Source organism: Vicugna pacos, chromosome 4 (assembly GCF_048564905.1).
Source record: "Vicugna pacos chromosome 4, VicPac4, whole genome shotgun sequence".
Classification (NCBI taxonomy): Eukaryota; Metazoa; Chordata; class Mammalia; order Artiodactyla; family Camelidae; genus Vicugna; species Vicugna pacos.
Window position 1 is genome coordinate 6,239,267 of NC_132990.1, and position 111,284 is coordinate 6,350,550.

At 40.0% G+C, this 111,284-nt stretch overlaps 3 protein-coding genes, 1 long non-coding RNA gene and 1 pseudogene across 14 annotated transcripts; 3 read left to right on the plus strand and 2 right to left on the minus strand.

The window, feature by feature from the left end:
* The first annotated feature begins 7,299 nt into the window (after positions 1–7,299).
* Positions 7,300–65,452, plus strand: TUT7 (terminal uridylyl transferase 7). Of its 7 annotated transcripts, none has more exons than XM_072959183.1 (29): positions 7,300–7,432; positions 8,580–9,130; positions 13,889–14,070; positions 14,432–14,548; positions 15,049–15,226; positions 16,975–17,063; positions 19,032–19,083; positions 20,047–20,116; positions 20,915–21,041; positions 22,210–22,329; positions 28,507–28,659; positions 31,522–31,702; positions 33,126–34,201; positions 34,616–34,766; positions 35,823–35,909; positions 36,636–36,736; positions 38,351–38,408; positions 42,668–42,771; positions 43,505–43,594; positions 44,319–44,432; positions 44,607–44,684; positions 45,306–45,483; positions 48,189–48,236; positions 48,320–48,411; positions 50,006–50,121; positions 51,310–51,635; positions 53,773–53,840; positions 54,221–54,284; positions 64,442–65,452. In XM_072959183.1, exons 2-29 carry the CDS (start codon positions 8,611–8,613, stop codon positions 64,507–64,509), a joined length of 4,608 nt encoding a protein of 1,535 aa, XP_072815284.1. In that variant the 5' UTR covers positions 7,300–7,432; positions 8,580–8,610; the 3' UTR covers positions 64,510–65,452. The 7 variants fall into 7 exon arrangements, with proteins under 7 accessions (XP_072815284.1, XP_072815287.1, XP_072815288.1 ...); XM_072959182.1 differs by having other exon boundaries at positions 7,336–7,753; XM_072959185.1 differs by having other exon boundaries at positions 7,336–7,446.
* On the minus strand, positions 22,692–41,431 carry LOC140695969 (uncharacterized). Of its 3 annotated transcripts, none has more exons than XR_012071840.1 (3): positions 41,366–41,431; positions 34,186–34,375; positions 22,692–22,766 (listed from the first exon to the last, which is right to left on the minus strand). It is a non-coding gene; the product is annotated as an uncharacterized lncRNA (long non-coding RNA). The 3 variants fall into 3 exon arrangements; XR_012071838.1 differs by lacking the exon at positions 22,692–22,766 and adding an exon at positions 23,498–23,830; XR_012071839.1 differs by lacking the exon at positions 22,692–22,766 and adding an exon at positions 25,648–25,763.
* Positions 65,453–69,534: 4,082 nt separating the features above from the next.
* Positions 69,535–80,783, plus strand: ISCA1 (iron-sulfur cluster assembly 1). The gene is made up of 4 exons (XM_015243528.3): positions 69,535–69,726; positions 76,316–76,369; positions 78,946–79,051; positions 80,488–80,783. Exons 1-4 carry the CDS (start codon positions 69,646–69,648, stop codon positions 80,634–80,636), a joined length of 390 nt encoding a protein of 129 aa, XP_015099014.1. The 5' UTR covers positions 69,535–69,645; the 3' UTR covers positions 80,637–80,783.
* Positions 80,784–82,867: 2,084 nt separating this feature from the next.
* C4H9orf153 (chromosome 4 C9orf153 homolog) lies at positions 82,868–104,049 on the plus strand. 3 transcript variants are annotated; one of them, XM_072959194.1, is made up of 6 exons: positions 82,868–83,013; positions 86,439–86,575; positions 92,225–92,335; positions 99,053–99,144; positions 100,178–100,674; positions 103,787–104,049. In XM_072959194.1, exons 1-6 carry the CDS (start codon positions 82,976–82,978, stop codon positions 103,881–103,883), a joined length of 972 nt encoding a protein of 323 aa, XP_072815295.1. In that variant the 5' UTR covers positions 82,868–82,975; the 3' UTR covers positions 103,884–104,049. The 3 variants fall into 3 exon arrangements, with proteins under 3 accessions (XP_072815295.1, XP_072815293.1, XP_072815294.1); XM_072959192.1 differs by having other exon boundaries at positions 100,178–100,661; XM_072959193.1 differs by lacking the exon at positions 92,225–92,335 and having other exon boundaries at positions 100,178–100,661.
* On the minus strand, positions 88,807–90,293 carry LOC102535852 (ADP/ATP translocase 3-like; annotated as a pseudogene).
* Positions 104,050–111,284: the final 7,235 nt, after the last annotated feature.

The window sequence follows — 111,284 nt, forward strand, 5'->3', positions numbered from 1 at the left end:
TGCAAATTTTCTGCAGGTCTGATATTTTTCAAAACACAACATGGTGCAGGGAGAAAGGAAGCTCTTTATACGGTCACTGCAAGAAGAAAACATAGTTAGACAATCTGAGAACCAGTAAATATTCTTCAGTTGGGTGAATACTTGCCAAGAGTGCAAGCTTTAACCAAAAGCCTCTGGAAGATACTGGAGACAGCCAAGTTAGCAACAACAAAATTAGTTAATTAACACAGACCCACCCAGGTAAATTTGTGTTTCAGATGAACAACAAGCAATTTTTTAGTATAAATATGTCCCAAATATTTTATCTGGCAGCCCCACCCTGAGAGGCACTTTGGTTTGTTTCCTGCCCAGGGGATAAAGTACATCAGTTCAAGAACACTAGGACAGTTCAAGATTAGGACCATTAATATATTTTACTTATTATTTTCATTTAATCAAACTGTACCCCATTTTCTGTAATGAAGACTACACTTCAAGCTATATTTTCTCCTTATGTATTGTTAGTATAGCCCTAATTTAGGCTTAATTTTCTCTCACCAAATTGCAAAGCTGCCCCACTTCCACCACCTTGATGTCTAAATACTTCTTCACATTTCCCATCCCCTTCACTGCCTTTCTCTCTTTCCAGCTTCCACCTCTTTGGCCCAGGAGAGAATAGTTTCAAAGCAATAGATGGTACTTAGCAGGGATTGCTTCTGGAAATTTGAGGCACTATGTTAACCACACCCAATGTCAATAGTTAAATGCCTTGACCTAGGCTGGTTGCGGATCCTCCCCACTCAAGGGAACCCCTGAACATCTTGACATAGCATTTTTGGTACATTTGACATCCATCCGGCCAAAATAGGTGAGAGAGAAGATTTACATATCACAATCTCTTATTTTTCTTTTTTTTTTAATTTTTTAAAGAAAAATTTTAAATTTATTTATTTTTTAGGGGGGAGGTAATTAGGTTTACTTATTCATTTTTAGAGGAGGTACTGGGGATTGAACCCAGGACCCTGTATATGCTAAGCATGTGTTCTACCACTTGAGCTGTTCCCCATTCCCTCTCATTTCTCTTAATGTCTAGATGTTTGACAGACTCAAATGTTTAATTCTGGGCATGTTCTCTTCTCTCCCTTGGGTCCAGTGTTTCCCAAAGTTCAATCATGTATGTCACCTTCATGATTTTTGACATCTCTTGATAATTATTACTAGTTTTCTTTAAATAATCTTTTAAATGTACATATTTTAGAAGTTTTTTTTTGTTTTAATTATTCTTTTAATAATTTACATAAGCTGTATCTTAAAAGGCCCAAAACATAGATACAGAGAACAAGCTCATATTCAGATTACTGCTCAGTCATTCACATGCAACTTTTACTGCATATAATGTTATTTCAGAAAGACATGGCTTGGTTTATCTAGTTAAATATAAGTAATCCATAATAATATTGTTCTACAGAATATTCATTTTTAAATTACTAATGAAGTTAAATCTCTATGGATTTAAAAATAAGATTTATTTTATATCACAACCATAGAGAGAAATTTAATATCATAGAAGATAAATCTAAAAACCCCAAAATATACATAATTTAATTTTTTACTTAGATTTAATCGGTAAAAATAAATGATCATAAATATATAAACTCATTAAAATACACACCCCAGAATAAGTTACTCATGAGAACTGAACTGCTTGTGACCAGTCAAGAAGAGTGACCAGATGTTTGGCATCATATTCCTTGTCTCTTGCTTACAGTTAGGGAAACTGAAGACCAGGGAAGGTAACTTGCCCAAGATCAAAGCAAAATAGAGGCAGAGCTGGATTTACAGCTGAGACCACTGAATCAGAGAGCAGCCTCAGAAAAGGAGAATTCAGAAAGGAACAGTGGCTCTTTGGGATGTGAGGGCTCAGGCAGGGGATAAGAGCTTGGTGCATGGTGGAGTAAAAAGAACATAACCTTTGAAGTCTGAAAGACTGTGGTCAAGTTGTGAATAAGCCAGTAGAGTCATGCTACCATGCACCTATGATTTTACTCTCTGAACCTCTGCTTTCTAACATAACTCACAAATTGTAGACCTGCAAGAGGACAATCAGACACACGTACGGAGTGCTCAGCCCCATGGTCATACAATTGATAGAAGTTTCCTTCCTTCCTCTCCCATCTTTGTATCACCAACACTGCCACAGGCCTACCCACCACCAGCTACACCCCTTTTTGAAAAGGTACAGATTTTTTCTTCTGAATAATCCAGCCCTGATTTCTCTCCATCATGGCCCTGTGACCAGTGCTGGGAGAAAGAACTCCATCTGTGCTGGGCTAATTGGCAAGGAGAAAGGCAGCAGCTTCCTGGTGTCTTCTAGCAGTTGGGTCTGTAAAGACAAAGATGTCCTAGACATGAGTTCTGAAAGCCCCAGCTTTGACTAGCAATGGGAGGGCTGCAGGCTCTAAAGGGTAACATATGCACCCAGGAATATTCTCAGATTCTTGATCCAGTGAATGTAAATTGGTGCAGCCATTATGGAGAACAGTATGGAGGCTCCTTAAAGAACTAAAAATAAAGTTAGCATATGATCCAGCAATCCCACTCCTGGACATATATCCAGAGAAAACTCTAATTCAAAAAGGTATCTGCACCCCAGTGTTCACAGCAGCACTGTTTACAATAGCCAAGACATAGAAGCAACCTACCTGTCCACCTATAGATGAATGGATAAAGAAGACGTGGTATATATACAATGGAATATTACTCAGCCATAAAAAGAATGAAATATGTAAATCAACTATAATTCAATTTTTTAAAAAGAATGAAATAATGACATTTGCAGCAACATGGATGAACCTAGAGATTATCAAATTAAGTGAAGTCAGATGGAGAAAGACAAATATCATATGATGTCACTTATACATGGAATCTTAAAAAAAAATGATATAAGTGAACTTATTTAGAAACCAGAAGTAGATTCACAGACATAGAAAACAAACTTATGGTTACCAAAGGAGGAAGACAGGGAGGGATAAAGTAGTAGTTTGGAATTAACATATACACATTACTATATATAAAATAAACAACAAGGACCTACTGTATAGCACAGGGAACTATATTCAATATCTTGTAATAACCTATAAATAATGGAAAAGAATCTGAAAAGAATAAATATATATGTGTATAACTGAACCACTTTGTTGTACACCTGAAACTAACACATTGTAAATCAACTATACTTCAATTAAAAAAAAAAAAAGTACAGTCTAAGCCCGACTCGGAGGAAGGTCTTCGAAAGACTGCGCTATGCCATCCTCCCTCATGCAACCAAGTGCCCCAAAGCAAGCTGACCTTAAGCCCTAGCTCCAAGCATGAGCCCGATGGGCTAAGGCATGGTTCTCAGCTGGCATAATGTTGCCCTCCAGGGACATTTGACAATGCCTGGGGATGTTTTTGACTGTCACAACTATGGGGAGGGCATCCTCAGGCAGAGGTCAGGGACACTGCTAGACATTCTGCCAAGCCCAGGACAACCCCCACAGCAAAGAATTATCCAACTCAAAATGCCAATAGGCCTGAGGTAGAGAAACCCTGGTCTAACTTTAATGGTATCCCCCTCACTAGGGACTGATGTAAGAAGAACTCTGAACGAGCAAAAGATAGTAAGATGTAAAATGAAATTTGTAAGAGTCTTTGGAAGTTTGTCCTGGCTTCTGGAATCTGCCTTTTCTCCTGCTGTGAAGTCTGGAACTGCCACTGCCACTATGCCACTCTTGGTCAGCGGCTCAAAGGTAAGGTCCATACACATAGAAGGGTCGAAGATAAGGTCCACATGCATAGGACAGCATAACTACTGGACAAAGTTAGCCCTGAAGCCTACACTACCCCTCTGACCTCTCAGTTTTGTGAGCCAATAATTATCTTCTGGTGTAAGACACTTTAGTTTTTATATCATACTCAATACGCATCCTAACTGACTCAAGAAGTGTTCCAACTCAATTATCTGAGAAATTTGAAATAAAAAAAGAAAAGAAAGCCATCATGAGAATGTTGAAAACCCTAGACAGAGTAAGGAAGGAGGAAGGAGTACATTATTTTGAAGCTTCTGAGCTCATTTTCAATCCTGTTTTAATAGCAGAACTTTGTAACAGTACAGATACACCTGACAAGAGAGGGGAATCAAACGCTCCCCAAGAACCATTGCTGTAGAGCCTGACTTGTCCTGTATCTTTCATTCAATCCACAAATATTTCTAGAGAGTCTGCTATGAGCCAGGTAATGGTCTACATACTAGCGTACATACTGGTAAACAAAACAGGCAAGCCTCTGCCCTTGTTGAACTTATATTCCAGAGAAGGGAGATGGACAAGAAACAAATAACCATAATAAACAGTTAAATTTCATGGCAGGTGACAAAGTGCACACAGTACTACAAGGGTAAAAAATAAGACCAGGTGAGGGGGTTTGAGAAAGCAGAAGAGAGCGTGGTGGGTAACAATTTAAACGCATGGTCAGATTGGCCTCTTGGAGAATTTGATACGGAGGGAGAATGTGATCCTCTTTAACCAAAGATATGAAAGAGATTAGGATATGACCAAAGGGAAGGAAAGCTTTCTAGACAGAGGGAACAGCCAGTGTGAAGCCCTGAAGAGCTTTCCTGGTGTGATGAAGGAACTGCAAGAAGGCAGGGTAGTGGTGGGGAGTGAGATCAGAAGTAAAGGGAGGGGCCTTGTAGGAATTGTAAGAACTTCAGTTTTACTCCCAGAGAAATGGGGAGACACTGAGGGGTTTTGAGGGGGAAATCAGAATCTAGCTCAGATTTTAACCTGAGTTTTCTGGCAACAGTGTTGAGAATAGATAAAGAAGGATAAAACTGAAAGCTGATTGTAGCAATGTAGGGAAGCAATGGTGGTGACTGACGTCAGGCTGGAAGCTGTGGAGGTGGTGAGAAGACACTAGACTACATATTTCAAGGAGGAATCAACGTAATTCACTAATGTTGAATAATAATCAGTATCAAGGCTGCAAAGAACAAAAAGCTTTATTTGGGGTCTTAGGAACTACAATTCAGGAGACAGATTCAGGTAAAACAAAGACTTCTGGAGAAGAGAGTTAGGGGCTTATAAAAGCAAACGCCACAAGGCTGTTAAAGTCCTTGCAAGGGTGTAAAAATTCTTGCAAGAATTATGATTGGCTTTGATGCAAAAAGGGAAATATTTGTCCTTAAGGGATAGGCTGTCACAAATTATTTAGGGTAAGGATCCAAAACTATCTTATGTTTCTGAAACATCGTACTGATGTTCTGGATGCCTATGTTAAGATAATAAGTGGTCAAAAGTTCGGATTCCATCCAAGTTGAGACATGCTTAAGTCTCACTTTCTCAACAGCTTCCCAGCTCCATTTTAGAGAATTCTCTTAGCAATACTGACTACTCCATTCTAATTTTCCTTTCACACTAATAAAGTGGATAAAAAGCACTACAAAAAAAAATTGGCTGACAGAACTCTGAATACAACTCTTCACACTCCTGACTCCATGGCCCTACAGGATAAAAGAGCACTGGGTTTGTTACAGGTTGACTTGTCAAGATGTAATACAATGTTAAGCTTCTGGTTCAAGATAAAAGACACATTGTAACACCGGGAGCAGCCATAAAGTCCTCTAAACCAGACAGCCTGGACACTTCTGCTCCAAGTTGTTGGAAATAAGTCTTCATCCTTGAGCCATCAGCACAAAGTTCCTGCAAAACTCAGTATCCCCTCCAGTGACATCCAAAGAAAAATCAAACCAAACTTTCCAACTGGATTTTATGGATTCCCATGGCCAATTTAAATTCCCGTTACAGTACAACATGGACAGAAAGAGGTACCTTAATCTGTCAATATCTTTTGATTAGGATTGCATCTCGTTTTAGAGAGCCTATTTATCTTCAAGATGACTCTTAAAAGCACATTTAGAAGTTAGGCTTTGGGTAACACACTGAAGAAAATGCAAGTAAGAAATATTTTAAGCCCTTAAAAAGATGTACCCTCTCCTGCTCCTCCAGAATTCTACACAGTTTAGGCTGACTTTTCCTAAACCAGTCCTTCCATCCAGAATTACGCGACTGCGCTGCTGTTGCATATGATAAACGTTAATTGTGTATCATCACGTTCTTTTTGGACTCAATATAAGGCCACTGTCTGCATGTCGAACAGATTGGCTTGATTGTCATGTATTTCCATAACCAGAGCATCTAGATAAGACATTATACAAGAGTTGCACCTACCTGTTTTAAATCACCTTTAGTATAGACAGTGGTCAACAACAGACTCTGCCTCATCAGGGTTTGGATTCCAGCGGTGCCATTTACTTCACAGTAAATGTTCCTTCTCCATCTTTAAAAACGGGGATAATGGTATTTTCCTAGTGGAGTTGTCGTATGGATTAAGTGAGTAACCATTTGTAAAGCCCTCAGAACAGTGCCTGGCAACAGCCAGTACTAACGTGTTCATTTTAAGACCATTATCCCCACAGAATCTCATGGATTTAAATGTAAATTTTCTTAAGAAGCAGAGAAGTCAGAATTGTCACATGTTCTCAACGCTCCCTAATTATATTAGTTGCTCGAGGCTTTCAAAGCATTTGGAACACTGCAGACAGCAGGGAACGTCAGTCAAAAGAAAACATGGGGGAGTGTGAGGGAAAGAGCCCAAGTTGTTTGCTAATTCCAGGTATGGATTCGCCGTTCAAAGACTCAAGTTATGACCCTTCTTGGTCATCCTTTGCGATTATACATTTTCTTCAAAACACAGTTCTGTTCTTAAGAGACACTAGTCCGTACACAATCCAAGAAAAAAAAGCACAGCATTTCCCTTGACTACACTGAGATCTGGGTGAACAGCGGAAGCTTAAACGCTGGCGTTTTTAGAGAGTCGGTAATTAAGACCTCACTGAGACGTTCAATCACCCAAATTATCAGAAAAACAGCAAAAGCGCCACGAGGCCTCAGACCCAGGCTGAACTTGCTCTGGAACCGACCAGAAGCATCCAGGGGCAAAGCCGAGCCTCCGAGCCGACCCGGGCGTGCGGCTGCGCCCCCACCGCGGGCTCTGGGTCTCTCTCGGAGAACGAGAGGCTTCCCCGCACGCTTCCCGGTGCTTTCGAGGCCTACGAGAGAGAGGAGCCTAGGCGAGGACCGCCCCGAGAGAAAAGTTGAGGAGAGTGAGCGATGCGAACCAGACCAGACGCCTGACGCCCGGAAGACGCGCGCGCCGGGCTGCGGCGGCGGCGGAAGTGGGAGGGGCGGGGCGGCGGGCGTTTCCGGCGTGCGCGGCGGAGCTCTCGGGCGGGGGCCCCGCCGGCTCCCAATCGCGCACAATGAGACAGCGCTGAGCGCCGGAAGTGGGGCTGAAGGAAAACACGGAGAGGGAGCCCTGCCGGGACAGGAAGAGGCGGGGGACCGCGGCGGAGGTGGTGAGTCCTCTCAGGTGCCTTTTCCCCCGCGTTCCTCTCAGGCTCTTGTCTGGCGTGGGTCTCCGGTGGGTTCTCCGGTCTCTAGAGTGGAGGGCGGGCCCGGCCTGGGAGATACGTTGTCTCCATCCCCCGCCGGCCTCCTTGCCCCAGTTGCGAGGACCTGGGAGCCCCCAGGCCGGCGGGTACTGAGCTCTCGGGCTCGAGTCCGCATCTTCACTTTGTGTCAGACCCTGCGGGAGCAGGAGGAGAAGGGATCTGGGTGGAGGCACTCGGCCCTGGCCCCCTGTCCTGCCAGTGGGACCTCGGAACCCCATTGAGGAGGTAGGTCACTTCCTGCTTCCTGGTCCCCGCGATGGCTTCGTGGCTAGGAGTGCGGAGACGCCTCCTGTTTTTCCGCCTCGGGTTCGAAGGGTGGAAACTGAGGCAGATCCGGGGCGGGGCGGTCACAAGGGGATCGAAGACGGAGAATTGCTGTTCCTGACAAAACCAAACTTGTTTGGGGTGAAAGGATGAGGACAGAGAGGTTAGCTGGAGTTGTCCCTTAGTCGGAAAGCTAGTCTCTCTGACTGGAGCGGAGCCTTGGTCGGGAGCCCAGCCCCTCTGTAACCGAGCTGATCGAAGCCTGTCGTTCTGAATAGTGGTGAGCGCAGCCGAGGCCCCGGGGTAGGGAGAGGGGACGGGAAAGTGGAGTTCAGAGATGTACTACACCCGCAGAAAGTTTCGGTTACTTTGTTTAACATTTAAAAGTAATTGCCATCTTGTCTTCAAAAGACTATTTTGGGAGTTCTCTAAAGTACAGGCTTGGGGTGAGGTATTTAGGTTTTGGGGGGTTGGGGGGCGTTGAAAAGAAAAGCTTTTGTTGTATAGGTAAAAGCCAACCAGCTTGGTATGAGTGACATTTTTTATACTATAGTTTCTAAGGCAAATTTAATCTTGATGTTAAATAGTGAATACTAAACTAATTTTCATGAATTATTATAGGACTAAGCCTCCTAACTTCTAGCATAATGCACTGACTATTGGGATGTGATGGAAAAGAAGAGTTTCTTACACGCTTTTGAGTATTTGCAGTAAATGTGTCGTATTTTGTGTACTTGGTATGGTATCTTGTTGCAGTTTGATGTTTCTCCAAAATGCCTTCTTTCAGGTGCAGAGTAAGAAAATTGAAGTCAAAGACCATGGGAGATGCCGCCAAACCTTATTTTGTGAAGCGTACTAAAGAGCGAGGGGCTACAGATGATGAGGATTTCAGAAGGGGTCACTCGCAACAAGATTATTTAATAATGGATGATTATGCTAAAGGCCATAGCAGTAAAATGGAAAAAGGCCTTCCAAAAAAAAAAGTAATACCAGGGAACTATGGGAATACCCCCAGAAAAGGACCTTATGCTGTTTCCAGCAATCCATATGCATTTAAGAACCCAATTTACAGTCAGCCTGCTTGGATAAATGACAACCACAAAGATCAGAGTAAGAGAAGGCTATCTGATGAACTTGCTGGGAATTCAGACAGTTGGAGAGAATTCAAACCTGGACCTAGAATTCCTGTTATAAACCGACCAAGAAAGGACTCTTTTCAAGAAAGTGAAGATGGATATAGGTGGCAAGACGGAAGAGGCTACAGAACTGTAAGACGACTGTTTCATAAAGACCTGACAAGCCTGGAAACCATGTCAGAAATGGAAGCAGGAAGTCCTGGTAATGTTTCCAGCTTGTCAAGTTACAACCCTGAAGTCAGCAATGTCTTTTCTCTTTCATTCAAGTGAATTTTATTATTTTCAGCAATATAGTTCTAGTTTTTCATAGTTTCTGCTAATTTAATGTGATTATTTTCAGGATTGTAATCATGTTATTTGGGCAGCTTCAACAGCCCGAAGTGCATGTATTGGTCCCTTTAAAAGTTTACTTTGCCACAAGGCTCATTTTACTTTAGTAAAAACAAATTTCCTATTGGTGCATTTTACAGAAGATGGTGATCAATATTCCCCTGGGGATATATCATAATTTCTGAGTGTTGTGTGTGTATTTTCTAAATTATGTAATATAGTTTTATACTTGGATAATTAAGGTGCCCATGATACAAATGACAGAATATAAAGTTTAAAAAAAGCTTATTCACTGTAAAAATACAATCTAGACTGTATATATATCCTGCTACAGAGGGAATGTGTCTTTTGAGTGGAACATCAGTCTCCAGAGAAGATTTGCAAGATTTTTTTTTTCTCAAAAGTGCAACATGGCAAACAGGTTGAAAAGCACAAAGTTTAGAAAGTCAGAAATTCAGATAAAAGTTTTGCCTTTTAGTTTCAGTAAAACCAAGACCCATTTCTGAGTGCCCTATTTGCTCAATAATAATTGCCTCAGAGTTATTATTTATACCTTTTTCTAAAAGGTGAATAGATTTTGTCCATGTACCAATAACTTCCATAAATGGGAAGATTATTTTTACCTGATGGGCTATATGTGCTGAAATGAAATACAGTCATAAATTTGAAGGAAAAGATAAGGTAATATTTAGTCTGAAAATACAAATGATGCTTGGAAAATTATTCTTGGAAAAAATGGGCTTTTAAGTTTATTGGCTGTAAGCCTTTTTTTTAAAGTGGCCAGCACTTTTAATGGGTTGCAAAGTGGCCAGCACTTTAAACATTTTTTTAATTTCAATGCTTTCAGGTAACATTGGCACTTTCTAGGCCTCCAGAAACCCTCTCCCTTCTTCTTATCTCACAGTGACCAGTTCATATACATATATATATATATATATATATATATATATATATATATTACCTATAAGGCATTTGCATTTTTGATCTGGATGTTTAGAATACTTAACAGGGAAAAAGACATTTTTTTATCTTCAGTGGGTCTTAGGATAGTTTTAAATGAGAGAAAAGGTGCTGTTTTGTATTTTTTAAGATAGGAAATGCAAGAGAAAATGCCATGTATCATAAAACAGCAACAGACCTCAGTTATAAAGGAATCAAACAGAAGGGAAGGGCAAAAGCTCAGCCTGGTAAATCTTTAAGCCAGAGAGAACTTGAAGGAATTGTCTGACACAGTGCTCCGTCATGACACATCAAAGGTAGAGTCACGATTTCACAAAGCAGGCAGCTGTGGCTCCGGAGAGGTTAAATTTATCCAGCCTTGTTTACAAAGAATGGTAGATGAGGAAGTGGAACTGAAATCGTGTACTGTGCTCCTCTGGCCATGAACTCAGCCTTACTGAACCTGGAATCTGACAGAAGCTGAACACGTATTCATAATTTCTGGGCTTTCAATTTTAAAAGTTTGCATATCTTTAAACGTTTCCATATTACTGTGTCCAGGCAGGGCATGGGCATTTTAATTTAGTTACCAATTGTGGGTCTTTCAGAAAAGAAAAAGTTGGTCTTGAGCAGCATTGTAAAAAGAAAGATTTACAGGTCAAAAGTTTGCAACCAGATACTAAAAGAGGCTGTTTACAGATCAAAAACCTCTTATTCTGTATTCCTATTTAGCCTTAAAAGCAACTTACTTTAGTTTTTTTGAGTGGTTTTGAGTAGGAACTACAGTTTTTTTCCTGTATTTTTGTTGAAGATAATCAAAAACTCCCGGGTTTTCTCCATATGAAATTACAGGTGTGTACTTTCCCAGTCTCCAAATGAAGGACTATTCAGTTTCTAAACCTTGAAAATCTTCATGAAGGAAATACTAAGCTTTGGCATAAGGCATAACATTGCTTACTGTAGAGAGAGATTTAGTTTAGCATATAAACCTTGCAGTGTACCTAGAGGATCCTAAAAAGGATCTCATTAAAGGGACTGAAAATAAAGTTCTTACTAAATGATGTAAGAGGATGTAATGAAAATTCTCTTAGAGTTGCTTTGTACTTTCTGTTTTTCAGTTCTACATTACTGCTCCTACTTCATCCCTCAAATACCCTAGGTTGCCAATTTAATATATTTGGGACAATGCCATTAATGATCTTAGGTAGAAAACACCCACTCAAATACACATGTCCTTTTATGAATAGAATAATGGCCCATATGCAAATAAAATATGAGAAACTTAGAATACTGTATATCGAGAATTCATGTTACTACAAAAACCTGGGATGAGCCAAGAGTCTTCCTCTAAGTAATTATGGGAATTCTTTAACAACATCCACCTTTGCCTTCCTAAATTTCCTCCAGTGAGATTTTATTTGACTGTTTTTATTTGACTGTTTCACATGCAGGCCTGTGAAACTCAGTTCAGAAGGTTATATGGCCTTGTTAATCCTAATCTATTTCAGATGTGAACAGGTACGCTACAGGAAGGAATTTTAGTAAGTTCCTTTCAGTCCTTATATTGTCAGACAGAAAGCTGAATTTGAAAATTCCATCCGTGCTTTAATCTGTTTCAGATCCTTTATTTGACTTAGTCATGTGTCCCTGGACAAGTTACCTATTTTCTTGGACCAGCATTTTCCCCTTCTGTATAGTAGGGGTAATATTAGCGTTCGTGACCAGATCACCATAGGGGTTAAACTGAGGCAGTGTACATAGAGTACCTGAATTGCATCTGTCACATGATAAAATACTCAGCATTGGTAACCGCAGTTACTATCATCAGACAAAACTTCTGCAGCCATCCACTTCTCTGTATAAAAACTATCAAGTGTTAACTGCTCTTTGGAGGGAAATTAAAGTCACTCTTTCTAGAAGATGATAGCAAATATAATTATATTGAGAAGCCTTTGTGATCAAGAGAGAAGGGGTTAAAAAGATTTGGTTTCGTATCAGTTTCTGTTTTGTGAACTAATAATGGACATTTCTAACAGGTATTGCACATGTTAGTGTAAATCTTTAATGAGTGTTTGCCTAAGAAACTTCTACCCTGAATCCTGAAGTCAGATGCAATTATTTAGTTAGTAATGATAAGCAAATTAAATGAGAATAGACATACCTCTAAGTTAAAAGAAGTGCTTATCTCAAAAGTTCATGCAGACCAAGAGTACTGTCCTTAAGAGATTGTGATAATTTAATGAAAAAAGCAATAGACTGATTTTCTCTTCGAATGACTACTTATTTTTTAGTATTTTATTTGTCTGGTCCAGTTTGATTGCTTTTTTAAAGTAAGTGTATTTGTCTTAATACTTCTTTAATTTTTTTAAATTGCTGCTTTATTGTAGTATAGAAGCTGTTTGCAGAATTTCATTGTATTCATCTTAAGATAGTTTGAGCACAATGCTTGCTGTTTTTCCTTTAGAGCTGTTGGTGATAGCTTTTCTCAATATTAGAGGTCCAGTTAACCCTCCTTTCCTAACAATTTTTTTTCAATCAATTGGTTCATTATACCTGCTATACAAGTAATGAGTTCCACTGAAAAGCCGATCTAGCAATTGCCTCATGCAGAGCATTTCAATAGGTTTATATTTTTAGAGAATAATTTTTGGTAAGCCACTTAAAAACTACTCAGTCCTCTTAGCACAATTTTAATTGACAAATTGAATTTCATTGTACTCTTATGTGTTACTAGTAGCTTCACTTCAGAACTTGATAGAAGTTACCAAAGCTATTTTAAACAATTTTTTGTAGATCAATCCCTCAAGCATCTTGTTTCACTGAAGTTAAGTTACAAGTTTCAAAAAAGGAATAGATTCTTTATTAGTTATAAGGATTATAGAACTAACCCCAGAGTTTATAAGCAAATGAAATTAGTCTGTTTGGAAAAAAACTTTTATTTAAACTACTAATTGTCTTTTTTTCTTTGAAATGTGCTCATTGTGCAGACATTCAAAGAAGCTAAAGTGAAAGTAAAGATAAAATGGTTTTTTGTTTTTTGTTGTTGGGTTTTTTTTTTTTTTTTGGAGGGGAGGTAATTAGATTTATTTATTTATTTGTTGGAGGTACTGCGGATTGAACCCAGGACCCATGCATGCTAAGCATGTGCTCTACCACTTGAGCTATGCCCTCCTAGGATAAAATGGATAATAGTTGTCCTCAATAAATAAAGTTTTGGCATGGACTTCTTGATATCAATGTGGGAAGAGGGCCCAATGCTAACTTTGCAATTAAATAGTGGTTTTTAATTCTAGTTAAAAATGTAGTTGATTTCTGAGTTCTCTGAAGATACATTGTCCATCTTTGCTCTGTTGAGATTGTTCAGGTATACTTGCCTTCAAAAGATAATTTTTACTACTGCTTGAGTATGTTCAACAGTATATCAGAAAGATGATAAAATCAGTGTCTGATTGAAGTAGTATTCTTCTAAGGTTTCCAAAAATACAGTTTCTCTGAATAGATGTATCCAGATGTGAGGTGCTTAATAAATATTCAATCAATTTATCCGTAGGAGAGCTATATCTTTCCTTTTGCTCTGTGTTCAGATGTCATTCAGATATTGCAGGATTTCATTAATAAACCTGTAAGTTCTGCTTTTTACTCAGAGTGGTATTATTCAATATTGCCAGTAATATTTTTCTCCTAACTTAAGAAAACAAGAAACAGAGGTCCAGACCTAGGAAGCCACGGAGGACTAGAAATGAAGACAATGAACAGGATGGAGATTTGGAAGGCCCTGTGATCGACGAGTCTGTGCTTTCAATGAAGGAGCTGCTGGGCTTACAGCAGGCTGAGGAGCGACTGAAAAGAGACTGCATCGACAGGCTGAAAAGGGTAACACCCTTTATTTGTTAGTTAAGATCCTTGTTTTGGTTTAAAATGTGTTGGTAATTAGGAATATGTGCTTTGATGAATTATGTATCCTACTTTGATATTTAAGCACTACAAAAGTGATACTCAGTTTGACTTAATAGAACTACTTTAATAAATTACTATTAGCATAGTGATAAAGTGACAGTGATATATGAACAATTTTAAAATAAATGGGAAATCATCTTCTGGTGAATTTTTGTTTACCTGTATTTTGTCTCTTTCTCTCTATATATATCTCTATAAATATGTTTGTGTATATGTGTGTGTGTATATATATATATATATATATATATATGTCTCTATAAATCTCTTCGAATTATAGCGACCGAGAAACTACCCTACAGCAAAGTACACCTGCAGACTTTGTGATGTTTTAATTGAATCCATTGCATTTGCTCATAAGCATATCAAAGAGAAGAGGCACAAGAAAAACATGAAGGTAAGTTTAATGGAAACCAAACAAATATGTGTACTTGTCAGTTATTACTTGATATCTTTATGACTTTCTTTTCCTTCAGATTATGATACTAATAATCTTAACTATTTATATCACTGAACTTATTTTAGCCAAAATACTTTATACTGGTCAGATATGTTTTACTGGGCAGTCTTGTGAATTTCCTGAAGGACGGTGTCAGGATGAATGACGCCATTGGTAGGACTAGGTATATGTCCTTATGCCAGTAATAATAAAGCAAATAATTTGCCATTGCTGTTTTTAATGTTCCTTCTTTACACTTTTTCCTTATTCTGGCCTTCCCTCTGTTATCACTTTATGTGCGTAAAGAAGTGTGTGTGTTTGATAAGATGAAGACTAACACAGCAAAAGTGAGGAGGGCTAAGAAAAATATTCCAGAATATTCTGCAGGGTGTTGTCTCAGTGAATGGTAGAAGGTAAAAACTCTGAGTCGTTTTTAATCTCAACATTGATCTTAAAAGGAGAAGCAGGAGGAAGAGTTGCTCACCACGTTGCCCCCACCTACACCCTCCCAGATAAATGCAATTGGTATTGCCATTGACAAAGTGGTACAGGAGTTTGGCTTACACAGTGAGAACTTGGAACAGAGACTAGAAATTAAACGTATCATGGAAAATGCGTTCCAATACAAGTTACCAGGTATTTTCTAGATTTGTTTTTCTTTTTAGCTACCTAAAAGTACCCTGTTCATTTTTCCTACCAGTAGAAATTTGTGCTTAATAGAAATTGATTTGCCATGTCCTGAAGCTCGTAATATTTCGTGTGTTTTTGTTTTTCCTGGCTTTCCTGGCTTACGTGCATTGTCATTATTCCTGTCTTCATCATGAATTTCATTGTGTCCACTTACTTTAAGTTAAATGCCCCATATTACTGGAGCACTGTGGGACTCTTGTGTATGTATTTGTTTACCTATTTATTTATTTATTTTATGTCTCTAAGTTTAGTTTTATTTTTTTATTTATTAAAGGATAATTGACATACGCTATATTAGTTTCAGGTGTACGACATGGTGATTCAATATTTTTGTACATTACAAAATGATCACCACACCTTTCTACCTATTTAAATTGACACAATATTTTGAGTTAAAATTAAGAGAAGTATTCTGGAGTCATTTTTAGGTTATCTGTGTCCAAAAAAGTTTCTGTTTAACTACCCTCAAAAGAATTGCACCATCTAAAATGGGTTTTGAATTTTAGAAAATTTGTGATAGATTTTGTATACTGCTGAATTGATTTTTCAAGTTATATCTGTGAAGATATAAAAAACTATTTTTTAGAAAACTCCACATTGATTCTGATCCATAGCTAGGGTTGAAATTACTTTTTAAATTTAACACCATACCAACCATAGGACTGTTTGTTCTACTGAAAGATTGTTCATATAGTATATCATTCATGTTCATATATATATATATATATATATATATGTACATATATATACATGTGTGTGTGTTCATAAAAGTAAAGGGTAAAAGCTTGCTCATTTACTTATATAGATATCTCATCCTTTATGTTGTAGATAGGTTCCTGAAAAGTCATTTGTAATTTTGATTTTTGTCATAGATTTCCATTGTAAAATTGAATGTGCTTTGTCATGGAAAACTATAAAACCCAAAGAAAACACTTGACTTAAACCTGAAAAAACACTGCAAAGTCCCCTGACGAGAAGGGATAATTTTTTGGCACAACGGTAGTAAAAAACATTGGGGGGGAAATGTCATAAAATAAATACAGGAGGTGCATGTATATTACACGTCTTCCTCTGAAGAGTGAGTCATTTGCTATCTAGCATTTTAAGTTATATCAGTAATATTATAAGTATTTTTCAAAAATTGTCATAAAGGGATTATATTATGTTAAATTAAGCTTTTTGTTCATAGTGTAATGAGTATTCATGTTGAAAAGTAACTTTATGCTGATTTTTTATGATTATTGTTTTACTGAAACATGATCTTTATAGTAAATTACACCTACATGTGCCTTGAAAAAGGTGAAATGTTTGCATTAACCCATTAGTATACTGTCAGGTTTGTAATTGCAAAACAAAGTTAGGCATCTGTTTTAATTTCACATTTTAAAAATCAGTGAAGTATTTATTTTCTGCACAAAATGTGAAATAATAATGTAGTAATTTTTTTAACATGCTTTACAACTGACATGAAGAGAGTGGCTATTAAACTAAACAGCCTTTCCTTTTACATAAAATAAAATGAAGGCAAGAGCAAAGAGTTACCCATTCCTGTCCCTGTTTATGCCAGATTTGCATACTATTTTGCTTTTTGTGTATGATTTTAATTGATCATTCTATTTCTGAAATAGCAGTGTCGTGTTTGAGAAAGTTTACTTTATTTATGACATTTATTTTCATCTTACTTATGTTTTCAGATTGTTCTCTGAGATTATATGGGTCATCCTATAGCAGATTGGGCTTCAAAACTTCAGATGTAAACATTGACATTCAGTTTCCAGCCATTGTAAGTACAAAATGAAATGTTAAGAGTTTTCATGCAATCATGTGGAATTGCTTTTATTTCAAATGTGAGCTATCTATGAATATATTTTAGCTACTTGAAGACAATTTAAGTGTGATTTTTTCCATAAAACTACTAAAAACTACTAAAAAAATTTTAAAGCATTTTTTCCCTCAGATTGCTACTTTTTCTGACTGCCTTCAATTTCAGAGCATTTCTTTTAATATTATACAGATTTTCATACTTACTTTACTCTATAGATCTTTCATACTTCCTTCAAATCCTGGTTTTGTAACCATGTGAATCTGATATGACTATTTAGGTTCTGTTAGCTTGAAAAGATTAAATTATATTGGTTAATCAACTTTCCAATGGCAGGAAAGGATTTCAGAATTCAGTGTTAGATATGTAAACATTTATGAACTGAAAGCTTAATTTACTCCTGAGTTCCCTCTTATATACACCAACTTTGTGAAAATAAGTATGTTTTTGAAGAACCACACCTAGCTTAGATTTCTGGTTTAAACATGATTCAAAAAGATGTTGAGGGGGAGGGTATAGCTCAAGTGGTAGAGTGCATGCTTAGCATGCAGAAGGCCCTGGGTTCAATCCCCGGTACCTCCTCTAAAAATACATAAACCTAATTACCTCCCCCAACCCCCAAAATAAAATAATTAAATAATACAATAATAAATAAATAAAATATACTTATTAAAAAGAAAGAAGGTAGAAAAAGATGTTGAATCAGAATTTTGAAACTGGAAGGCACTTTAATAGATTATCCATTTACCTGCTGGTGGCTCCCACAGACCAGTTTGCAGATAGTTTTTGCACATTTACTTGGGTTGCTACTTTAAAATACAGATTCCTAGGCTCTACCCCCAGATGTTCTACTTCACAACCTCTCATTCCTTGCCATCCCTGACTACTATAGCTATCTGGTCAGCTGACCATGGATTTTGCTATTCTTTTAACCTTAAATTTTGATTAGTAATTTACCAGCGTAGCAGTTATTTTGATTTCATGTCATTCATTCATCTGGAAAATATTCACTGAGTTCATGTTATATGCCAAGCACTGTGTGAGATTCTAGAGGACAAAACAGATAGGATTCTTCCCTCATGGAACTCATCCCTAGTGAAAGAGATAAGTAATTATGTGTATATAATTAATTATAATGAGAGCTATGCAGGGAGACAAGGCTCTGTGACAGAAAACAAAGAGAGTGCAGATGTAGCAGTCCCAAAACCCCTTTGAAGAGATAACATTTAAGCCAAACTCTAAAAAAATGAACAAGGGTCGAGGAATGAAAGGGATAAAAGTGTGTTTCAGCCTGAGGGCACATCATTTGCAGACAATGAGCTTGGCCTGTTCAAGGAGGGAAAAAGAAAATTGTAATATGAAGAGACCATGTCGAGGAAGAGCATCAGATTAGGACATAGAGGTAGGCTGGGGCCCAACAGACAGAATCTGTAGGCTGTGTCAAATAGTTTCATTTTGACCTAAGGGCATTAAGAAGCCATTGAGAATTTTAAGGAGGGGTATAACTACATCTTACTTATGATTTTAAGTGGTTTTGGTTCCTATGTGGAGCAAGCATTGGAGAAAGGCAAAACTAACATGGTGAATAGTAAGCAATCGGTTGAAGTAATTGTAGAGAATGAGATGTAATATTGTTAACAGTTTGACAAGTTCTAGTCACAACTTTGAGATTTGCTGAAAGGCTAATTACCTCAGGAATTGGTGAATCAAGAGTTAACTGTTACAAGTCTCTTTATCTACACTCATCCTCTGGTGCTCACCTCTCTGACTGACAAGTGCACACAGCATAAAGGTTAGTTTCTTTACTGTGATAGCAGTGTGCTTTCTAATTTGGAAAGGAATTGGAGTAACTTCAGATGACTGTGTATTATCTTAGTGAAGCGGAAATGCTTATGGATCATTTGATGTGTTCATTGTTTTATTTCCTAGATGTCTCAGCCAGATGTTCTCTTGCTTGTTCAAGAATGTTTAAAGAACAGTGGTAAGGTCAAATTCTTTCCACATTTTGCTCTTAAATTTTTCTTTTGTCTATAATTTGAATATTATCTTATTGCTCAGACTTGAAACATAGGAAGTCATGTTCTTTAATTTATTTATATGGGTGATATCCAAACAAAAAAACCAAAGCAGATCCCCCTGAGTTCTTAGCTAGCTGATTAGAGTCCTGTTGGTTGTTCTACTATGCAGAATAACAATTTGTAAGTAAAGCTTTTACCTTGGTGATCATGTCACAATTTATAAAGATTAAATGAGTCCTAGACTGAGAATACAAAGAGGCAAAATATGTAAAATATACTCTTGAGGGTAAGACTAAATGATAATCTTCTTTCTTCCATGATTTAAATTAATACTTTACAAATGATAAATAGTTGGGACCCAGCCCAGATTAATGAATCGACAAATAGTCGTTCCCACTTAGGTTTATCAGTTGTCCAAAGTTACATCCCACTGGAACTTGATTGTTCGTATGCTTTCTGTAAGCCTCATTAAACGGGCTCATCCTTTAAATGAGTCTTTCCCATCCTTTTTTCGTTTTTGTTTTTTTCTTCTTGTTTTGATTGAATGAAGCATTTAAACGTTTTTTCTTACTTCAGTCAATATGTATTTCGACCCCAAATATTTTAGTAGCTTTTGCAGCAGTTTTGTTTTTGACAATGTCCTATCCATATTTCTAATTATGTTGTCCACATAGTATTTAAACGCTCTGATTCAGTAATGTAGTTATTTCTAATCAGACACTAGTTTGGCAAAATAAGGGTTGAATATAATACTTCTTTCCTTTGTCAGTCATTTTTATTTCATAATCATCTTACAAGAGCTTTATTTCGTAATGGCCTTTCAAAAGGCCAAACAGACGTTAGAAGCAGTACTTGTGCTTTATCAAAGTTGTGCTTTTAAACAAAGCCTTAATTAACCTCTTCAATATTCTTTTCTTTTTCCTCAGACTCTTTTACTGATGTTGATGCAGATTTCCACGCTAGGGTGCCAGTGGTGGTGTGCAGAGAAAAGCAAAGGTCTCCGTTTCTTTAAGCTGTTTATCAGTCATAAAGTATCAGCTTGCCAAAAGCACTCTGTACTTTTACTACATCTTAATGTCTAATTTCTAGAATGATAAACTTCTGTGTGATTAATTTCCCAGGCTCACTGCTAGCATTCTGTGTATACTTTTGGCATTTGATGCAATAAGAAAAAATGTTTTACTTTAAAAAGAATAAAATTACTCAAAAGGAAAAAACACAGGAAGGAAGCATTTTGACCCATTTCAACTCGGTAAAAAACAACCCTATCAAATCAGACTTGTTCTAATCACCTTTATTTGCCATCCTTTTAGCAGCGTTTTTAATAGTGCTGAACATGAGTGTGACTTCACCTGGCCATCTCGCCCTTCACCTAGAAGCACTACCACTGTAAATGGGGGGTTTGTAAGCTGTAATGATTCATCATGAGGCAGCGGCCTCCAACTGGAGGAAGCAGTCTTTAGCTCTTACAAAGATGAATTCATGCCCTCATTTCAAACATTTTACAGTATTTCCTTATTTGTATCCCCCCCTCCAAAATAGTTTTAATATATGAAAACACAGAATGTTAGTTCTGAAAAATAAATTTTACTCAGGAAATACCTGCCCTATCTTTTTTTTACTGCAGTGACTTAAATGACCCATAAAGATTTATTGAGTTTTTTATTTTCATTTCTAAGGTATTTATCATCAGTGTAAATAAATTAGTTGTTGGTGCTGCAAGAGATACCTGATGCCTTTATAAACTTGATCTTTCTCTTTTTCCTTCCCATCCTCACCCTGTAATCCCACCAGTGGTCTTCTTTGCAAAGTGAGTGCAGGAAATGAAAATGCTTGTCTGACAACAAATCATTTAACTGCCCTTGGAAAACTAGAATCAAAGCTCGTTCCCTTGGTGATTGCGTTTAGATACTGGGCAAAGGTAGGTTTGAATTCTTTAAATGAATGAACACATTCTATGTATGCATAAACAGTATGCTTTGATTTTCACATGGTTCATCTAATCTTAAATGTTTGGATGCATAGTTATAGACATCAGGAGAGTTGGTATCTGAATATTGGAACAGAAATTTTAATGTGTACAGAAAGGAAAATACAATATTTTTATTTCACTGTAACAGTATTTCTCAAAAGATCAAAATGATTTACGGTACTTATTAAAATCAACTCCCAGAGTTATGTCCCAAAAGTTTACATTTTAACTAGTTTCCTGAGGTGATTTTTAGGCCCAGGAAATTTCAAGATAAAGCTCCTCATACTCTTTCCAGTAATACACCCAGAAACTCCCCTCAAAATGAAACCCACTGTCTGATACATTTCTACAGTATTTTAAATGTGGTATCCCAATTGAAATGCTCAAATAAACACGAGAGCATTTAACATTTCCCCAAAATGTAACGTCCCATCATGATTATAAAGTTGAGATTCTGTGCTTCATAGAGAAAAGCCAAAGCTTTACTGATTAAGACATGGCAGTAACATTAGGTAGCTCCTGTTGCTTGGGTCCAGGATGAACAGAGGATGCCCTACTCCTAGCTGGGTGAGTTGATAATTACAATATGCTGTCCTTTGAAAGCAGCCTCCTGCTTCATCACTAAGTAGGCCACGCTTTTTCTGTTGTTATTTCTGCTAGCGCTAATGAGTTTGCCTACATTCTCTCCCTAATCACCTTTCTGACTAAAACAAGCACTTTCAAGGTAATTGCTAAAGATGAGGGGACCATAAACCTAGGCAAAGCCTGCTGGCTTACAAGTAGAACTGAACCATTATTTTTACTTCATAAACAAGTGTTTGAACCAAGTGAATGGAATTTACCTTGAATGTCCAAAAAATGAAATATTATTTGAGGGCCCTTCACAAGTTGATTTAGTTAAAAAAAAAAGAAAAATTTGAAGTTGAAGCTGCCACTCAAAACCACAACATATCTTTACTGCAAAAGTATAAGGAAGTTTTATATTTGTCACTGTGGAGTTTCCTTCTGAGGAGGAAATCATGTGATACACAGAAATGAAGAAAGAGGTTTTAGACCAAATTACGTAAATGACAAATTGCTACAGAAGAATGCTTATCCTCTTTTCTCTCATTTGTAGCTTTGCAGTATAGACCGCCCTGAAGAAGGAGGTTTGCCACCTTATGTGTTTGCCCTGATGGCCATTTTCTTTCTGCAACAGAGAAAAGAACCCCTTCTACCTGTTTATCTAGGATCATGGGTATAAGACTTTTTTTGCTTATATATCTGATAGTGATTTCATTTCAGGGCCACAATCCCTTATGCATAATTTCAGGGTCCAGAAACCTAACCAGAACTGACATGAATTTATTAATCCTACTATTGTGAATATTCCTGTGTTTCACTGCTGAAATATTAACGGATTTGATTATGAGGTGCAGCCATGTGCTCTGCTAGCAACAGTGTTACTTTTCTAAATTGAAAAAAACTCTTAATTTGTACAACAGGTGATCTGAGGTTTTCAAACAAGAGAATGTGTAACTATATTAATTTATCACTTGGTATACATCTTCTTTGGGTACAGTTTTATAATTTGATACTTGAATTTATATATCACCTCCAGACAGACAGTAGGAAGCATTCGGTTCACTACAACTTTCTATTTCGAGTTTTTTTGTTCTCTTTATTCCCCGTTCCCTGTGAAACAAAAGAAGGTATAATTGTTGAGATTGCTACCCAATACCACAAGATGCAGAACCTTTGAGTAATCACCTCTTAAGTAATGTTTTGCTATAATCTTTAAAATGAATTAGGCCAGTAATGGGACCACTCTTTCTTTCTGGATAAGTTAAAGCTGAGCTGATTTATTCGAATGGTAAGATTTAAGAAGAAGCCATCTCAAAGTCAAAATGAGGTTATTCTCATCCTCTTGGAAAACCTCGCTTTTAATCTCTAGGTGTTTATCCTGATAAAATTTTATATGTACACTTGCTTTATAAAACGACTCACTTGGTGAAAGCTTACTTTAGCACAAATTTTCTTCCAATATGCAGGATTCACATCATTTAAGGAGGAAATGTTCTAAAGAAATAGTTCTTTATTATGGGTATATATCCAAAAAATAAGATTTTAAGAATTTTTTTTATACTTAATAGGTTGAGAATTAAACAGGGATCTGTATTTGCCAGGATCTGAGAGTAAGACTAAAGCAGAGTAAGTCCTGTATGAACTCTGTCCTGGCATTAGAGATTTCAGTCAGCTGTGTGTCCCAGTTGCCTAAAGGGAGCTGTCTTTGTTGTGCTTATGGTACTGAAATAAAATAATTCAGGTATCTTTGCTAGACTGCTCTCCTGGTCAAAAAAACGGGTGAGAGAACAAGGTCAACCCTTAGTTGATAAATAAGCCTTTTCATCAGACCCAAGTAGGGATCTATAAAAGTCTTTGATGTTTTATTTTCACTTTGATCCAAGGAGTCAGTAGTTTAGGATGGAACCAAACCATTTGCATTTCTGTATCAAAAAAAAAAAGCCTTGGAAGAGGTTGGATGTGTCGCCATGCACACTTCTGTCTTCATGAAATCTGCCTTTTCTTGTGTTCTCATCATCTCTAAAGTAGGCATCTGTCTCTGATGTGAGAATGCAGGGGTAAAGGTGCTTCTGTTTTGGTGACAAGATTCTCCTCATGATTTGCTTGAGAGTAGTATGAATACCCTTTTCTGTGGCAGTGTATATTATTTCCTTGGCAGTAATACTGGAAATTCTCTAAAGTAACACAAAATTTGGTTTTGATTATACCACTTGTTTAAGATTTAATGACAAAAATAAGTATGTGATTCTGGATTGAATTCTGTGGATCTCATAAGACAAACTCTACTGCCTGAACCAAAGTGATCTGCAGTTTTCAGCATTTTAAACTAGTCAAGCATCAATATGCTGGCTTCTGCTAGAGTCTTAGTCAAAAATATAAATCAAGTGAGGGAAAAGAAGTTAAATTTAGTACCTTATTCATGCCAGATATTTTATATCACTATTTTTGCAGAAAATCTGTTGAGATCTTCAAAATTATGTGCTTGAAAGTATCTTAACTATTAATGCCTTCAAAAACTTTAAAGCACTCTGTGTATTAGTCATTGGACTAGGCCCTGAAGGGATTACACAGACGAATAAGACTAAATTCTCTGTCAAGAGGTTTGGAGTATCATACATCTGTGCTCTGATCTGTCTGTTCAAAAATCTTTTAGCCATTCTCTTCCAACCTACTGAGATCTCTTCCATGTTGGAGATTATCCTCTCTGGCTTTTTACTCCCAATTAAAATTCCCATTTTATCATCATTAGAGTTGTGAGTGATGAATAGGTTTAGTCCTATCTTTGTATCTTTTATCCCCTACAACAATATTTTACTAGTCTCCTGGTAGATATCATTTGGGAACTTTCTTATTTTAGATTATAGAAACTTAACCTTTAACAAACAGTTATCTATGCTTTAAGGATGCCAGATAATATAGTAGAAGAGTAGTGTTAAAGTTTGGCAGCCCTGAGATTCATCCAGGATTTGCCACTTAAATCCTTATGACCTTGAGCAAATTATGTAATCTCTGGGCCTTAGTGAAAGGCCCATCTGAAAAATTCTCAAATGAGATCATGAATGTAGACCTCCTGGAACAAAGTAGGAGAACAAATGTCGTCAGTAGAAATTCAGGTTCCACTTGCATGGAGGCATGAACACCTAAACAAATTCTCAACAAAATTCAAAGTGCAACAACGTGAAGGCTCTGGAGACCAAACAGATGCAAACAGACTTTGGAGAGAAGCCAGAAGTTGGAGCAAGTGACCACAGAGTGCATTTCTATTTTTTGGTGGCTTTATTCCTAAAGGCAACTCTGGTAGAAAAACTTTCTGGCCAGAGGAATTAGGGCCACCAGGTAATAAGGGGGGAAAACCCTGGACAGGAAAGATACAGAGAAGTGGAGCCCAGAACACCTCTGACTGACTCCTGAATCAGTCCAGTGCATCATATAAGGGGCTTGGAAGCAGTCACTCCATCCTTACAGAAAGAAAAGAGCTGAACACACCGAAAATCAATGACTCTTCTTAGATCCATCACAGAATTGAGGTCATGGGGAAGACCACTGCCCTTAAAATTGGAGAGAGAGAGGCAAATACAGCGAATTATAACTTGTCAGAGCAGAAGCCCAGGAACAGAATCCTGCCACTGCAGCCACTACCAGGGTAGGGAAACTTAGACTGTGGTTCTGGAGGCTCAGTTTGGACAAGTTTGAAGGTGGAAAACAACAGAGGGACCCAGTCTCAGGGGGCTGGTTTCGTGAGTTTTATCTCCAGGAATGCCTACCAGGTTCTCTGAGTGAAAACACAAAAACAGTCCCCTCATGCATTTTGAAATTGTCCAGAGCATTCTGTTGACCTAAACAAAAGCCTGCCCTCAAGGGAAACTGTTTTACTGGAGCCTAACCACCTTGGGTTTTATCAGGACCTAACCAACCTGGGGAAAGGAAAAATATCCAGCTCCAACCCTCTGTAGTTTACGATCTTACCTCAGACGGGCAAGAGTGAGAAGCTCTTTGTGAAGGTCCCAGCCCAGGACCATAGGCTCACTAGAAGACTTTGAGACCTGATCACAGGGCTGTAGAATGCTTCGCCCCAACACACACAGGACTACAGCATCATTAGGCCACCTGTGTAATAATGAGATAATGGGACAGAAAGACTTCATTTAAAAAGAAATCTCTTGGGAAACCCCAAAACAATAGAGGAGGCAAAAACAAGGATACCAGAGGAAGCTACAGCCATTGGCATCTACAGCTACAGCAAACAGAACAGAGCCTAACTCCTAGCCAGATGAAAGCAAACCTCACACCAAAGACCTGTCTACCTCAGTTTCTTTTACCCAGCTTTCAACAACAACAACAAAACTATAAGGCATACTAAAAGGCAAAAAGCATAGTTTGAAGAAACAGAGCAAACATTGGAATTATCAGACCAGGAATTTACAAAACAAGGCTTAATATGCTAAGGGCTCCAAAGGAAAGAAATTGGCAACTTGCAAGAACACATAGGTAATATAAGCTGAGAGACAGAAACTAAGGAAGTAATCAAAAGGAGATACTAAAAATCAAAACTAACAAAAATGAAGAATGCCTTTGATGAATTCATCACGCAGCTGGACACAGCTGGGGAAAAAATCAGTGAGCTTTATTCAGTAGAAACTTCTCAGACTTAAAGGCAAAGAGGAAAGAAAGAATGAGAAAGAAATGGAACAGAATCTGTAAGAACTGCAGGACAATTACTAAGGGTTGTAATATACGTATACTGGGAATATCAAGAGAAGAAAGAGGAAGAAACGGAAGGAATAGTTGAAGCAATAATGACAGAGGATTTTCCAAAATGACACACTTATGAACCACACATGTGAAGCAGACTAAAAACAGTTAAGAGCCAAGGCTTAGAAAACTGAACTGAGATCAGAGCTGCAGTCCACCAGAGATACAACAGTCTACAATTTGTCCAACCAAGTGAATTACCTGTAAAACAAAAGTCACAACATGTTTTGGGATAACATAAAGAATCCAGAATTTTCACAGTACATTATTATATCACAATGTCCAGAATACAATACAAAGTTACTCACAACGCAGAGTCAAGAAAATGGGACACACTGTCAAAGGAAAAGAAATCAGCAGATGCCAAACCCAAGATAAGCCAGATGCGGGAACTATCAGAGACTTTAAAAGCCCTTCTTACAACTGTGCTCCACGAGACATGGGAGATACACTTGCATAAGCGAGGTGATAGAGGATATCAGCCAGACAATGAGGAAATGTAAAGAGAACCAAGTGGAATCTCTAGAAGTGAAAAATATATTATTTTAAATTAAAAAATCTGCATGGGCCTCATATCAGAATGGAGATGGGAAAGAGTAAATATGGAAATAGATAAACAAGCTAATCTGAAGAAGAGAAAGAAAAAAGTTTAAAATTAAAAAAAAACCGGGGGGGAAGGTAGAGCTCAGGGTGGAGCGCATGCTTAGCATGCATGAGGTCCTGGGTTCAATCCCCAGTACCTCTGCTAAAAAATAAATAAATGTAAACCTAATTACACCCCCCCCCCAAAAAAACCAACACTGAGCCTTGGGGACTTGTAGAATAATTTCAGAAAAATCTAACCTGTGGGTAGTTTGAGCCCCAGAAGGAGAGGAACAAGAGAATGGGGTAGGAAAAAAATATATAAAATTTCATAACTTTGATAAAAGGACATAAATTTACAGTCTCAATAAGCTAAACAAACCTCAAATAAAATAAATTCAAAGAGAAGCATGCCTAGCTCATCACAAACTGCTGAAAACCAAAAATAAAGAGCAAAACTCAGAAGCAGCCAGAGAAGCACCTTCTATAAGGTGAGGAAGATAAGTAAGTGCATGTCAAGTGGCACTAATTCTCTGAGGAGAAATAAACCGGGGTAAGAAGAACTGAGAGTGAAAGAGGAGGAGCTGTTTAGAGTGCAGAGCCTTAATGTACTCCTTACTGCATGGGTTACCTTGTTGAGAAGGGGAAGAGGCGTCCAAGCAGAGAGGGACCAGCAGGGGTCACCCCAAGCCACAGAGAAGTAGCGCAGAGCCAGATAACCGAGGCCCTGAAACAGACTGAAATTCACCCTGAGGAAGAAGGAAGCTGTTACGAGCAGGGGAGCCCCGTGATGTCTTATGTTTTAGGGTTACTCTGTCTGCCACACCAAAGAAGCAGTCTGTCTATTTGATATGAAATTCAGGACCCAGGATGCCACATCCCACCCCACCCCACAAGTCATTATGTACATTAACCTTTTTATAAGGGTGTGATAGACCCTAGTGTACCTGTCACAATGAAATCTGCTCACATCTGTTCTACATTTCTTAGACCTTTTGAGCCCAGACCATATTTTTAGCAATTTTCATCTTGACAGTATCAAAAGAAACACTTTCTTACTTTTATTGAGCACCTAATACGTGCCATGCCCTGTATCTGAATGCTTTATATCCATCTTTTCATGTCATAACTATCCCATGAAGGAGAGTAGTGTTATGCCTTTTTATAGGAAACTGAGGCCTAAACAAAATGAGGCCCTTACTGAACGTCTCATTTAGTACATGAGGGAGTTGAGATTTGGGCCCAGTCAGTTTTACTTCAGAACCGTGACCTTAGGCCTAAGCCATAGTTCCTTCTCCTAGACTATTTATTAAGGAACTGTTTCCAGAAATCACCATTTCTTTTGCAAATCAAAACCTTGTTTTTTACTTTAAATTTACAGATGTCTCAAAGATACTCCTTTTATAAAAGATACACAGTGAACTATAAGTATGTTCTCTTTTCATTTCTTCCAGGATTAATATGCCCTGATATGAAGTCGTTTCTGCCTTCTAATAACGTATCTCATTTTTCCTAGATTGAAGGATTCTCATTAAACAAACTAGGGAACTTCAACCTTAAAGAAATTCAGAAAGACTCTGTGGTCTGGGAATACACTGATGATGCCACAGGGGACACAGACACAGCAAAAGAAGAGGCACCCAAAGAAATGCCCGTTAAAAGGGGACAGGTCTGTTCTCTCCCATTTCTAGTTTTACCATCTATTTTTAATTCAGTCGTTAATTATGGAGTTTATGAGTTACTCGGTCTTCTTTTCTTCTTTCCTCAACTGTTTTAACTGTTTCATGGTGTTTTCATGTTCTAGACTGTTCAGTCCTTTGAATAGACGAGTAATAAGAAAAGGTCAAATTCAAATCACTGAATCCAGTTACTTACATGGTGTCTTCTGTGTGCAAGGTGCTGTGAAAAATGAGATTTCAAAGATAAACCCCTGTCTATCCTGAAAGAACTTGAGTCTAAAATGGTATTATGAGGCTTAAATACTTGAAAAGTTAACTAACCTCAAATTACTAAAATAACTATGAATAAGTCTTTGGTCTAGTGTACTTGTCCTCATTCCTGCTATTAGGGGTGGGCAGGAGAATTTATGCGCAAGGAGAGAATTGCCATTAGGATTACAAGCAAAAATCTGAGCAATATAATTATGCTAGTAATAAGAATAGGATTCTGCCCTAGATGGGTAAACGGTGCTTGGCTCCATGACCTTCCCCTTTGGGGTGAAATAACAGTCATATCCACAAAGTGGCTCTGAGACCGGGATTCTAGTCCCAGCTTTTCACAGACAAGTCCGTCACTCCTCTAGTCCAGTGGTTATTCATGCCTAAAATGAGGAGATAGTGGTGAATCACATGTTCTCCAGTTGTGTTTTCTAGAATCCTTGAGAGTTGAGGGGGAAAGGGTGGCAGTGGTGCCCTACCCCGGCTGCCACCAGAACACACCGCTTTTATCCGTTTTCTGGTTGGGGATCCAGTCGTGGCTAAGAGCACAGGCCGTGGAGCTGGAACATTGAGATATGTATCCCAGCTCTTCCACTTCCTAGCTGTGTGTCTTTGGGCAAGTAACTTAATCTTTCTGTGCCCCAGTTTCCTCACCTACAAATGGGGGTGATAATGGTACCCTCTCATAGGATCATTGGTTTATAGAATGCTTAACTCAGTGCCGAGCATGTGATAAGCACTCAGTAAATGCTAGCTGCTGTTCTTATTTTATTTGAAAAAGAAAGTGTTCTCTACATTAAAAAAAATAAAAACAGTAACAAAAAAAGCAGTTTAAGTATCACTAGTCTAGATATTTCAAAGGTCTCTTAAGTTCCATGTTATGATATTATGAAGTCATTTCAGTGAGATGCTTAAAATCCTTAGTAATGCTGAATAAGGATTATGGATAATGAGGTAAAGTTTAATGGAGCTTTCCATTTCTGAGGTTTTCTTTGTGTCCTCAACTGTAGTGTTTGGGACCTAGACAACTTCCATTTTTAATCAGTTTTGCTATGTAAACCAACCTGATGACTTTATCTTATTTTACAGAACCTTAAGAAAATCTCTTATTTTACAGAGGTTTAGTGAATAAATCTATGGTATTAATAAAATACCATACCACTTGTTTTGCAGCTTGATATAGTAAAGTGTAATTGAAAACAAATTGTATATATTAGAAGGAAAAACTATTCCTGAAAGTCCAATTAAATTCTTTCTATTTACACTTTAATGCTAACTGGAGAGATTAATCATACTGCCCCTTCTGAAACTGAGGTCTCGACAGTGTCAAAATGCATGTTGTGGTGAAAGAGCACTGCACTGGCATCAGGAGACATTGTTCTCTTCCGCCACTAACAAGCAGTGGGACCTTTGCCAAGTCGCAGACTCTTTGGGCTTCAGTTCCTTCTCTTGTAGCACATGGGAGTTGAGCTAGATTACGTCTTATGAGCATCTTACAGTTGTGACATTGTTTCGATGATATATGGATTTCTTGTATTTAAAAAAACTATATACCTAAATGAAAAAATGCAGAGAGCAACCGAGTCTGCCAGATGCTTTCCCTTGTTTCTGATTTAATCCTCATAACTATCCTGTGTTATAGGTGGTATCATCCCTACTCTGCAGATAATGGTAGCGACCATTTTTTGAACATGTGTGCCAGGCACTGTGCTAAGCTCTTTACAGACACTATCTCACTCAGTCCTCCCAACAACCCTATGAGGTGGGTACTGTGATCCCCGTTGTTCAGATGAGGAAACAGAGGCTCAGACAGGATCAGAAACAGCTAGTACATGGCAGAGGTGGATTTCAGAGCTAAGCATGTCCCACTCCAGAGTCGGTTCTCTTAGCCACTGTGCTGTACTGCCAATCTGAGAATGAAGAAGCTAAGTCACAGAGCAGTTAAGATCTGCAAAGTGGCAGAATCAATATTTGGACCGATTTTTTTCCTTTTCTAAGTTCTGTGTACTTTCCACCGTGTTATGTCACAGTATGTCCCAACTTGTCAGGAGTCTGTGAATGTAAAACTTGTATTGATTTCTGATATTTATTGATTTGATTTTAAAGTCGGTTGCCACTGGCAGACTCAATGAGCTTCTGTAGCTTCTCAGAGCAAATAAGAGGAGTGGTGTTCCTTTGGCTGTACACCTCTAGCTGCCACCCTCTTCTGTGTGCCTGACTGTGTAAAGTCCTCCAGCTGCTCCTGCAGGAGAGAGCTCAGTGCTGAGAGTAGCAGCAATCAGGGCGTGGTTCCCTCCACCTGCCATTAAGACTTCACGATTAGCGGTGCTGCCTGGTTTCATAAAACTGCCTGTCTCTTCCTCTGATAATGAGTAGATTTTAACTTACTCTAACCCATCAAATTCAGTGAAAGAATTCTATTTTCCCACAAGCAAAACAGAACCTAGAATGTGATTTATCTAGATGGATTGTCAAATTCGCATCTTTGCTAAAGTTTTTCAGATTTTTTTAATTTGATGCTTGAATAATCTCTGATTTTTCAGACTGTGCTGACATCTGAAATAACCTGTATGTTTTTTCTTTGCTTTTCATAGGTATCTCTAATATTTGATTTCAAAAACCAGCCTTCAGTACCCGTTGGGCAGCTCTGGGTGGAACTGCTTCGATTCTACGCTTTAGAGTTCAATTTGGCTGATTTAGTGATAAGTATCCGTGTCAAAGAAGCAGTGTCTCGTGAATCAAAGGATTGGCCCAAAAAGCGCATTGCCATTGAAGGTATCTCAGAATGTTTAATTCCTTTTTTTTGTTTTGTTTTGTTTTTTTTTAAGGTATCAGTCTAACAGCATGCTTTATATTTCGATCTTTTTTCAGCTCCTACATGTAAGGTAGGCCGGACCTTAAAAGTGAAATAAATAGCTAGAATCTTGCATGTGTTAACAGTGGGTCATTCCAGGGGATCAAAATGATCATCCTGGGTTTTTTAAGTGCTGCAGTAAGACATCTTAATTACTCAAGCAACTAAAATAGTGACTGGCTTGAGTCCTTATTTTCTTTGTAAATTGCTTTACAACTTGAATGCTTGAAAAGTTTTTTCCAAGTGATGTGTAAATATGCCTTTCCTCTTTACTGTTCTCATATCTGGATTTTTGATTCAGTCCTTTCATGGATTGGTGTTGATGTTTAGTTTTACAAAGGTTGAGGAAAATACTTTTTCTCATGAAAAATAGCATTCTTCGTTGGATTCTTCTCCATAGAGCAGAAGGATAGTTATTTTTGGGATATCTGTAGTAACCTTTAGAACTTGTTCACAAAAACACCTTTTCTTTAAAAAAAAAAAACACTTAGTGTTCAATGAGTTAAGTCTCATTTAACTGAAACCATTGTATAAAAGACATACTGATGTGCCCTGTAGACGTCATTAAATGGACTAGTTCTTCTCAGCTTTACAAAATCAGGAGGTGGAAACCCCTCTAGAAATCTTAATTCTCCTCCTTCAAATAATTTAAAGAACCTCCTAAATGGAATTCTCTTATATTTGCTTGATTTTTTTTTCAAGCTTTATATTGCATAAGAGAGATTTTTGCATTTTGCATAAATTCTGTGTGCAGTCATGGGGATCTCACATTTTTAAACCCTCCCCTGCAGTTTCTCTGGCTCAGCTCTTCTGGCCAATTGCCTAACCTGCTGGAGTTCTAGGGGAGGAGAAAAGATTGAGAGAAGTGGTGTCTCCTCCTGGTGCCTCCCTCTCGCCCCTGAATTCAGTCCAGCCAGTTCAGTGATGGGGCTTCCCAGGGCAGAAGAGTGGAGGTAAGCTCTACAAACCACAGGGCCTGGCTGAGTGGGGAGGCCGAGCACTCAGCAGAGCCTGGCGGGAAGATCTCACTTCCCGAGGGCATGACAGCCACACTGATGACATCTTTTTTTTACCTCCACAGTCACAGAACAGAATAGGGAAGGGGTACTGGTTCTGAACAGAATGGGTTCTTTCTGTAGAGCAGATGGTTAAGAAAACATTTCTTTTTGTTTTTAAACTATCTTCTTACTCCCCATCCCCAGTTTTTAAAAAAGCATATAAGATACATGGTAAATTAAGTTTTACTGTTGCTTATTTGTTGTCTGTGTCTGTAGCAGGCTGATTTTTAAACCATGAAATAGAAGTGTATGAAATGGTGGATCTTTTTTTTTTTTTTAATTACAGATCCCTACTCTGTTAAGAGGAATGTGGCAAGAACCCTAAATAATCAACCTGTATTTGAATATATACTTCATTGTTTAAGGACAACGTATAAATATTTTGCTCTTCCACACAAAGTTACAAAGTCTAGCCTTCCAAAGCCTCTGAGTGCTGTTACCTGTACTTCCGAGCATTCTAAACAAGTAGCAAAACGTGATCCAGGTGTACAAGTGAAAGGTGATAAACTCAAAAACTCAGTTTTGGCTCAAGGTCTTGGTGCTGCCAGTTCAACTGCAAACACCTGCAAGGCACGGCCACTTACTCTCAAAGAGACAGCTGAATGCTTTGAAAGCCCATCAAGAGAGGAAATGGGAAACACACGCATCTGTGTCCACCTGGAAAACTCAGACGGTATGAAGGCCGAGGTCAGTTGTGATGACTCTGAGGATGTTAAAGTGCAACATCAAGAAACAGGAAGTAAAAATGAGGACAAAAAAAGTGGGAGGGAGGGCATGCATCCTTTGACAGCTGATGATCAAGCTGTAAGTAGTAGCAAATGTGGGGAGCTTGCCACCTGTGGCAGCACACGAACTAATGAGACAGGCAGCACTTTGGGTTTGGAAGACTTCAGAAATCCTACAGCCAAAGAGTGCAATGACAAGGCTGGTGCCGAAGCAAGCATGGAAGCTACTGATGAACTCGGAGACACTCTAAGCCACTTTACCCCTTCGAGACAGGGCCGGATGTCAGGAATCATTCACTCTGATGAAGAAGAGGAAGAAGAAGAGGAGGAGGATGAGGAACCCGGGCTCTGCATTTCCCGAAGGGAAGAAGAGGATGGCATTGCTAATGAAGATGAATTGGACAACACCTACCCCGGATCAGGGGATGAGGATGCCCTGTCAGGAGAGGATGAGGAATTAGGTGGGTCTGCTAAGTCTGAAGACTTGAAAGAATGTGGAAAACATGCGGATGAAGCTCTACTCACGGAACTTAATAAAGTCAGTCTTAAAGAAGGAAATGTATGTGAGGAAAATTCAGCTGTGGATCTGCCTGATTTCTTCTATGAATTTAGTAAACTCACCTTCACCAAAGGCAAGGTAATCACGCTGCTCCTAGACGTGGTGCTAGGAGACTTGAAGCGGTTTTAATGCATGTCATTTTGATTTTGGCGTACTGAAGCGGGGCTCTCCTGGTTTGGTAGTGGTGAACAAGTTGGTCATTCGCTCCAGTTCAGCTGCTAGGTCCGCTTCCCTTCTTAGCCTCTTAGGAATCTGCATAGGAGAAAAGGAATGCTGTTGGTAGTAATAATAACAGCCTTTTCTCTGAAGTAGACCAAAAGGGTCAAAAGGGTATCCTTATCTGAGAGAGTTTGGAGTAGCCACACATTATATTTTCATTCCTTGGGAATGTGATGAGTAGAATGTGTACTTTTGAAAAAAGATTCAAGACCCCTTCATTTGGCGAATAAAGTTTTACCTTAAGTCTTGTTCTGCTTTGCCGCCTTTCTGCAGTCTCCTACAGTAGTATGCAGTTTATGCAAACGAGAGGGTCATCTAAAGAAGGACTGTCCCGAAGACTTCAAAAGAATCCAGCTGGAACCTCTGCCACCGTTAACACCCAAATTTTCAAATATCTTAGATCAAGTTTGCATTCAGTGTTATAGTAAGTTATTAACATTTCTTTTGATTTGTCAAAATATAACATTGACATTTTCTTAAGAGTCATCTGAATGACTAACCAGTTAGCTTCGTTGTCGGGGCTAAGTCTGTTCCATTCTCCGTTGTATCCACAGTGCCCAGTGTTTCCTGTTCTATTTGGGATGTGCAATAAATAATTGTTAAAGACAGGGAGAGGGAGAATCCTTTAAGTCTGAAGACTGGAGTACTATCACTTCCCAACTGGTTTTCCTTGAAATGTATTTTTAGATTCCATTAATAGTATTTCTCAACAAGAAGTATTCCACAGGTCAAGTGGGGAATAGCTCTACTTCCTGCCCCCTCCCTTAGAGATTCACAGGGGCCATTAGCATAATAAAGGCTCTGAGAAATGTTACAGTAAAGAGCTTATTTACTCTTTAACTTTTTCAAAGTTTGAGCATAGAATACTCTTTAATTAATGCTAGTCAATAACCTTCAGAACAGCCCTGTAAGGAACACCAGTCTTGGGAAGTGTTGATGCACAGAGGTTTAAAGTTCTGCAAGGAACAGCATTTGATGGGGAGGCATGCAGGACGTGCTGCATCACATTGCTTCATCTTGGCATGTCTGCCTGTGCCAGAGGACACTCGTCCTTAGTCAGGGACTTCTTTTTTAAACCTCTGAAGATTATGAGCTATGAAAGGAAACTATTGGTCCACCCTAGAAAGAAAACATATATGCACATGCTTATTAACCATTGTGTCCATCCTCTGGGGCAGTCCACTGAAGGCTGCCTTCATAGGGCCCTGGGTCTGAAACCCAGGAGCGGAGCCCTTTCTCAGACTAGTTTCCACCTCAGGAGCAGTTCTTGCTGATAAACTCTTTCAAAAAGGCATCTTTATTTTACATCGCTTAATGCCATCTACTGAGAAGACACACAAAATTTAGGGTTTTCTTTGGGGGTTTTTTTGTTGTTTTTTTTTTTTTTTTACTGTGTTAGGTTTTATTTTATTAAAAAATTTACTTTTTCAGAGAACGTGAACAATCTTTGTTTCTGAATGTTTCTGTTTATTTTAAACAGAGGATTTTTCTCCAACCATTTTAGAAGATCAGGCTCGTGAACATATTCGGCAAAACCTAGAAAGTTTCATAAGGCAAGAGTTTCCAGGTAAATAATTTTTTAAATCTTAAAAAAAAAAGAAAAGGTAGTGTGACTTTCCTTCAGAATGAGTACATGTGTTACGGGCATATTGATTTTAAGGCTAAGCAAGCAGCCTGGCAGTGATGGTGGGGACAGGGCTTCAGTTATTTTGTAATAGTCCTAGGGTGGTCTTTTGTCAGCCCAGTCCTAGTTTGCCAACAAAGATGGTGTTGCGTTGTAGTATTTCTCTTAGCAGATGCCACACATGAACTTCATATAGTGTAATGTTTCGAGTCAAAGTTCACGCCTCTAAAAAGTGAATTTATTTAGAAAGTAGCAAGCTCACATGATTAAATTTGGTGAGGCGATCCACGTTTTCCTTAAAACGTCCTTGCATTTTAGAATAAAGTGGCACTTAATAATTCTTCATGTCTCCTGCAGCTTGTACTTATTTAAAGTAAATTTTGGAAGGAAATAATTTATAATAAATGGTTAATAAGAGAACATAATCATAATGAGATTATTATAGGACAGTTAACAACTGAGTTGTTTTGGTTTTTTTTTTTCCCCCTCTCAACGGAGGCACTGGGGATTGAACCCAGGACCTCGTGCACGCCAAGCGCATGCTCTGTCACTGAGCTATACCCCCAGCCCCCAATAACTGGGTAGTTTTGATTCATGAGAGGGTCATTTTGATCAGAAAATGAAATATACTCAGGTAATTAGTTATTACTTTTCATATATCCCTAACAGGAACTAAATTGAGCTTGTTTGGCTCCTCCAAAAATGGATTTGGGTTCAAACAGAGTGACCTTGACGTCTGTATGACAATTAATGGACTTGAAACTGCTGAGGTACAGTGACCACGTGAAACTTACATTTGCTGTGGCAGTGTGATTTGGCAATCTTGACTGACAGTACAGCGTGGTATATTCCAAATTTATCAGGGCATAGCATGTGAGCGTGCCATTTGGCACAGTCTGTCTGGCCAGATACATCAGAAGTCTAGAGCGGAGTGTGAGGAGTAGAAAGGCTTGTGCTTACAACATGAGTGCGCGGTGGATCTGAAGGCGACATCCAGGAGTGCAGGAGGTCAAAGCAGCCTCTCCAGTATCCCACTGACATGACCACCAGGCTGACTCGGGTGCACGAACACACCCACGTAAGGTTTTCTAAAAAGCGTTTTTAACAGGCAGGCAATGTGGTTCAGTGATAAGGGTGCTAAACCTAAGAGTCCAGAGACCTGGGTTCAAGACAGACTTTGGGTTTCATCAGTCCCTAAACGTGTGGTCTTTGGTTGATAATCTCTAATATGGAGATGAGATCCTCTTGCCTCAGGAGATTGCTGTGCACCTCAGCCTGGATCACGTATGTCAGGGTTCATGAAACTGGGGCCCACTGCCTGTCTTGTGCATATCAGTCTTACTGGCACATAGCCATACCCCTTCACTTCTGTATTGTCTGCATCTGCTTTCACTCTGTGACTTCAGGGTCGAGTCCTTGCAACAGGCCATGTGGCCCGCAAAGCAGAAAAGGTTTGCTGGCCCTGATGGATATGAAGGCATTTATTAAATATAAAATACTGTGAAAAGGTATAAAGTCTGAGAAGTACTGAGTCCGTCCCCCCTTTTTTTTATTTATAGTAACAATGGAAATGGTATATATCCAAATGAGCGATGCTGCTGCTGCTCAGGATCTTTTTATGCCTTTTCTGAGTTAAGTCTTTGTCCCTTGAGGATGTATCTGATTTGGGAAAACAGCCAGAAGTTATCTAGCATGACTTTGGTGAATAAGGTGGATAAGCAAGATTGGGTCCAACAAGTGGAATGACCTGATTGTGTATCAGCTAGGTTGAATTTTTACGTGAGTAATAAACTAGTTTTGAAAGCATTTCTAAAATAAAATTCTAAATATATTCTGGGATGTGTGTAACCGTCCAAAGGGCTTAATGTTGAAGAAGATCAGCAGAAATGTTTTTAAATATTTGAAATATTATTCTTATTTGTTATATGACTTTCTTTTGGGAAATTGTATTTTTGACTAGTCCTATGGAGAAATAATCTGAGCTTAATCACTCTCCACAGCAGTTCATCAGCTTTTAATTAAACTATAACGAAGGCCTACCCAGAATGAATCAGACAGGCCACAAAAGCTCCCTCTTACTGATTCTGTCTGTCACATAGAGTACTTCTGAGTGACATAGTTACATAGAGGGAACAAATGGAGGTCCTCATTGGTTCAAAGATTTTTCTGGGGACCCTGATTTCAGCCTTTCTTGTGCCTCCAGGAGCAATTAGTAAGTAGGGTGTATGGGGTTTCCATATTCTTAGGATATTATTCTTAGGAAAAAATGAATACAGAACAAATTCAAGTTAATTTCATTATTTCTGGAGGAAATGGAAACTATAACCATTTTAGGAACCTGTCTTCCGTTTTTGATTCAGTAGTTTGTATCATTTTTGTTGCAGGGGTTGGACTGCGTAAGAACTATTGAAGAATTGGCAAGAGTCCTCAAAAAACATTCAGGTACCTCTATAAACTTTTTCTGAAAAATATTTTTGTCTTTTTTGTTAGTGTTTTGCATGCTTAGAATTTACTGATGCCAGTGAAACCGTGTAGTGGCTCATACAGCATATTTATGGTATTGGTAGCTTCAAAAGATCTTGTGTGATTATGTATGAAAAACTGAAGAATTGCTTATAATTTGTGTGCATGCTGTTGCCTCAGGCAATTTTATTTCAAGACAAAGCATATACCATACTCGCAAAAAATTTTGGGAATCATTTTGACTTATCAACATTGTATAAATCAGAGTGTAGGGGTTTGTTAGCAGTGATGTGAAATACAGTGAAAGTGTAGTGATAGGTTGTGCTTGCAGCTGTTCAACAAGCTGTATGTGACCTGAACAAGTACTTACAGCTGTAAAATGTGTAGATTCTATAAATCGTGCACAGAGCTGAAGTGCCATTAACATATCCTTCTGCCTCTCTCTGTCATAGGCAGCTATGGATGCTATAAACAAGTGAGAATCTTCTTTTAAAATGTGGTTCAACAAACTTCTGTGCTAAGAGTTGAGAATCAAAGTGAACATGATATGGTCCTTGCCTTTATGGAACTTAAAATCCATGGACCATCCATGAAAAGCTTTCTTATATCTCAGTAGAGAGTAGACTTAAATTCACAGCATGGGCATGCACACATATACCACATAAGTATACACCTTGAGTGCCCCTTTTCTTTGAACTTTTTATTTCTAGGAGTTTAAAAAGGATACCATGTTTTTTAAACATTGGGGGATAAAAGTCTTAAGTTTGGTTTATTCCCACTGAAAATCAACCCAGTTCATCAGTATTTTTTTTTTAATGTGCATCAATATAATTTTTTGGTCATTGAAATAAACGTTTTAGGAATTTCACCTCTAAAGATTGTTTGCTTTTTTTTGTTTTTGAAGATTAGGCAAAGAAACTAAATTGGCTAAATTTTTGTGACCTATTATTTAGTACTGAGCTAGATTTTGACTTTTGTTTTGTTTTAGTTTTGTTCTTTTAATGGAGGTACTGGAGATTGAAACCAGGACCTCGTGCATGCTAAGCATGCGCTCTACCACTGAGCTACTCCCACCCTCCTGATATTAACTTTTGATTTTGAAATCATTTCAGACTTAAAGGAAAGCAGCAAAATTGTATAAAGAACTCTGCTATCCCTCATTCAGATCCATCAATTGTTAACATTTTTACTACTACATTTGATTTATCATTCTATTTCTTGCTTACTCACAATTTTTTCTGTACCATTGAGATTAAGTTGCAAACATCACATCCCTTTCCCTAAATACCTCAGTGGGTATTTCCTAAGAATGAACCATACTAAAAACAGATCATTTTTGGACTAGAAATGACTTACACATACAGATTATAACGTATAAGTGATGCAGTGTGCATGGAACAAAAATTTAATAATAGCTAGAGGGCTGTGATTAAGAAAGCACCTTCCCATGTATTTTATTGGGTGTCTGCTATGTGCTCGGCATTGGTCTTGGGCACTTAGAGATGGTAGAAAAAGAAGTCTAGACAGGTCCTTCCTTTGACAGCTTTCAGATCTTAAAAAAAAGTAAAGTAACCTCACAGGCTATGTAACAATGTATCGTAGTATTTATTAAAGTGAATCATAGACACTACAGTAAGTATTAAATAACTTCTGAGGAGGGAGAGATTCTGTGAATGCGTAGGGGAGGTTCACTGAAGAGCTGGGCTTGTTCTGATCTCAGGTGATGATGAACATGATTTGAAAGGGATCAGAAGAGAAGTCATTCCTGAGATGGAGGGATGTGCGTGTGAGAATCACTGTAATATATTTTGGAGGACGATGAGAAGATTGGTACATTAAGAGAGGAGTTTCAAGTGGGAACTATTAGGAGATAAGGCAAAGTCTGTTGATATTTGGAAGCCACCAAACATTCTTCAGGAGGAGAGAAACCCAATAAAAGCAAAACTTAAGCTTTGTAAGCAGCTGGTACAGTCTCTTAGGGAAGGCATAATCTAAGTGACAGGGCAGAAAGACCTTTACCAGGTGCCAGTAGTCCTAAAAGGAAAAGGATAGGAGAGATTCCAAAGAGAAATTCCCTAGATACCTGCAAGTAAGAAATAAGGGTTCAGGCTGCTGTCTGGGTTCATGAGAAAGGGAAATGTTCGCAGAGAGCACCAACTGGAGGTGATAGTTTGCCAAGAAGGTATAACTCCCAAGAGTTAACAGTCTAGGAGGCAGAAACACAGAGTTGTCAGGATTGAAGAACAAAATAAAACAGTTTTTTATTGAAAGAAAGAAAGAGAGACAGAGACCAAGAATTCCAGGGGATCATTTGAGAGAGGTTGAAAGCCAAACTTCAATTTCTGAGAGTAGACATTAAGGAAGGATACTTAAAAAGGAACTGTTGGAGTGGTAAATTAGGAAGCAGGATGATATGCTGTGATGAAGTCCTAGAGGACAGGCATACAAGTGTCATAATGGTTAGCAGTGTCAGATTCTAGAATGGGATGGAGATGGAAAGAAAGGATATGTTTTAGGGACAGTAAAGCAAAATAATTGGTGAGGCTTCTAGAATCAGACTCTGGTTCTAGATCTTTGATCTCCATTTGCTGGCTGTGTGATTCCCAAAAAGTCACTCAACCTTATTATAAGCACTCAGTTTCTCATCTGTAAAGTGGAGCAACAATAGTAGCATTTAAGATTAAGAAAGGTAGTACATTAAACTATGCGGCCTGACATAATGCTGGGTATTATTCAGTAAATATGGGCTTCCTTGCTCCTCCTCCCCATCAGTATAAGTTACACTTTCTCCATCTCCCACGCAGAACTTTTGCTGAAATTTCTTTCATTGATGTACTTTTCCCCTAAATTCCAGATCACTAGGTACCTACCTTCCAGATATTACCACTTAACTCTCTCAGAAGAACTCAAACCCTAGCATCGCAAAATGAACTCACCTTTCTCTTTACCACCTTGCTTCTGCTGCAGCCACCCCTACCTGCTCTTCCTCCTGAATCCTCATTCTTGGTTGTTGACATAAGCATCCGTAGAATCACCAGAATGAATGAGGTGATAATTAATCAGTCCTGGAGTAGGTTCAGTAGAAGGTTAGAGTCAGCCTTACCTAGACTTGAATACCAGCTCCACAATTCATCACCTGTGTATTCCTGAGCAAGTTCATTTCGCAAGGTCTCTGTTTCCTCATCTGTTGGGTGAGGGTGAATGTCTTAGGAGGTGATGTTTGTAAAGGAATCTAGGTACTCAGGAAATGGTCTTGCCGTTACAGCCCTCCTTCTGCCTTATCACCCCCACTTCTGCTTCCCCAACCCACCAGTTACAGATGCCCTCAGACATCTGCTTCTTGCTGCCTCTCTGCATTCCCATGCCACCATGGTAGCCCAGCTCAGGTCGGTTTTACAGTGGTCGCCCTGTCTCTCTTCCGGGTGCCTCCAGTCTGTCCGTTGCCAGGGGCATTGTCTAAATAGATGTGACCAGTGATTCCCCCCAACTTGGATCAGTTCATTGGCATTTCTTTGCCTCTAAGGATATATGTGTTCTCTCTTTGGGCTCTTCCCAGTTTTTACCACATCTCCTATTACTCGGTATTTCCTTCCTTCGAGTCCACTCTGTATGTAGCCTGCACAATTCCATGGGCGCTACCTGAACCTGCCGCTCTATTTGAGGCATCTACTCTTTCCACGTGCAGCTTTCCTTGCCTGGTAAATCCCCTCAACCTTCCCTTTTTCTGCCTGTTCTTTTTCAAAGCTTAGGTCAGGAAGGAGGAGGAGAGACTTTCCTTCTCTCCTATTACTGTCATAGCTTCTAGGTCCATGAGGAGTAGCTTCTGTTTTGAGGATTCAGGTGACTACCCCTGTAGGCTTTCCTCCAGGTTAGGTATGTAGCCGTATGGAGAGAATAGGTAGGGCCCATGTAATCTAGACTCTGGTAGTTTCCTCTGTTTCGGTGGTTGGTAGACTGACAGCCGTACCCACATGCACATGACCTGGTGAGTTCCCGAAGGGCAGCGGCTGCCTTATTGATTCCTGTATTCAGATATTGATGTGTTCAACAGATGCAAACTTTGCCAGAAGAGTCTTCCCAGGTGTTTGTTAGTAACAGAGAATTCTTTGACTAGTCTTAGCGATTCAGTGAAACAAGCCAAAGCCAGCTTTACATCATTTTATGTTGTAATGTTACATAAGAGCACCTTATACCCGCTGCTGCTGTATTTAACGATACTGTCCTATTTTCCAACCTAGGGCTGAGAAACATCTTGCCTATTACAACAGCAAAGGTGCCAATTGTAAAGTTCTTCCATTTGAGAAGCGGTCTGGAAGTGGACATCAGTTTGTATAACACATTGGTAAGATTTTCTCTAGACTTTTTCTTTGGGGAGACTGAAAGGAACAAGTATGTCTTATACAATCTTTAAGTAAAATTAAGCCATTCATTTCATCCTATTCATTCTTTCAGTAGTTATTTATGAGTGCGTGCTTAGTGCCTGGCAGTGTTCTGAGGCTGGGGTTATAACAGAATTGAGTTAATATTAGTATTCACTTAAAAATATATGTATTAGTATTCATTTAGAATGAGGTCCGAGTGGCAGGTGCTTTTTGTTTGGCTTGAACTTTGCCTTAATTTTGGAGTGTGTGTATGTGTGCGTCTTTGGTCTCATGCCTGGTTTGCTTGAGGGCTTTATGGGACCTCTCTGGCCCCTGAGGACATTTAATTTGAATAGTGGTGGGGTTAGGATTACATCAACTTAAAGGAAACTGATTGTTTTAATAGCACTTATTCTCTGGGAATGTTTAGAATAAAGAGTCCTTAGGTCAGATATCACTTATCAATCCATTTTTTTTAACCTTTTACTTTTTACTTTTTTTTAAATTGAAGTATAGTTCAGTTACAAGGTGTCAGTTATCACTTACAATTCTTAATTATTAACTAATAAGCTAATGAAGCTTACCTTTAGGGGAAAAATATTAATTTCAGCCTAAATGTCTTCATCCTAAAATGAATTACAGTGTAAACCTTTTCAGACTATTCCAGCTTAAAACTTTTCCTTCTAATTGGTAGTGTAATTTTCCTTTTAACAGGCCCTTCATAACACAAGGCTCTTATCTGCCTATTCAGCCATTGATCCCAGAGTGAAATATTTGTGCTATACCATGAAAGTATTTACAAAGGTGAGTATGCTTCCTGTTGTGATTTATCAGGAAATGTCATTACATCTTCAAACCTAGCTGAAAACATAAGTCTGTAAAAGAAGCAGACTCACCAATACAGAGAATAAACCATGATGGTTACCGGTGGGAAGAGGGAAGGATGGAGGGGCGGGACAGGGATATGGGATTAAGAGACACAAACTACTGTGTATAAAGTAAATAAGCAACAAGGATGTATTGTACAGCACATGAAAATGTAGCCATTATTTTGTAATAACATTAGATGGAGTATAATCTTTAAAAATACTGAATCACTATGTCATACACCGGAAATGAATATAATATTCTAAATCAACTACACTTCAGTTTAAAACAAGAAAACATAAGTCTGTATTTTTAAAGATCCGTAGCCATGTCAAACACTTCTTTTAACTATTTGAAAAGCCCTACTCAACAAGCTAAAATTTTGTTGTCTTAAATTTTTACATTGTAACCTAATATTACTTGTAGCTAACAACTCCTTAGCTTTGTCGAGGTTTGTTTGGTTTGGTTTGGTTTTGATGGGGTTTTGTTTTTGGTTTGGTTTGGGTTTTTCTTGGTTTTGTTGGCATATTTTAGCATTTCAAAATGTCCGTTGTGTGTTAGTGCCCTATATAGCACCTTACTTCTAGTGATAATAGAACAGTGCGAAGGTAGCAGAACACATTGGTCATCTTTCCTTTGCTCCTGTTTTCCTTCCCTCCAGATGTGCGACATTGGTGATGCATCTAGAGGCAGCTTATCATCATACGCATACACGCTTATGGTGCTATATTTTCTCCAGCAGAGGAATCCGCCAGTCATCCCTGTCCTTCAAGAGGTATCAGTAAAAGAAGTCGTATTTTTTACATGTAGAGCTGGGCGATCTTTGTGCCCTCTTCCTTCTCTAAAATTCTGTGGTTCTGTAGTTAAATTTTTAACTATTTTCCTACAAGTTTTTGTGTCAATGCATTAAGTTTGTAATCCATACTAATAGTTTAAAAATTAATTTCAGATATACAAAGGTGAAAAGAAACCTGAAATATTTGTTGATGGCTGGAATATTTATTTTTTTGATCAAATAGATGAACTGGTACGTATTTTAATAGTAAAGATTTTTTACATCCTTGACTGAGAGTTAGCTATACCATGCTGTAGTGTAGATGGGCAAGAACTGTATTATCACTTGTTATATTTATTTATATTATGATAGTTAAAAAACTAGTATATACAGATGATTCCTTTGAAGTTGAAAACATTTTTTTTTAAGCCAGGTGAGTTTTTAGGGACTATATCCAGGAATTCTTAAATGCCTAATAATTCCAAATGGTTAGGTAACTTTATTCCAAATGAACAAATATTTGCTCTATGGTTTCCTACAGAAAGTTTGGAAAGACTTTGAATTACAGAGACCTAATAACCAGATGTCACCAACACTCTTAAAATTTAATTCCCAATTCTTTCACAAACATGCATTTTGAGGTTTGACATTTAAAACCCTGAGCTCTTTCCAACTCTAAGTCATAGGGTAGAGATTAATAAACTCATGTAAATGATATTTTAAAATATATAGGAAAGTTATATAGTTGTAATCTTATGTATTTAAACTCTAGTTAATTTAAATAAATCCAAACTTACTCCCTAAGATACAAATGAATATTGATATTAACATTTTATTATAGAGCATGATATCTCTTGTTCCTTCTGTTTCTAGCCCACCTATTGGCCAGAATATGGAAAAAATACAGAATCTGTTGGGCAGCTCTGGTTGGGACTTCTTCGTTTCTACACAGAGGAATTTGATTTTAAAGAACATGTCATTAGTATCAGGAGAAAAAGTCTGCTTACAACTTTTAAGAAACAGTGGACCTCAAAATACATTGTTATTGAAGGTACAAATAAAATCAAACTTAAAATTGAATAGAATATAGAGGTTGAACTATGAGGGTGGTGCTCTTTGTCCTTGCAGAGATCTTCCGGAGCAGCCGCGGGCCACTGATCAGATGTGCCTCACAGCTGGCCTGTTAGCTGTCCACATCAGGCAGACTTGTCTGTGTCCAGCCTAAAGATTTATTTTTAAATGACTCCTGTGGGGCCTCTCACAAATCCCAGAGCCTTTGTTCACCATGATAAATCCTTTACCTTTGTTTAACACATACTGGAGAATAAGGTTGCAGTTGAGATAAGTCAGCCTCAAAATAGTGGGACTTTTAAAACCTTCCTAAGTGAGGGTTTGAAGAGTGCCTCTAAGAGTCAGTGTTCAAGATCCTTATTTGCTATCTACTGATGGAGGAGTTTACCTATAAGTGGTTATATATAAAATTTGACATTTATTTTGCCCATGTTTAAGCTGCTGCTTTCCTTGAACGCCAGAATCCATGGATTTATATGTGCACTTAAATATTTACATACACATACACTTTTTTTTTTTAAGATAATTGAGCTCATTATTTGGAAACTTGCTTTTTACCCTGAATGGTTTTACTTTGATATACCCTTTTGTGTCTTTTTATATTCACCAAATTATTTTCAATGATTGCTCAGTATTGATTTTTTTTTAATTGAGGTATGGTTGATTTACGGTATTCTATTAATTTTCCATGTACAACATAGTGATTCAAAATCTGTATAGGTTATACTCCATTTAAAGTTATTATAAAATATTGGCTATATTCCCTGTGCTGCACAAATATATCCTTGTTGCTTATTTATTTTATGTATAATAGTTTGTGTCTCTTAACCCCATACCCCTGTCTTGCCCCTCTCCCCACTGGTAACCACTAGTTTGTTCTCTCTATCTCTGAGTCTGTTCCTGTTTTGTTATAGTCATTCATTTGTTTTATTTTTTAGATTCCACATATAAGTGATCAGTTTGTGGGATTTTAATTTTAAAGACAAAATGGAGTTTAAGTGCTTAAAAATGAACTGACAAATGGCTTAAAATGTATTTTGTTGATTTTAATCTTTTTCAAAAATTTTGATATACTCGTATCACCTAAATAATGTGTTACTGTAGGTTGTGCTTTTATCTTACTCCTGCCTATTGGCAGTGTTGAAATACTGTGAGCATTTGTAAAATTAAATGTAGATAACAGTGAGTTATAGATATGGTTTTAACTTTTTAGGATCACATATGTCAAAAACATAGAACTTATACTTTTCCATTATCACAATGAGTTCTTAATGGTCTGCCGTTTATTAATATTGTTTTTAATTTTTGAAGCCTCATCTTTTGCTTTTAATTTTTACATTATTTGTAGATGAGCTGTTAGTAACAGGCTAAATTAGAAGGGTGACTTTTGACTAGTTACTCTAGAACTGAGGAATTCCAATGGTGGTAGTGGTAGCGTGTGTAACTGTACTATAGCTCATATTGTAGTATCTCTGCTACACCAAGCAACCAACCAAAACCACTTCCACGTGCACACATAAAAATCACCAGAAGAAAGCATGGCCCAACCTGCTGGAATGGCGACTTTCTCATAGCAGTTGTTAGCATAGAGTTAAACTGAGTGAAGCGACCTATACTCCAGTAAATTGTTCGTGGGTCTAAATCTCAAATCATATACACCACAGTTACTGTACATTAGAAGCAGAACAGACAACTGGAAGGAGGCCTCTTCTTGCTGCTTTACTCCTTTTATATACTGTATACTGTATACATCCTCCATTTTCTTAATGAGATGATCCCCCCAAAAAAGGTTTTAAGGGTTTTTTCCTTTGCTTTCTTGAATATATTTTTAGACATTTATTGGAAATAATTGAATATCTACACATAAGGTTTAAATTGTGAATTTTTATGTATATATTTTAAATCAAATATAAATATTTTGATTTGGAAATAGTGCTTTACCTTCATTTATTTCATGAACCAGTTTATTCAGATCTCACATACTTCTTTGACATCAGCATTTTTTTCATTATTCCTACCACTTTCTGGGTCATCTAACAAATAATGTTCTAGACGCATCATATATCAACCTGTCTAAGACATTTGAGATGCAAACATATAAGATCATACGGGAGTCCTTATATGAAGCTCTCACTGGAAATTGAGATCCAGGGGACCATTGGTATGTCGTTGGGACTGTTGTGTGTTTTCTGTGTATGCTTTCATTTACCTTATAAGTGTGTTTTATGATCTTCGTGATAAATTATTTTCTAAAATGATTTTTTAAAGGCTGTTAATTAGCAGGAAAATTCAGTGCTAAAATTTTTTAAGTATATTTGTGACCTCTGTATGCCTCTAAAACTAGCATGATTAGGTAATATCAGATTCATATGTCTTCTCCAGACAGTATTTTATTCAGAATAAAACACCTCATATTATGAAGGACTCTGTTAAGGACTCAAATATAAAGCTATACTCTCTTTTCTGATGAACATTTCTGGGAAAAAACTTACCTTATAATTAGGAATGTATATTCCTTATCTGTATTACAGATTTAAAACTCATTAAAAAGGCAGTCATTTAATACTTTTATTAGTGGTAAAATGTGTAACACTTTCTTGTTATATAGACCTCACGTAATTTCTGAGTAGTGGCATTTCCTATTTGATTATCTTTTTTTTGTTTTCATTAATTTTCTTTACTTAGATCCATTTGATTTGAATCATAATCTTGGAGCTGGATTATCAAGGAAAAGTAAGTTTCCTTGTTTATAAATATTAATGCCAACTCTTTTCCTTTTAATCCATCTAATTGAGCATTTACTCTTTTCTTCTTAGTGACAAATTTTATAATGAAGGCATTTATTAATGGTAGAAGAGTATTTGGTATTCCTGTCAAAGGATTTCCGAAGGACTACCCCTCAAAAATGGTAAGTGTCTGTTGGAAATACCAAAAAAATCAATTCTAAAACCCTTTTAAGCACCTAATTTGTACATATCACTTCAGTAATAACCTAAATACTCTGAAAGTTTGGTGAGTCTAGCCAAGATGAATGATTGCAATACAAAGTAATTCCTAAAAAACTTTTTAAACATCCCTATTTTGAAACCACATATGAGAACAGGGAGAGACAGCCAAAAGAGTTTGCGTGGGAAAATTTATCATTTTGTTGCTGCTTCTTTTCCTCACACATAGGTGGCACTGCTGTTCCACCAAGCATTTAATTCCATGCCAGACTCTGCAGACCTAGTTTGCACATATCTAAGAACACTGTCCACCCGCCTCATACAGCATCTAGATTTTCCAGTCTGCTTGCAGAATAATAAATCCCTCAATAGGACCAGGAGAGAGAAGGTGCTGCCTATGCTAAATCTGTCTTTTTTCAGATAACCTGATACTCAGCTTTTTATGAAACTGTACACATAAAAGAGCAAAACAAAATGGCATTATAAAAATTCATTTCCGTGAAAGAAAAGGGGAAGGAGTAAAGGACTAGAGGGTTTTATGTTAAGAATAAAGTGGGGTTTTCCTACGTTAATTTTCTTAGTAAAGACTTCTGAAGTGAACCTTAAGCGACTGGGTGTATGAGCTTGTTCAGCATTTGATCACATCTCTGCATCTAGTTTTCACTAGCTACTGCTGTGGCCGTCTCCTACACCATGCTTATGAACCTTGTTCACGGAAGTCACCTGAGGATTTTGTTAAAATGCGGATTCTGATTCAGGAGGTCTGGAGTAGGGCCAAGACTGCGTGTCCTGCAGGCTCCCGGCTGATGCCAGTTCTGCTGGTGCCCACCTTGATTTCAGTGGCAAAGGGGCTCGAGTCCAGACTGTTGTCTTTCCTGTCCTCTGCTATTGTCCTTCAGAAGCCACAACAGAGCAACAGCACAGAGCTGCTTTTTCTCTATAAAATCTGTGTAATGCAGATCATGTTTCTCAATTCATTAGGCTTTAGCCTTTTCATCTTATGAGAAAATGAAGCCTTTGTACCTGGGCTCAGCTTCCCCTAAGTCCTAGGAAGCTGACTCACAGGAGGAATGTGTAATGCTCTTGTTTGGAAGTGTGCTGGGGTGGGGGAGGGTATAGCTCAAAGTGGTAGAGCGCATGCTTAGTGTGCGTGAGGTCCTGGGTTCAATCCCCAGTACCTCCTTTAAAAAAAAAGTAAATAAATGAGTAAACTTAATTAGCTACCTTCCCATCTCAAAAAAAACTGAAGAAAAAGAAAAAAAAAAAGAAGTGTGCCAGGGGAAGAGCTACCTTTATGGTTAAACATCGTTTTGCGTGACAAAAAGGAATAACCAAAATGAATTTAGGTAAACCTATTCTGAATTAGACCCACTCGCTGGCTTTAGATTTTTGGAATTAAACAGTTTAATAAAAGTTATTTGAGATAATCCTATGTCGATTATTTTAAATAATTATTGAGCAACATAAGATATAAGATCCCTGATTGATATTGGTTAGTTTTGGGTGTTTGGATCTCACATTAATAGTTCAGATTTCTATATATTTATGTTCTGCTAGGAGTACTTTTTTGATCCAGATGTGCTGACTGAAGGAGAGCTGGCCCCAAATGATAGATGTTGCCGAATTTGTGGGAAAATTGGACACTTCATGAAGGATTGTCCTTTGAGGAGAAAGTAAGTGAATGTTCAAAAGGGGTGGTTTTGTTTTTATTTTCTTACTGTATCAGTTTTTACATGAGGTGCTGTTGTAACAGAAAATAAACTTGTATTAAATCCAGCAGTTCTGAGATAAATTTGAGATATTTTACAATGAAAGTGAAGTGATTTTTAAAGCATGGCTTTAAGTGCAGGTGACTAGGGTTAACTAGAGTGTACAGAAGACAGTCTTCTGGGTGTGGTCCCCCTTCCTAATATTGGTCACGAGCCTAATCATCACTCCATAATTTGGTTATCACACTCTCCAACAGGGATGGAAGAAGAAAAGAGGAAACCAAAATTTCTTCCTTTTATAGCAGTGAGAAGTTTAGAATCATTTCAGTCAATGAAAAGTAAAATGGATTTTTTTAGGATCTCAGTACGTTTCTAATGTACAGTAACTGGGGTGTACCGTGTTGGGATTCAGACTCACTGATGGCTCACTGGACTGTAGGACCCTTCACTTGTATGCATTTTAACTCTTAATAATTGCTATGGTGACCTACTCAATTTGGTTGCCATGCTTTCTTCTGATAATGTTTGCAGAAGGGCAGATGGGGATGTGGTTTTGGTTGCTTGCTTGGGACATATTCATGTTTTTGGGTGGTAGTAGTATTTTTAACTGGACGATAATATTCTTATTTAAAAACATGCTACCTAAAATAACTCACCATCTGGAATTTGAGGCTCTTATTTAGTACTTTATTTTTTATTCAGATAATAGTCACTGATCATGCAGGGCAAGGAAGAAGTAACTGACATTTTAAGAACATAAATCTCTATAACCGTTGTTTGTGAAATTAAAGTTTCATGTCACAAGTTTCCAGTGCTAGTAAAGAATGCTGCTGGGCCAGAAAGTTTTAAGAAATCACTCCAAGGATGATATGAGTTTCATTACATCATTATCAAAGTAGGTATTGAATTAAGAAGTTCCACTAATTGCAAAAACTGATTTTATAGCACTAGAAAAACTATGAAAATGAAAAAGAAAAGCTACATTCTTAAGCCCTGAGGTTACTTCTTAATATGGACTTAAATTTGTTTAAAAAAAAATTGTTTTCCCTATGATGCCTTCCATGTCTGGTTATCTCCTAAACCTGGAGGGGTCTTAGTATTTTGTTTAGGTTTCTGTTTAGATTTTTCTTACTAGTGTTATATCTTCTGCAGAGTGAGGCGACGGCGAGATCAGGACGATACCCTGAACCAAAGATACCCTGAGAACAAAGAGAAAAGAAGCAAAGAAGACAAAGAAATTCAAAACAAGTACACAGAGAGGGAGGTGTCAGCAAAAGAAGATAAGCCCATGCAGTGCACAGCCCAGAAAGCCAAGCCAGTGAGGGCAGCTGTTGACCCGGGGAGAGAGAAAGTTCTCAGGCCACCTGTGGAAAAATGGAAAAGACAGGATGACAAAGACTTAAGAGAAAAACGCTGTTTTATTTGTGGAAGAGAAGGACACATTAAAAAGGAATGCCCGCAGTTTAAAGGTTCTTCAGGTATGGACACCAATCACACCTTGATGTTTGCCCTCACATCTCAAAGGAGATCTCTTTTTTAGAGTTCTCAACTATCTTAGTTATATTCATTTTTTAACAGATCTCTTTCCTGGAAAAGATTTTGTTTTTAAGAAGGTGAACCCACCTCCCCTGGCCTTTAATTCTGAGCCTTTAAATGTCTTAAACACTTATTCCTGGTTTTATTAAGAGGCTTATCAAAGTCATTTGGTTGACTTTTCTAATATGATTATCAATAAATTGGAGCCCTGGTCATCCCCGGTACCTAAAAAACAAAGCCTAAGCAGCCAGAAAACAAGCTACCGCTTGAGCACTGCCACTCAGTGTGTGCACTTTTGAAATGGAAACCCTGAACGACCATGGGGGCGGCACAGCTGAAGTGATCTCAGGACAGCATACCGTGTGTGCCGCGAACCACTTGTATTGTGTAAATACACGTAGAAAGAGATGGGTTACACGGTTACCAGTGGCTCTATCCACAGAGGAGAGTTACAGGGGGTTATCTTTGCATTTCATCATTTTAATACTTTTCTGCAGTGAACATGATTATTCTTACGGTGAGGAGAAATATATTACCAGTCCATAGTTGAGAACCATCCATAAATCTTGTCCCTCTGAGTTGTCAGATCTCGATCCACCTTTTCTGTTAAATGGGTGAAGCATCCGTTGTGGGCACCCTTTTAACAGACTGTATCAAGAGTAAGGGTACCTCGTGTGTAGGGGGTAAGTCAGGTTTTACAAAGCAGTCTGTACACTCTCGCTTTGTTTTCTCAGAACAGACCTGTGAAACTGGGTGAAATTTGATTAGCATAGAAATGGAACCCTAAGAAATGTTTTTGATTAAACTAGTAACCCTGTTCCCATCCTCAGATGTAAATATTTATGGATAACATAAAAAAGCCAGCACTGCTGGCAATTTCCTTAAAAAGCTATGTTGTTCCTAGAACAGTAATATCTCTCTTCCATTTTATATCATATCAGGAATATAGTATTTCTTTTTTTTGAGACAGAAAACTTTTAGATCAGCTCTTTTTATTTTTTTATAATAAGCTTTATATGAAAAGAATTATATTTTTTAATTGTTTTATTATTGGTTTAAAATAGGACTTAAATGTTTATGGAAGATACAGGGCCAGCTTGCCTGACTTCTGAGAAACTCAGACAGATTCAAATTCAAACTTTTTTGCTCTCACAGGAGACATAAACCAGAATAAAATGATTTTTCTTTCTAAGAGGTAGCATATGTAAAAGAAGTTAAAATAATAGCAATAGCTAACACTCACTGAGCACTTACTGTGGGTCAGGCACTATTTTAAGTACTTCACATGGGTAATCTCATCAAATTTTCACCACAGCCCCATAAATGTGGTATTATTGATATCCCCAGTTTACAGATGAGGAAACTGTAAACAGTGTAGAGAAGATGTAATAGTCTTACCAAAATTACATTTGTAGGCTGCCCTTCAGAAGAACTCAAGGTGTGTGTGTGCACAGAGCAGGAAGCACATTCGTGTTGCGTTCTTCTTTGGTCCAACCAAGTGGTGGAAGAATGGCCCTGCGTTCCCCCTGCTTGGATGGATTTCTTCTTCCTAGCTAGTAGCAAGTTTTAAGATGTCTACCAGTGAAGTCCTCAGAATAGTTAGAGCAATGATCTGGCCGGCTAGAGGATGGCAGCAAATCAAAGAGAGAGGGGATATCCTGGGGCGGGGATGGGGGATTACCAAACCTACCGAAAGCACTAGAATCTTGGTTTCTTCAGAATTCAGTGTTTACACATTCAAGTCGTGATGTGACCTGAATGTGTAAACATTGCTTTATACTATGATGACTTGATTACAAATCAAGTAGTCATCATAATATAAAAGCAAAATAGCGAAGGGAGGAGTGGGGCTAGAGTATGGTGAATTTCCTCCAGTAGCAGTTGAAAGTAGTCAGCTGCTTCACGTCTGAAAATTATGTTACTCCCTCTTATTTCTTCAAATACGTTATAATTTTGTCCACATGATACACTGAATGGAGCTTCTGTCGTGGAAACAGGAAGCCTAGCCATGAAAGTTTGAGAACAGGGCTGCTATTTTCAATCTCAAGTAGGAACACAAAGTGCTGATTTCTTTCTCAGGTCTGTCTAAATCAGATTGTGTATTTGGATCCCCTTCTTCTTTGAGACCAGCTGGCACATTTGTTCAGGTAAACCTAGCTCAGACCTGAGCAGGCAGCCCTCCCATCATCTGTCTCTCCCGCAAATACTCACTGAGTGCTAGCTGCTCTGTGCCAGGTGCTCAGGAGGTGCTGGGCGGCCCCAGGCCCTGCCCTCCGTCCTTCTGGCTGACCCCCCGGCTCCTCTGCTCTGCCCTCGGCGTGGGCGGTGTGCGGTGAGGCTTGCTGTGCACCGGCTGGCCGGGCGTGCTTTAAGGAGTCCCGCATATGTGTCTCGCTTCTCGATTAACTTGCAAAGTTCTGCCACCTTCATGCCTAATTTCAGCTCTCCTTGGATATGGTTACAGTTGTCAGGCTGTTTCGGATGTTGTTCCTTTCGACTTTGTAAACCAGTCTATTTCATTTTTTAGGCAGTGCATTTACATGAAGACCAAAAGAAACAAAAAACATCTATATTTTTGAGTCCCCAGTCAGGTATGTGGGTTTAAAAAACAAAATGTGTGTTATTTTATTTACTGCATAGTTTACCACATGCCTTTTGAGGTGCTTCCTTTGAATAAGTGGTTTTAACAGGGGTTGGACATCAGAATCACTTGGGGGAAATTTTAAAAATACAGCTGCCCTGCCCCCACCCTCATTTCCTAAATCAGATTTTTCAGGGGTTCAGCTTGGGCCTGTGTATTTTTTAAGTGTCCTAGGTGACTCTTATACCATCCTTGAGTAGGAACCATAGTCTTCAGTTATTTGTTTTTCTTCTACACTTTTTGTTTCTGCTTTGAAATTGCCACTGTCTTGTTAGCAGTATATTCTCCTCATGAAGGTTATTTGCCATGCGCCAGAGTAAAGAAAGAAAAGAATCATTGGACTGAACTCTCTCTCTCAGCTACATCATTTATTCATTCCTTCAGCAGATAGTTATTAAGCCACACGTCCTCCACTCCCCACTCCCAGCCTCCTCCAAGTGCAGAGTGTGGACCTAAACACTGAAGATACAGCATACAGCAGTGAACCAGCAAAGCCCCTTCTCTCTTTTACTCTACATTCTTGTCAGAAGAGAGACAGAAATATTTCATGAGGCGACAGGTGCTAAGAAATAAGAAATGTACAGCAGGAAAAGGGAAAGAGAATGGGTAGGGAGGTGGCCTGTCTGATAAAGTAACGTTTAAAAAGTAAAGAATCAAATGAGAGGAAGGGGCAAGTAAAGAAGAAATTGGAGTTAGACTGTTACAGCAGAGCTGAAAATAGTTTTGTCCTAAGTGGGTGACATTAAGTGGGACGGGGGTGGAGAGGGTGGTCAGAGGTAAGGTCAGTGTACACCTAGCTGGGTCACGTGGCTCCTTCAGCAGCGGTCGGGATGGGTTTTTCCTCTCCATGAGATGGACAGCTGTTGGAGGGTTTTGAGCAAAGCAGTGGTATTGTCTGAATTGTTTAAAAGGTTCACTACAGCTGCTGTGAGGAGGCAAGGGTGAAAATTCAAACCAATGAGGAGGCTCCTGCTGCTGTTCAGGGGAGAGGTGAGGACAGCTTAGACTTGGGTGGGAGCAGTGGAGGAAGTGAGGACTGGTCATGTTCTGGAGACTTTGAAGATAGCACCAACATGATCTGTTGATGGGTTGGACAATAAAGCATGACAGAAAATCATAAGATTTTGAAAATCAGAGCTGACACTGCAATTTTTGATCTGAGCAACAAGAAGAATGGAGTTTGAATTTCTTGTGCTGGGAAACGGTCAGGAAGTACAGATTATGGGGAGAAATCGAGTTCAGTTTTAGAAAAGAAAGTTTTAACAGACCTGCTAGATAATGGGGTAGAGATGTTGAGTAGCCAAGTGGATCTAGGAGCCTGGCGTTTAGAGCAGAAGTCCAGGCTGCAGATACAAATTTGCTTGTGATCAGCGTGAGGTAGGTGGTAGTGAAGCCCCGACTCTGAGTGGGGTCGCCTAGGAAGTACATGCAGACAGAAAAGAGGAATGCATGTGAAGACTCAGGCAAAATAAAAGAGACAGAGGAGAAATGGTTTCTGGGGGAGAAGAAGCAGTGAGTTGGGTCCTGGAGTCCAAGTGGAGAAAGTGCCCCAGAGAAGGGGAGTTCACTTTGACTGTGCGAATTGCTGCTCATAGGTCTGTGCAGGGTGGACTGAGAATTCAGCATTTTATTTGGCAACACAGAAGTCACTCACTGTGACTTTAAAAGAGCCGTTTCTTTGGAGTAGAGGGCAGAAAAAACCCGACTGTAGGGAGTTGTGCTGAGAAGTGCTGAAAGGATTGCAGGCTACCTCATCTCAGTTGTGGGTGCGCAGTGCCAGGACCCCCATCCCCACCCAGTCCCCAGGCCCAAGGAAGGGTGCTGCTGAAAGGGAGGGGGAGATGGGAGGCTGTGAAGCCTTTCTTAGGTGTTTTGAGAGTGTTTTGAGTCCTGAAAGAGAAGGCAGAACTTTGAAGGGGAATAGAGAAATCAAAGTAACTAACCTATACTGAATCACTTTTTCAGCTTTTTTCTTTTAGTAAGGGATGAAACTATAAAACATGATGCAAACATCTGAGTTCTGGCCTGTAGACACCTTTAGTAACCTTGTTTAGTATGTCTCTCTCTGTCTGTCTGTCTCATATCTTGTCCTATCTTGTTCAGTAAAGTAGGGTTAAAGGAGGGAAATTATATAATCAAATAGAGCAAGTGTACTCTTTAATTTGATCGTATAGTCGATGAGGAAAGTTTTTGACATTTTAAAACTTCATTGATATAACCTGACATTTTTTGTATATAATGTAAAACAAGCCACATATTTTATGCTCAGCCTTTTCACATTGTGTCTTACTGCTAATGTGCAATCAGTATTTGCTTTTAGATTGAGAGGTACCTGTGTTAGCTGCAGAGTGTGAAGAGGCTAAGCTGTCTCTACCATCAGTTTTCGGTTACTGAGAGAGCGCTCCCAGGGCCCCACAGTAGGGGGAGCTCTTCCCTGCTTTCTGCAGCCCAGGCTGCAGGAAGCCAGGGCGCAGTGATCTCACCCTGGAAAAGCTAAGAAAGTGCCAGGCAAAGAGTGTTTGGTTGTCTCTACTTTAAATGTTGTTAACAAGGGGGAAAAATGAAATTATTAAATTGTTTAAATACTTCCGATTCTGTCAGTACCAAAATGAATTAACTCCAGTATAAAAAGTGATCTACATAGAAATAGGCATTTTTATGGTAAGTGAATTTTACAGTTGGGTTTTTCTAAATGGTTGGGGGAAGCATCTGAAGTGGCATCAGATCTCTTTACAATCAAAATTTTAAAAGCGTGAATGTTGAGATTGGTATGATAGCGAGGCAGAATGACCCAGAGAGCAGAAATCTTCAGAGAATTGCTACCCTTAACCAAAAGGGGAATATGGTGTCCATGAAAGGTAAAGATGCAGGAGACTCTGTAAGAACACGCGAGAGCATCTCTTTCCTGGGAAGGTTTTGTAGTTCTCAGTGGAATGTATGGACTTAAAAAACAGGAAAAGTTCCACAAGGAAAACCATCAAAATGAAATAGAGTGAAATGAGGACAGGGCCTATTGTGAGAGAATTTGATTGACAGCAGGAGCAGCCATGAAAGATGGATGAGGAGACTGACAAGCCACCTCTGGAAGTGACTTCAGCAGATGAAAGTGTATGGGAAACAGAGTCCACCACAGTTTGTAGGATTGTTTCCCATAGATCCTCTGAGAGCTTGAGGGTCACTTAGCTACCAGATGTAAGCAAGCCAAAAGCTTGTTTTTACAAGCTTCATCCTTGAACAGGTATTTCCAGAACATTTTACATAAGAAAATACTGATCTTTGCTTAGTTGAGATGTTTGTTTTGCCAAGGATAAGGTATTTATGAATATTGGTTTTGCCGTCAAGATTGCATGGTGTGATTTCTAACTTTGTGATCTTATCCTCTACTTGCTTCAGTTTCCTCATCTGTTACAAGGGGATAATCTGTTACAAGGGCTGTTGAGAAATCCATGTAAAAGCACTTGGAACAGTACCTGCACGTAGCCAGAGCAGAAGTTGGTGGGGGTGGTGATGGCGATGGTATTCCTGCAGGGCATCCATCAGCATTGCCTCTGCTAAAGGTTTTACACGTCTTAAAAGTAACATTTTATTATGATTTTGTAATTTTTTTAAGTAGGGGAGAAATACAGATGTTAGACATATGCCTAGAAATGGCATTACCAATTGACAATAAGTTAGCATTTCAATAAATCATCTTCTGAGCAAAAGGCTTACATATTTATAAATCTTTTGAGGAACTGTAAAAACTTGAAACTTAAATTTACTACAGAAAAAATGTTATTACAATTTATTACATATTTATATGTTTACTTTATACCAGGAAAAAACCATTTATAGGTGGTTAAAATTTATCCTTTCCAATAAATTAAACTCTCCAAGTAAATATATGACAACTGTTAATATTGTCAAAATCTATCCATGGTAAATTTATACAAATTATCTGTGTTGTTATAAATGTGAAATATGTCTCAACTGTATGTAGAATTAAGTTTCCGCAAAGCTCTTCCTTTCCACAGTACCAACGTGTCTATGGCACACGAGTGGTGCCCTAACCAGAGCCTGCTGGTATGGACAGCCCCTGCTCTCACTCATTAGCTACACTGACCTTAAAAGAGATTAGCTCCTCTGAGCTCCAGGTGTCTTATCCATAAAACTGGCAATAACCCCATCTATCTCATCGGGTGCTGAGATGAAAGCACCCGGTCGGTAGTATGCAGTCAACCAAGTTCTCGTTCCTCTCCTGATACCTACCTCCATTCCTACCCACGAGGCTATAGTTAAGGACTACTATAATTCTTAACTCTCAGCTGAGACAGTGGCAGATAGAGAATCTCATGAATTTCCTTGGTCTTCGTTGTTACCTCCCTCCCCTGCACACACACAGCTACAGCAGTGCCTTAGGTGTGCAGTAAGTTTTATTGATTAGGGATACCCATGTGGAAGGAATAAAGAAGCCTAAGAGGGAGAATGGTAAGAATATGCTTTAAAGTAGGACTCGCTGGAGTTTGAAATCCAGCCCAGTCACTTACTAGCTGTATTAACTCTGTCAAGTAATCGAACCTCTCAGTGCCTCAGTTTCCTCATCGATAAATTGGGGCTAATATCTCACAGGCCAATTAAGGATTAATTTCATATATGTAAAGCCCTTAACACGGCATCTGGCACATATGTCGCTCAATAAATTATTACTGCCCTTAATACTGCAGTTAACAGAAAGTCTCCAACCTTGCTGTAATTGTCTCTTCTAACTTCTAGGACAAATATGTAAGGGAAATTTTTAACAAAACAAGAGTATGTGGAGATTGGCAAACCATAGTCACAAACCATTCAGTATGAGAAATGTCCAACTAACAGTTTCTATCTCTTAATCTTCCCCTGTTTTTTCAAAGAAAATCACTTTTCCAAAGAAACTACCTCTATTTCTTCATCTATTCCATTTTAATCCCATGGTTTGAAATCTTAAAAACTGGAGATGCTGTAAGAGATTGGTAGATATCTTTTCTCCGTCATGATGATGAATACTTACACAACTTTTTTCCTTGACCAAAATGTTCAAGCCTACTTACAAAAGCAAAACCACAATGGTCTTTATTACGGTAAATTAAAAATAATAGAAGTGCTTTTTAAAAATCATATGAGGAGATCTTATTCTCTATCTTATTATCTGTTATCAGTCCATAGAGATCATTCATTTTCATACCCTTCTTGATATTCCAGTACACGAATATACACTATTTATTTAGCCATTCCTTGTTAATAGACTAGCTCTTTTCAAATACTTGTTGTATCAATGTCTTCAAAACTTTTTTGCTTTCACACTCTCCACCAAGATGTTGAACCGCCCATATATCTTCTCATGTATTTCTAGGTAGATATCTCACTTTTTCATCATAGTTGCAAAGCATGTAATTTTTGGAGGTTTTTTGTAAATATTGGCATTTTGAAAAACAAAGATTTTAAATCAGCCTTAAATGTATCAAGTGAAATATATCATTGCAGAAATTTTATATCATGTTTTCTGTCCTTGAATTCCTTTGTTTCACTTCTGTGGACTTTTATCTCAAGATGATATATTTTTATCATATGTATTTCAAGCATTTTATCGATCAGCCTATCCTACGTATCTGCAACAAAAGTATTTATATAAATTGGATTTTTAAGCTTTTATTAAACCTTAAAGTGTAAACATTTCTTCTAAATTGTTTTTATAGTTATCAGAATAATATAATTGACCAAAACAAATGTTACAAATTTTGATTAAAAATTACTTTTTATGTTTACTTACTGAAAATGACTGTCATTTACTTAGATGGGATTTTTTTTTCCCCATGCATTCATGTATCTTTGGATCATTACTACTTATTGCAGGAATGAAACAATGAATTATTTCTGTTCCTAATCTTTCTGTTTTTATAGCTGGTAAACATTGAGAAACCTCAGTAGTCTTTATGGTTAGCAAATTAAAAATCATAGAAATACCTTTAAGAGTCTGGGAATGGAAGATGTCTTACTACAATGCCACTCAGTTATTTTCTTTCCTTTTAAATTAAGTGTCCAAAAATCACATAGTAATTATTGCATCATCAGAAATTATTTGTGATGGTCATCAACTATCAGTGTAATTTTATGAAAGCTAAAATTGTGAGGTTTTATTAGAGGCATTCACGTTTCCCATAGATTCCAGCATTTTGTTTGCCTCCCTACTCCCAAGTCTTTTTTACCCCAGAGTAACGTACCACATTAACATGTGGGTGGTTAGGAGCTATGCGTCTCTTTAGTGAAAGGGGAGAGGAAAACTGGTATGGTTCCTGAGAACTAGCCCAAAGCCTGGACCACAAAGGCAATCTCAGAAAGAATTCAGATAGAAATTGAGGCGCTGTGGCTGGGTCTCTTAAAACTCCTAACCCATTTGTTCTGTTAAGTCAGTGCAGGAGTGCATGTACCCAAGTTGGAAGACTACTGTTTATATAAAACACTATAATGTATATTTGCGTATTTGTCTAGTTATTTCCTCAGGATAAATTCCCACTTAGGAGAAAAGTAAGTTTAAAAGTATACACATTATGACAGTGCTACCAGTAATGCCAAATTGTGATTGTTGACAGCCTCACAGAGTCATTCACAACCTTTCCCATACTCTCACTTTGTTGGGATAGTCTTTTTTGCCAGTCTGCTTGAGTTTCTATTATTACCATTGAACTTTTAACATTTTCCACATGTTTTTATGTGTATTTCTTCATGTTGTGTCTCTATATTTTATTATTCATTTTTGTCTTTAGTTCTGCTTAGAAATTCATTCATACTTTGACAAATATGTGACAGTATCCTTCACCACCATGACCAGTTCATTATTCTTTCAGCCTCATTTGTGATTTGTTTTGCCAGACATACATTTGTTTGTTTTAGTAGCTTATCTAGACAACTTTAGGGTAGTTTCAAGTCATACTTACACAGTTTTATGAATTTCGTGCTCTTCCACCAGATTACATACAAGTTCATTCATATTTTATTCCTAGTAGTTTTATTTTTTCAGATGTGCATTTTTTTATATGAAGTTTCTTTGGGTATGAGGAGATTTATCTTTATATATAGATTACATGTTTAAGTAATATAGTAAGAAGACAAAGTCTTAGAAAAATTTCTTAACATTTTGGGAAAAATATAAAAAGTTACAAATAACATAACAGCTATCCATCTAGTAGATAATTGACTTTATTTTTTTTTTGTATTTTTTCAATCTTTTTTTTAAAAGATGGTGGAAGTCCTCTTTGACTACCATCCCCAGGCCCATTCTGTCCATCATGTCCCCTTCCATCCTAGAGGATCCATTATTATGAGTTCAGGTTCCTTTCCTATTCTTTTGTGAGCCCTTACATATGCATCCTTTAACATATGTTCTTAGTGAATTTTTAAATTTAAATGACATATAACACTGTATAATAAGAATATTCTACAACCTGCTTTTTCATATCTATTTAATGAAATGATTTTGAAATTTATATATGTTGTGTATTGATGTAGTCTTTTTTTTAACAGTATTCCATCATGAGTACAGAATATTTTATATAGCCATTACCTACTACATGAGCATTTAGATTGCATCTGATTTTTTTATTGTTATAGACAGTGTTATAGTGAATATTCTTGTGTGAGTCTCACTGAGCATTTATGAGAGATTCTGTAGGGTTTGAAGTCAAATTGTTTTAGGTCATGGCACATTTTCTTATGTGTATAGGTGCATTTTCAATTTAGTTAGATACTGTCAAATTACCCTCTTATTGGTTGAAACAGTTGCCACTCCCATCAGCAGTGAATCTGATGAGTGAAAAATCTGATGAGTGAACAATACTTTGGTGTTGTTCTAATGGATTTTTTTGACTCTGGTGATGCTAAGCACCTTTTTGTATGTTTACTGGGCAGTTGGAGTTCCTCTTATATGAATTGTCTGTTCAAATCATTTGCCCATTTTCCTATTGCATTCTCATTTCCTTGTTAATTATAAAGGTTCTTCATTAATTCTGAATACTGCTCCATTACTTTTATGTACATTCCAAATGTCTTCCTCCAGTATATCTTGTCTTTCACCTTATACTTAATTCCACTTCAGTTTTTAATTTTGAGGTAATCAAATGATTGGCTTTCTATGGTTGTTTTTCACTGTCATGTGGTTCATGATTTTAAGGTTATCTTTAAGAAATTCTTCCCTAACCTGAGGTTAGAAGGATACCCATTGTATTTTCTTCTAATAGCTTTAAAACTATATGTTCCTATTTAGATCTTTAATCTACCTGGATTGTGTGTAAAGTATAAGGCACTTTGTCCCTCGAGTGAAAAGCCTGTCCTCAATACTTTGTACAGTCAGAATATCAGAGCTGTGTATTTTTGACTAGTAGACACTGTATGGTATATATAGGGTTTGTATACTATAGTCGAGTGCTTTGAGCCTTCCTGACTGGTACCCCTCATTTTCCTCTGTGCATTGACTGTCTAGATGCCCTACTCTGAAAAGTTTGCTTTTGGGGGGCATCAGTTTATATGTGTGTAATCAACATGTTTATGCTTTAGAAAGCATAATTAAGCAAAATGAAAATAAAAGCCATTTATACTTGTTTCATTCTAGAGCATTAGCTACTGTTTAGGTTTTAGAGGTAAAGTCTTCCCACCTTGTTACATCAGTATAATGATAATAGCATTTGTTGAGCACCTTCTATGTGCCAGGTACTGTTCAGCTGCTTTACATGTATTAATTCGTTTAATCTTCACAGTAGCTCCAAGGGGATAGGTATTATTGCCTTCATTTTACAGATAAGGGAAGTGAGGCACCAAATATCTGATTGGTGGACTTTTTCAAGAGTGTTTCTTTTTAATTTCTAGTTCTTATGAAAATACTATTCATGTGGTTGTATAACCTGCTTTTTTCATATCACTAATTATCCTTCTCTGCATGCTATTAGTATCCTATTGTATTCATAATATACTTAGTCATATCACAAATTCTAGACATTTGAATTGTTTGCATACTTAAATCATTATAAGATTTCTATGAATACTCCTCTAGCAAAATTTCTGCCCACCTCCCTGTCCTTCTGATCTTCTTTCAGATAATTTAGTGATCAGAAATTAGTATTTTACTTCACTTTCCATTTCTCTGATTACCCATTAATATTGAATATTTTTATATAATCATGTGCTGTTTTCTTCTGTTCTCATATATTGCTTTTTCTTTCCCCAGCTATCTATTGATGTTCATCTTTTCTCTGTTGATTTGTAACTTCAGTACTAAGCATAGCAAGCCCTTTTCATAAATAAAGCATAATATGGTATACTTCGGAAACTCCCACCCCAAGATTATATAAATATTCACTACTTCTTATACTTTGACTCTCTTATATTTAATTCTGTAATTCATTTGGAATTAGGTGGGGACGAAGGGTACGATATAAGGAAGGAAACCTACCTGACACTTCCCTTTCCAAAATTACTTATTTGACATGGTATCAGTTAATGAACAATCCATACTTCCCCCCACTGGTTTGACATGTATATAATCAGTGTGTGTAACCTTTGTTATATAACTACTTTCTTATACATAATCACATAGGAATTTCTCAATTTTCTTGTTTTATTGATCTATTTGTTTAGATTCCGGAACAAAATTTATTAAATCTTCTGTCATGTGGCTTTAATTAGCAATTTTCATTTCTGTCCTTCACCTGTCATTCTAACAAATTTCCTTTTTTTTTTTTAAGTCAGTAAGTTGTGGCTACGATGTCCACATTCGCAGCTTCAGTGTATTCGATTTGGTTGCAAATGCAAAGCAGAGCCTTTAAAAATTCATCTGGCCTTCTGTACCAGTAAATAGTGAGCATGCAAATGTATCAAAATGATGTCACTGTAGCAACTTGTCTGCATTTAGAAAGACTGTGACAAGGCTTGTGTTTAATAGATAATGTTTTATATATACTTTTTAATATTTAGCCAAATTACTTGATTCAAAACAAGTGACCCCAGTATGAAAAGTTACTGTGAATGAATAATTAACAGTAAGAAGTAATTTTATGGCTTTTATGGTTTCATTTATGTTGGGTTTTGTTTTTTCCCCTCCTCTAGGTAGCCTTTCCAGTAAATATATGACTCAGGGAAAAGCCTCAGCGAAGAGGACCCAGCAGGAATCATGAGGGAAGGAAAATGCCGCACTCTAAATGGCCACTCAGGCGTTCCTACTCACTTTGAAAATTAGGTTCATTTCACAGGACACAGCAGCATAGATCAGGCTTCAACTTAACATTTAAGGGAAATGTCAGATTTTTTTTAACTTAATGAAATTGTTAATGAGGAAAAAAAATTTTAATATAGTCCTACCTACTACAAATCCCTATAGATTTAAGGATTTTAATAGAAAGCCATGATGTATGTATTTAAGAAGACAGGTTAAAAAAAAATGTAACTATGGGCCAGTATTCAGTGAATACAATTTCATGGTTTTTAATAATCTCAAAGCACACTAAAAATGGTGTGCTGATAAACTCCAAGTAAATTAATCCTTTTTTCCTTTATAAATTTTTTCTTTGAAGAGGGGAAATTATATTTATTGTTGTTGACTGAATCCTTGTGTGAAAGCGTGTCAAATATGTGTGAACTGCTACTACTGTATTTACGATTTACAACCTTATTTTATTGATATTTGTAGAAGTGGTAACGTGAACGTGAGTACCTATTTATGTGAGCCTTCCGTGGATGAGCAGTGCCACTGGGGGGCTTTTTTTCCCCCCGTCTCTAATCTTAAATAAGTTAACATATAACTACTATGCTCATCAAAATGAAGTAAGGAAAACAAGAGTCCTGTTTGCTGCTAAAAACATTTTCAGACAAAAAAATGACAAAAGTACTTTTTACTTTTTATGATATTCAGAAATTAGGGTGGAGAACTTTTAAAAATCCCTGAAGATTAAAGAGGCAATCTCTGCCAATCATGAGTTTGATTGGTGTCATTTTGGTCCGACTGGAGCCCTCATGGAAATGTTCCTCTAACTTCACAAGCCCTTCAGAAGTAGTACATGGTCAGAACTATGCCTCGGTTTATTTATCATACTGAAATAAAATCAAAATTTCGACCTTTAATTTTATCCACATTACTTTCCAGTGAGGGTCCTAAGTTTCATGAGGAAAGGAGGGCAAGGATGAAGGGCAGTACAGATCTGCTCCTCTTTATCCCGTGCTCCCTTGACTTGTGCTGAAGAGACCTGGTGTTCATTGACACCCGATGTGTGCTGAGCACTGGGAATGTGCAGATAAGAGGCACAGGGGTGAACAGATAGAGGGCTGCAGGGGGTGCTTGCTGGGCACGCGTTCCCGGATACGAGGGAGCTCAGACACTAACACACCTTGTGTGCCCTTCTTTTAAACAAATTACTTGAAGACATTTGCCAGCTAAAGAATCGTATCAAAATTAACTTTAGAATCAAGAAGTTATAGTAAAAGAATGAGCGATCATTCCTTACTCAGTTCTGAATGAACACAAACTCGTGAACAAACAAGTGAATTAGGCACCTGGTGCTGAAACTACGTGACTTTCCTCAGCTGCACCTCTTCTGATTTCCTCTCTTGCCCTCATGCATGGAAGTCACCTTGATGAGACATACAAATTCTTGTCACACTTTCTTAAAAAAACCTGTTGATGCCATTCTGTTGACTTCTGGCATAGCAGAAGACTGAGGCCAGCCTGACTTTTTGTTCCCTTCTAGGTTTTATTTTTCTGCTTGGATGCTTCTGTATGTATTTTTCCCTATAACTTTTATACCAGTGACTTTCATCTGAAACAAAAGTGAATCTCTCACCACCCAATTTTTTTTTAATTTGCGAAAATATAGTCATAATTCTGTTTCTCAAAAATACTTTTGTCTTTTCTCAAATTCCTCTATCATTTCTTTCCTTCCTGTTAGGAAAACTTGTCAAGTGTAGTCTTCCCGTGACTGGTTGGACTTTTTAGTGTCATTCTGCTGTTTTGCTGTTTCTAACATGAATCTTGTCATTGCACTTCTAATTTTCTTGAACTTAACCTCACCCACCACCTTCCTTTTCCTCTCATTCTTTTAGTTTGCTCTTATTTTCTTCCTTTTCATAGAAACTGTGTTTTCTTATGTCCTTTTAAGGATGTCGAAGGTCTCCTACATTTTATTCTGATTCCTATAGTAGATTCTGCCCAATGTATTTGATAGCTTTTTGTTTGATTTTCACTTCCTCACACTGGATCAGTGGGACAGTGACCCGTGTTTGCCAGCAGACCTGAAACATGGACTGTCCTTGGTTCCTCGATCCCTTTACTTGGGTGCTGGTCACCGCCCCTTCTCAGCATCCCAGATAGGGGACAGGTACATCTGCTCCCTGCTGAGCCCAGTTCCCAGGGCGTGGCTATCTTTCACATGCAGCTGGCCTGTTTTAACAAGCTCCAGAAATGCCCCACTACCAGAGTTCTCCCTTCCTCTTTCTCTCAGGAAGAAACAGAAACATGAAATCCATTTTTTATACTCCCAATCTACACTTTTTAATCTCCTGCTCAGTGTGTACAGTAGCAGGAATGTGCACACTTAGAGATGTTACTTAAATGTTGAGATAACTTCAGTTTATTTTTCATTTTGAAATGTGTTTCATCATTTGTTTTGTTAAAAAAAAAAACAACTCTCCCTAATGGGAAAAAGCACTGGGTAGATAGGTCACTAGGGTTCACAGTGTTACAAAAAATTATTGAAAAGCAATTTAACAAACCTCCATAAAGCTGCAAAGATGTGCTCAGTACATTTTTCTTTGAAAGCAAGCTTGTTTGGACAGTAGTAGTAAAGAATTTTGCACACTTTTCACTGAGTAGAATTCTAGACTTAATTAATTCTAGGTCTGGCACTGACTGCTGTTCTTCAGCTGAGAGGGTAGCAAATCCCTCTAACCTCTTGGCAGTTCATTTTCCTTGCCCGTAAGGTGGAAATCATACCTGCCCTTCCACTGTAAGGATCAAGCACGGCCTTACTAGGAAAACCCTCTTTTTAAATGTCTAGAACCCTGAAACGCTGAAGTGCAATGGTGAAGGTTTCCCAGTTGTAGTCTTTTAACCTATCTGGAAATCTAGAAGTGATTACAACTTGCAGACTCCTTCAACAGTGCTCACGCCCGCCTCATTTTGACACCACGGGACAGCTGCTGCTCTGAGATAAAGGAGCATACGTATTTTTACATTGTCATCAAGACTCTTCTAACATGCCAATTTACTTCAGGGATCTGCATCAGTTAACAAATAATATTAGGTATGCCTGATCCACTGACAAGTAGATTATGTGATTTTGCGCTTTCATGCAAAACAGCTAACAAGTGAAAGACTGAATTGCATGTATAAAATAGAGAAGAGAAAGCTGTTAAACATACACAAGATCCTGAATCAGAAAATTTAGGACTAGATTTTTTAAATAGTGTCACGTGCTCTCTACCAAAGAGCTTGAGTTTAAGCATCATTAATAAAACAGCCATGCCAACTCTCCCGCCCTACTAGGCTCAAGGTTGTAAGGCTCCAATGAGGTCCTGTGTTCATGGGTTCTTCTGAAACCTGTAAAGTGCTACACAACTGTATAAGGTCATTTCAGTAATTGATAAAAATGATACATGGCATTTTGTTTACATTTTTATTAATAAACTTTACTTTTCAGAGTAATTTTAGGTTCACAGCAAAACTGTCCAGAAAGTAGAGCTCCCATATGTCCGCTGTGGTGCACCAACCTCCACCGCTATCCACATCCCGCACTGGAGTGGGACGTGTTACAGATGACCGTATACAAGCACATCATTATCACCCAGGGTCCATTGCTTAGGGTTCCTTCTTGGTGTGACACATTCTATAGGTTTGGACAAATGTATACAGAGTATTTTCACAGTTAACGGCATCTTGAAATATCCACTAACAATTAGCACTGTTTATGAAGTGCTGCCATGTGTCATGCACTCTTCCAAGTACTTTTCATTTAATATTTCGTATCTGTAGGAGGGCGGGCATGAGAAGGAAAATGCCCTGTCCCAGATCACCCAGCTACTCAAAGATGAAGCCAGGTGACAGTACCTCACTACCAGTGCCTAATCCCAGTTTCTTCTGTGCACAGCGGCCTTGAGGGAAAATATAACCATCCTCTTACTGCCAATTGCGATTGCATTTCAATAGCAGAAAGACAATTACTTAACGAATTTTGAACTATCCAATCCTATAGGCTCTAGGAGATGAAGGATAAAATGGGCTCCCATAAAAGCTTCACACCGCGCATGGCCTTGCCCAACCCGGCCTCGCCCCACCCGGCCCCGCCCAGCGTCTAAAACTAAATTAAAAATTTAAAAACTTAACTGATTAGTTCTTTCCACATCGAAACACTGAGCAAGAATCCACCTCTCCAGCACCACTCCACAGAATCCCTCCTTTTTTCCCGTTACCTCTAGCACGTCTACGAGAAAAGCCGCCTATCCTGATGTTTTCCTCGCATCTGCTACCCTGTTGCACTTCTGTCCCACCAGCATCTTACTCTTCCCCGGACCTTCCGTTTACCTGGCTTCGGCCTATGCCCGGGTAAAGAGCGCCACACAGTTCCTGGGGCTCAGGAATATTTGCGGAATTAAAAGGCGGAAGTCCCTGAGCTGCCCAGTCATGTCTTACAGTAAAGTTGGGTTCCAAATTCAGCACCTAAAGCGAACATTGCGTTAGTACCATTCTTCAACATCCCAAGCAGCTTGGCGAAAGAGAGAAGAGAGAAGGAGGAGGTTGTTTATCGAGAATCTGCGATAATTCTACACCCTTAAGAACTGTCTAGCTAAACCAAAAAAAGAAAGACGGAAATACATGTAGCTGTCCGGGCCTGAAAAATATTCTGCCCTTGAGAGCGCCTACTCCCGTGCCGGTGGATTCCTCTGCGTTCTTAAGCTGCAGCGCCGCACCTTGCCGAGGGAGCAGGTCACGGAACGACGCAGCTCCAGCGTCCATAAGTCGGAGCTCACTCCGCGTGCCCCAGCTTGGCTCGCGACCACGCGCAGAGACCTTTAGCAGGCTGACGACCGTTCCCGCGACCCCTGCGCCCCGCGTCACGTGACCACGCCCGAGGTGCCACGCCCCGCCCTCCACCCGTCACTCACGCTGCCCGCCCAATAGCGGCGGCGGGGGCGGGCCCGCGCAGGGCGGAGCCTGGGGCTCCGTGCGCCGGAGCTTGTGGCGTCAATGCGCCCGCCGTGTCCATGGAGAGAGGTTGAGGTGGCCGAGCTCTGGCCCGAGGCACCAGGACACCGGGACGGCGAGGATGTCGGCTTCGTTAGTCCGGGCCACTGTCCGAGCTGTGAGCAAGAGGAAGCTACAGCCTACCCGGGCCGCTCTCACCCTGGTGAGTGGCTGGGGCGCGCGGCCAGGCTCTTGACATTGGTTCACCTCCGCCCCCGTGACGGGGGTGCACAGTGGCGAGGCGCGGCAGGGCCAGGCGGTGAGGCCCGAGACCGGCTCCACAGCCGCCACATCGTTCCCCCCGCCCCATCCCCAACTCGCCCCTGTTGAGGAGATAAACAAGCGCGGGCGGGGCTGCTCCGCAGGACCCGGGCGCCCGGGAACTACGTTTCCCGGCAGGCCGCGCGCCCCGCGTGCGGGGGAAGGGGACGGGTGCGTGCGGGCCCCCGGCGTCCGCGGCGGCGTCCCCGGAGCCTGGGACCGCGGAGGGTCTTGTCGCGGCATCAGTGCTTGGGGTCGCGTGTTGTTTAGAGGTCGGTGTTCCTGTTACCGGCGGTAGCTGCCCTGAGGCGCTCGGGGAGAGCGAGCCTCGCGGAAGGGCCACAGTGTGAGTGCGGGAGCCGCGGCAGAGACAACAAAGCCCTCCCCCTTGCTGAGATCAAGGCTGCAGTGCACAAAGGGTGGCTTCCTGGTGTCTGGGGTGGTAGAGGCTTTTTGAAACCCACTCTGTGCCTCCAGCAGTCCTAGGCCGTGGTCGGCTCTTACAAAGGACAAAGAAGGATAAATTTCCACCCTGAGTGAGTTTACAGTTTTCTGGGTGAAAGGTCAAACACACTCAAAGGGCACCAGAGTACATGCTGCAGTTACTTTCAGAATTTACTGCGCAAGCTGGATCCCCAGCGTATTGTGCAGGTTTTTAAGCTGAGAGGAAATTCTCACAAAATTAACCTTTTTGAAGCATTCGATTCAGTACCATTCAGTACGTTCACAGTATGTGCAACTATCACTTCTGTCTAGTTCCAAAACATTTCGCTCCCCCCCCAAAAAAAAACAACCCTCGTCTCCATTAAGCAGTCCCTATTTACAGTTTTGAAAGATTAACTTAATAGGAAAGCTGATGATCAGTTCAATGTTCTTCTCACACACACCCCCACTCTTGGTTAAGGAAGAGCTTTTGTGCGAGCACGCAGTTCCTAGAGATTGGTGAAATACGCGAAATTGAATCATGGATTCCATTCAATCTAATGCCATAGCCAGAAAATTAAATGTGGCAAATGAGAAGGTTGAGATTAGGCGGGAGGGTTTGTTTTTTATAATGGGTCACTGTTTTAGGTCCATAGGGAGGTTAACCTGTTTATATATGATACTGTATTCTCTATTTTCTATACCATCAACCCTGTTTTCATGCCTGAAAGATAAACCATCAAATCTTAGAATTCTCCAAGGCCTTGAAATCATAAGAACTACAGAGCACTACTCATACTTTGTGTCTCCTTTCAATCGCAGTAAAAATTACTCAGAAATCAAAAGAATTCTACCCCTGGTAATTGTAGAGCCAGGAAGAGTCAGAGTATGGAGACACTTTTTTCCCTTCTCTTTAGCCCCCATTTGGCATATTTCCTGTTTCTTAAACATTTCTGAGTCATACCTTTTTCTCTCCATTCCTGCTCAAATCAGCAGACATTTAAGGCTTACTATGTTTCAGAACAAGAAGTAAATGCGTTTATTTCCCAATTTCTGGGAACACAGTCATGGGCCAGGCTTTTGCCACCTCAAAAAATTACTATGAATAATAACCCAGCCCACATTCCCAGACTTGGGCTCTCAATCCACACTTGCTCCTTTATGCTTCGTTACATGTTATACAGCTCACTAGGCTGGTTCTGCTGCCAGCTCTGCTTCATCATATCGGTTCTCAGTTCACAGGGGCTCTGTGAACATCTGTTCTGATTAACATGCAGGAGTCCGTTATCCTACCTAATTGTCTAGCTGACTTGAGGAGTCCCTTCCCCTGTGAGCTTAGAAGCTGATGCCAAAGAAAAAGCACATCCGTGTTGCTTTCCACTAACGGTCTGTGGTAGCAGGCTTGCGGTCAGTTTAATCCTGGCATGTGTTCCTTAGTTTTAACACACTAGAATGTGTATATTGCTGTTCGTGCTTAGTTTTCAAGTGTTTCTGCAAATATTTAACCCCACCATGTTCATTTAAGTGCAAAAGCAATGAAGTCATCAAGGGGCTAATGAGTGAAGACAGATGCAAGCAAATGAGACTAGAGATATTTCAATAAAACAGGTAAGAAGAGATAAATATTACCTAGATATATAAATTTTGATACCAGGAATTTGACATGTTGGAATATTTGAGAAGTGCCTTACTCCTGCGGTCTAGCAGAGGTCAGTGAGAGGCTCGGAAAAGGAATTGATGAAATAAAAGCATGATTCCATGTTGTCGGCCCGAAATTATTTGCGGTAACTGATCTTAGTCCAGGAGAGGATTGGTGGTTTGCTGGAGAGAAAGACTTAGACCAGTCACAGGCGCTTTTATGTAACCAGAGCTGGGCCTCTGATAGAATGCTCTAAGACTTCAACCCACCACGTCCGAGTGAGTAGCCTTGGACACCTGCAGAGAACATCCAAGGGGGATGACATCCTCCCTTCTCCTTCTCTGCAGACTCAGGAGTTGACAAATGAAATTGAACATGTCACAGCCAGAGTAAGACATGACTGAAGAACTGAAAGATTGAACACCACGCTTCTGACGAGGTCTTTATTTCCATTGTCTTACGAATCAGAATCAGTGCAGCCCTAACTGAGGTTTAGGGGTGAAGCCTTTTTGCCTGAAGCTCAACCAAAGCTGTGAGAGATGGATGGTACCCAGCCAGCATCATCTTGATGCGCAGGAGAGAAGTTAGTTCGTAACGTGCAGTGGGTGCCTTAGGGCTTAACTTTCTAGCAACACCTGGTTGAGAAGGGCTCGGAAACAATATGATGTTGAACACATTGGGGCTCAAGGAGCTGTTCGTTCACTGAAGGACTAGCACTGGAAGTCCTCTGGAACAAAGACCAAACTGTAAGATTTGTTTATGGAAGCAGTTGAAGGGGTACCCAGGTAACGATTGGCAGTATCCTCAATGTCTAACAATAAGAGGTTGGTTTAGTAAATTAGAGTAAGTCCTGGTAGTGAGATATTTAATGGTTGTAAACAATGATTTTTTTAAAAGGTTTGAGAGTCATAACTCTTCGTTCTTTGACTTACTAGCCCTGTACGAATTTAACATTTAGTATTTAACACCTAAATCATAGAATTGTAAGAGTAAAAGGGTGATACATAAAAACCATTAAGCACCTAGAAGGCGCTCAATAAATAGTAAGTATATGTATGTTACTATGTATCAAACAAGAAGCATATTAAACTTTTAAAATGTAAACTACAGAATTGTGTATATGTTGTGATGACATGCACGTGCACACACACACACACACACACAGACGAGAGACAGCACCATGATGCTGGCCTTAGCTGTTAGAGAATTAAGTAAACAGTGTATACTGTGATTTGTTCATTGGCTGCTCTTTATCTACCATCTTTTAAACTTAAAATGCCAGATTTATAATGAAATTAAAATGGGTTGTAGTTGTTGGCGTATGTTTAGTATACAGAATCATGGAGTTAACTTTGGGTTTTAATCTTGTTTCCTTAAATAGCAAAAAATGAAAATTGCCTGGGAATGACTTAAGGAAATACAGTATTGAGGATGAAAAGCTTCTGCTACAAGAAATAGAAACCCTATGATGTTGAATAAAGTAAAAGGATGTTACTTTGAAGTAGTTAAAAAATGCCTTCATCTACAGTGCCTTTTCTCATAATTGCAACAACAAAACATACTAAAAAATCTTTTTTTAAGGCCAGAATGTCTCACTCAGAGATACTGTTTCACTTGAAAGAATGTCTTGTTCTGTGATATGCATATGAGAGAGAGTAAAAACCATCACTGTATTTCACTGAGTTTTAAGACTCTCTTAAATTTTAATTCACTGGCCAAATCTCAAGTGAATTAGACTCATTAATGATGCATAAACTTCTTGGACAGGTGTGGGTTTCTTCATTGTTTGGGGAGTACATTGAAATGACTGCCAGTCTTGCTACATGCTGTCTGTTGAGTTTTTATACTGTTTCCCAGAATGATTTTACTTAAGTGCAGAGTTGCCAGAAAATGCAAATAGACTTAGAGGAAGGTAGGATCCTTAGCTTCTGCCTGGCACTGAGATACAGAAAGTCCTTGTTATAGCTAGAATCTTTTTTTTTTTAAGTCCTGCATATTCCCTGTTTAGTCGTTCTGACCTGTTCTGAAAATCAAATCTATGGCTTAGAAAATTCTAAAAACCGTATCTTTCCCCTTAAACGAGTACTTGGCAGAGTTATCCATCAGAGGTTTTTGCCTGACACTGGAAAATTAAGACACATTTTGGGTCCTATAGTGACAGTTCCCAGACACACAGGTTGCTTTTCCCTCAAGGCCTTTTCCGTGTGAGATGTGAACGTCAACCACTTAGTGATAAGTGGACCACTCTCCGTGAATTGCTGTCACTTACTGTTCGTGTGTTTTCTACTGAGTTGAGAAAAGAAGACAATGAATTATTTTGTAAAACCAAATTCAGTAGTTTAGGCAGCCACTTGGAGATAGAAACACGGGGGTCTGGTTAACAGCGTAGTGCCTGCACCCTGAGCACTTTGTTTAGGTCGTGCAAGGGCGCACCTCCAACCCGACCTTCTGCAGTAGACCAAGGCTCCATGTCCAGTTGGACTTCCAACAGATATTTTCCCATGGCTGTGCCTTTTTTTTTTTTTTAACTTCCTGAAATCTTTGCCCCAGTTGACAGTAGTTAGATTTATTTCTTCAGGACTCACATGGGAAACATGACCATGAAAATTAGGAAAGCTAATTTTTACTGGCAGTCATTTATTTAGAAGGGTAAATGCACACTTTAAAAATTATTTTTCATTAATATTTCTGTAACTATTTGAGGTTGACATGCTATGATTTAAAAAAAAAAAAAAAAGCCACAATTCCCTTCAGCACTTCCTCCTCCCTCCCGCTGCATACTGTTCCCTGTCATTGGCCACATGGTGGCTGTTCTGATGGAACCATGGGAAAAGGCCTTTGTAGACCATCCACCGCTAGTGATTTATTTAACTTTTTTTCCCCAGTGACATCGTAAGAAATACATATGTACACACACCATAAATTAATAACTGAAGTCAAAATTCTACTAAATGTTTAATTTTATCAAGTGCAATGCATTATTTTACCTTCTGTTTTGTGTTTAAAAAAAAATGCTAGTCTCAACATTCTGAATTGGTTTCATGACCTTTCTGAATTGGGACCAGACTGCTTTAGCATCCTTATCTGACCAAGTCCCCACCAGGCAGGGCAGAGGAGCATACTTGGACCATCCACCGGTCTGCTCCCTCAGCACAGGCTTGAGTTCTGGCAACAATTACTGCCTAGTCATGGATCATAATGCCCACTGTTTGAGATTTCACAAATCCGGAAAATGCCAGCACAGCATTGCCAGCTAGAGGAGCTAATAAAACAAAAGGTATGAAGGGCATGATCTCTTCGTGATGATATGCTCACCCTTGTAATAGTAGCTGGCTCACGTTGAGCTCTTTGTTTCTGACACGGTTCTAAATGTTGTTCATGAATTCGTTTATTTAATCTTCACAAGTATCCTGAGTAAGAGGGACTGTTATCCCTGTTTAAGCCAAGTAACAGGCTAGGACACAGCTAGGAAGTGGGCCAGGAATGCCCCGAGACAGGCTTTGCCCCCAGCAGCCTCCTTCTCAGGAAAGTGCGGTTGGTAATACTGATTTATACCGTACACATGCAGTACAGTGCAAAGTTTTTCTTATTTTGAGGACAGCTGGACTCAATTATACATCATTTCTCCTGAAAAACTCTCATTTGTAGCTTAGTTCTGTTCATCTAAATTCCGAATTTGATTTAATGCTGATTTAGGAATCTGTGAAGATAAACAAGTTTATACTGTACAGCACAGGAAACTACATTCAGTATCTTGTAGTAGCTCACAGTGGACAAGAATATGAAAACGAATATATGTATGTTCATGTTGACTGAAGCATTATGCTTTACACCAGAAATTGACACAACATTGTAAACTGACTAGACTTCAATACAAAAAAAAAACAAGAATCTGTGAACATTTGGTGGGACTGGCGGGAGAGGCACACACTTTTTCCTCTAGGCATGCATTTTAATGGATTTGAATGATTTGGGTTGAGCAAAAAGAGCAGTAGAGGTAACAATTATGAACAACAGGCTTTGCCAGTATGGTACTTGATTCGTTTATTGACTGTCGATCCCCTTCTGTGTGAAGGGCATTACAGTAGAACACAAAATAGATGCTGACCAGAAACATTACATCTGTGATGTAAATGGATAGTACCATAGAGATTGTGACAAGGAGCTGACCTTGACTTGGGGTTGAGGGGGGCAGATGGCAGGATGAAAAGGATGTTGCTAGTAGATATTTTTTAAAATAAAGACAGTGCTTTTTATTGAGTCGAATTCATGTTTGTGTATAAGTCCACAAGGAACCCTGGTAAGAGTGGAGCATAAATTCACGTGAATTTGCTGAAGATAGACTTGGATAGTCTTAGAGACTAGGAAATACAAAGCTTTGAAGAATGCAGTTTGTAACTAAAAATTTAATAACATTTTCTTTTTTCAGACACCTTCAGCAGTAAACAAGATAAAACAACTTCTTAAAGATAAGCCTGAACACGTAAGTAAAACCAATCAGACAAAATATTTAGGGAAGAAAAAACGAAGTTGTGTTTTTGCAATGAATTTATGTTGTAATAAACAGTGTGTCTTTATTAATTCAGAGTTTTTATTTTAAAAGGAAAATCTGCTCATGATTTTTAAATGCAAATAATGCAACAGGGTATCATGAAAAGGAAGTCAGCCTCTCACCCTAGACTCTTCGTCTTTGTTCTCCCTCCCAAGAGGCGGCCTCTTCATGTCCTTCTAGGGGTCCTCTGTGGTTGATTTACCTACAGCAGGGATTCTCAGCCTCAGCACTGATGAGGTTTGGGGCTGTGAAAGTTCTTTGCTGAGAGTGGATGGCAGGACTTGGAGCAGCCCCTCTGGCCTCTCTCAGTGGCACAGCCCCCCACTCCTGGGTTGTGACAACCAAAAGCAATTCCCTGGGGGAACCACTGGCCTAGACTACGCTTGTTGCATTTGCATGTCTCTCTCCTTGCTTAGGTGAGAGCACACCCTACGTGCTGTGGGTGCACTTTGCTTTGCTCCTAATAACATAGCTTGAAGAGCTTACTGTATCCTTCCAGAAAGATCTTCATTCTTTGTCACGGCTGCATATACTAGTATATTCCATTGAGCAAGTTTAGGTAGCCAGTCCCTCATGTTGAAGGTCTTTTGGGTGGTTCCCGTTCGGTGCTGCCGCACTCATTGTTCAGCAAAGATTTAGTGTCTGTGGTGTGCCAGGCCCATTGTTCCAGACCTGTAAGCATAGCTTAGAGCGTCTGTGTAGGCTGTGTTCTAAGAATTGTTGTGTAAGGGGTGTGGCCATCACCTTAATCTTAGTGCATCTTAATTGCCTAAGGAATATACTGTAAATGACTTCCAAGACTATTAATATTTAGTAACTAGTCTACAGAGTAGTCTCCAGGTTCTGTTGTATAACTTACAACAGTTCTAGCATCTTCCTCATGAGAATGATTAAATTTCAAGTATGTCAGTGTTCTGACTCAATTTGGATAGACTAATGACTATAGATTGACCAGATGAAACAGTTTAGCTGTGTATATTTGAGGGTGTTTGTTTATGTTCACATGAAAAGGGCTGAGGGACCACTTCGTCGGGTGTCATTTGTGACATAAGCAATCCCTTTTCCAAACTCCATGTACCCCAGAGCTGTATTCTCACATCTTTAAGTGTCTGTATCCATCCCTGCTTGGACTTCCTGCTTGCTTGAGTCTTCTGTTTGCAAAGATAAATACTAAGGTAAACAAATACTGTGTGCTCCAGAATGTCACCCAGGCAGTTTATTATTTACCATGCTGAAAACGTTAAATTCCCTCACACGTTCTCTAAGCTGTCCCTCTGAAGGTGAATAAAACCACAGTTTTATTCGGAGGAGAATGCTCTCTGAATGCTCCAGCTCATCAGAACCCCCAGACAGCTTAACATTCTAACTCACACTCTTTGCCAAGTGTCTTCCCACTTTATTATTGTTTTCCTGAAGCAAGCACACACTACTGCTTTTCAGAGAACCAGAATCTGCTTGGTGCAGTGATATTTGCTATGATAATACTGTGCATTTAATGAAAAAGTAGATAGAATCCAAGAAATTCAGTAGGCATTGGTAGAAAATTACAGTATGGTAGACATCGGTATTTTAAAAGCGCTGCTGGTCACTTTTTAAACTTCTCACATCTGTGTTGACTGCAGTCTTTTGCTTCCTGGTACTTGAGAATGTTTATCGAATCGAGGCCCCGTGCCGTGCAGTGGCAGTGTTAGTGCCAGGGGCCAGCCTGTGAACGGTGGTGAGCGTAACTATAGGGAAACTCCCTGGGAGCATCTCACGTGATGAGGTGGAGCAAAAATATTTTTCCTTTTAAAAAAGAAAGGCAGTTAGCACAGGGAACTATATGGAGTTTATTATAGTAACATATAATAGAAAAGAATCTGAAAAAATATATATGTATGTGTATGTATAACCCAATTGCTTTGCTGTTCACCTGAAACTAACATTGTAAATCAACTCCACTTCAATAAAAAATAAAATTTTTTTTAAATTAAATGTTATTAAAAATGTTATTCTCAGCCTAAATGGCTAATAGTAAGGGTCAGGTAATAAATGTGCATTAGGTATAGTGCAATATTATGTAGGTATTACTTGCAGATGATGATTACAAAGGCTAATTACATGGAAAAATGATGTCTTAAGTGGAAAAAACAAAGCAGAAAAACTTATTTCTGCTGTAATAAGTACTATGTTTAGATTATATAGAAAAAACATACAAACCAGTTTTTTGGGGTAGGAGAGACTAATTTCGGGGGGGGGGTTCCCCTCTGCATTATTTTCTGAATTGGTTTTTATTCTTTTTGGATCCCTGCTAGTGTTATAACGATGTTCTGATAGTTAAATTGTTTTAATTCTTGTTTCCCATTCTGCTTATACTTCCTAAAGGGATGTTTTACAGCCATAAATCTACTATTTACCTTTTAGCTTTTGAAGAAGTGAATAATAACAGATAGCCAGGGCTTTTATTAATATAATTGTTTGATGTGTACTACTTAAGAACTAAGTTTGTATGTCCCATGCCTTTTCAGGTAGGTGTGAAAGTTGGTGTCCGAACCAGGGGTTGTAATGGCCTTTCCTATACTCTAGAATATACGAAGACAAAAGGAGACTCTGATGAAGAAGTTGTTCAAGATGGTGAGTTTTAAACACACTCTCCCTAGACGCTTTGTTTTACCTAAAATATTTAGCCTTGTGCAGCGTGGAGAGTAATGATGAGGATAACAGTGGGGGTGGTGCACGTGGTGCTTGCTGTGAGGAAAGCGTGGTTCCATTGACAGATTTACATCTATTAACTGATTTACACGCAGCAACCCAATGAGAATAGTACCGAGTTGTCCCCATTTTGCAGGTGAAGAAACTGAGGCACTGAGGGGTTAAATAGTTTGCCTAAGGTCACACAGCCAGTAAGTAGCCTAGTGAACATTTGAACTGAATTAAGTTCTCCAGAGGCTTTGCTCTTAGTAACTAAGTATTGAATAAACTTGTTTATTTGTTTTGGTTATAAAAGGTGATCATTGTGTGCAGATAAGTCTTAAGATGATAAAACTTAAGAATGAACTAACCACTTTGATGTGAAGCATCTGTGTCAAATAAATAATGTCATCTCCTGCTTTTGAAGAGTCTGTATTTCTAATTTTTATTAAAAATTTCAGTGCTTTAATTATATTTTGCCACCTGCTCCCTGCCCCTACCCAGTAATCTGATAAAACCTATTTAAAACAAAATAAACACTGCCACAACCTCGGGGGGAGCCTCTGTATGCATGGGTCCTGCAGCGCTGGCTTTGTATGTGCTATTAGCCAGCCTTCGTGGCTTTCTGGTTTGGGTTTGTTTTATTGCACTGAAGTTACTGACCAATAAAGACATTTGTTAATGTATTGTTTTTAAAATCAATGCATAAAAATATCTAATACCTTAAATTGTTGAGCTTAAAGAAGAGGAGATTTAATAAATATAGTTTATATTTAAGTAATGACTCAATTTCTTATGAGGAAGAAAGCTTTCTTAAACCAATTACATTTATGAAGATACTGACCTCTACCTGTATGTTAACAAGGGAGTTGGGTTACTACCAGTTTCCCAGCCCATAAGCAGAAAAACAGAACTGCTTATACTGGCGTATGATTTAGCCCAGTTAAACTAGCCAACTGTATCATCGTCCTTTGTGTTTCTCTAGGCTTGACAGCGTGTTGTGTGGACAGATGCCATTTCAGGATTTTCATTAATTTTGTTGACTCAATCTTTACAAAACTCTCACCGAGAATATACATTTTCTTCATGTCACAAATAGGAAAAATAGGTGAAGTATACAGAAAAGACAAATTCTAGTTTTATGTAGAATTGTCTTGGAATTTACTTGTGTTCAACAGTCTAGCCTATTATAATTGTTTTTGACATGGATTATTGTGTGGGAAAGGGAACAGACAGGAAACTGAGCGCTGCATCCTTTAAAGGAAACACTGAGACAGATTCAAAAGCTTCCTGTTCGCCTTTTGTTAGTAGTGTGCTTTGACTCAGCAGGTTCCATAGGTTGGCAGGCTTTGTGTGACATGTGTTTTCTTCTCCCCAAGGAGTCAGAGTGTTCATCGAGAAGAAAGCACAGCTAACACTTTTAGGAACGGAAATGGACTATGTTGAAGACAAATTATCCAGTGAGTTTGTGTTCAATAACCCAAACATCAAAGGAACGTGTGGCTGTGGAGAAAGCTTTAATATTTGACTCCTCAGGACTGTTTGGGCCGTAGGCCCCAGGAGAGCCGTGGAACTCTAGGGCTTGTTGAAGAAATCATGTGACTGTCACATGCTTAAGGTTTGTAACATGTGGCTGTCTTAAGAGACAAATAAAGTGACACAATTTGAAAATGGAGCCAGTGTGTTAGATTCCAGAAGAATTGATATTTGTGTTCTTTTTAGGGGACAGAAAATGAGAAGCCATGCCTCTCTTTCCATCATTTTTCTGCTCTGTAAAGAAAAACATGTTCCACTTTGCGATTAATTCTCTTGCATCCTTTCTGTTAGAACCAGTTTCATGAAAGTTGCCTTCATGGGAGGACTTCGAGAAGCGTGTTCTTAACAGGTGTGCATTGGTAGGTCTGTTGAAGAGCTTGAATGTACCTCTCCTGACAAGATTGATGGCATTTAAGATTCAGAGGCAGGGAATCTTGACTGCTGTTGTGGTGGTGCATTGCTTTTCTGGTACAGCGTTTCTACATTTTTATCCAAAATTTCACTGTCATGTGCCTCATTTGCTTACCCTGTAGCATCCCCAGTCATTAAAGTATTGGAGAAAGATTTCCTGGAACTGTAGTGCAGAATAGTTCTGAGTGATGGGATCAAAAGGTAAGAAGTACTTCACCCACCTGTTTTTAAATCTATGTCTTTTGGTACCCCAGGTGTCTGCTCAGAGATGGGATCTCAAACTGACTTAGATCCTTTTAATAAGAAGGTCTTTTAAAAGCCCACCCCCTCAGTTACGTACCAGGGGAAGCAAAACCCCAGGGAAGCTGAAGGGCTTTTGTCCCCCTCGCACTGCAGGCTCCGGCTAGTAGGGGCAGAGCCAGGACCACCCACAGCTGCCCCTCTTATAGGTGACACACCAGCTCTGTGCTCTGAGGCGGTCGGTGTAGGTAAATGGGTGATCTGGCTTCATTATCTGGTCAGCATTTTGATAAGATTGCTTTGTCATTTGGAGAGCATATTTAGTTTTATTTTCAGTGAGAAAAATTTTATGTTAAAACCCATTTATGCAGATTGCCATCTTGTTTCACCAGGACTGTGGAACAGTGGTTTGTACTAGCAGGGAAGACAACATTGTGGCAACCCAGAATTTCAGCACGTGCTAGTCATTGTGAAGTGAGTGTGGGCATCTTTTCTTAGGATTTCCAATATGCATACGCTTTCTGGATCCAAAGTCCAGTTGCTAAAATTTTTAAGCCTAGTGTTTTAACCTAACATTTTTATCACCAACTTTTCCTTAGCAGTGTTTCTTTTGTCATTTAGTTATTGATTTTCCTGGGTTTGACATGTTGAGTGTTCCATGAAATGACGTATGTTGTTTTGAAAGCCAGTTCTTATGAATTGAAGTAGCTGAGTTCCTTTATGTTTGTCATATTTACTAAAGTACCTGGCACAAAATGCACCAAAACCTAGAGCAGTAGTTTTATGTAAGTGCTCATGAGTTTGTATTGTTAATTTAATTGTCAACCCACTTAAAATTTGTGCAATACTGTATATATGTAGAGATTGAGTTGCCAATAAAAAGAAAAATGTCTCTTCACGATCATAAAATTGCTTTTTCTTTTAAGAGAGGATGGCTTGGGAATAGTAGCCATTATAGCTACTAACAAATAATCTCATATTTTTCTAACCGGTCTCCTTGCTGCTGAGAATTTTCCCCACCCGATTCTGTCACATCCAGTCTTTCAGTTGCTGGGTTCCCCATGCGGCCCACTGACGGAATCATTTCAGTTATTCTGGGCTCCAGAGTCCTCATCATTTCTTTTCTACTTCTGCCGTGTCTTTCTCCCTCCTTCAACATGAGGATCATCCATGCTGCTTCCTACAGCCTCCCACGCAGATTTCTTCCTTCCTTTCTCGCATGTTGTTGTGCCCACCAGGAATGCTTTTTTCCAGCTCTGTCCTCAGAGCTTTGTTTATCTCCTGCAGAAAGGTTCTTAATAGTTGCCTTCAGACACATTTGTGAGCACCTGCTCTCTGCCATCCCTGAGGCTTCGCAGATAACCAGAAACAGCCTCTGATCTCAAAGATCTTAAGGGTTGATACATGAAAGAGACACCCATGAAAAGAATAGAGTAAGTGTTGCTAATAGCATTTATCCCATACTTGCTACATGCCAGGAACTGTTCTAATTAACCTCATCTTCACAGCAACCCAGTGAAGTAGGTCTGATTATTTTCTGTCTCGTAGATGACAAGCTGAAGAGTGGCGTGGATAAAATAGGGGACCTAAGGCAGCATGGTCCATGGCCAAGCCAGGATGATGACCGGGGCCACCTGGCTCCAGCCCTGTGCACCTCGCCCTTAGGCCACACTGCGTGTCATGTTAAGAACCAAGACCGGGGGTGCACTTCTAAAAAGGTATCTTAGAGGTTATGACCCCTGAACTGAGTCTTAAAAGATGTAGATTTAGGGAAGAGAATTGCAGACGTGCTGGGAGCCCAGCGCTCAGGAGACTGAGACGCAGGAGGGGCAGGAGACAGCTGGGAGGCAGGGCAGGCCTGGGACGAGGGCTTTCTCTGGGTTCTGTAGGTGTTGGGAGCCGCTGAAGTTTCTCACAAGGGGCGGGTCATCAAAGCAACTGCATTTAAAAGTGTCACCCTGGCTGCCCGGGGAGCATGAGAGGCTGAATGAGGAGGTTGGACAGGAGGAAATTCCTGCAAAACCCCAAATAGGACCTGTGGGAGAGACAGGTGTGAGGAAGGCTTAGGTGAAATCAGTGGGACTCTGTTAACACCCCAGCCTCACCAAGACCATTCTTTTATGGCTCATGGCCAATCCCACCAGCAGTGCTTGGACTGGTGTTTGGGTTTTGGTTTGATTCCTGGTTAATACTGAGAGGTTCTTGAAGACAGAAGCACTGTCATTTTCTTTGATACTCATCTAACATCAAGGCACATGGTAATTATTTTTGCCAAGATGACTGTCCTACAGCCATAGCATGTTTTGTCTGCGCTGCATCGTATCCGTAGAAGCTCTGCTCCAAACCCTGGGCATCCTGTGAGGTCACTCCATGGTGCCCCTGTGGGGCTTGCAGGCCATCACCTGCCATCAAGGGAGCGTCACGCAGAGGCAGAGCCAATGGCTGATCCCAGTTAGACTACCTTTGCCAAGCCCACTGTACTCTTCATAGCAACGTGTTGATTGGGTGGCTCGGCCACTGTGGCTCAAATACCCCTTGAAGAATTTCGGGAGATGAGGGGGTGAGGGGCCACTGTGCCGCACGGCTACAGAGCGTCTCCCTGCCCTCTGTCTCTGGACCCACAACAACATTTTTTTTCCTCAAAGAAAAAAGGGTGGAATGGGGTTGAAGAAGTTCCTACATGATCAGATGTCCCTTGGATTTCCAGTACTTCCTAGGTTTCATTATGTAGGAAATACCTTAAAAAAGAAAATGAAAGAACAGCCTTTCTTGTCTCGTTTTGATGGCTGAGAGATCAGGAAATGCGAAAGCCTGTGATGTTAAGTTTCCTGGTAATTCCCATGCCATCCAGCAACTGTAAGGACCCTCGCAGCCTGCAAAGGTTTCTAGCCATCAGGGTCCCATTTGTGTCTCAGAGCAGACAGGCCCCAGGCCAGAGAGACAGCTTCAGTGTGGAGTGAACACAGATGCGATGCAGACGTTCAGCTAGTTCATGGGAGGCTGGTGAGCAGGGGAGGTGTAGGCTGAGGGTGAGATACACCTGGATTGCTCACGGGCTCTGTCATCTTGTGGCCTTGTGACCTGGCACAGGTTATGTGACTTCTCTGGGCCTGTTTCCCCTTCTCTAGAACTGTCTCAGAACTGGGGAAGGTCAGGGAGCTACCTGCACATAAACAGCATCCAGCCGAGAGTAGACGCTCAGCACGCTGTGGTTCTGTGACCCGTGGATTATCAGTCAAAGCAATAGTTTGTGGAAGTGAGAGTTTCCACACAATTAGGAAATCCCATACTAAAATCTGGGGGAAAACTGTATTTCTTTCAAATGACCACAGCAGCACGTCTGTAAAGAACTAAAAATACAACTATACAGAGAAAATTGTATCCTGTTAAGAGAATTCCTGTGTAAAGATGAATTTGCCTTAAGCAAGCTGAACCCCCTGGGCCCGGGTGTGCCACACCAGACTTAAGAGGAAGAGCGGGGCTGGAGGTCCACCCTACCCTCAGCCTCTTTTGAGATGCAGAGCCGTATGGGGGTTAAGTCACCGTGGGATGTGTGATGTCAGCTTCCTCTCTCCCTCCCACAAAATCTTTGGTAAAGATTATGATTCTCGTCAGTGGCATGAAGTTCAGTCTTCTCCAAGGCAAGGGCTCTGTCCAGCAATAGTCCCCCAGCTTAAAACTGTATTTTTTTGGTAGCTTACTGGGTTGCTTCATGGTTCTACTTCCATGAACAAGTAATTCCCAAACTGTTCACTATAAAGTACCTTTTTATTCCCCGTGGAATCTGTGTCTTGAAGCAGTTCTTCTCAGGCTTTAGGGTATAAATAAGTCACGTGGGGATCTTGTTAAAATGCAGACCTGATTCCAAGGGTCTCGGGTTCTGCACATCCAGCCAAAACCCAAGTAAAACCCATACTTTGGCTCTGCTGACCACCTTTGAGTGGCAAGTTCTTCATCTCTGGAGGAATTTGGTAGGAGTAGTAATTTTCACTGGACACCCACATGGTGCTCAGGATTTCTGATCAGCATGAGACACCCACGTTCCCACCCTGAGTGGACAGAATTTAAAGGCCAAGACTGTACCTGGCGCTTTGACTCCAAGTGCTGACTGTGATTTCCCTAAGGTATTGTTCTAAAATACTAAAAGGGTCTTGGGGACCCCAGGCCCATTTTTCTTAGTAGCTTTTTGGTAGCTGGGATCCCCAGCTCGGCCACCACTGCCTAACCGGCAGAACCAGGGGACCCTCAGGGTCCACTAGTTTTTGTCCTAACACATTTGACCCAGAGCTTTCTTTTTTTTTTTTTTGTCATTCTTTCTCTATTTTTTTTAACATTTTTTATTGATTTATAGTCATTTTACAATGTTGTGTCAAATTCCAGTGTTCAGCACAATTTTTCAGTCATAAGAGCTTTCTTAAATAGAGAGACCAGGTATGACATTCCAGGAGAGCTAAAGAAGGGAAAGGTCTTCTGTGGCCCTTCTTCGAATGCCCACGTAAGGTGGCATGGGACCTTGCCTTTCTCAAGAGATGTTTTGTGGTAAAACATACATAGCATAAAATTGACCATTTTAACCATTTTTAAGTGTAAAGTGCAGTGACATGAAGTACATTCACATTGTTGTGCAACTACCACAACTGTCCGTCGCTGAAGCTTTGTTGTTACCCCAGCTAGAACTGTGCACCCATGAAACAGTAGCTTCTCATCCTTCCTCCCCATAGACTTGACTACTCTCGGTACCTCATATAAGTGGAACCAATTTGTCCCTCTGGTGGTATTTTTTAATCTTCTTTGTCAGCATTAGACTTGGCCTCAATATACTGACCAGTTATTAGTGTGGCTTTTTAAGCCACGCTAATAAAAAGTCTTAATTATTCAGCTGTGAAATTGCCCTTTGATGGTCCGTCCCGTTGATGGTTATTTCTGAACACTTAGGGGCATTTGAAGAAAAGCATCAAAGGACTATACAATCCACTGACCTAGTTGAAATTCTCCATGAGGACTCTGGGGCAGAAACTTTATCAAGTACAAGGAAGTAAGTTAAAGATAAACATGTAGGACTTCCCTCACTCCTGTGAGGAAGTTAAGTCAAGTAGACTGACTTGGTGCTGCAGCAGATCATTTCTTGTTCCTTATTTTCCAGTATTCAGTCCATTTATTCGTTCATTCTATCAGTCGACAGAAACTTGCTCCGTGCCTGCACTGTGCTAGGACTTTTTGAGGCCCTGGGATTGACAAAATGTATATGGCCCTGGATCTTACACATACTATTTACTCAAAGTAAGTAAAATGTGTTGTGAGTAAAGTGAGTCAAAATGAGTGAAACCTGGTGTTTGTCCCCTAGAAAACAGACAGAGAAGGCTGTAACAGCCATGGGGGCTGCCACAGGGGAGGGGCGACCCCAGGGACTCACGTGGGGCTGGGTGGGCTGCTCCAGGATTCAGAAGAGGTTTATGCATGATGTGAGAAGCCTGGGATGAGATAGAGCCCTCCCTGCCTGCCAGCTTGAGAGTCTGTAAGTCTTTGAAATGTCATGTTCAAAGATTAACTTTTCAGAATAGAGAAAGATAGCATTTACTTAAAGCAACTTAATGTGAAGCCAATTTACAGAGAAAACTGAGATTGTTTTATGTTTTACTCTCAACATAGCCAACTTCTCTGTATCTTAAACTCAGAAATACTGCAGAAATTCAGATATTTTTCCTCTTCTTAGAGGAAGACAGCAAACATTATCAAGTCTGCATCACAGAAGAATCAACAAACTTAAGTGTGTAAGGTCCACCTGAGTAGAGACCACGCCTGTCTCACTGCACCCCGTCTGCCGTCATTCAGTTGCTACTAACACCACCAAAACACCGCCCCTGCACCCCTGTTACCCGAAAAGTGGGTTTGCCTCTTGGTACCTGTCAGGTCAAAGACACAACCAAGCCATGGATGGGGAGAAGGAAGGATTTATTATTACTTGCAGCAAGTAAAGAGAACACGGGGGATCTTTTCCAAAGCAGTGTCTCCCTGAATAGCGCAATTGGGAAAGTTTTAAGCTAAGGGTACCTGCATATTCATGAAGGGGCCTGAGCAGAGGAGAATTAAGCACAGAACTGGGACAAAGATCGACAGAGTCCAGGTTGAGTTGATTGAAGTCAGAAGGGTCAACACAACCATTCCATCCTCCACCTGGCTCTGGCAGAACTCAAAGGTGTATTATGTACATCCCTTGAGGAGGGACCAGCACTCTGCTTTCTCACTGCACTGCTGTTTGACTGCCTTTTCTCTGTTCGTGAATTCCTTTGTTCTTTTGAGATCATTAGTTACTGAAACTTGTTCAAGGGCAAGCATTGTAGACAGGCTTAGATCACAAAATGTCAAGAAAGCCATTCCTGGCTCTCTTTCTCCAGGGCCCCCCTAACCTCTTTGCTTATATCTGCACGGATGAAGGTGAGACTTTAGCCTCGTTTGCCCTGACAGTCCCAATATATGCCTCATATCCCAGCACGGTTGTTAACAGTGGCCCTGCTCACTCTCAGAAATGACCACGTTCGGCTGATAAATTATAAGGCCACCCCAAGATTATGCCAGTATCAAAATATGTCTAAGGTTTGCTGTATTTATTCTTATTTAAAATTGTTAATTTTCCTGTATACCCATATTCTTAGTGAAACTGAGTTCGCCTAGAACTGAGTTCTTCTGCCGAGTTTATGATTAACCTCTCTATCCAAAACCTTATTTCCTTTTTTTGTCCAACACCTGTTTCCTTCAAGATTGAGGAGGCTCAAAGAAAAGGGGGAATTTAAACCAAGCAGGACCCTGTGGAGGCCCTCCTAGGTATAAAAGCCTTTCCATACCCCTCATTTCTTGTTTGTAGGAAAAAGGCTTCATCCTCCTAGACCTTCCCTGAGTTCCAAAGGGCAGATTTAGAACAGTTACTAATCAGAGAAAGGAGGGAATGCAGGGAAAAAAAGGGAGGAACAGTCAAGAAGCAATAGTGCAGCAATAAAGCAGAGTCCTGGTTCCTCCTTGAGGAGTGTCCATAACAATATCATTGAGTTCTTCTGCAGGAACTGAGGCGCCCACCCAGGTGGGGGATGGCAGCACCAGGCTGAGCACAGGATTCCTGGGACACGCCGTGTCACCTCCCCACCAACCAATCAGAAGAAAGTCACACACCCTGCAGCCCTCACCCCAAACTTTGCCTGTAAAGACATCCCTGAGAACCATCAGGGATCCGGGGTTTTGAGCACAAGCCACCCGTTCTCCCTGCTTGGCCCTGCAGTAAACCTCTCTCTGCTGCAGACTCCAGCATTTCGGTTTGTTTGGCCTTACTGTGCGTTGGGTACATGAACTTGCGTGTTCAACAGCATTAGGAACATTATTCACAATGGCCAAGAGATAGAGGAAACCTAGAGTATACAGTGATGGATCAATGGATAAACAAAATGCAGCTTTCATATCCATGTTGTATCCATACAATGGAATATTATTATTCAGCCTTAAAAAGGAAGGAAATTCTGACTCATGCTACAGCATGGATGAACCTTGAAGACATCGTGCCAAGTGACATACACCAGTCACAACCCAAGGACAAATACTGTGTGATTCACTAATATGAGGTACAAAAAGGAGCCAGACTCATTGGGGCAGAGGGTAGAATGGTGTTGCCAGGGTTGGGGGAAGGACGAATGGGGAGCTATTATTTAACGGGGACAGTTTCGGTTTGGGAAGATGAGAAAGTTCTGGAGACAGATAGTCACAATGGTTGCTGCCCTTTGGAACTCAGGGAAGGTCAAGGAGGCTGAATGAAGCGACTTCCCTACAAACAAGAAATGGTGGGGCATGGAAAGCACTGGTACCAGGAAGAGCTGCACAGGGTCCTGCTCTGTTGCACCATCAGCTCCTCCAGTTCTCAGACCTTTGGACTCAGACTGAATCACAGGAGCTGCCTCACATGAGGACCTGCAAAGACGCCATGATTCCCCTCCACTCACCCCCATACTCAGTGCATGGACCCAGGGTGCGCTCATGATCACAGTGAGTCCTCCACAAGGACACTGGACTTTCCCAGAGGTCCATGGACTGTCATAGTTGAGTACTCCACGTGGTTCTGTTGGTCCTGTGCTGGTGGGGCGCCATCCAGATGACCTTCAGTTTGTCGTACAGGACCAGCACGAAGGCGCTGCCCTTGCCATGGAGGACATTGGAACAGATGCCCTTGAAGAAGGCTTTGCCCCCTTCATTTTCAAAGATCTTCCACGAGCAGTCCAGCGTGCCCCTGTACATGTCAGCTCCTTCGTGCCCCCATTGCATTGGCAGCTCCACAGTGTTGAACTGATAGGAGACCACGCCGGCCACGGCTGTCACAACCTGGGCAATCACCCAGCTCACCACGATGTGGGTGTTCTTGGGGTTGGGGAGCACACCTTTGGCGGTGTCCTACACGCCGAAGTAGGCAGCCAGGTGGATGACGATGCCCTGCACAGAGACACCAAGAGTCCTGGTACAGGCCTCAGATGCCGTCAGACTTGGCGATGTTCACCAGTCTCCCAGGCCTTTGAAATCCCGCTCCATGCTGGGTTTCCCTATATTGGCTACCAGGTGGATTCTGGCAAAATCCAGAGGGTAGTCAAAGCAGAGGGAGGAGGCTCTCCCTCCTTCAACCACCGAAGGCCAGGTTGCGCGTGAAATACATCCAGAGCTGCGTGTGTTTGTCCACGCCCCGCAGGAAGGTCTTGAAGGCGAAATTGAGGGCTTGCATAGGGAAGTAGTGGATGACTGTGGCCAGGCTGCGCATCCGGAAGGACAGCACACCCTGCTCCTTGGGGATGTGCACAGTGCAGTCCGCGATTCCCTGGTCCTGCCTGTCGGCCGCCATCTGCTCACTGGCGGGCTGCACCTGCAGCAGCAGCTTGACCTGCTCGATCAGGGCCACGGCCGTCTTGGAGATGGCAGGGGTGCTCCCTCTGGCCAGGAAGTCCTTGGCAAAGGAGGTGGCCTGGTCCGTCATGGTGGCGAGGCACCACCAGGACCGAAAGGCCGGGGCGGCCAGTGCACAGCCGCCAAGGTACCAACCCTCCCATATACTTTACAACCCCCCTGGATAGTTGTAAATACAATGTAAGTGCTATGTAAATAGTTGTTGGCACAAAGCAGATTTAAGTTTTACTTTTTTAAACTTTCTGCAATTTTTCCCCCAATATTTTTGATTCCAGTATTTTTTTATTATTGATTTTGGTTGAATCTGTGGATGAGAGTCCAAGGATCCTGAGGGCTGACTGTGTGTGTGTCTCCTGCTGGTTCTGTGGCTCTGTAGAACACTGAGTAGTACACCAATAGACTCCATCTGGGGAAGTGGTCGTTTGGCCAAGTTTTTAATGATTTCTGCAAGAGTCTTCAAGCAGGGAGTCATTTAAGGGTGGGGACGGAGTCCAAGGCACTGCTACTTGGTTCACTTAGAGAGTTAGCTTGACCAACTCAATCTTTTGGGCAGAGGTAGGGAGCACGGCTCTGTCTCCTGTCTACTTAACTGCCTCGATATCTCCTTTGCACTTGCCCACAAGAAGGAAAAACTTGACTGATCAGAAATTATATTCACAAGCAGCTATTTAATACTCACTTTTTTAAAAAGTGTTTTTCCAGCCTCCATCCCCCACCCTCCTGCAGGAAGGTAATCGCCTGACCTTTCGTGTCGCACAGCTGTTTGTGTGACCTTGAGGATGTCCATATGTCACAATGGACAGTTGCTCATCCACTCAGCACTCCCCAGGCACTGGCACGTGCCAGGTGCCGGGCTAGGCCTTGGGACTGCAGGACGATGAGACCCTGGCCCTGCCCCCAGGCGCCCAAATTCACGAAAGGCGGCCACGTAAAGGGATAATTGTAAAACAAGTGGTGAGTGCAGCGCTGGATAAGCCCATGAGGCGCGGAACACTGGGAATTAAGTCAGTCTGGGCTTCACAGGGAGGGTGGGGTGAAGTGGGAGGTGAGAGAGTCGGGAAAGAGCAGGGCTGAGGGACAGATGGTGGCTGCGTCCACTTCCGTGAATCCCGCCGGGAGACTTTCACCTCCTTCCAGGGGGTCATGGGAAGCTGGCCTCCGAACTCAGGACTCATCCTCCCCATCCCCTGGGGCCTCGCCCTCCATCTCTGTGCGTCCTGCCTGCCCCGCCACGAGCCCACTGACTCCTGGCCCTGGCTTTGCTCTGCTCTCGCCACACCTGGCGTCCTTCCTCCTCCCTCTCCTGGCGTCCAGCCTTGAGAGTTAGCCTCAGTAGAGATGAGAATCTGAACGAGAAGATCAAAAAATGGTAGACAGCTTCCTCTCCCCTCTTCCAGAACCAGCCCACGGGGACAAACTCTGTCTCTTTAGCCAAAACTGAATGGTGGAAATAAATGAACCAGTCACACTGGCTTCCACTGAAAGCCGCCAGGTATTACCTCCCTCCCCTGTCCCAGCAGGCCTGTCAGCCCTCAAGGCTACCATCCATCAACCAGTGAAGGTCCTGAGCAGGTCCGGTTCCCTGGGGACTGTCTGCAGCGCTCAGAACAGCAAGCACAGGCAGCTCTCCAAGGTAGTTCCCTTGGATGGACTTTACTGATCTGCCCCACCCTCTCCTTCCACTGCTGCTCCCCACCCAGCACCTTTTCTTCCTTCTTTCCTTCCTATGCGCTGCCTTACGTTTCAGGAGCCAGAATGCCCACAGGTACACAGGCTGAGGCTGGTGACCCCTGAACGGGCTTTCCAGACTTGCCTAGAATCCCGTTCAGTACATTTGCCAGTTCCCTGGAGAAGAGGTGGGAAATTAGCCCCAGTACAGCTGCATTGCTTTTCTTTGGTATCACAGGATGTAGATCAGAAGCTGTCGTAGGTGCAGAGATGAGGGCACGGTTGGACTTACCTACATGAAGCAGCAAGGAAATCTGTCCCCCTCCTTTCCAGCTCTGGGAGCCTGGCTCCTTCCTTTTAGAGTTCCAGCCTATCAGCCAAGGGCTGCTGCCTCCACCAAAGGGACCAGAAGCAAGCAGAGATCTCCCCCGGAGCCTCCGCCAGGTACCGATTCTTTCCCATCTCTGAAAATACTGGCACCCTCCATTCCCTTTCCTGCAGCAGGCGCACTGCCCCACCGCCCCTTTCCCGACCCTGTGACACCGCAAACTGAACTGTCAGCATCACAAGATGCTCATCACCGTGGTCTTCCTAATGGCCCTGAGGACGACGGGGATCGTTCATTTGGAGATTGCTCTAAGAATCGCCGCTGTTGCCACGCAGAGACTGTCCTGTTGATTTGCTCCAGGCTCACTTTTCATGTATACCCAATACCGAGGTCAGAGGCCAGCAGGCAAGGCCTCCACTCCAGAGTGTCTTCTCTCATCCTCTGTGCTCAGCTGGGGAAATAAGACAAGTACAACTAAACAAAGTGGAAAATAAGAGAGGCCGACCTCGGGGATGTTGTGGGTTTGGTTCCAGACCACCGCAACAAGGCAAAGGTCGCAGTAAAGCAAGTCACACAAATTTTTTAGTTTTCCAGGGCATATAAAATTTATGTTTATATTATACTGTAACCTATTAAGGGTGCAATAGCATTATATCTTTTAAAAAAGGACGTACTTTAATTTTAAAATGTTTTATTGCTAAAAAATGCTAACCATCATCTGATAATGCAAAGTTGCCACAAACCTTCCATTTGTTAAAAAAAATAAATAAACACATTATCTGTGAAATGCAATAAGGTGAGGTTTGCCTGTAAACGCCATTGAGGAGACACAGGGACAGTGTCAAGGAGGCTCCAAGAAGCAGGAGATGACTCCCACTAGGGAACAGAATGTCAGAGGAACAGCTCCTGACATGGGCTTTGACGAGAGACTCCAGCTGTGAGGGGAAGGCTGGGGGCGTCGTGTGGAGAGAACAGCGTAAACGTGTTACCAAACCAAACTTGGGTCCACGCACGGCAACGCCAATCTACTGACACCGGGTTGTGGTGAAGGAAAGTGCGGCATTTGTTGTAAAGGCACCAATGCAAGGAGAATGAGCGGCTCATGCTCTACAGCCCGGAACTCCCCCAAAGGGTTTCAGCAAAGCACTTTTAAAGTCCAGGTGAGGGAGGAGGGTGGCAGAGTATGTGATCAGCTCGTGCACAATTCTCTGGTTGATGGTGGGGCAATGGGGTGGCATCACATGGGTTAACACTATCAAGCCTTAGGCTCCAGTAGGCCTGGGGGCAGTGGGCTCATGGTCATCAAGTATTTAACATCTTCCATCTGGTGGGGTTTTCACATCTGTAGAACAACTCAGGAAATGTGCATCAGTTACCATTATCTGGGTACCTCAGAGAGGAGCTGAAGCAGAGGATATGGGGGAGGGGTCTGTCCTGGGAAGGCCTCAGTGGGTCCTGCTTGGTTACAAACAGACAGGAAAGTGGGAAGGTGAGGGGCATGTGTGGCAAATGTCAAAAAGCACACTGGCAGGAGTAAAGCCACCTGAAAGGGAAGCAGTGATGGACGCAGGTGAGGTGTAGCTTTGTTGCAGGAGAATAAGGCGTGAGAGGATGGTCGTGCACCAAGTCTCAGGCGAGTCCATGGGACGGGCCACCAAGTGAGGGTCCCTGGCTTTGCACAGGAAAGAATTCAAGAGCGAGCCATAGTAAAGTGAAGGCAAGTTGCTTTAGAGAGATACACATTCCATGAAGAGAATGCTCTTTGTCTCAGAAGAGAGAGCAGCTCTGAGGTGCAGGAGTGGTTAGTTTTTATGGGCTGGGTAACTTCATATGCTAACATGTGGGAGGATTATTCAGACTGTTTTGGGGGGAGGAGAGGGGGCTTCCAGGAATTGGGCCATCACCTACTTTTTGGTCTTTTATGGTCAACCTGGGAACTGTGATGGCACCTGTGGGTGTGTCATTTAGCAGCTAATGTATTGCAATGAGCGTATAATGAGGGTCAAGGTCTACTGAAAGTCAAATCTTCCACCATCTTGGGCTTAGTAGGTTCCATCCAATTTTTGTTGTATCCTCAACAGCTGTGTTATTCTTTTAATCTTTGTGCCCTGCCCTTTTCCCTCCTGTCCCAGCTTATGGCTGGATGATGAGAAGTCCTGAGCATTAGGCTAATGAGCTTGTACTGTTTGGGCTGAGGGAAGCCACTGATGGTTTTCTGCAAGAGCATATCTTGATCAGAATTTTCTTTTAAGAAAGCTTACCCAGTGTGGCTTATAGAAAGTTAGAAGCTGGGGCACAGGGGATTTTTAGGGCACTGAGACTGTTCTGTATGACATGCAATTGTAGGTACATGTCATTATACCTTTGTCAACACCCATAGAATATGGTCAACACAAAGAGTTATTTATGTAAATTGTGTACTTTAATAATAATGAATCAATATTGGTTCATCAGTTATAATGAACGTATCCCGCTGATGCAAGGTGTTAATAATAGGGGAAATTGTGTGTATGATGGGGGAGGGCATGTGTGAACACTTTAATTTCCAATCAATTTTAAACCAAAAACTACCCCCCAAAAAAGCTTATTAATTTTATAAAAAAGTTTTGTGTTACATTAGCACTATAATAGGATAGTTGCATTCCTGAGAAAATTTGGGTTTTTAAAAAGCAATTATTCCAAAGGGGGAATTAAGAATTTCACTCTCTCTACTGTAATGTAGGGTTTTCCTACAAAAAATTTCAATAGTAAAGGTCATTTTGGATAGTTGGATGTGTACAGCCATGAAATTCACACATCAGAAAGTAGTCCAGATTGTGGGAGAGTAGGGGGTATAGCTCAGTGGTAGAGCACATGCTTACATGCACAAAGTCCTGGGTTCTATTCCCCGGTACCTCTATTTAAAAAAAAAGAAAAGGAGAAGGAGGAGTAGGAGAAGGGGAAGGGAGAAGGGAGAAGGAAGCAGTCTAGCCTTTGTGTCTAATATCTGCTCAAAACTGGTGAGCTGTCTCAGCACATCAGCACCCGCTGGGAGGTGTGAGCTGCCTTCCAGTGTGGTCACCATCCTCATCTCTCGTGCTGGTGAACAGAGCCACTCTGTTGCCCCACTGCTGGCCCATGCCGCACGCTTGTTTCCCTCTCTGAGGTACTGAATCTGATTGCTCCATGCTTCCCATTCTGATTTTTTTGTGTTTCCAAAATCTACAAGCAGCTCATACAACTCAATAACAAAAAAAAAGCAACCTAATCAAAAAATGAGAAGACCTAAATTGACATTGCTCCAAAGAGGACATATAGATGCCCAATGGACACATGAAAAGATGCTCAACAGTGCTAATTATTAGAGAAATACAAATCAAAACTACACCAGTCAAAATGGCCATCATTTAAAAAGTCTACAAATGATAAATGCTGGAGAGGGTGTGGAGAAAAGAGAACCCTCCTATACTGCTGGTGGGAATGTAAATTGGTGCATCCACATGGAGAACAGTATGGAGTTTTCTTAAAAAACTAAAAATAGAGTTATATGATCCAGCAATCCCATTCCTGGTCATATATCTGGAGAAAACTCTAATTCAAAAGATACATTCTCCCCAGTGTTCATAGCAGCATTGTTTACAATAGCCAGGACATGGAAGCAACCTAAATGTCCATCGACAGATGAATGGAGCCCTACTCAGCCATAAAAAAAGAATGAAATAATGCCACTTGCAGCAACATGGGTGGACCTGGAGATTATCATACTAAGCGAAGTAAATCAGGCAAAGACAAATATCATATGGTATCATTTAAATGTGGAATCTAAAATATGATACAAATGAACTTATTTGCAAAATAGAAATAAATTCACAGACACAAAAAAACAAACTTATGGTTACCAGAGGGGAAGGGGATTGGGGAAAGATAAATTAGGAGTTTCAAATTTGCAGATACAAACTGCTATATATAAAATAGATAAACAACAAGGTCCTACTGTATAGCACAGGAAACTATATTCAATATCTTGTAAAACAAAAAAAACAACTATGATGGAAAATGTAAAAAAAGGCATAGAACTGGAAAAACTGGAACAATCACCTAATTATTAGGGGAGACCTCAGGCTCTGTTGTCTAAAAAAAGTCGCTGTCATCTTCAAGAATTCAATTTTGGTTCATCAGTCAGGGTGAAAGCAAAATGTCATTATACTGAGGATTAGATCATGAGAATATAAAAATAGCAAGCACAGAGAGGTAAAGGAGAGAGTTAGTGGTAGGATCAGAGTCAAAATTAGTTGTATTCTCCCCACCCCCAATGGAAGAGATTTTGCATGTCTGTAAGGAAAGGAAGGAGCCAATGGGGAACAGGACCTCGAAGAGAGAATGATAGAGAAACATGAAGGAGACAGAAGAGTTGTTTCCCCCATGAAGGGGAGAGAGGAGGACGAAACATTCCAAGACTTACAAGGAGGATAAAGCATACCGCTCTGGATGGGAGAGTTACCATTAGGTGAGCAGAGAGGAGTTGGGTATGATGGCAAATGGAGAAGAGGGTACCACCCAAGGGGTGTTCCTGTGAGATGCCTTCCCTCTTGGTAAAATTAGAATTGGCTGTAGACTGACTACTCTATATAAAATAGATAAACAAGTTTATACTGTACAGCATAGGGGCTTATTCAGTATCTTGTAGAACCCTATAATGAAAAAGAATAGGAAAACAAATTTTTTAAAAAATTGACTGTAGGGATTTCTGGGAATAACAAAAGATTCATAGAAATGCTGAGGTGCCCTGCAAGGGCTCCCTCCAGCGGCGTGAATCTGTAACAGATCGTTGGCTGTATCTTCACGACTTCTCCAGGAACCCTCTCCGTGGGACATTGCTGAAGGGCTAATCCTGGTTTTGGCATTGGCTTGACTCAGTCAAAGGGCTGAAGGTGAAAGTTTGCCAGTGAAGTCAGGATTAAAGTGGATAAAAGCATCTTTGGCTCATGCTCCATTTTAGCTCCCTGAATCCTGACCCTTCAGTGAGAGGGCGATGTCCTCAACAGTAGTTCAGCAAGAGAATTTCTTGCCGGGTGGTAATGGGAGAAGGCAGCCTGCCTGTGGTGGGCGACACCAGTACTGTTGAAGACGACAGTGATGACTGACCAGAAGACTCCAGAGGTTTTAGATGAAGCAGGTTAGAGAAGATATTTTCCTTCGCAGGAACAATCAAAGGGAAAGCGCGATCAAATCTTAACTAGTTGGGGATAGACATGTCTGTGAAGCCACCGCCGAGATGTAGGAAAGAGGGTAGGTGCACTGCGTTATACTGGGGTTTTTTGTCTTATATATTGATACGGTGGACTCATTGGTGACAATAATATGTTTAGATATATGTAATAATAACCGTAATATATCTTAGGTGTATATGCACAGATATCTTCATATAAATAAATAGGTATCCCAGAATAAATATATATTCAAATATGTGTACATTAAAATCTATATATTCATTCTGGGTTTTTCCACTTTGCTTGGGAAGGAGGAAGAACCTAACTGTTTTTGCTTCATCCTAAATGGAAATGAGTGGCTTGGATCCATCTCTGACACTCATCCCAGTTGCCATAGCCACCAGTCAGGACCCAGTGGTTCCCAGGGAGGTATTGTCCCACATACTTCTCCCTACCTAACAATCAAGGTGTCACTGGAATAAATTAAACCAAGAATGTGAAGCACCACAGGGTTTATCTGTTGTTTATTGCTACATAACAATCCACTCAAAACACAGTGTCTAGAAATAACTGAAATTCATCATGTGTCGTAACTCTGGAGTTGGCTGGCTCAGCTAGGTGGTTCTTCTCTGTCTGGAATCTGGAGTTGCTTGTGCAGCTAAAGTCATCTGAAGGCACGACCGGGACTCCTGATCCAAGATGACCTCATTTACGTGTCGAGGGTCTGGTGCTGGCTCCTGACTCCACGTGGTTTCTCCAGAAGGGTGGCTGGACCTCTTTACGTGGTGGCTCAGGCTTCTATGAGTGTGAAGCTGCCTAGCTTCTCAACGTGAGGATCTGGTGCTCACACAATGTCACTTAGACTTTCTACTGTCAGTTGACACCAAGCAGAAAGCCAGCCCACAGTTAAATGTGGAGCAGACTTAGCTGCCTCTTACTGATGAGGCCAATGGTAAAGATTCTGTGCTCATTTTTAATCTCTCACAAAAGGATTAAACAAAATCCCATCTGTCAAATGCCTACTGGTGTATCTGGCCCAAAGCACATTATTTCAAAACATTAATTGTTGTTACTATTATCAGCCTTTTCCTCTCATGTAAAAAAATACATTTCCTGGATAAGAAGGTAGGTGAGTTGTTCTTCAGAGGAAATGAAAGTTAATCAAAATATGTCAGAAAAAAAAATTAGGAAGAGGATACAGCTCAGTGGTAGAGCTTAGCATTCCAGGTCCTGGATTCAATCCCTGGTACCGCTATCAAAAAGATAAATAAATAAATAAACTAATACAATATTGTAAATAAATAAATATTAATAAACCTAATTACCTACCTGCCAAAAAAATTTTTTTAAAGAAAAGAAAAAAATTAAATAATCCATATAGGATTCTGCAAACTAGTATTACATGCCTGAACACACATGTCATTTAAGAGTTTGAGGTGTTTCAGAGAAACTATTTGGTTGAAATGTAATCACTTTGACTGACCTAGAGTAAGGAGAAAACAAAAGAAAAATGTAAGCGGTATAAAATTGAAAAGTGTCTTACTTAAAAGTCCTTAAAAGACTTCCTAAGTGTTCCCCCTCTGTCTTTGTGTTTTACCTGAGTTTTGATCTTTCATTTGGTCTTGCCTTACTTTTCTCTTTTAGAGATCAGAGAATTAAACCCCAGCACCATGCTCCTCCATAAAGACACGGACCCAAGTAAAGATGATGTGCCAGGAGAGCCCGCTGTGTGCTCGGTATGTACCTGCCATACAGGACACTTGACACTCAGGGGTTGTAAAGCTTCAGACTTCTGAATAAGCAATGACGTGGCTAGGGAGCCATCTGGAACACAAAAATTTCCCTCCAGTGACTTAACCCTTTGTCGTCACAGCAAAATGCAGTGAGCGCTTCCCAGCAGATGAGCATGGATGTGCTCCTGCCATAGAACTGACCCGGACGGAAAGGAGCCTGCGCTGGGCTTAGTCGCCCAGATGTGGGCTCTCATTTTGACCTCAGTGGCTTCCACTTAAGGTCCTAAGAAACCTGTTTAGAAATAAATGGGATTCGAAAGCAGAATGCTCTAGAAATAAGCTTTTATTCCTTCAATCCAGGGTTTTATATAGAGAAGGGTACTTTGAGGGAACACTTACTGTCTTTTCTGCCAACATCTGTTTTCAAACACTCCACAAACCTGTTTGCTTTGGTAAAAGGTTCTGGTGGATAAGGACAATTACAGCTTCTTTTGCACCACATTCCTGAACATTCGAGTCCTTTGGACACGACGATGAAACTTTGATATCTAGATTAGCTGGCTCCCTCTCTTTCTTAAAAGAAATATAACCTTCCTCCAAACAGAGGTTGCAAACCCTCACAGTGGTCTCTCTCCGTGGTCACTCATACAATTTTAGAATTGGAAAGATCTCAAAGACTTGGGTTCAATCCCCAGTACCTCCATTAAAAGTAAATAAATAAATAATCTTAATTACCTCCCTCACCAAAAACAAATTTTTTAAAAGACTTTAGAATCCAAGTTGAACGGGCTTCTACCATAATGAGTGTTTAATGGTGTGTTAAAAACAATACCCTTTCAGGGAATGAATCTGAGATTGGACCCTCTGGTGTCTGTTCCACTTTGCCATGATGGATTTGGTTCAGTTAGGCAGTTATCTGCCAAAGATAGTTGCTTCTGTTTGTATGGCTGTTGTGCTGTTTGTTCTAGGATTTGTGGGTCTGCCAGCTGATTACATTCTCATCCATCTCACAACGTCCCACTTTTTTTTCCTACAGCTGCCAGAATTATATGCATTTGTTGAGAATTTTAATAAGGAGAGCAAGAAATCACATCTCCTGAAAACTCACAGTCTTTTACCTAGTGAGGCGCAGAGAATGCTCAGCCAGAACGTGAACGGAACCGAGGAGACCGATGAGAGAGGAGAGACTTCCCAGCCTGTTCTCACGTGCAAGGTGGTTAGAAGAGAAGAAAGGCCAGGGTCCATGACTGAACTCCTGCACAGCAGCCTGCTGGCCAGCTCCCTCTCTCCCCTGGAGAGACTGTCCAGGTCCCAGCAGAGGATCTCTCAGTACGGGATCCCTCCTCCCGTGCACACTTTTCCTTACGAGATTCTCATCAGTCACTCCAAAGCTATGTCACAGGTCACCGTTCGGCAGAAGGCCCACAGCACCAAACTAGCATGCGGACTGGGCGTTCCCAGTGACTTGCCAGGAAAGTTCATCTTGGAAGACAAAGTTCCAAAATACTTAGTCGATCCAGGTAATCTAAACAGGCAAGGCCGTGTGGGAGTAAACGAGTGGAATCTTACTGCCAAGTTTACCTAGGTTGCTTGAGTCGTTGACCCCTGGGGACCTTGTAGTTCCCACGTTCACGGCTGGTGCTCTTGCTGCCTACAGTGACGATGGAAAATAGGGAACAGAGAATCAAACATTTGAGGGCCAAACCTCAGATCCATCCCGAACGAGTGTACCATTTAGACACGGCACTTAAACATTTATCAAATGAGCCAGTTAAACTTGGACTCGAAAGCACCCATCACTATTTGTCTCTTGTTTCATTCAGTGAGTCAAGTATTTACTGAATAATATTTTGTCTTAAGTATCTTGGCTTTACTACAGTTGAAGTTTTTTCAAAATATTTTTTCACGAACCTTTTTCCTTATTATTCCATCTCTATCAGGGCTTTCAACAGAGGCCACAAACAACAGGAGGAAACTCCTCATATCCGATTCTTTAATAGAGAGGTACCCATATAAGGCCAAAGGCTATACAAAGACAGTTAAAAATGTTATAAAACATATGATGGCGAATTTTAACAAGGAGGGAGTGTCTTATTCCTAAGAGCCCCATTTTCCTTACATAAATTGAAGGAAGTAATATTTTGTCATTCTGTGTAGCCATAAAAATAGATTAAATCCATGATATAAAATATTTGAGACCCTCTGAAGTAGATTCTTGACTCAGGATCAGCAAATATTTTGACACCACCATTTTTACATTAAAAGTGGCATTTGAAGGAACAAATCTGAAGAAATAGATTGATTACTCTGGTCATATTTGGCCCCAGATGCTGGAAGAATCTTTGCTGTAATTCCCTACATTGCTGTCTTGACAGAGCCTAATGCGGGTCTCAGATTCTTTTGCTAGAGTCACACTTTGTGTGTTTGGGAGCCCAGGCAGAAGTGGAAATCAGGAAAGTTGTAGGAATGGCCTAGATAATCCACAAAAGTACGTACGTAAAGTCTGGGACCAGAGAGGAAAAGGCTGAGAACCGAGAACTGGCAATAAGCCTACTGAGAAAGTGCTGAAGGCTCTGGACGTTTGATAGCTCTGGGACATTTATGCCTCTGCCACCCCCAGGGGCCAAATTGTCCTTTCCTCCAAATTGCGTGCTGTCTACCTAGCCCCTGGAGTTCTCTCATGGGTCCTCCCAGCCTCCATGTTGGAGGTTCTCCTCTGCCTCCATGGCCTCATTTCCTGAGACCTTGGAGGTCATGTCCTGTCTACTCAAGGAACATGCGTGCAGCCAGGTAGGCTTTCGTGTGAGGAATATCAAGTACTTCCTTAGGTTTGATTATGACGATACATCTCTTACTGTCTTATATTGCCTAGGATTACTATAATTTTATCAGCCAGTCGGTCCCTAAAGTATTCTCAGTCCAAGAGACCTTTAGGACCCCTGGTATACCAAAGAATATTAGAGAGCACGTCCTTACTCGCACCAGGCTCTGGGGGAGGAGAGGGAGCAGGGGTTGGCATCCTGTTCTTTTCCTGTCATGTGAGCAGCAGCTCTTGCTCAGGTTAAATCCCATGTAGGTTAGAACTGTGTATGACCAAAAATAACAGAAAAATCAGATAGAGGGTATCTTTCTATTTTTCTGTCTGGAAGCAAAGGCTGAAGCAATGCTTTTTGATGTTGTCGAGAACCCATGCTCCCCCATCTTTTTCTGTGTGCCTTTTGCCTTCATGGCCAAAAATGTCTCCTTCGTCTCCAAGTGCAATGGATGCCTTCCAGGGAGGAAGGGGGCTAGGAGAATGGGCCGCATTGGTGACTTCTGTCCTCCTTCAGTAGGGAAGCAAAGCTTCCTCAGAACATTCCTCCTCAGGTGCCTTTTCCCCGCATCCCTTTGGCCAGAATTGCATCCAGTAGCCATCCCTTATTGCAAGGAAGTCCAGTGAATGGACTTCCCACCCTCTGGGGAGAGGAAGGCAGAAAAGGATGGTTACTTGTACAGAGGGAGCCAGCCTATAGTGTCTGCCATAGATCACAACATAAAGCCCTTCAGTAATCGAAGTCATCCGCTCTATGGCCTTCGCTTGCCGAATATCCCTTTCCTTCCTTCTATCCCCAGTCCTTGCAGTGCTCGGCCTGCCAAGATCTGGTCAGACTCCCTGAAACTTGGCAACCGAGCCCTAGGGACAGACTGTGGAACACCATAGCCAGGTGTGAACTCAAGAAACAGTCCCTGGCCCCAGTCTCCTACTTCAGGCATGTACAGAATATATATATATATATAGACTTTCTACCAGGCAGACCCTGGGAAACCCAAGCCCTTCCCAGAGATGGAGGACGTAGGTGAACCTGCTCAGATATCACCGCACGAGCAGGGTGAGAGATGGACCAGACCTCCTGCTTGTTGGCTCCGCCCAGTTTTCTCCAGATATTCCTCACACTCGTCTTGGCTCTTTGGCCTCTGGTTTTACATACGCTCAAGCCCCTGCCTTAGGCCTTGCTTTCCTTGTTTTTGTGTATAATTTATTAATCCATGAAAAGTCTTGAAGGGAAGGAAAAGGGAGATGGTTGCTGAGTAGAGGAATGTGCAGTGTATCTCGCCTTGATGTTCCTGTGGTTCGTTGGCTCCTTGAAGGAACTACAACTACTAGCGTGCCTAGCATGCACGAGGTCCTGGGTTCAATCCCCAAGCTGGTACATAGATCCTGAAAGTGTAGGGGAAGCAGCCAAGTTCTGGCTGAACCACTGCCCTTTTATACACAGGGCTTACACTAGCATCTCGGGAGAAATGACACTAACAATCTGTGTACTCCTGACGACTCTTCCTCCTTGTTTTCAACACTCATTAGGGTCCTTTCCTGCTCCCTGTTGACCTCAGTGCTCTGCGTCTCTTGTTTGCTCTCCTCTGCCCGCTGCGGCCCTGCAGGGTCCACTCCAGCCCATTAGCCAGACTGACCCAGGTTCCTGTTTGGAAGATGCCTTTCAGTGAGATGAACGCTGTGGGCTCCATCTTAGTTTACAAAGCTTCAGAAACACAGGGGAAGAAAGAGATCTGGGTTCATCAAATGTTTATTCTGTCCATGAAGCATCTCTAAGTAACTGAAGGTTAAAAAGTCCACCACGTGATTCTTTGAAAATATGATTCTTTGCAGGAAAACAATTCCTGGACCTAAAGGACCTGGAATGGAAGTACTACAAGGGTATTGCGAAGTGGAAGCGCCATACTGCAGATTCACGTATAAAAATTAAATACGACAGTGAGAAGAGATTTGTGAAGAGCCAGCAGATGCCTCGTGCTGCTTCCCCGCCTCTAGTTCAAAAGTCTTTGGTCATTTATCCTCAGGTCGATTACCCCAAAAAGGAAGATTCTTCTTAAATTGAATATGTAGTTGTATTAAAATATCTCGGATCTAGAGCGTGTTTTTGAGAGCAATGAATTTATACATGAGAAGAAGCAGTGGCACCATGGAACTTAGGGACAATCTATGCAAATACACCTGTAAGGTCCACTATGAAACCGTTATTATGGAGTAAAAGATCCAAATTGATCTGCTAATGTAAGACCCAGTTTGGATCAGTGAAACCCATCTGGACCAAGGCTGAGGCAATTCTAGATCATACGAAAAGAAAGGGTGCATGTGAATGAAAACTCCTGAGCAAGAAGAGTTCTTAAAAATATTTTAAGCAGATAAAGAAGTCCGTTATCATAAAAATAGTAGGTAAATTCAACAAATGAGAGAATTAGCACCTGAGGATATAGAGCTCATTCTGAGAACTTAAAAATAACACGCTGACTGCTCAAAGACATGAGGAAGGAAGTAGCACTTGTGAAACAAGAACGAGATTGGAAAAAGCACGAATAGGAAAACTTGGAATGAAAAATAGTCTTTGAAAAGAAAATAAGAGGAACCGTCAATAAATGATCTTGATGGCATACTAGATATATCTGAAAAGAGAGGATTAGTGAGTTGGAAGGTAGCACTGAGAGAGGAGCTTCTAGATCATAGCACAGTTAAAGGAGGAAATTATGAAAGAAGTTAAAGGTAAGGGAGGGTCGGATGAGAAGCTCTGAATTATACCCAGGGTAAGCTGCAGAAGAAAAGAGGGAGAATGGAAAAGAGATGATGTTTGAAAATAAAACAACTGATAGTTTTCCAGAAATGAACCACATGAAACCTTGAATTTAAAAATCTCACTGAGGGAGTGGGGTATAGCTCGGCGGTAGAGTGTGTGCCTAGCATGCACGAGGTCCTGGGTTCAATCCCCAGCACCTCCATTAAAAACAAATAAATAAAAATCTCACTGATTAGCAAGAAAATAAAATAAATCTACACCTAGAAAGACTGTAGCAAAACTGGAGGGCATTAAGCAAGAAAGGAAACTATAAACTCTACAAAAGAGAGAAGACTGATTGTATACAAAGAAATGACAGATCAACAGCGGAACTACGGGGGTACAGGAGATTGAACCCAGGACCTGAGCATGCTAGCCACATGCTCTACCACTGAGCTGTACCTTCCGCCTAAACCTTTCATTAATAATCAATGTCAGAGGGTGATGGTGTCACATACTCAAAATGCTGAGGGAAAACAATGATCAATCTAAAATCCTCTAACCAGCCAAACTCTCTTTAAAGAGCAGGGGTAAAATAAACACATTTTAAAACATATAAGAGCCAAAAATGCTTACTCTGCCCAATCTCTCACTGAAAAAACTGCTAGTAAAATATGTACTTTAGCAAGAACTCAGAGGGAGCGCAAGGAATAATGGTGAGCAATTCAATTATGAATAATGTAGGTATATGAATGTTTAGATATTAAAATACATTTCTGGATTCTTTTTCCTAGTATTTTACTTAGAAAATTTGCCTCTATATAAGTGAAATTATTCTGTTGTTCCCATTTTTTGCACTGTTTTTAAAAATCATATTCTGGTTCAGGATAGTGGGCGTCCTCTGTAGTTCCACTGTCAGTCTGTCATTTCTTTGTATATAATCCATCTTCTCTCTTTTGTAGATTAGAGTTTCTCACTTAATGCTCTACACTTAAAACTGTAAATTTTTCTTCATGGAAGTTACAGTTCCAGAAAACATTTTAAACACTTACGCTACCTTCGTAAAATGAATTGGGGAGTTTTCATCCTTTTTACAAGGCCATAGATATCTAAACAATAGGAAAAATATTTATTCTTTACAGTCTAGCTAGAACTCAGCTCTAAAGCCATCTCATCCTGACATCTTTTCTTCTCGCTTTTATTATGAAAGTTTTTAAACATTCATAAAAATAAATAAAATTGTATCATGAGCCTGCTCACACCCATCATCTAGATTCAATATTAAGATTTTTATCTTGCTTGTCTCATCTATTTCTTTGCTGTGTCTGCTGAATTGTTTTGAAGCAAATCTTGGGCCTCACGTCTAAGATGTTATCCTTATCTGGTTTGGCTTGCCTCTTGGAAAAAAAACATATAGACGTTTACTTTCATAGTCACAATGCCATTATTATACCAAGAAAAAATGAACAGTAATTCCTCAGTACTGCCTGTGTTCAAAGTCCCCTTATTGTCTCAGAACTGTCTTTTTCTGGTTGGCTTGTTTGAATCAGTATCTAAACAAGGTTGAATATTGCATTTGGGTTTTACGCCTCTCAAGTTTCTTTTAATATAGAGGAATTCCTCATTTTTTTAAATGCAATTGGCTTACTGAAGAAATAGGTCCATTGCCCTGTAGAAGGTCCCACAATCTAAATCTATATCCTCATGGTGTTATTCAAGTTTTTCTTCTATCATCCCTATTTCTTGTAAATTGAATGTTTCCTAAAGCCTTGATTAGATTTAGGGTCCAATCTTTTTGGAAAGAATACTTCACAAGATGATGCTGCATACTTTAGCTTACTTCCCAAATAATATCTGGTTGTCCCTCTTTTAGTGATTATAAGATTGAGTAATGGATTCAGGTGATGGTGCCTCTGATTGCAGTTCCTCATCAACCTTTCATCTAATGGCTTCCATCCATCAGTGATTACGGTCGGCATCCTCTACCAGGCTCCCAGTGATCCCCAGCTCGTGATATGTACACCCTGATGTAAGTTTACACCCTCTCCTTGAGAGCAGCTGGACTTATGACTTGCTTCTATGAACAGAATGCAGCAGAGGTGACAATGTCACTTCAACATTCAGTTACCGAAAAACTGCATTCTACCTTGGATTCCCTCTCTTGTTCTCACTTGCTAGCTCCCAGGAAAGCCAGCTGCCGTCTTCTGAGATGCTTTATGGAGAGGTCCATGTGGCAAATAACTGACATCTCTGGCCAGCTGCCAGCAGGGATCTGAGCTGTGCCAACAGCCACAAGAGTGAGCTTGGAAGCAGATCCTCCCCTTAGCAAGCCTTGAGATGACTGCAGACCCGGATGACCTTGACTGCAACCTCGTGGGAGACCCTGAGTCAGGGGCACCCCGGTAAGCCATGCCCAGATTCCTCATCTGTGGAAACCATGGTATAATAAATGTTTGCTGTTTTAAACTGCTACATCTGGGGGGTAATCTGTTACACGGCAATAGGTAACTAATACAATTACCTGTGCCTGAATTGATCATTTCATTACAGCTTACTCTTTGTTGATTTTCTAATTCAATCATTAATTCCACATTTATTATTTGGGAATAATTTGTAAAGAAAAACTTTCGCCCATCAATTAGGGCTATTTAGTTACACTGAAATACTGTCTGTACAAAAAAGGTGGTTCATTGCTGAAACTTTCCCTCTGAGTCGTCAATTTTCAGATTAAGGAGTTGATGTTCTAGTTACTTCCAAAGATGACCAGAGACACGTTTCTCTCTCTCTCTCTTTTTTAATTGAGGTATAGTTGGCTTGCAATGTTGTGTTAATTTCTGGTGGACAACATAGTGATTCAGTTTTATACATATATATTCCTTTTCATATTCTTTTTCTTTACAGGCTATTACAAGGTATTGAATATAGTTCCCTGTGATAAACAGTAGGGCCTTGTTATTTATCTATTTTATATATAGTAGTTAGTATCTGCAAATCCCAAACTCCCAATTTATCCCCCACCTTCACCTAGTAACTACAAGTTTATTTTCCACATCTGTGAATCTGTTTCTGTTTTGTAAATAAGTTCATTTGTGTCATTGTTTTAGATTCCACATAAAAGTGATGTCATATGGTATTTTTCTTTCTCTTTCTGGCTTACTTCACTTAGAATGACATTCTCCAGGAGCATCCATGTTGCTGCAAGTGGCATTCTTTTATTCTTTTTTTATGGCTGAGTAGTATCCCACTGTATATAGGTACCATATCTTCTTTGTCCAGTCATCTATCGATGGACATTTAGGTTACTTCCATGTCTTGGCTGTTGTAAATAGCACTGCTATGAACATTGGGGTGCATGTATCTTTTTGAATATCTTTTCGAATATGTCTCTCTCTTTTTAAATAGCATTGCAGATTTCTCAGTATTTGTTTTGTTTTTCAATAAACTTTTCTCTGAAGTATAATACACAGAAAATCCAAAGCTTGATGAATTATAACAAACTGAACACACCAACGGACCCACCACCAAGATCATAGAGCACAGCCAGCCAGCCCTCTCTTGCCCTCTCCTAACCATTACTCCATCCCTCTCCTCCAGAGGCAACCAATATTTACTGTAGGTCAGTTTTGTCTATTTTTGCACTGTTTTATACAAATGTAAATATACAGTATGGACTCTTGTATGTGGCTTCTTTCGGCATTATGTTTGTAAGATTCACCCATGTTTTGTACGTAGGAGTTTTTTTTTTATACTTGATTATTTATTTAGGTTTTCTTTAGTACGTAGGAGTATTTATTTTCATTGCTGTTCCGTATTCAGTTGGATGAATATAGCCTGATGTATTTATTTAGTCTGCTGTTGACGAACATTCGGGCTATTGTAGATAATGTTATTGCAATAATAGTGGCACTTAAACAGCTTTGATTGCTGGAGAAGACTCACGGGACCCCAAATGAGAATGTTTGCCAGTTGCAGTTTGTTGCAGGGAAAGGATTCAATACCACAAAAGCATCCCAGACAACAGCAAGGGGTCCACAGAGACCAGACCCAAGCTCTCGCTGTCCTCTCTCTGTAAGGACCACACTGGACACACTGTTTCTCTTCTATCAGGAACCAGCATATGCATGGAGCGTGTTAGAATGAGCAAGCATGAAATGGAGTCTCAGACGTTCCTTTTTTCATTTTGCCAGTCAAGGTAGCATATCCCTCCTATGTAACCAGACTCTGGGAGTCTCATCAAACCAGGAGTTAATCATCAATATCACTCCTGTAATAAGCAGTGCTGATAAGCTGGTACAAACCACCCTGAAATTTCTTAGACCCATGGTTACAAAGCAACACTATAAATCAACAGGTTTCATGCCTTGATCAGGGGCCATTGTGATGCAGAAACTTTGTGATGCAAAACTGTTGCTATGAATGACCATGTCCCTGTCTTTGGATACACGTGTGCATATTTCTCTTGGGTGAAACTGCTGCATTACAGGGTCTGAATATAGTCAAGTTCAGTAGATAATGCCAAACATTTTTCCAAACTGGTTGTACAAATTTACCGCACTACCAACAGAGTATGAGGATTCTCATCATTCTATAAAGCTATATTGTTCCTTTAAATTTTAATCATTCTGGTAGCTGTAGCAACATTTCATTGTATTTTTATTAGGATTTCTCTGCTTACTAGTGAGGTGAACACCTGTTTATATATTTATTGGCCAGTGAGGTATAGTCTGGTGTAAAATGCAATGCAGATTTCATGCCTGTTTTGCAATTGTGTTGTCCTTTTTTCTTAATTGATTTGTAGGAAATTTTTACGTATTCTGATTGAGTTCTTTATTATGTATATTCCAAATACCTTCTCTAATTGGCTGGATTGCCTTTTAGTTTTCTTAATGGTACCTTTTGATAAATTCATAATTCTAATATAGTTAGTTGATCAATCTTTTCCTTTAGAGCTAATGCTTTGAGGATCCTGTTTAAGAATTCTTTTCTTTTTTTAATTGGAGGGAGGAAATTAGGTATTTATTTATTTGTTTATTTTAATGGAGGTACTGAGGATTGAACCGAGGACCTTGTGCATGCTAAGCACACACGCTCTACCACTGAGCTATACCCTCCCCCCAAGAATTCTTTACTTATCCTAAAATCATGAAGCTACATTATCTTGTCAACAGTTTATGTTTTCATCTTTCATATTTAGGTCTATAATCCACCTGGATTAACTTTTGTGTCTGGTAAAGGATGTCCAAAATATGGTGGGATGCAGCTGAAAGGTGTGCTTCAAGGGAAAATTATAAACCTAAATATCTATGTTAGAAAAGAAGAAAGCTGAAAATCAACGTTATGCCAAAGTTAGAAAAAGAAAATGGTTTCTAATTTCCAGTGTGATATCTTCTTTGAATTGTTTAAGATTATTTACCAATTTTGCTTTTAAGTAACTATTTAGAACTGTATTTTTTAGTCCCTAAATAGATGGATATTTTCCATTATAGTTTTGTTATTGATTTCCAGCTAATTCCACTGTGATCAGAGAACATATTTTGCATGATTTGCATGCTATGAAATGTGCTTTATGGGTTAACGTATAGTTAATTTTGGTAAATGTTTTGTGTGTACTTGGACAGACTGTATATCCCATAATTATTGGGTCGAGTTTTTTTTCATCGTGTCATTCAATAGATCTGATTTTTTTTCATTAGTTACTGAGAGGAGGGGGATGTTTAAATCTCCCATTTTGATTCCAGAGGTGTTTGCTTTTATTTTTGGTTGTATTAATTTTTTTTCTTCATGTGTAAGACTCTGATATTCAGGGCATACAATTTAGAAATCTGTTGTATTTTTGACAAACAAAACTTTTACAATGAATAAGTAATCCGCTTTATCTTTAATGATGCTTCTTACCTTAAAATTGACTTTGTTTGATATTAAGATAACTATACCAACTTTCTGTGAGTAAATGTTTGGATGGTATATCTTTTTCCTTCCTTTTCCATTCAACCTTTGTGTATTCTTAATCTTAGTTTATGTCTCTTGTAAGCAGCATGTCACTGGAATTTTTTTTTAATCCAGATTGGCAATCTTTGGCTTTTAATTGAAGTATTTATTTCATTGGTACCAATTATCAATTATTCATTGATATTATTAATTATCGACATACACAGTTTAAATCTAACATCTTACTATTTGCTCTCTGTCCTTCCCACCTAAACTACATGATTTTTTTCTTGATTTTCTTGTCTGCTTTTGGATTGATTAATTTTTTATTATTCCTTTCTCCTCCTCTAATTGCGTGTTGGTGGTACATTATCTTCCTATTCTTTCCGTGAATACCCTAGGTATTACTGCAAATATCCTGAACTTAAAACCAATGTGTATTAGTTCTTTTACCACATCTCAGACGTGTTACCACCTTAGGGCCCTCTAACTCCATTTACCTCCATCCCAACTTCTGTGCTGTTGTTTTCCTGTATTTTAATTCTGTAGACACCACCCCCTAACATTTTTAGGATTCAGAGGAGTACAAATGGAGACTGATGCACTGTATTTCTAGATGCACTGGCTTAAAGTAGAAATCACATTAACAAACTGCCAATAAAATGTGTG

What these genes read in the sequence shown, in the direction of transcription:
- TUT7 (XM_072959183.1), top strand. Translation starts at nt 8,611, where the DNA reads ATGGGAGATGCCGCCAAACCTTATTTTGTGAAGCGTACTAAAGAGCGA. An exon ending in GTTCCAATACAAGTTACCAG is followed by an intron (nt 15,227 to 16,974) that starts GTATTTTCTAGA and finishes TTATGTTTTCAG; the next exon opens with ATTGTTCTCTGAGATTATAT. An exon ending in TCAGTTTGTATAACACATTG is followed by an intron (nt 42,772 to 43,504) that starts GTAAGATTTTCT and finishes TCCTTTTAACAG; the next exon opens with GCCCTTCATAACACAAGGCT.
- ISCA1 (XM_015243528.3), top strand. Translation starts at nt 69,646, where the DNA reads ATGTCGGCTTCGTTAGTCCGGGCCACTGTCCGAGCTGTGAGCAAGAGG. An exon ending in CCCGGGCCGCTCTCACCCTG is followed by an intron (nt 69,727 to 76,315) that starts GTGAGTGGCTGG and finishes TTCTTTTTTCAG; the next exon opens with ACACCTTCAGCAGTAAACAA. An exon ending in TTAAAGATAAGCCTGAACAC is followed by an intron (nt 76,370 to 78,945) that starts GTAAGTAAAACC and finishes ATGCCTTTTCAG; the next exon opens with GTAGGTGTGAAAGTTGGTGT.
- C4H9orf153 (XM_072959192.1), top strand. Translation starts at nt 82,976, where the DNA reads ATGTTAAGAACCAAGACCGGGGGTGCACTTCTAAAAAG. An exon ending in TCCCCCGGAGCCTCCGCCAG is followed by an intron (nt 92,336 to 99,052) that starts GTACCGATTCTT and finishes TTTCTCTTTTAG; the next exon opens with AGATCAGAGAATTAAACCCC. An exon ending in GAGAGCCCGCTGTGTGCTCG is followed by an intron (nt 99,145 to 100,177) that starts GTATGTACCTGC and finishes TTTTTCCTACAG; the next exon opens with CTGCCAGAATTATATGCATT.